The sequence below is a fragment of the Vigna unguiculata genome, chromosome 11, assembly GCF_004118075.2.
Source record: "Vigna unguiculata cultivar IT97K-499-35 chromosome 11, ASM411807v1, whole genome shotgun sequence".
Taxonomy (NCBI): Eukaryota; Viridiplantae; Streptophyta; class Magnoliopsida; order Fabales; family Fabaceae; genus Vigna; species Vigna unguiculata.
The window spans coordinates 6,792,698-6,936,876 of record NC_040289.1 but is presented as its reverse complement, the minus strand read 5'-3'; the positions used below and the strand labels follow the sequence as shown (position 1 = coordinate 6,936,876).

The 144,179-nt window shown below is 33.3% G+C and overlaps 5 protein-coding genes across 9 annotated transcripts; 2 read left to right on the top strand and 3 right to left on the bottom strand.

Annotated features, from left to right (window-relative positions):
* Window positions 1–13,620: 13,620 nt before the first annotated feature.
* On the bottom strand, window positions 13,621–17,521 carry LOC114168488. Its single transcript, XM_028053326.1, has 3 exons — window positions 15,347–17,521; window positions 15,038–15,229; window positions 13,621–14,557 (listed from the first exon to the last, which is right to left on the bottom strand). The coding sequence occupies exons 1-3, from the start codon at window positions 17,440–17,442 to the stop codon at window positions 13,996–13,998; spliced, it is 2,850 nt and encodes a 949-aa protein (XP_027909127.1). The 5' UTR covers window positions 17,443–17,521; the 3' UTR covers window positions 13,621–13,995.
* A 23,483-nt stretch (window positions 17,522–41,004) lies between these two features.
* Window positions 41,005–82,332, bottom strand: LOC114168485 (HEAT repeat-containing protein 6). 5 transcript variants are annotated; one of them, XM_028053323.1, is made up of 27 exons: window positions 81,957–82,332; window positions 81,653–81,748; window positions 81,385–81,566; window positions 80,158–80,425; window positions 80,007–80,074; window positions 79,815–79,884; window positions 79,370–79,735; window positions 75,715–75,794; window positions 75,558–75,609; window positions 71,401–71,554; window positions 71,173–71,260; window positions 65,957–66,059; window positions 65,786–65,876; window positions 64,863–64,960; window positions 63,030–63,212; window positions 56,374–56,625; window positions 55,553–55,648; window positions 55,352–55,446; window positions 55,191–55,254; window positions 55,018–55,105; window positions 54,833–54,906; window positions 52,331–52,567; window positions 52,160–52,233; window positions 49,342–49,448; window positions 46,826–46,944; window positions 43,421–43,498; window positions 41,005–41,461 (listed from the first exon to the last, which is right to left on the bottom strand). In XM_028053323.1, the coding sequence occupies exons 1-27, from the start codon at window positions 82,146–82,148 to the stop codon at window positions 41,264–41,266; spliced, it is 3,573 nt and encodes a 1,190-aa protein (XP_027909124.1). In that variant the 5' UTR covers window positions 82,149–82,332; the 3' UTR covers window positions 41,005–41,263. The 5 variants fall into 5 exon arrangements, 2 of the variants coding, with proteins under 2 accessions (XP_027909124.1, XP_027909125.1); XM_028053324.1 differs by having other exon boundaries at window positions 81,653–81,696; window positions 81,957–82,098; XR_003600684.1 differs by having other exon boundaries at window positions 41,443–41,461; window positions 52,160–52,252.
* A 21,100-nt stretch (window positions 82,333–103,432) lies between these two features.
* LOC114170139 lies at window positions 103,433–105,000 on the top strand. The gene is made up of 4 exons (XM_028055624.1): window positions 103,433–103,734; window positions 103,989–104,374; window positions 104,438–104,676; window positions 104,749–105,000. Exons 1-4 carry the CDS (start codon window positions 103,433–103,435, stop codon window positions 104,998–105,000), a joined length of 1,179 nt encoding a protein of 392 aa, XP_027911425.1.
* Window positions 105,001–113,381: 8,381 nt separating this feature from the next.
* LOC114168487 (probable LRR receptor-like serine/threonine-protein kinase At1g53430) lies at window positions 113,382–125,745 on the top strand. The gene is made up of 24 exons (XM_028053325.1): window positions 113,382–113,847; window positions 118,197–118,374; window positions 119,162–119,233; window positions 119,420–119,491; window positions 119,692–119,763; window positions 119,854–119,925; window positions 120,058–120,129; window positions 120,220–120,291; window positions 120,640–120,711; window positions 120,834–120,905; window positions 120,993–121,064; window positions 121,767–121,838; window positions 121,960–122,025; window positions 122,145–122,204; window positions 122,284–122,328; window positions 122,419–122,465; window positions 122,865–123,235; window positions 123,373–123,568; window positions 123,654–123,791; window positions 123,952–124,064; window positions 124,192–124,402; window positions 124,508–124,745; window positions 124,953–125,103; window positions 125,233–125,745. Exons 1-24 carry the CDS (start codon window positions 113,754–113,756, stop codon window positions 125,623–125,625), a joined length of 3,021 nt encoding a protein of 1,006 aa, XP_027909126.1. The 5' UTR covers window positions 113,382–113,753; the 3' UTR covers window positions 125,626–125,745.
* Window positions 125,746–127,670: 1,925 nt separating this feature from the next.
* On the bottom strand, window positions 127,671–132,377 carry LOC114170138 (protein ROOT INITIATION DEFECTIVE 3-like). The gene is made up of 3 exons (XM_028055622.1): window positions 131,245–132,377; window positions 128,753–128,906; window positions 127,671–127,721 (listed from the first exon to the last, which is right to left on the bottom strand). Exons 1-3 carry the CDS (start codon window positions 132,375–132,377, stop codon window positions 127,671–127,673), a joined length of 1,338 nt encoding a protein of 445 aa, XP_027911423.1.
* Between the last annotated feature and the right edge of the window lie 11,802 nt (window positions 132,378–144,179).

The window sequence follows — 144,179 nt, the reverse complement described above, 5'->3', positions numbered from 1 at the left end:
AGATTAAGGCAAAAAATAATTGATTAAATTATTCTTATCAAGTTTTTAAATTCTATTAAAAACAAAAATGATTGGTATGCTCTAAATATAACAAATACATCAATTTTATATCAAATTATATAAATGATGTTATGCATATATCATAAGTTACAAATCCTACACAATTATAAATCATTCTACTAGTTCCCAAAACTCTTTAATAAAATAATTTTTTCTTAAAAAGAAAAAAAAAAACTCTCAAGAGTTTTAACTTGAAGGCATTGGTGATATACTTGAATAAATTCCTATTCTTATTATTTTTGAAATATTCGTCTCATCAAATGATATTTTCTATTTTGTTTTAATTCTTGGTTTATTTTTTTATAACATGCACTTTAAGAATACATGAGATTAATAGCATCGGCTTCCATTACGATGCTATTAGAGTCGGTTACACGACTATAACTTCATATTATATAATTAAAAAATGTAAAAATATATTACTTAGTTGTGCGTGGACTAGTCGACACCATTTTAGTGTTGATTATATGACACTACTTTATATTATAAAAGTAAAAAAATAATATAAAAATATATTAATCGTTTTGTGAGGACTAGTCGGCACTATTTTATTTTATAAGTGTCTGTCAAAAGACACCGCTCTATATTATAAAAGTAAAAAATAATATAAAAATGTATTAAATTTTTTGTGAGGCTAGCCGATGTTAGTTTATTGTCATTAGTGTCGGTTGGCCGACACAAACCTATTTGGATAGGGAAACAAGGCTTGAATGAGTTGCTTAACTATTGGGACAATGATAAGTTCAAAGAAAATTCCTCTTGGAATAAAATAAGTATATCTTCATCACAATGTGAGCACTATACTTTATAGGCTACAAATCTCACATTGAGATTGCATTAGGGTTAGTAAGTTTTATTTAGAACATCTCTAAATTTCCTTACATTATTGAAATTTATGTATTCATAAATATAATCATACTAAATGCATAATATTTCTCACGAACAAAAACATGGTCGTTCTATGGATCCATAAACATGTGTATGTTATCCACTTTATCACTCAACCTATTTTTAATTTTTCTATAAATTCTAACACTTTTCAAATATTATAATTGAATATGAGACATGTCAGCAACTTGTGCAAGATAAGGAATTAGATAATTCTGCAGAATCTACAGCAACAACAAGGATTGAATGCTGGAAAAATGTTGTTGGAAGGAAGAGTAAAGGTAGAGTTTATGACACTAGGGACTTGGCTGTCAACATTCATCATGGTGTGTCATCCCTAACTCAACCTTCAACATTATCCCGCATAATTATTCCACCATATAGGAATAGTTGCATGAAATAGAGAGGCTTCATGAAGAAGTAAGACACTAGTGGAAAAAGAGGAATCTATGACGACTTATTATGACAGGTATAGTCCACCTATCATAATAAGTTGACCGGTGAAATTTTTGTAATAAAAGTAACCGTTATTATGACTGGTGAAAGAGAATCTGTCATAATAAATGAAAAAGAAAGACTTATTATGACATATGTATCAGACCTATCATAATAAATGAACGCAGTGGAAAAAATGAAATTATGTTAAAAACATATTCTGACAGATTTAAGGAGACCTATCATAATATTTCTAAATCTCTTATTTACCATGACTCATACTTCAACTCATGTCTTAGCATATCTAAATCCCTAATTTTACCTCTTTTCCAATCTCATAAGCACTCCACGCACAATCTCTCATCTTCCATTCCTCAATCAGTCCACGCAATCACTCATTTCTCTTTCTCGTCTTCCACAGGTGTTACCTCCCACACGTCGTCAACTCCACACATCGTCGCCTACCACACGCTGTCGACTCCACACATCGTTGTATCCCTTTTCGGTTGTCGTCGTCAACCTCTGCCTTCAAGATGTCGTCGTCAGCCTCTCCCAAACTCAATCTCACTTTTGGACCATTGAAGCCTTTGTCGCGAGAACACATTGGATCGAAGCCCTACCATTGTTGCACTGGTGACTATGTTACCATTTGGACAATCAGGTTTTCTCTCTTTCCTCCACTTAGTTGCTTGAGCTTTTTTTTAGATTAGTTGCTTGAGCTTATTTTGTTTGGATGAGTGATTTAGCCTTCTCGCTTGTCGACACCGCTCTCCCAAACTCAACCTCTCATTTGGACCATTGGAGAGTTTGTCGCAACCACTGTTTACACAGATGTTCGATGTTTAATATTGATTAATGGTTGCAGGTGTTAATTGAGGAAGTCATGGAAATCGTGGAATTGAAACCACTAAGGCATGCAATAGTCAGATTGCCAAGTGTTAATGGACATATTTGAATCGTTTGATAAGGTGAAAAGAAGAACTAGTGTACAAAATTTACTTTTACTTTGCTCTCTTCCATAACCATGTTTCTAACCTTTTTGTCACAACAAATTGCAGCTTTTGCTGATGAAGCAAGTAGGGCAAGAGATATCTACGAGGTCACTTGGATATCGTTCTTCCATTTTAAATAGTTACTTTGAGGTAAAAGTAGAAATGCTATGAAAATAAGGAATATTGAACTCATGTTTTGCTTTAAATCGTTATCTTCATGCCAAAATTTCACTCTTGTCATGTATAATCCAATAAAGTCGAAAGTAATCTGATAGAAAGCACTTAAGGTTTAAAAGTTGAATTTTTTTTATTATTAGAACTATTTTGAGTTAAGAAGTAGAGTGGTTACTAATATATGATCTTTGGCATTTGCCTTAGGAGAACCAAAGCACTTGTTAAAGAATTGAGTATGCCAACTCCTGGTTCAAAAGACTTTATTTTCCTTCACAGTACTAATTTGTTTTGTTGTTGTTTGATCAAGCATGAAATTTCCCTATCAATTATTGTAGTGAAAGGTAACAAGATCTTTTCAATTCAATGGAGGTCCATGTATGTTGTTGTTCTCCTTGGTGTTAAAAAATCTAATTTAGTATAACCAGTAGTTGTTGTTTAGCAGACAATCTTTCTAATCTATATTTTTGTTGTAGGTTGCATCAGGTACCACATCCCAAGAACTTACTTCAATAACTAGAGTTGAAATTTAGTACTGCAATTGTAGGATATAAAGGTGTGATTGTCTTATAATGACATTTGGGCCTAATAAATTCTACAATAATTATTCAATTTTAGTCATATCAGTGGTCATCAAACACATATAGCAAGTCAAATGCAAGTGATAACATAATCTTTAATATATTACTAATTAAAAACTATAAATTAAAAAGATATTAAAATTTTGTTATGTTGATGTGCAGGGTATGGTTAGTTTAATTTCAACTGATGGAATCTTCTAGTTGAATATTTTCATCTCTTATTGGTTGTGTTTCACATATTGTTCTGCACATTGACACCTAAAGCAAAAGTTTGATTATTTTCCCGATATGTATCCATTCCTTTTATTTAATTTATGAACACACATAGATTAACGTGTCTTAATTAGCAACAATGAATGTTGGACCACTAATTTTGCCTTGAAATCTTTGTTGTGCGTCTCGACTTGGAATTATAACTAGTTTTTAAATTTGGGAGGGGAGTTAACTTAAGAGAAAGTTAATTTGACAAATTTGGTGGAAGAAAATTCCTTCTGGAAGCTTGCTTTGAAATGATAAGTTGCATGATAAATATTTGTTTAAGATGTTATTTCCTATAGTTTTATCAATCAAATGCAACACTTTTTTATAGAATTTCTCATTGGACCCTTTTTTATTGCTTTGCATATTATTACGGCAATGGACTTTGTAGACTCCTGAAAGAACTTGGGAAAGAAGTCATTGTTGTTTTGGTTATTGTGATTTTCTAGTTCATATTGGCATAAGGGAGATCTTGGAGTTCCATCAAGTGATTGGTTCATAGTGAGATATGTATAATGTTTAAGCTTTTTTTATAATGTATGAATAAATTCTAAAGTTGTAGGATTCTTTATATATGTATACTTTGACAAAGTAAGTCTCTTTTGGATAATGTTTATTGGATAAAGTAAGTCAATGAAATTATTTTATTTGAAAATTGTATATTGTTTTATTCAGGTAATAATATTATGAATGGAGAAAAATTGAAAAAACTAAAAAAGTTAAAAAAAAATCACTTATTATGTTAGGTATAGGAGTACCTATCATAGTAAGTCCTTTTTACCTATCATAAAATGTGTTTTTTGCACTAGTGAGACAAGCCACTCTGAGAGCTATTACAACAAATCATAGAGCAATTGTTGTTTATGAGAGAGTTATTGCAACTGATGAGAAAGTTGTTGCAATAGTAGAGAGCTTGGTTGAAACAAATAAGAAATACGCTATCATGCAACAACAGAGGGCTTGGTTGATCAAGCGATAGTTAGCCTTAGTGTTGGAAAGACAGACTGCAGATGCTTCAACGGGTACCAGTCACATGCATCCATATTGTGATCAAGACTTGGATAATCATCTTAATCTTTCAACATGGACTTCATGAGGTAAATCATGTAACACCCTGGTTGGATATTACTTAATAAAAGAAAATTGAAATTGAAATTAAATTCCATCATAAATGTTGATCCCAAACACGCAGGAATATTTAAAAATTCTCAAAAACCAGATCCATAATTATACAACTAATTTATTACATGTTCGAAATCCAAGAAAACCACTAAAAGGAAATTATAAAGCTTATTCAAAACAAGTTCCCTAAATAAAGCCCAACAACTATCCTCGTTCTGTCTTTATCCCTCGTCATCATCACCTGGAATAACATCTGCTCCCATGTGACAAGTCACGTAATCATCGCCAAACACAAACAAAAAGTGTGAGCTCAAAAAGAATCAAGTAGGCATAAATTACATGAATACCTCACCCAAAAATATATAACTTCACTCAACATGAATCACACTCTTAAAGACCTTATAACATAAGGTAATCATGCATCCATAACCTCATAACCTATATAAGACCATCACATTTAATCACAACATGCACATACTCGACCATGGCCTTAGGGATATCATATGCTTCCACGAACCTGCCTGTTCGTGGTCCAACTCTACGAACTTTCCCGCTTGTAGTCCAACTTCTACGAACCTCCCCACTCATAGTCCAACTCTACGAATCTCCCCGCTTGTAGTCCAACCTCTACAAATCTCCCTGCTCTTAGTCCAACATGCATGAACACCAACTCTTATGAACCTTCCGCTCATAACAACCTCATGTGAGCATGAAACATATGAACCTTTCTGCTCGTATCCCCACACAAGAGTACATCCAATATGAACATCCTCGTTCGTATTAATCACGTGTTTCCAACTTCATTACGAACCTCCTTACTCATAATTCATCTAAGCATATCCCATACCAAAGTCATCACAAAACACAACGCAAAACACACCATAAAAGCACCTTGCCCCTACACTATCGCGTGGTGCAGCTTAAGCTGCAGTATTTTACATTTCTATGCAGACGGTTTGGCAATCCATCAATGTCATTAGGTGCCACACCTCCTAGGGACCTCCCTGGTTCACCTATCGCCTGGCGATCTAATCCGCACTGCCAGACGCTACACTAGTAGTGTGAAACTACTGGTTTTTGGCACCACAACACAAGTTTTAATGCACTAGACACCCAACTACACATCCAGATTCCATAACACAATAACACCTATATGCTTATTCTCATGACTCAATTACACATTCATATATCACATGCATTCACAACTTTCACTCATGGCAATGCATGCAATTACCAAGGAAATACTTCATATTCATAGTACGATTCACAACAACCACCTTAAGATTACTTCATTGCATGTTCCTATATACCAATACGACTCAATATAACACTTCACACATTCTATACATCAGTCATAGCTATATTTACAAGTATTCACCACTTTAAACCATATCGATCTTCATGTATACAAAGAATACAACATGTACATAACACACTCACAAAACAAAAAATACACACTGCCTACCACGAAAGCAAGATCCCATCTTACCTTAAATAGCACCTAGTACATTCCATCTATTCCAACACTTCTTGTCAATCAAGTTTAGCATCATACCACCATTATATTTCATGCTTTAGACCTTCATCAATACAATTCATCTAGTTTATATCACTTCCACAATTATAAGTCAAAATAAATCCCATAGAACCCAACCCCACAACTAGTACAACCAAAAACATGAAGTGCATCAACACATTGGCTATCGCCTGGCAGCAAGCATGTATTGTCAGGAAATGCCTCAGATTTTGGGTAAAACCCAGGTTTCGTTGCACCTGCAAGAAACCTTAAAACCCCAAATTTTTGACCCAATCATTCAATTAGCACAAGATTCATTCAATCATGTTTTCCAATATGCATATGCATTCCATAACATCCTAGAAATACCAAAATCACCACAATTTTACACATTCAAGCACATTAAATCACAATTCCACTTCATCCTCAAACCATTATGGAGCCCTCATGTTGGTACAATCATCAAATCACCTATATAACATCAACAATAGCAATGTATGAACAATTTATAACAATAATAACTCCACAAGCAAACACATTATATCCAACAATTTGACAACGACCCAGAAAACTGACAAAAACCTAGAAACGAACATTATTGTTCGCGTCGCCTAGTAAGGCACGATTGCTACTAGGCGATTTCTGGGAAAATCCAAAAAACAGGTTCATTTTGCATGTGACGTCTAGCGGGCCAAGAACGCTGCTAGACAGTTTATGGGCAGAAATGTGAGTTTTCCAACGCAAAACAAAAGGGAATCATGCAATCATGCTTTAACGTACCACGAAACACATCATTTTAATTAAAACCACAAAGTGCAGCTTCCCTTACTTGGAATTCCAGCTCTAACTACGTTCATAACGTTGCTCTTTGCTCATAAATCAATCTACCCTTTGCTTCTCCCACTTGGCACTCTTTCTAACCTCCTTTTTTGCTCTTTGGCTCAGTTTTCAATGCTTTCCCACTTTCCCTTAACAACTATACGAGAACCCCTCCCAATTCTCACTAACTCTCCTTCTAAAATTCCAATTTCAACCTTTAAAATAATTTATTAAAAATAAAATACGAAAATAAAATGTTAATGGCCATTAAGTGCCATTATTGGGAGGCTTCTACTCCATTTTTCCTTAGCAGGAGAACCCCTAGCGCAAAATAAGAATAATTTGGTGCTACCCAAGGTTCAAACTCACATCCACCTAATTACTAAGTGTATGTATAACCAACAAACCAATAGATGTTTTATGACATTTCATGCGCACATGCAATCATAATTAGCATATCATAAATCATGCATACATGCAAAATAAAATAAATAATTAAAACATCATACTAATGACATCCACATCAATTCCTTTGGATTTACTTCGGATTTACTTCCAATCTACAATTATGACTAATTAAATATTTATTATTTATTTAATTTTCCCGGGTCTTACAAATCACATTTTATATGCTTCTATCTTTTGGTATGCTATTAATAACATTTTCATTGCTAATGTTAAAGTTTACTATGGTCACAATTTTAATTATTTATTGTTGTTGGATTGTGGCTCTACTATAAGTGTTTTTTAATTTAATCAAATACTTGAAAGTATATTTATTGTTGTGTTCAATTTCAATATTTGACCTATGTTACACCTTTGTCCTTGTTCAATTTTTATATAGTCTCTTCTTCAATTTGTGTTGCTCAGTTATAAGGTGTACACTATTTTTAAACTATACATATTTATATCTTACATATTGGTTTTTCATTTTACAAGTATTGTTTATGTAGACTTCTTATAACGTTGTTTGACTGACTTCAACTTACTTTGTTTCAATTCCAATTTTAATTTGTAGGCTTATTTGTATAGTCAATATTGTAATCAAATTATGACTTGTAACATTTTATACTTTGATGCACTATCTACAACTACCTAGCTTTTATAAGCATGTCAGCCATGTTGTAATTTGATACCTTAACTATGTCAAGCAAGCATGAATGCAATTTATTTCTCTATTGATTGTAATTGAAATGACTTTTGGATGGATTAAATGAAAATCATTTGATTATATGAATTCAACATTTGATTTAAGCAGGTGAAATTCGAATAGGGCTTGTTATGAAAGTTGTTATTGGCGTCGGCTAGCCCATGCTCTCTCCAAATATTTTAAAATAATATTTTCTCTTAGTATCAGCTAGTCCACGCTTTCTCTTAATATTTTAAAATATTTTCTCTCTTAGCATCGATTAGTCCATGCTTTAAATATTTAAAATATTTTTTCCTCTTAGCTAACGTTATCTCTACAATCATTCTATTTGTGTATGCATTTGTGTTAGCCTAACTGGCACTATATGACACTCAAACTAGTGACCACAGTTGCCCGACTACTAAGGTTAGCTTCTAGGTTTTTTTCGTGTGTTTCCTTTCTAATGTTGGACCGATGCTACTCTTTTGTTAGCGTCGGCTTTGGCCTCCATGCATCCGCTTTTGGCCGACACTTTTCCCTTGGATTCTTGTTGTGATAGGCTTGAAAAAGATTGTATGTTTAATTCTTGAATGATTACATGTGAAGTATTTTGTTATATGATATTTAAGATAGTAGAATAATCTGACCAAGATTGTGATAGGCGAAATGGATATAGACTAAAAAAAGAATCAAACCACTATAAATTTGTTAGTGTTCTCCTTTATTAATTTATCTCTTATTTTTGTAATTAATTATTTTATTAAATTAGAAGTGATTGTATGTAAAGTATTGCAAGAAACTTTTCCAACATTATCTCAAACATTCCTAATATTTTTCATTGGAGAACTTTGCTCAATAACTTTAGATTTAGAAATATTAGTTGCCTTGTTAGGAAAGTCATGCAAAGAGTAGCAAATTTCTTGGAATGATCCATTCTTTTACGATATGTACATTAAGGACTTCTTCTACCACCAAGCCCTCCTTTTTCATGTGTAGAAGCCATAAATTCTTGAATATTTATATCTTGAAAGTTGAAACATGAACGAATCATGTTGTCAAGTTTTCCTTAAAAGAAACTTCTTGACAAATTAAAATTTGATCCCTGACGTGAACAAAATTTGGATTCAGAGCACAGAAGATTATAATCTTATCTAACTTCTTGTTTATCTTATAATGAATCAACCTCCAAGGACACCTTCAATTCTTCGATTATAGATTGAGCTTCATCAATACAAGACATCATGTCATTATAATTTTGCTTGAGAGAAGCCAATCAATTAGCAAAATCATAAAGATGAATGATTTCATTTGCAAAAATATTTAAGCCTTTTTATAAAGAGTTACACGTCTTGAGTGATCTAAAAGTGCTCTTAATATTTGGTTCCACGGATTCTTAGAGTAAAGCAAAAGGTTGAAAATCAGTTTTTTTTAAGACCATAGAAAATTTTAATTTAGTAGAATAATTAAATGAGCTAAATTTAAATTACAATTTTAAGAATGAGTAAAATGACCAACTATTTATATAGGTCATTTGGTTAGAGCACTTAGGTAACATGGATGGATTAGTGTTGAAGCTTCGAGGAATGATATATTTTTTTAAGACGATGTCGTTTCAGATCGGTAGGGTAAAAGTAAAGGAGAAAAAAAAATAGTGAGTTTTGAGAGGATTAAGCACAGTACCAGTTAGTAAAGCACTAAAGTGTGAAGTGTCATAATTGAATTAACAATTCAGGTAAGACGAAGTAACTAGATCTTATGTTTATTTGAGTATGTTGGAATGTATGGAGATTTCATATTTTAGATGTTTTTAGAGTTTAGGTGATTTTGATGGGTTTCGTGTAAGGGAAATTAATTGATGTTGCTTTAATTGAGCAAGTAGTGTACAGTAATTTTATTTGGAAAGTGATGACTGTAAGAAAATTAGTAAATTGTGAAGAGGGCTTTGTGAAAATGATGTTTAAAGGATGAATTTTATGATTGAATTTGTATGCAATAGTTTGAGGTAATTAAATATGAAAATGATGTCTATAGGATAGAATTTTTGTGTGCAGCAGCTTGAGGTAATTAAAATTTTAAGATTTTGATCAATGATGTATGTAAAGAAATTGGTGGTTGAACTAAGATATGCGAATAAAGTTTTTGTGAATAAATAAGTTTTCTAAACGTTGATGGTTTAGTAGGAGTTAGTCTAATCTGGGAATATTAGTAAAAAGGGATTGAGTTTAATTGATTATTAATCGATTATTTAACTGCAATAAAAAGAGGATAAAAAGGTTTTCGCAAATAATTGGTTATATCGTAACAAAATCAATTATCTTGTTCTCAACCTCTAAAGATTAATTTAACAGAATATATATAATCGATTAAAAATGTTGATTTTTCTTTTTTTCATTTATTTTAAGATTTTAGAAAGACTTTAGCTTATTTTAAACCAATTTTAAGTGTTATGATCCAAAATTTCAACAAGTAACTTGTGTGAAGAACAAAAATACAACAAAAAAAAGCTAAGATCTACTTTTGAATCTTTATCAACATCTTGAACCATCATTAAAATATTTTTTTTTCTTCAAAGATAGAGGTTTATTCTTTACTATCAATAACACCTATTCTAGAAATTATGCTAAGGAATTTTTTCTTCAAAAAAAAAAAGGAAAAGACGGTAAGAAAGCTATGCTTCCTTGATAACGATGAGAGATGTTTGGGATGGAACTCCATAGTTAAAAGAGAATCGTTATTCAAATATTGAGTGTAACATGCATTTCATTTAGATGTGAGCATATAATTAGAGCTCATTTGAAATGTTAATTCAAGTTTGTCAAGTTACTTGTGGTTTTTAATTTTCTTTATTTACTTTTGAAAAATAGTCAGAGTTCAGTATAATAAATATTAACATATTTTGTTTAGTATAACAAGAAAAAAGAAATAGTCTTAAGTACAAAAACTTTAATTTTGTTAATTTTATTTAAACTCTATTAATGATTGAGGTAATTAAACACATGTTTAGTATGTAGTAATGGTTAGGTGTGTTTATTAGAGGGAAAAATTAATGTTATCTTAAAGGAAACCTTTTATCCTTTACTTTTTTCTTTGTAGATTTAAAATTCTAAAGTACTTCTTCAAGTTAATTATAAAAGACCACATGCATGTCAATTATATTAACTTAGCATAATTAAAGTTATTGCAGATTGTAGCTTTTTTCTTACTTATTGTACTGAAAAGACAATAATATATGTCAATACTTGTTATATTAAACTAACTATTTACTTAAAAAAAAAAATTGTTCGCACGAAAAAAAAAATGAATGATTTGATTCATGTCATGTATAACCTAAAACTCAAAAATAAACAAAATAAAATCATTGTTCTCTCATTTGATTTGATGATATTAAGTCTAATGATGAATGGCTAATTGAAGATGAAGATAATGTTGAGATTGAACAAGTTCAGGTGGTGAAGGTGATAATGTAAATGTTGACATAATTGTACAATTGATATGATGCATTTGATCTTGGTAATATAGTTTTTTATGTCAATATTGATGATGCACACTTATAAGAAGAAAAGCTTGATGGTGATGCTGATGATGATGATCTTGGAGATGATATCATTACGGAATTGGAGACCAAGATTTTAAGATATTTTTTCACTTTAGTTATGTTTTGTGATGGTATGAACTTGGTGTACTTTGAACTTATATAATAATTGTGATAAGGTTAATTATTTTAGAATTCTGAAACTATTGCTTACTATTTTGATTAAACATGGCTTATCAAAAAGCTTATTTTCTATTTTCTTCTTATTTTCTTGTTCTATGAGTGTTGTGAAGAAACTTATCCAAACAAACCCTAATTGGAAGGAGCTTCAAGACAAATAGTGCTAAGGAAATAATACACAATAGCAGAAACTTGTCCCCATCAAGCAATCACCTTTTTAGTATAATTGTGGAATACAGCTTTAAGTGCCTGAAGAAAGTTAATCTGAATACATCAATAAACTAGCATACATGTTTATTCACCCTTAACTAACCACTTGCAAGACAAAATTAATCATATTTACGCTTGTAATTGCTCATGTGCTTTAATGCATATAGAGACAATAACTAATACACTCAAACTATTTGATATGTATCCCCATTTTTTCGTAACCGTGCTATATAAAGAAAAAAAAAATGAGGAACCTGATACGAGTGAGATACAACTAGAGTTGTAGCCTTTGAAATTCAGAAAGACTACACAATCTGATTTGTGATTCTCTCCTTTAACTCACTAATATAAATCATCTTCAAAGAGGGATTCAAACTTGGATTCTTAAATGTTCAGTAAAATTTGAAGCTGATTATTTTATCATACAAAAACATGGAACAGGTTGAATGATTACCATAGGACATGAATCTCCCAACACAATGTGAGAAAGTTAAGGGGGAGAGACAGTTGCAAAATAAACTTCTTCAATCTCTGAAAGGAAGATTAGGACAAGGGCTGCTCTCTAAAAGAAGAAAGAATATACAGAGAATATGCAAATACACGTCAAGATTTGTATGTTCTTGGGGGAAAACTTGAAGCCAAGTGTAGTGGGGAAAACATGTATTATAGATGAAGGTTCTTCTCAATTTTAAAATATGCAACTTCTATGAAGCTTATTTACAATAATAAATCTATCATTAACACTGCCAATAATCCAATCTAGTTTGACAGGACAAAGAGCATAGATATTAACCATCACATTACTAAGAAGTTGATCAGTGACTGTATAGCAACATATACCCGTTATGGTCTCAACTGGCAAGCATAGTATCATTAACCAAGGTCAAGATTGGCTTATAGAATTGAAACCAAAAATGACAGTTTCATCAAAAAGCAAATTCCAGAAACCTATACAGGGTCATGCCCATTTATTAGTAGCTAACGAATACACATTTCACCTATCTATGCCAAAATGATACCTGAAGGGAATCAGGGCAAATTATCAGGAAACTCAATTGCATTAAATATTCAAATAAGGTAGAAAGAACATCAGACTTCTTTCAGCCTCAATATAACCTGAAGGGAAGCCAGCAATTGCAAACATGAAGCTAAACCAATGAAGCAGTAACCTGAAAATGGAATATGAACAACCCAACAAATTTGTTGCTAAACATGCAATCTACACAAACCACTTAGTGATTTATCGCACATATTGTTGTTGGTTGATCAATATCCAAAAGCAAAACAAATCTTTACAGGCAAAGCATAGAAAACAGGCTTATATTTTTGTTGTCAAAGAATGTCAATAGAGGACACAATCAAAGGAACATAAATGCTATCCGGTTACAACTTTTCTGAAAATAAAAATATTTTCGCATGATAGGGTGGAAAGGTCACCACTAGCTTTCAAATTTTCATTCCAACACCATTTAGAAGAAAAAGTTGCAACATATGAATTCATCAGCAACAGTCTGAATCTAACAGACTAAAAGAACAGAAACATGTAATTTGTTTTTGTAACAGAAAAAAAATAAGGTTAAAGAATTTAGAATTCAGAAATCTCTCGTGTCAGGATAAATGATCAATGCACTTATTTATATACACGGCGGTGAGAAACACTAGTTTCACCAGACAAAGACAGACAAAGCGGGATCAACTCACTCCGATGTCAACTTGAGAATGAACAATGAGAAGAAAAGCTTAAGAGATTCATTTATCATTCACCTCATTCATGTATATATATGTAGAAATTCTTACATCAGATCAGAGGTTAATCTCTAAGCAAAGGCTATGCCTAGTGAAAGGTAGATACAATAAAAAAAAAAAAAAGCCTTTTTATCGGTGGGATTTACAGACGAATTGACCTATTCTAACAATAAGAAAATCGTAATGATGTGAATCTGTTGATTGTGTTAGTTACAGGAACACTGGGAAAGCAAATTTAACCTGAACTCCGGTCATTTACATTCCATCCTTTGTTGTTTAACGCTGAAGATACTTCTATTCTGTTCTGCAGATTAGCATATACTGTTTCTCTATGGAAAAAGCTTAGTTTACTCACATCAAAGATCGTCCTTGAACAATGCCTTGGAAACTGAGCCTTTCCTTCCATCAGCCCAATCATGGTCATCATCAGAACCCCTTGCCCTTGAATTTGAATGCTTATTTACTGTCATTGGGGTCTCACATACAGTGCCATATGCCCTTTCTCGTTCCTTCCTTTTTCGCACCCTTTGAAGATCTGTCTTGGGTTTCACGCTCTTCTGTGTTGGCGCCCTCACTCTTCGTAAAACAGGCATTGAACTTGTAAAAGATGAAAACCTTAGAGCTCTCTCTCTCTTCTCTTTAGCTTCGATTAGTTTTTTATCACGGTCATCTACAATCCTTTGCAATCTTCCACTGACATCGTTTTGCAAATGAACGGGCTCGTTTTCTGCTGAAAAAGGTTGGTTACTACTGACATCATTTTCAAATACCACATCTCTGTACACTTTTCTGCTAAAGGATTTGTTGCTGTCCTCACTGTTGAGTAAACTATTTGGTGCTTCATCTTCTTCGGCAAACAACAGCAGGTCCATTTTGTAGTATATTTTCTGAACCAAATCTTCAAGAGTGAGTGAATACCTGCATTTTGGGTATTTCACTTTCATAAACCAACAATCTTTCAATATTTCATTCAATGTGAATTTAATTTCTTTCCATGAAAAAAAATAAATGAAAAGAAACTCATAACATAAGTGTTTCTTATTTCAGGTTTGGAGGCTGAACAAATATGGTGGGGATGAGAGGAAAGGTATTTGCAACAACTCAGAAAAGGAAGTGTTATTTGCATGCAAACTTTAGGGAAATCATTTTCAAATCCATCTCTTTTTTTGTTAAATTTTCATCTCCATCTCTGGCCCTTAGCATATTGGCAAACAAGCATAAAAAAGTTACATATAAGCACATTTGCAGCAAATGAAAATAAATTGAGTTATTGTTCATATTCTAAAGAAGCCATTAACTCTACAAAACTCCATAATTTGTGCAAAAGCACTTTATTTTCAAAAGAAATATCAATCAACATCAATCTGAAACATCTCATTTTTATGTATAAACTTGTACCTGTTTTTTATTATCTTTGTCACATAGTTTTCAAGAGTCCAATCACCAAAGAATCCCACTTCCATGTGACACTGAATGTTCTCTAAAAGCAGGCATATTTGTTTTACAAACTTCTGTTTGCAGGAATCTTCAACTTCATTTCCTACCTCTGATTGTAAAATCTCCATTCGAAATAAAATCTGCAGTTCATATCTACTGTTCACTAAGGAAAAAACCAAAATCGTGGAACAAAAGTTGCTACAATTACAGCTGATTAGGACAATAAAAAATTGCATCACATAAATTAAGGGAAACTTAATTGAAGGATACTCTCTAACTACATGTTCTGCAATAGGTGTGGCAGATCCGGAATCAAGTGCCTGAGACTGAGAGAATGGATTTTGACTTTTATGCTCAGCAGCTATCTCCTTGGGCTCCCTTAATAGAAGTTTTACCAGCTCAGATGCAATCATTCCACCACAAGTATTATGATCTTTCAAAGGAGACTGACTCTGAGAAACAGTTTCTTTATCAACCTTCTGACATAGCCAGTATATACAAGAATTAACAAGTCGCTCTGCCAAGGCCCCCATGTCTACAACTTTTGATTCAATTCCCCATTTGATCCTGTCAGCAAGATTACTAAAAAATGTTTCAGATGTTTCTGACCTAAAGTCTAACGCAGCATCCTCCTGTATTCTCAAAGCTTCCGGCTCCGAGTTAATTTCAGCTGAAGCAAATGAGGACATTGGTGGTTCATCATTTTGAGTCAAGTCATTCAATTTACTGCCACCCAGTTCAGCTACTATTGGATTTGGCTTGAGCTTTTCTAACAAAGCTGGATCCGAACAACCAGATTTCTTCATCTGTTTCATCCAGCATTTAAAAAATTTCAACTTTTTACACTTGTTAACTTCTGTGGCACAATAAACATCAAGCAAATCAGTCTCTAATTGTTCGAACACTGACTTACAGAATGAACTCCACTTGAGTTCCCGCAGTGTATTCAAATTTATCCTCTTCTTGCTCTTATTACTTCGAGAACTCGGCTCCTCATTGAATTTGGAATCAGGTTTGCAAACATCATGATCCACCATCTTAACATATTGTCCAACATTTGCTTCACCAAAACCACTAGCTCCATGTGGATCCCCTAACACAGACAAGATACCAGCAAGCACAGTAAAAGGTTTCAGAATGCCTAAACATGACTCACCCTTGCCATTGGAAACAGCTACCAATGCCCAACAATCTTCTTTATACAGAAAACTCAATAGCAATTCCCAAACCGGCACCTGCTTTCTCCGCCACTCACAACCAAACTCAGTGGCAACAAGCTCAAGAACCCTATCAGCAAAAACTTCATCCAAACCCACCTTGTCTTTCTTCTTCATTCCCCTGAAATCCTCACGCACTATAACCGAATCAGACAGCCAGTCATCTGTCTCAACAAAAGCATCACACCTCCGCACAACCTTAACCTCCAATTTCACACCTCCACCCAAACACAGCTTCCAAAACCTCTCCCTCCTTTCAACCCCTCCACCTGGCAAATCCCAACAACCCTTCACATCAACAAACTCAAGATCACAGCAATTGTACTCAATGGGACTCCCATTCACATCCAAGATCGAAAGCTTCAACTGCCCACCAACACTAACTTCCCTATATGCACAACTCAACGAAACCCCAATCACGGGATAAACCAAGCCAAATGGAACAAGAGCCGAACCAAGGAGAAGTGAATCAAGAGAGCAAAAGCCCCACCCGAGCCTCCCAACCGCAGTCCTAAGCAAAGAAGACACTTTCCTAGCCTCATCGCTAGGGTTTGCCTCCACATCTTCTTCCCCAACACTAATCCAAGTACAGTGAATTCCTCTGACAGTGAATGAGCGAGCTACATTGGCGAAGAAGGAAGAGACTGTGTCACAAAATGAGGTAGAATCCGCAAGGAGGCTGGAATCCGTGTTCAGGAAAGATGCAAGAGAAGTAAATGAAGTGAAAGAAGGAGAAAATAGGAGAAACAAATTGGGAGGGACGGTTTGGGGGGAAGGGTGGTCCCAGGAGTGGTCATAGAGGAGTTGTGAGAGAGAGTGAGCAAGGTGGTCGGCGTTGGCGGCGGAGGGAGGGTGGTGGAGAGAGGATGGGAGGGAGGAGAGGGTGTCGGAGAGGTGTGGGAGGGCGGAGGAAGGTAGGTCGAAGGAGAGTGAGGGATTGGGGAAAAAAGGTTGGAGCTTGGAGAAAGAGAGAAGAGGAGAGAGGGAAGAGAAGAAGAGTTTGAAGGCAAAGAGGGAAGAGGAAAGAGGAGGAAAATAATTTAGGGTTTCGAGAAACGAAACCAAACGTTTTGTGTGGCGGGGATCGTGGAGGCTTGATACGTCGATGAGGAGGACGACGCGGTGGGTGTCGGAGTAAAGACGATTCATTGGATCTGCGTCAGTGAGATAGAAGACCAGTGATTTGATTCAGCTTCTCCAACATCACTTCCTAAGAGGTTTCACACAAGGTATAATAGATTTACTTTATATTTTGTTCACTCCTGTGCTTTGTAAGTTAAATGTGTTTTGTAACTTAAATAAATGGAGGGAAAATATATTTTTCTTTTATCAATATTTATTATTCACTTGTTGTGAATTAGGACATATCTTATTAACTTTTTTTTGATATATTAGTTTCATAATCTTAAGTTTAATTTTTTTTTAATATTTTTTGTCTGATGTGGTTTGTATTTAAAATATAATTTTGGTTTTTCACAAAAATATGTTTTTTAATTGGAGTAAGTAGATACATGTCTGTGGTAAGTATATTTATTTTTGGATGTGTTTTTTGTTTGTCTTTGTTACTTTTATTAGAATAAAACTATTTCTTTGATTTATAAACAATTTATAGGATTTTAGATTTATTTGTTTGATTAAATTTATTTGGCATATATCTCTAAAATCTAAATTTATATGTTTGAACATAGTTTGTTAACTGTCTAGAAAAGTGTAAAGACTGGGATGGCTGATGATGATGATGGGTATCAAGTTAAATGTTTGTAATTTTAATTTGTGACTTTCTTTTTTTTCGTGTTTATGTGATTGTCTTTTATGTTTTATGCTTTATTCATTGACTTTGTGTAATATAGGAAGCAATTTTGTTTTCATTATTTATCTAAATTTAAGTTGATATTATAATATATTCATTGTATTCAAAATAAGACATTAGTAATCAATTCTAAATAATTATAACAATACAATTTAATACTTACTAATTAAATAATTAAAGAAATCAAAGTTTATCCAAAAATACATATGTGATAAAAAAGCAAAAATAAGAAAGGAAAAAAAAAAGTCATGTAAGTTTTGCAGGATTCGAATTTGGAGGGAGAGGGAAATTTTTTTGGCGGGAATAAACGGAGTGGGTCAACTTGTCTTTTTCTTCTCTGTCACAGAGCATGTTGACTTTGAGCAGTTATTTACTTGAAGACAGATTTGTTGTTGTAACAATTTTCATTTTAATTATATTTAATTTTGTTTATTTATTTAACTTCAATTCTAGTTTTGTAATTTTTGTAAAGGGAGAGCATCCATCTATATTTCTGCATTTTTGTGGTGTTATTTAATTTTATTAAGTTAAAATGTAATTGCTCTGATCGATTTTATTATTTCATATTTTAATTTTAAATTTTACATATTATGTAATAATTTTTTATAAATTATTTACTTTTATTTTATGTTATTTTGTTTAGATTTAAAATATAGTTTAAAAGAACTTAAATTTAATATTAAAAAAAATAAAATTATCATAAACAAAGAAAAATAATGGAATTTGAGATAGTAATAAACTTCAAACTTAACAAATGAGATGTGAGGATTGAGAAAATATTAGGATTTTAGTTTAAAAAAAGTTAAGATATAAGAAAATAAATAAAATAACTTATCTTATCTTATATTAAAAATATTGGAAAGTAAGATGTTTACACGAAAAATAAAAAATACTAAAATTTTATATTTTTTTTTATAAAAGATAAAAGTAGTTGAAATATAAATTATAAAATTGTCTGTTCATTAAAATGACAACAGAGTGTTTATATTTGTTTGATCCTCTACCTGTAAATAGTTTCCTTACATATATACAACTTGTAGCTTAGAAAACATGAATGACAAAGATTTCTACACAAATTTCTCATTTTGACCTTCGTCATTATAATTATATAAGTGAAAACATGTACATAATAATTACAGAAATCAATAATTTTTATAATTTAGTTATAGTTAATATTTTTAATGTAAAAATATTTTTTTTATTAAGAACAATTATTTGAATTAAAAAAAGTAATTACTAAAAAAATAAAATTAAAAAATAATTTTCTTATCATAAATAATTATTAGAATTTAAATAAATAGTTACTAAAAATGAAAATTAGAAAACAAAGATCAGAGGAAGAATCTCTTTCTTAATAGTATAGAATTTTAAAAATAGTTATAAAAAAGATAAAATTGAAAAATATTTTTTTATCATAAATAATTATTTGAATCTGAAAAGGGTTATTAAAAGAATAAAATTGACAAACATGTAAACTAAAAGCGGTACTCCCTTTATTAATAGTATAAAAGGAAACATTATAATAAAAGATCCGGTCAAACATTATTTTTATGACAATGATATTATTTTTAGAGTTGTGGAAACGGCTCAATTCATCACGAGTTAGATGATTTAGTGAGTCAACTCAATCTGGCTCATTTTTGAGCGAGTCAAAAAAATTTAAATCCAACCCAACCCACCACGGGTTGGCGGATTAAACGAGTTGGCTCACATATTTACTTAATTAAAAAAATACAATTTTTTTTATTTATTTTTCAGTCAAAACTAAATTATAATTCTAATTAAAATCTAAATAAACTTTAATACAATCCAAATACAAACCAAAATAAAAAAAAAATACAAATTGTTTATGTGTTGGCCAAAAAGAAAAACAACCTGACATGATCCAAATGTAAACTCCAACTTAATAAAAAACACTTGTGTGACCCTTTTATCTACGGGCTGATGAGCCAACCCGGCTCATCAATCCGGATAAGCCGGGTTCTATATGAGCCGAGTCAAAAATCAATCCATATTAAAATTTGTAAAAAAATTTCAACCCAACCCGAACCCGTGATGAGCCGAGTTGGCTCGTGAGTTCCAACCCATTTTCACAGCTCTAATTATTTTAACATTAATGTATAATTTTATCATGTTTGTTATATAATTATTAATTGTGAGATTTGTTAGAATGAAATTAGGAGAAATATATGTGATAATTAAATATATATATATATATATATATATATATATATATATATATATATATATTCATGTATAATATATACATAATGATGCAATGAATAAGGTGATTGTATTTTTACTTAGTATCGAGACTCGTAATAAAAAAAATAATAAAATAAAAGATAGGTGATCAAAGAAACCAAAAGGTCTTAGATCAATAAGACCAATAAAGTCATCCCCATATGATTTGAATTAAAATTATAATAAAAAAGCATGTGCAATAATAAGGTAGAGGAGAAATGAATGAGACATCAATGATAAGTTCTAAATGTGAAACAAAATAAGAAAGGGAATAAAATTTATTTCAAAATTCGTTGGATATTCTTTGTGATAGGATCAATGCTAAATTTATATGAAACTAGTTGAAAAAAATCATCAGATCTCAACAGATCATAACAAAAGGGTGTGGTTTGTGCTATTTAGGGGTGTCAAAACGGTCAGTCTGGCCCGTTTTGGCCTAATCCACCCGTGGTTCGTCAAAAACAGATCAGGTCGAGCTGGCCAGTCAAACGAGTTAGATTTTGTAACTCGTCCCGTCTTAGGATGGGTTGTCGGGTCGACAAGCTGGACTACCACTTTTTTTTATTTTTTTTTAATTTTTTAATTTTTTAAATTTTCTATTAACTTTTTTTTGTTTATAATTTTTTTTTATTTATATAATATAAAAATTATTATTTTTAAATCATTTTTAATTTTAAACATAAAAAAAAAGTTGGCGAGCTAAGGCGGATAGGCCCGTTTTGGCCTGCCAAACTGGCAGGCTGGGCGGGTAGAGCTTTTGCGGGCTGGCTTGTTGGAAACTCTAACATGGGTGGCCCTTTTCTTGGCGGGCTGGCGGGCTGGCGGGCCTAACCCACTTTGACATCTCTAATGCTATTGCAGTCCAATTGGTTAGCGGTAATGTAGCCAACTATGTCAATGAACTTGGCAAATCTAAGTAAGCTATTTGGTCTAACCAACAAGCAATAATAGAGTTTGATTAAGATGTTGAATGAATGTAAGACACATCTAAAATTTTGTTTGTTTGATACATTATGATTTATAAGGTCAATATAGAACAACATTGTCAAGTATTGCATCATATTTTTTTTTAACTTTGATGGGTTATCATTCTAGATTTATTTGGATATACTTATTTAGTGAAAAGAGAGCATTGTCACAAGTAATAATGAATTTATTTTCTTCGATTGAATCACAATTTGATAAACAACTTAAAATGGTTAGAAGTGACAATGAAACAAAATTTACATGTCTAAAACATAATCATTCTAAATGTAGTAAGAACATTAAAGGTGTGTTTTTTTGGGGGGATGGATATAAGAAGAGTGTGAAGATGAATTTGTGTAAATTTAGGTGGATGAATTTTTGTGTTTTTTTGAGTGGATTTAGATGGTAAAGTGAGTGAATTTGGAGATAAGTTTTATGAAAATTAGTGAAAGATTTGATTGATGTGATAGATAAAATAAATTGTAAAAATAGATAGAATTAGAAAGTTACCAAAATATCCTTGATGGAAAAAGAGAATGATTCTGTAATTTGATGTTATAAAGATAATTATAATTAATATGAATTAAAAAAATATTAAAATTATATAAAATTTTAAAATAAAAAAAATTAAATTTTTATGAATGTAAAAAAATTATACAATTAAATTTAAAAAAAAAGTTAAACAACTAAATTCTAAAGAAAAGTTATATAAAGTTAAAAAAAAAGTTAAAAAAAATTTAAAAAATTTTAAAGAAAAAGTTAAGAAAAAAGTTTTAAAAAAGTACAAAAAAAACAAAAAAAACCACCACACTGATGTTGTAAGGCCCATGAAAATCCTGTTTATGAAATTCTGCCCTAATGTAAAGGGCTGCCCTTGTAAGTGGGCCTAGGGCTGGCCCAAATAATAAAACTGAACCCTAATCTACCTAACGCTTCCACTCTCTCATTCTCACAGATCCAACTGTCATTCTCCCTCCACCCACACAGAACGCTCTGTTAGGGTTAGGTTTTCTGCCATCTTCAAGCTAGCTCGAAGCTGTTCTCCACTCCACGTAAGTACTGTTGCTAGCAATACTCGTCTCTGTTGTTCCTTTTCGTTTCTTTCAGTTAGGGCTTCCAAGTAACCCATCTCGTACTTCTGTTTCAGTATCCTTTCAGCTCCTCTGTTCGTTCTTGGGCTGTTGTGTTCGCACGCTTGGCTGCCGAAGCTCTTATTTCCCTTCCAGGTAAGGGAAGCTAGAACCTTTTGTGTGGTGTGTTTTAGCTTGTATTGTCGTGGTTTGTGAATTCTTCGAGTTTGTGCATTTCTATGAATGTCTGGGTTGGCTGGAACCCCTGTTGGGTGTGTGTACGCGTTGTGCAGGTATGAACAGTGGTAGACACTGATAGACTCGCCCAGACGAGCTTGACTCGCCCAGACGAGATGTGCAGAGGCTCGCCCAGAGCTTTCTGCGCGAGTGGTCGCCCAGGCGACCAGAGTGTGTTTTTGAGCGAGCACACAACTCGCCCAGGCGAGAGGGGTCTCGCCTAAGCGAGATCCCGCGCTGCTTTCTTGTTCTTGTTTGAGCCCTCGCCTAGGCGGAGGGGGACTCGCCTGAGCGAGACTCCTCAGCCCGAGCAAGGTGCTGGGCGAGACAGCGCTGAGTTTGAATGTTTGTTTATTTCTGGATTATCTGTGTTGGTTGGGTATGAATGTTATGATGAGGGACATGTTTATAATGAAGTGCGATGTATACGTAGCATGATTCATGAATTATAAATGATGGGTTTGGTATGAGCATTGGCATGTGAACTAAATCAGATTGGTGTTGTTAAAGTGTCATGATAATGAGATGAATTAGATCCTATGTACATGGATGGATTATGATGAGTCGGAATGGGTTGGCTCTGGAAATGTGAAAGGTAACGGTTTTAAAGGTTGACATAACGAGGGTATCTTCGCATGGTGAATATTATTGATTGAATGATTGTATTCTTTTGTGTCAGTGCATAATTCCTTGGGGTCTCTAGGTGAGACTTTCAAGGTCGCGCTTCAGTGGTCGGGACGTAATTCCATGGCCCTTGTTAGTGGGTGTCCGTGGTGGTGCCCCATCTGTATAACTAGGTAAGGATTCAAGTTAAGGTTGCATCCTGACACTCTAAGGAGCCATTTAGTCTCACTTAGAGTGGACTGACTCTTGTGGTGAGAGTAGTAGGGGGTCTGAAATTCATTAAGGGCTAACCTTGTGGTGAGGGAAAATTGATCCATCGTAACACTTGTAACACATAGCTCGGAGATGAGCAGCTCAGGGTCGAGCAGAGGTATCCACCACAAGTGCAAGCATCCGCTGAATCTGACTAAGTTATACATATCCGAATGAGTCGAGTCGAGTCGTAGTGTATTGATTGAAAGTCTTAACATGCTTGGATGTGGTACTAATATTGGATGGCGAAAGTATGTTTAATTGTATGATAAAGATGTTGATTGGCTCTAACTTACCCTTTTCTTGTTGGTTGCCTTGTATGTCGTGTTTCTATCTTTGCGATGATCATCAATTTATCGATGGGAGCAGACGCGAGGGATCATCGTGGTCATCAGGGAGGAGGCGACTCTACAACTTAGTTTTCTTGGGATATCTTGAGGGCTACGGCCTATGTATTTGTCAGTCTTTATATGCTAGTGTTCCAGCAGACTTTTATGATACTCTTTTATCTCTTGTGGCATCGTGGTGTGCCTTATTTTGTAAAGTCTTACGTTTAAACCCCAGAACTGCGCTGTTATATTATAATTATGTGACGTTTCCTTTAATTACGCTCATTAATTAATTGGGGCGTTACAGGTGTCGTAACCGGTGTCATCCCTTTATAAACCAAGGCACCGGTCGGTGCCATCCACTTCTCAAAACACAATGCAGCACCGCAACACTGGTGCATATCACCACCCGACCACGTCCAACGTCCAACCATAACCACCACCTCGGGCAACCACTGCCACCCCTTCATCCTCTTCCTCGACCACCACACCCCAAACCACCTCATATTCTTCCCCTCCATGCACTCAACAATCACACACACACACACCCACCATAACTCACCTCTCAAAACACCACTGCGAGTCGGATCAGCATTCACAATCACACTACTACTTCCATTTTAAATTGATCTTCGAAAAATAAGCAATGCAGGACAAAATCTTGCTCAGTTGACCAGAGAATATTGATCAAGAATCTCGACAGAGGAAGGAATCTGGCAGATGCTTTTGGAAACGTGAGCAAGGGTAGTTTCGTCATCTGTCCAAACCACATGTAGTATCTTCACAGTTTTGAGGGGATGGATTAATCCATCTATCCCCCAAATACGCTCTCGCATATCCCTTCAAATAATCACAAACGAATGCGTTGGAATACCAAAATTGGCTCTCTCAAATTTGCTTGGAATACCAAAATCAACTCTCTCAAATTTGCTTCAATAGTAGAATTCCCTCATACGAACACTACGTAAGACTTCAAGGAAATCTTCCCATTTGACATTATTTTTAATAAAGACCCATTTTAAATGTTAGAAAATATAATGTTATGCTGATTAAGAAAGCTCCATGAAGATTCTCATTGGACATTAAGATAACCAATGTTATCTAGATATGAATGTGCAATTAAAGGAGCTCAAAAGAAGAGGAGAAGTTTAGTTAAACAAGAAAACAAATGAAGGCAATAGAAATAAAAATGTTCGAATAAAGCATGCATATGAAACTAAAAAGAAAGAAAGGGTGAACAAAGATAGAAGACAAAAAGAGGTGATGAGGAGCTCAAGGTAAGCACGCCACTTAAGGGGACACAAAGGATCACTAAGCTAAGATGAGTGAGGATGCCACCACTTGAGTGCAAATCTCAAGATAAAACTTAAGAGAAGAACACTCCTAAAGGAGAGCACTCACAATGGTTGAATATAATGTGTGTATTTTCTCAAAACATTTAACCCTTTAGGGTGAGGAGCCTCTTAGCAAAAATACAAAGCCAAAGGGTGTACACATAAAAAGACAAACTAAGCTTCTAAAAACTAGGTCTAAAGGAGATGTCTTGAAAAGAAAAGAACACCAGCTTAGTCTCCAAGCCTATCATATGCGCCCATAACCTTCTAGAACTAGTTTATTCAATTTGAACATATGTGTTCAACATGCTTTGATTGTAGGGTGATCTTTATGTTTAGATTGTCTTTTGTATATGTGTGGTCAACTTTATTTTCCCTAGATAGTCTGCTGGTTGTTTTTGAATAATATCTTACTTTTATTGTTTTTCTTGAATGTGTTTATCGTCTATGTAGTCCCATATTCTTACCACACATTGTTATAAATGATCTTGTAAAGAGTCTGAAAAATTCTTTGAATATACTTTTTTGTTTATGATCAAAACATTTATGATATCTAATTCTTAAAAGACTATACTAGACAATTGAGAGTAAATCTTCAAAGTCTAAGAATCGCGTTTATTTTACTATAACAAATAATATTAGTTTTGTTATGAATGACAAAATGAGCTTGACTCGACGAACTAAATTGAAATTTTTAACTTACTAACCCTTTTATGATAGAAATTAAAATAAAGAAATATTTTTAATTTTGTGTGTGTATTATATTATGTAAAGGATGAAAATATATTTAAACTATTATCATAAATTAAGTTTCAATTATTAATTATAATGTAATAATTTAATATGTAAATATAACAGCTGATTTAATTTGCTCAATAATATAAATTAATTAATTAAAATTTAAAAAATATTCATAATATACCTTTAATATATACATCTATATATAATTATAAGAATTTTAAAAAATTAAGAAAATAAAATTGATTTTCTTGTGGCGGACCGATCTAACTTAGGCAGATTAGATTAGTCCGTATTGTTACTCCTAAATTTTGTCATAAAAAACGTGTTATTGTTATCATTTAGACATTATTATTTTAATTTTCAAAGAAAATGAAAGTTCCTTAGGATTAAACCATGAAGATTTCAACGTTTAAAAGATGTCTAAGAACATTTGCCAAAGCTTATATATTTTATCAAATTATATTGCGTAAAGAAGCATACTCAAACATTCTATAGAAAAGAACAAGTTCTTATACTCAAACGAAATTTAAATCATTTAACTTGTTTTATCTAAAATGTTGAATATATCATAATATATGACTTACCACAACCATGGGAAATAAAATGCATGTGACATAACTTAAGCAAAATATATCACAACTTATGTTTGTTCATTTTTGAGCGACTTAGTTTTAGAAATTTAGTACATCTAACTTATTAACTTATTTCGGTAGGAGATTTATTTTTTCAGCTCCATAATTTCTTTTACACCTTCATTCCTTTTAGAAATCCACATACATTAAAATCCCCAATTGTCCATTTGGTTTAGGAAAAAAGTGAATTTTTGTAAGTCATTTTTTACATAGAACAATGCTTTTAAAATGATTCTTAGATTGTACAATCGAAAAACTTAAAAAGACTTCCTTACAAAACAATTGGGAAGTCAATTTTTGCATGAAAAAAATGTTCCCAGATTACATAATTTGGAAGTTATTGTAAATTATAGATTGTGCAATCTGGAAGATTTTCTCTTTGGATTGTGCAATTCAAAATCTTTTCTGACTTTTGGATCGTACAACTTCAAAGTCATTTTTGCATAACCTAGAAGTCATTTTATTTATAAAAAAAGTTGTTGAATTGTGAAATCTGGGAGCGCCTACAATTCATAAGTATTTTTTTTTTTTGTGTAAAAAACAAGCTTTTGAATTGTGAAGTTTGAAAGTCATTTATGAATTGCACAACCAATAAGTCATTGTTGATGCCAGAAGGATTTACACAACCAATAAGTCATTCTACGTACACTTTGTAATTTCGTTAGGTACAGAAACCGCAATTTTTGCATCGTTTCACTAAGGTAGGATATTTCTTCATGCATCCTCAGTTTTGTTCCTGCACCTTTTGTTCCTGAACCTCCATAGGGATACGTAAAAGACAAAAACATCCTTAATTTCTACTATCTTTTACATCACCATTGGTCCTTTCTTTCTTCTTTGGTCGTGTCTTATCTTTTAAGTCACCACCACTAGTCCTTTCTTTTCTTCTTTTGCCTTCATTCCTCCCATAGTATCTTTTCCTACTCTTACATTTTCTACCTCTAAGGCAGTATCACATTGCATTCCGATATAAGCCTTCTTGATCCTTATTTCGGATTGTACAATATACAGACAACTTTCGAATTCTAAAATCACTAAGTTCTTTTAAAGAAAAAAAAATCCAAATTGTGTAATTTAGAAATGAAAAAAAAAAACACTCTTTTAAATTCAAAAGTCAAATATACTTGTTCAGGTCTCGAAATCCAAGGAGACGAAAACCAAGAACAAACTACCTTTCTAGTTCTTACACAGGTAGATATGACTTTTCCATTTTCTGATGTTCAGTAGTTCTGTTTCCCCAAAAAAGGTCCTCCATCTCTTCCTCTCTTCTCCTTTATATAGGCCTCCTACCTACCTGATTTGTAGAAAAACGTGTTAGTGTGGCTAAATATCAGCAACTGATTCCTATTTTTCCGCTGGATATTAAATCCCTTTCTTTTAGGAACAAACTAACCACCTTGGCCCAAATCTTGCTCAGCCCAATTACTGCTCGGCCCAAATCCTGCTCGGCCAAAATCCTGCTTGACCCAATTCCTAATGATCAAGTTGAGGTCGGCTTGAGGGAGATCTCAACATATGAGGTCGGCTCGAGGGAGACCTCGACATAAGATAAGTAAAATGATTAAGTTGAGATCGACCTAAGGGAGACCTCACATAAGAATAGTAATATTTAAATTGATCTGGCTGAGGTCGGCCTTAGGGAGACCTCAACATAAGATAAGTAATATATAAATTGATCTGGCTGAGGTCGGCCTTAGGGAGACCTCAACATAACATAAGTAAGATCATCAACCTGAGGTCGCCCTGAGGGAGACCTCAGTATAAGACAAGTAATATATAAATTGATCTAGTTGAGGTCGACCTTAGGGAGACCTCAACATAACACAAGGAAGATGATCAACCTGAAGTCGGCCCAAGGGAGACCTCGACGTAAAAATGATAAAATTGAGGTCGACTTGAGGGAGATCTCAGCATAAGACAAGTAAGATCATCAACCTGAGGTTGGCCTGAGAGAGACCTCAATATAAGACAAGTAATATGTAAATTGATCTAGCTGAGGTCCGCCTTAGGGAGACCTCAACATAACACAAGTAAGATGATCAACATGAGGTCGGCCCGAGGGAGACCTCGACATAAAAATGATAAAATTGAGGTCGGCCTACTGAAGCACTCAACGTACTGAGGTATTCTCTCGCTCGCAACGAGGTCAGACCCGAGTTGAGTCCTCAGCGTACTGAGATATTCTCTCTATTTCTCTCTCTCTCTCTCTCTCTTTCTCTCTCTCTCTCGTAGCGAGGTCGGATCCGAGTTGAGCCCTCAGCGTACTAAGGTATTCTCTCGCTCGTAGCGAGGTCGAATCCGAGTTGAGTCCTCAGCGTATTGAGATATTCTCTCGCTTGTAGCGAGGTTGGATCCGAGTTGAGTCCTCAACGGACTTATGTATTCTCTCGCTCGTAGCGAGGTCAGACCTAGTTGAGCCCTCAGCGTACTAAGGTATTCTCTTGCTCGTAGCGAGGTCGGATCCAAGTTGAGTTCTCCACGTACTAAGGTATTCTCTCGCTCGTAGCGAGGTCGGATCCAACTTGAGTTCTCAGCATACTGAGGTATTCTCTTGCTTATAGTGAGGTCAGATTCGAGTTGAGTCCTCAGCGTACTGAGGTATTCTCTCTCTCGTAGCGAGGTCGGATCCGAGTTGAGTCCTTAGCGTACTAAGGTATTCTTTCGCTCGTAGCGAGGTCAGATCCGAGTTGAGTTCTCAACGTACTGAGGTATTCTCTCGCTCGTAGCGAGGTCGGATCCGAGTTGAGTCCTCAACATACTGAGGTATTCTCTCTCTCTCTCGTAGCGAGGTCAGATCCGAGTTGAATTCTCAGCGTATTGAGATATTCTCTCGCTTGTAGTGAGGTCAGATCTGAGTTGAGTCCTCAGCATACTGAGGTATTCTCTCGCTCGTAGCGAGGTCGGATCCGAGTTGAGTCCTCAACATACTGAGGTATTCTCTCTCTCGTAGCGAGGTCAGATCCGAGTTGAATTCTCAGCGTATTGAGATATTCTCTCACTTGTAATGAGGTCAGATCCGAGTTGAGTCCTCAACGTACTGAGATATTCTCTCGCTCGTAGCGAGGTCGAATCCGAGTTGAGCCCTCAATATCAAACAAGTAAATCACAATGGTAGTTTTTGTGTAGACAAGTTATTGCCTGCTTCGCTTCCAACCAAGATGGAATGTGTAGATTGTAGGAGTTGATCTACTTTAGGCATTTTTTATTTGGCAGAGGCCAACTTGTTTTCCCGTTGAGTTTGAGTCTTTTTTTTTGTTGCCTTGCAAAATTAGTAATTCACGAGCTCTTAATGATAAGGAAAAATAACATAATTGAAAAGTTTATAAAGAGGATATAGTGGAGATCGGTCGAGAGCCTACATCTCCATCCAACTTCGTGCTTGTTCGTGAGATTTTGGGCTGATTAATGTTGAGCCACTTCCTGATTTGAGGTTGGCCCAGAGCCTACCTCTCCGCCCAACATTGTGTTTGTGGAGGAGACCTAGGGATGACCATCGTCGGATCCCTTATATCTTCAAGGTCGGCCTAGAGCTAACCTCTCCGTTCAGCTTTGTTAAGATCGCCACCGTTGAAACCTCATCAGAGGTTATCACGAGCCCTCGTCATCGAGCATCAAAAGACCTATCATCTCTTTTCCTTCCCAACTCCGCCATCGACGCTTTCATCGTGGACTACTTTATCAATGTGATTTATTCACGTTATTGTGGTTGGGACCTCATTTTACCGGGCCCCACGGTGGGCGCCAATGTTCCGGTCTCGAAACCTAGGGAAACGAAAACCAAGAACAAACTACCTTTCTAGCTCTTACACCGGTAGATATGCGTTTTCCATTTTTTGGAGTTCAGTAGTTCTATTTCCCCAAAAAAGGTCCTCCATCTCTTCTCTCTTCTCCTTTATATAGGCCTCCTACCTACTTGATTTGTAGGAAAACGTGTTAGTGTGGCTAAATATCAGCAACTGATTCCTATTTTTTCGCTAGATATTAAATTCTTTTCTTTTAGGAACGAATTAACCACCTTAGCCCAAATCTTGCATGGCCCATTATTGCTCGGCCTAAATCCTGCTCGGCCAAAATCCTGCTTGGCCGAAGCCCTACTCAGCCAAAATCCTACTCGACCCAATTCATGCTCGTCCTGCTCGGCCAAAATCCTGCTCGGCAAAAATTCTGCTTGGCCCAAATCTTGCTCGACCCAATTCCTGCTCGGTCAAAATCCTGCTCGGGTTCCTTGCTCGTAACCTCGGCCCTTGACTGAAACTCATTGTTTTATGATAAATATTTAACGGATCGAAATCAAAATGAGCATGTTGAAGTCGACAATTCCTTGGACGGTACAGTACTTTTTTTAATTACACAATCTACAAATTTCTTTCATCCAAAAAATGAGTTAATGTTGTGCAACCTACAATATAACTTTTAAATTATACAACCCAAATCATTTTCACACTGTAAAATTTGAAAAAATAAACTTTAAACCAAAATAACAAAGTAGGAATTTTCATATTTACATGGTACAAGAAGAAATGCTCCATAAGGTAGCTAAGTAGTGGGAGATGATTGAACATGAAAAAAAGGGACGAAATGTTTCAAGTTGTTGTGTTTGTTGTATGTATGTTGGCTTGCATGTGCTATATCACAGAAAAGGATAACGATAGTTTCACCTGGTATTTTTTACCTCTTTTTAACTCGCTTACGTGTCACCGACTCATGGCATTTTATTTTTGTTTTTGAATAATTTGAAGTTGTGTGATGTGGTAAATTAATTGCGTGTTGGAGTGGAGAAATAGATGGGCGCGTGTGAAAGACAGAGAACGTCAACGAGAGAAGCGGTTCCATCACTAAAGCGACGGTTCATGTTTGATTTGGGTTTTTCTTCCTCTGGTAATCTCAACGAAAGCGTTTATGGCAGCGACAATTTCTTTCTTTCTGCTAAGGTACCTATTTGGTTTTCATCTTCTCGCTTCCATTTAATTTCCTTGGTTTCACTTCGAATTCGTTCGCTCGCCATTGAAAGTGGCAACACCTTTATCTATCTCTGCTGCCATTTGAGAGAAAAACCACAGAAACGGCCAACGCACAATGTTTATTAATTTCAATTTTTATTCCCATACGAATTTAGGTTGCAGTAGTGCTTACATGTTTTTGTTTTCTTCTGTTTTCTTTCTTTAAGAAACTGTTGCTACCACATTCGAGGAGGTAAATAGAAATAGCAAAGGCCAACCAAGTTTTATATTTTACGCGAATCCTAACCGAGACTAAGGATTTAGGGTTTGAGAAGAGTGACTTTGGCTGGGTATTTTATATAGGCCAGATAGAGTTTGATTAAAGGGGTAAAGGGGAAGAAGGAAGAGAGGCGAACCTAAAAAAAATTATTAAAAGTGTGGGTTATAAAAAACTGTGGATTAAAAATTTCTTGAAGGTTTTAGATATGATGTGTGCAAAAGGAGAATCAAAGACATTTAGGGATGAATTTATTTGGAATAAGTAGATATTGTACTCTAGTTATGAGCTTGCTCTTATTGCTCTTATAGATGTTTTTTGACATCCAACTTACTTGTTACATGTTGGGCTTTAGTACTCATGCCACGAAGAAGAAGAGGGTTAATTTTGACAATGAAGCTCTGACATTGTAACAACCTTTCCACCTACATGATATATGGTTTTCTTCTTATTCATGGATGTTTAGTTATATTGTCATGATTATTGATTAAACTCAAATACAACATATGGCTGGAACCGTGTAAGCTTCATACTATATGCAAGTTATGTATTTTTTGATATTTATTGATTAAGTAGCATGGTTTTTGTTTTTTTAATTAAACTAGGGTTGTTATATTTGCATAGGTAACCAATAAGGAGTTATTTTGCTTTATTTTTATTCAAACCTTGATTTCTAATCCAATGGACACAAAGCCAAATCATGAGGATTCTTCTCTTGAGGCAAAAGAGGCTTCTTCTCTTGAGGCAAAGAGTTCAGCTGAATAGTCATCAGCTTCAACCAGAGCCGGATCATCACAAAAAGAAGTCTGGATGCAACAAAAGAGTGCTCTCTGGCGCGTAAGATTGCATGTGTACAAAATCTTAAAAATAAGAAAATAGTTAGTTGTACTTAGAGATGCACTTAGTGTTGTTACTGAAGGTGTATGGTAATAAGGAAGTTCATATGTACAAAATCTTATAAACAGAAAGATAGATAGATGTACATAGAAAGACACTTTCTGTTACTGATAATGAGGAAGTCCATATGTACAAAATCTAATAAGGTAATGAGGACGTTTGAAATGTGGTAATGAGGAGCCTTAAACATTTTGCTTGACAGCTTTTGTCGCCTAAACTGTCCCAAACAAATTGAATTAATTACCCTTTACTAATGCAGTATAAGGATCAACTCAGGTCAGTCCAAAGACGGAGCTAATACAATGAGTGGATTGAATGGTAAATACATGTTTTTGGGGGATTTTTTTAAAGCATAAAAGATAGATAATGAAATTGAAATAAAAGCAATTAAAAAGTACTAAACTAAGAAAACTAAATTCATTTAAAATACTAGACTGTTACACATTTAATTCAAACAAAAAGAAATAACTCAAGACTAAAGATTAACTCCACAAACTAAACTAAACTACATGCAAGAATGTAAACTGAATTAAGAGTATGCCATGACAAGAATAAATGCAATGCAGAATGCATGATGTGATATGGAATCTGAATGGGAATGGTGAATGGTGCATTAGATCTAAAAAGAGAGTGAAAGTGAACCTAGATGAAATAAAGCATGCGTGAATGCGTAGCTACAATTCAGTCAAATGCAGCCACGCTCAAACCATTGAGAATGCAACCCCTACACATACAACACTAATGCTACTGCTGTTTGAAAAAAAAAACTGGAAGAATATGGCAGCAGAGAAATTAGAGCTTGCAGCAACATAAATGCATGACTGCAAAATCAGAATTGAGCAATAACAGTGGACCTTTAATGATGCTAAAAATGAATGCAAGATAAGCTTCACACAAGTACAAGTTGATATGCATGAATGAGTGGATCCTAGGCTGTTACAGATGCAAACTGATCACTGAAAGATGATAGCAGATTTGGGACAACAAAAACATGTTAGTTTGAACAAGTTGAGTAAGTTGAGCAATGATGAAACACAAGCCACTAACGAAGAAATATTCCTAATACATGATACCCTCAAAGCAATAAAACAGTGCCATGATCTTCATATTTCAGTCCGGTAAAACCAATCCCAAAATACTAGTCATATAGAAATGTGCAAAAATTAGCATTGTATTGAAAATCCCATAGAACCCCAAAGAAAAACTCGAGAGCTCCCCTGCTCTCTCTATTCCCCCTATTTTTTCAGATTCCAGCCCCCTCCACTCTCCCCAATTGCCTCTCCAAATTTTCAACAAAATCCTGCCAAAAGCTGCAAAAGCTGATCCTGCTTTTCTGAGTGTGTGTGCTGCCAGTCCTCACAGAATTTTCTTCTGTTTTGTCTGCTGATGTGGCAATGATGGCCAACCCTAGATCAGCTCCCTTTTTGGGCCATTCCATGTGCAGAGAAGAAGCCCATTAGGTGAAGAAAGGGTATGCTTCAAGGCTTTGCTAAATGCACCAAATTTTCAACGAAGGTGGTTTTTGCCTTTGTAATTGCTGCTATCTTCCAGAGTAAACTGCATCTCGCACAAAATTCCAAAAATTGCGTTCTACCACTTCAATTAAAGCTCTTTGAGTGTAGAATCCAACGCAACAAGAACCAACTCATTTGGACACCTGTAGAGAAAGTTATGATCAAAACAAGCAGCAAAGGTCAGTGTTGAAAAATCAGCGTTTTTCCGCCAGAGCTTGGCGGCATTAGGGTAGCGCCAGGCGGGAACGTGACAGTGGAAAATGATCCTTTAAGATGCGCTGGGCGGTAAAAATACTGCCAGACGATATTGCAGCTTCTGAAAACAACTTAAAATATCACATTTTTAAGTTAAGATTGAAAGATAAAGGAAACTAAAATGGCAAGTGAGTGTAATAAGCTTCAATATGAAGGTATAGAAATTGAGTTATCACATTTGCATTTATGTTATCAATGAACGTTTATTTGTTAATGAAAATTAATATCATACGAAAATCATTTACTATGGTGATATACTAATAATGAGGTAATGAGGACGTTTAAAATGTGGTAATGAGGAGCCTTAAACATGTGTATGTATGTTATCAATGAACGTTTATTTGTTAATGAAAATTAATATCATATGAAAATAATCATTTACTATTGAGGAATATACTTAATGGCCAGAGGGAAAGGAAGTGTGTACCAAATCTTACAAAGAAAAAGACATATAGAAGTACATAGAAAGACACTTAATGTAATCACTGTTGGTGTGGTAATAAGATAACCTTTAAAATGTGCATTTGTGGTATGATTCAATGTTTACTTCTTAAAGCAATTAATGAAAATTAATATCGTAGTAAAAATAATCATTTACGGTTGAGGAAACTACTTAATTGACTGAGGGGAAGGAGATGTGTACAAAATCTTACAAATAAAAATGCAAATACTTGTACAAAGAAAGTCAATTTTGAAATGTGCATTTCTGCTATGATTCAACTAAAGCAATTAATGATAATTAATATAATCATTTATTGTTTAGGAAACTACTTGATTGAGGGAATTAATATAATCATTTACCGTTGAAGAAACTATTTGATTGATTGAGGTAACGAGATATGTACAAAATCTTACAAATAAAAAAGACATATAGTTGTACATAAAAAGACACTTAATGTGATAACTGATGGTGTGATAATTAGATGGCCTTTCAAATGTGCATTTGTGGTATGATTTAACGTTTATTTCAATCGTTGTACACAAGAAGATACTATCGAAGAAACTAGTTAATTGAATGAGGACATCCTTGTGTGAAAAATCTTACAAAGAAAAATACACATACTTGTACATAGAAAGTTCCAAAACTAGTTAATTGTTAATTGAATGAGGACATCCTTGTATGCAAAATCTTACAAAGAAAAATACACATACTTGTACACAGAAAGTCACTTAATGTAGTCACTGATACTGTAATCACTTATGAGCTAGCACGCCATAAAACTTCTATAATTATAGTTTCAGCCATAAAACTTCTATAATTATAGTTTCAACCATAAAACTTCTATAGTTATAGTTTCAGCCATAAAACTTCTATCATTATAGTTTTAGCAAAAAGCATTGAACAAAGTTTACTAATATCAAGAAAGTGGCAATCAAATCTAGCCAACAAATTATATGGTTGGTTTAGCCAATAGCTAGTGAACAATATAGTGTATCATATATGAGCAACTTAATGAAAAAATAAAAACTTATCTAACATTTTTCTAATGTATCTAAGTTGGTATATCATCTATGAGAAACTTCAACCACATTGATCTTTAGAGTTGTGGACTGCACATGATATGATCTTCTTTAGGCATACATTGTGGCAAATTTTGACTTGGGAAACACGTGAAACCTTTAATACCCCTCCATGAATAGGACTTGCCCACGAGAGTGTTGTAGTGCAGTAATCACTGAATTTGGAAAAAATAAAAATAAAAAACAAAAAATCAGTAGTTGATAATTTGATATTATATATACATATAAGAATATCATCAACTTACAAAACTAGTTTTCTTGTTTTGCTACTTAGACAATATGTTTGTGAGTTGCTTTTAGCATTTTAGCATTACCTCGCACATGGCCACTTGAACTACTTGGGTATCCATAATAGTCCTTCCAGCATTGTTAACTTTTCTGGTTAGCACCTAAAATATAAAAAATAAGAATTCAACCAAAAAAAAAAGAACCATAAAATAGTACAAAACCTTGTTATAGAATTTGATAGATGAATTTAAAGATATTAATTTTAAGTTACGGTCTTAAGTTAATGAATGACCTTGAAATCAGGGTGCATAGGTGTATCGAAGTTAGCTTGGGAGAAATTGTCTTCTAGATGCTCCATTCACAAAAAATACAAATCAAACACATTATATTATAACACAATGCATCACTAGAAATTTCTCCATTAAAATATCACCATAGTATAAAAATCAAACCAAAGATTTCTTAGTAGTCAAACAATTGTGATAACAGGGCATCAATAATAGGCTCGTTGCTCTCTTCCTTCTTCCCCTCCCCCTCCCCCCCTTAATCAAACCCTATTTAGCCTATATAAAATATCCAACAACAGTCACTCCTCTAAAACCCTAAATCCTTACTCTCGGTTCTCGATAAGGATTCACAGAAAAATATAAAACTTGACTTGCCTTTGCTATTTGCTATTTAGCGCCTCGAATGTGGCAATAACAGTTTCTTAAAGAAAGAAAAAGAGAAGAAAATAAAAACCGTGTAGGCACTACTGCAACCTAAATCCTTATGGGAATAAAAACTGAAATTAATAAACATTGCGTTGGTCGTTTCTGTGATTTTTATCTCAAATGGCAATAGATAAAGCAACAGAGATAGATAAAGGTGTTGCCACTTTCAATGGCGAGCGAACGCATTTGAATCGGAACCAAGGAAATTAAAGGGAAGCGAGAAGATGAAAACCAAACAGGTAGAGATGGCAAATAAACCCGCCTCCGTGGGTATTGTCCGAATCCGTCCCCGTTTTGACGGGGAATTCTCGCATTGACTAGGTATGGGTATGGGTATGGGGAATCCCTGATTTTTTCAATTGGATATGGGGATGGGAATGAGGATGTACATATCCCCGCCATAATACCCGTCCCCGCCATATCTCTATCATTGTTTAAATTATTAAAATATTCACAATTAATTAAGTAATCATATATATATATATATACTTTTTATTTTTTTTCTTTTAATTATTTGTTTGTTATGAAACTCATTCGCATCTCCAATATATTTTTTATTTTATCATAACCTTTATGTAATTATGTTAAAATGATGTATATTAATTAAAAAAAATTGTATTTCTAACATTTGAATATTTCTATTATTTTTTAATATTTTTATTTATTGTATATTTTTCTTTCACATGAATGTTTAATACTCTCAATTTAAGTGTTTAATAGCATAAACCTTTTATTTACTAGGTAATATAAAAAAAATTACTTATTATTATTAATTTTTGTTTCATTTGAAGAACTCTTTTGTTTCGCTAAAACAATTTTTGTTATTTCTCAACCAGTGAGTATATATGTTGATATTTGAAAATTTTTCTTAGATCTTTAAGATATTTTTCATCTTATCATACCCTTAATTATACATTTGTTTTTCTTTGTGCGATTCCTTTTAATAGTCTCCAAATTGTTTATAAGACACACATTTGTTAATTTTTTAATATTTTTATTTTTTGTTTATTTTCAATACTATTTCAATATATTTTATCTAATTATTTTTTATTTTATAACTCATTATAATCATACTTTAATTTTTTCACTATAATTGTATAAATAATTTTTATATACTACAATATAAAAATTTAATGTAATTGCTATGAACAATTTTTATCACCATTTAACATATATTGGAATTTCAAAGATACAATATCTATATTAAAATTTTATTATGTTTTTTATTTGTTCTTTGCATCATTTTGATCAAGTGATGTATTATAACTTTTATTAGTGTATAAAAAAGAGAGTCACTATAATTTAAAAAATTAAAGTAAATAAATATTTAAAATATATTTTAATTTGAATTTTTTTTCCTTTTATATTTTTTTAAAAAAATATTTTTAAATTTTATCAACTAGGTTTCATTAATGTTTGCAAATTTAATAAATGTTTTGGTTCTCATGAAATTTTATTTAGTATTCTAATATAAAATATAAACCATTATAATTTATTTCAAAATATTTGAGAAACAACCATCCTCCTAATATTGAATATTTAATAATATTATGTTTCCTTTACCGTAATTTTTTATTATTTTATAAAAATTAATTAAAATTAATATTAAAATAGTAAAAAAGCAGGTACAGATATGAATACAAGATTATATCCCTTACTCAGTGGGAATGAGACACAAGTTTGATACCCATTAAATTTGGGTATAATGATAAATTGTTTTTACAGATGAGACAGTGAAACCCGTCCCACCTCGCTCTATTGCCATCCTTACAAATAGCTACCTTAGCAGAAAGAAAAGAAATTGTTACTGCTATAAACGCTTCCGTTGAAATTACCGGAAGAAGAAAAACCTAAATCAAACATGAACCACCACTTCATGATGGAACCACAATTATCAATTTTCTTAACGGATGCACTAATAAATGTCTTGGACATTTAGAAAATGATTATTTTATGCTCAAAATCATTATTTATATGCTTGGGTATTCGTAATTTTCTCATAAATTACATAGAAAGTTGAGAGAATTTCACAAAATAGGATAGACAATTACAAATAACAGAAATACGTATTAAAAAACATCATGTTAAAGCAATTTTGTGCCCAAAATACACATATAGGGTGAATGAATTGATAATAAAGAACGATACAAGAATATATGGCAACCAAACATAAATATGATAAACCAAACATAAATATGATAAATAAAAGATATTGTAATAAACATCAACAATATTTACCATTACCAAACAATGTCTATTTTCTCTAATAAACAATATACGCTATGTTTTCCTAATTAACATGATATATCTAACTGTCCACATATATTTTGTCTTTTATTTTTTAATGCTATTTTGGGTATGCCGCAAATGACTAATATAACTTAGGGTTCCAACATAGTTAGGATTGCCTGTTATATAGTGATATTTTTGCTCTATAAAAAAGATAGAAATTAATTAACAACCCTCTAACCAACCACCTCACGTACAACACTTGCTGAATAATTTGCAACATTTCCACTTAATTCAAATTAGCAATAAACTGCACTTGTATCACCTCTCTAACCATCCTAAATTGATTCGATCATAAGAGGCTCTCATAAAATCTAAGTCACCACCTAAGCCAAGCTTATTGTTGATTTGTTGTCCACTAGTCTGTTCATAATCTTCATCTCTGGCATCAAATTTTAAAGCTGCAAGGTTGACAAGGTCCCATTGAGGCTACAATTATTTCAGCCTCATGTGAAGACAATGCCCGCAGTAACTCCTTAAAACACCATAAAAATAGGTGCTCCACACATAAAAAACACGTACCCACCATACCTTTCGTCACTTTTATCACCACACCATTCTATGCAGTTGAGTCAAGAACAAATATTTTGTTAAGTGACAAAAAATATTGTAATTACTAATCATTACAAGTGTTGTATTGTCATATATTAGGGATCTATGTCATCGTTACTGTAGGGGTAGAGCTTTATATGTCTGTATATACACACAAACACATATGCTTTGAATTGTTTTGAATTTTTTTTGAATTTTTTGAATTTTTTTTTGAACTTTTCTTTATTTTTGACACGTGCAATTTTACCGTTGTATCCGTGTCAAAGTGACTCAATTTGGTTCCTATATTTGTTTTTAGTTTCAATTTAGTTCCAATTTTTGTAAAAATGAAACAATATTGTCCCTCCTTATATTGAGACTCAATTTAATCTTTGTAGACAACTTATAATGATATTCTTAATAAAATTAACACTTTTATTAAATATTTGTAGAAATATTTTTAATTTTTTTTTAGTTTTATTATTAAACAAAGTTAAACCCCAAACTTAATTTCAAAAATTAACAATTTTGTCATTATATATAAAGGCATCAAGTGTATCATATTATACAAACTTGGTAAAGATTAAAAATCAAATAACTTGTCACACATAAATTTAGGAACTAAATTTCAAGTTCAAAACAAAATCAAAGTAAAATGTTTTGTGTAAAATTTAAAGTTAATTTAAAATATTTAATAAAAATGTTAATTTTAGTAAGAATATCACCATAAAATTTATATAAAAATAAATTTAGTGTCAATTTGAGGAAGGACAATATTGCTTCACTTTTACAAAAATTGAGACTAATAAAAACTAAAAACAAATATAGAGACCAAATTGAGTCACTTTGACACGCGACATAACTGTGAAGTGATACATGTCAAAAAGAAAAAAAATTAAAATAAAAATTTTAAAATTAAAAAAATTAAAAAAAATTTTAAAAATATTAAAAAATTAAAAAAACCAAAAATTAACACATGACATTGACTTTAACACCGTCTAGTCAAAGTTAACGGTAAGAACCAAATTAAATCATTTTTAAGAAAATGAGAACCAAATTGAGACAACGAAAAACGTCAGGACCAAAATAAAATTTCATGACAAATAAAAACAACAAAATCAATCCTTACAAACAACTACCTTAGCAGAAAGAAAAAAATTGTTGGTGCTATAAATGCTTTCGTTGAGATTACCAGAAAAAGAAAAACCTAAATCAAACATGAACCACCACTTCAGTGATGGAACCGCAATTATCAATTTTCTTAACAGATGCACTAATAAATGTCTTGGACATTTAGAAAATGATTATTTTATGCTCAAAATCATGATTTATATGCTTGGGTATTCGTAATTTTCTCATAAATTACATAGAAAGTTGAGAGAATTTCACAAAATAGTAGACAATTACAAATAACAAAAATACGTATTAAAAAACATCATATTAAAGCAATCTCTCCTACAAAATTATAATACATCCCAAGAGTGCCTTGAATAAATATTCTCTAGAAGACTGGTTAGTTCGGCTCCCATAGCCCATCATTTCCACCATTGCCGTTTTACAACTCCTTCACATATTGTTCCTCAATTTCTCAAACTTCTCAGCTATTGCATCCTGTTGTTTATCTCTGTATAATTCAATCAACGACTGTAACGCACTACATACCATTAATCTTTTTCTGTCTGCAATGCTCTTATCTTGAGCATCAATCATGCCCTCGCCGGACGAGCATAATCCCTTGAACCAGTCTTCAAGAATCAAGGCTTTCTATTACACAAATGAAGCAGAAGGAAAATTGATTAGTCAAATTTCCATCAAAGATTATCAGAGAAGACATGATCATATAATCTGCAAGAAATTACAACATTAAAAAAAAAAAACAAAAAACTGAAATTGCTATGCCAGCGTATATACACAAGAAGGATAGGTGACAAAAAGGAAGGCATCACCTTTAGTCCAGAAAACAAACATATAGATGATTATTAGGATGTACTACCTCTTCAAAAGTTCTTCGGTCTAGTTTTATTTTTAAAGTACGAAACATTATTGCGTGAATGTTCAAATCAATACTATAATCAAATGATAACAAAGCAGAGAGACAACCTTCCAGTACAAGGTACGTAGTAAACGTGCAAAATAATAGGATCTGTACTACTATGTTATATACAAAATGTTGTATTACTGTGTACTAATTTATATGCAAGTGAGAGTGAGGAAAATTAACAATATAATCAAACATGAGGATTTAAGATTAACTTTTCCATCGATGATGCTATTCTATACCTCACGAGACTATTTGGCCCGTCTATTTTGAAGTTTCTCTCAAGAAACTAAACACAATCTTCGAAAATATGAAAAAAGAGTGTATTTTCATTAAATGGGAAAACACAATCCTAAGACTCAACAACAACCAAAGTGACTTCTGTGATAAAAAGTACAAAAAGCTACTAAACTTTAACTTAAATTTTCTAATTTTCACTTTTAAAATAGATTTGAAGACCCAAAACTGTTAGCTACCTTAAAAATCATGCTATTTGGTGACTAACAAGAAATTAGCGGCAACACCATCTGACAAAAATATTGCCCAATGAAGAGATGTTCCATATAATAATTCTCCAACAGATATAATTTTCATAGCTGAGAGAAGCATTGTAATTATATGTAAAAAAGGAGTATAAAGTATTAAGTCCTCAACCTCGAGAGTACAAATGAAGTAGTGAAACTTTTTATAAATTTGACTTGTAAGCTTCAAAATGGGTAACTAACATAAATAAAAAATTACAAACATAACATAAGGTACAGCTTGTCCAATGAAGAGAAATTCATAATAATTCTCCAACAGATATAATTGCCATGACAGAGACAAGCCTAGTAATTATATGATTTTTGTTGAAGTAGATGTAAAAAAACAGTATAAATATCGAGGTAGTCAAACTTGAGTCCAAATAAACCTGTGAAACAATTTATAAATTTGATTATTATACTAGAAAAAGTTTAACTAATATACAATAAATTTATTTTAACATAAGGTACACCTACCCCAAGTCATAAGAGACAGATGCATAGAGTAACGACTATGCAGAGTTATCATAGATAGACAATTTGTCAGAAAAGATCCAATAGCATTGCCAATAATCCAATTCACCATGATAGGTGAAAGCACATATACCTAGAGACTTCCTTAAGGAAGAACTAGATAGTTGACTCAGAACATCATGTGTTTTCTGGGTGTCAACTGGCAAATATACGAACTTCATACATAGAACTTTCAAGATCTCTCCAAAAAGATGGCCAACACTTTTCCAAAGGACTTACCTGTTTCTATTTTTCTTTGTACAGATACGTTTGCCTACAATTAGTTTCTGTTTTATTTCTTGCAATTGTGATTGTACGATCTTTCATAGCATATACTATGAAGAAATTAATGAGACACGATGTACATATTTGTAATCAGCCTGTACACAAGCAATTGTGAAGTTATTAATTTTTGTCTCATATTTCAAGTATAGGCTGCCCTATCTAATTTTCATCACAAATCTCCCAAACCATTAATAAGAAGAAGCTGTGCTAGCTGTATAATTTACTTTTTGGTTGTGAATAAATCAAGAGACAGAACTATATACTTCAAACTGTTATCATGTATTGCTCTTGGGTAATAGCCATTGAAAATGTAATTCCATCTGCATGTGCTTAGCTATATTTTTTCTTCCATGATAAAATACATACCATCACAAGAAAATCTTTCAGCTGTTGATCGTTTGAACTTGAGACAAAGCTTAGAATGTGTAACATTGTCAAGGTAAGCTGCATCCAAAACATGGGTAGTTCAGTTTAGTAGTGACAGAAGCAGCACAGCAAGAAAGCAATGTTACAACTCCCTAATTCAATAACTAAGTTAAAATAATAAGAATACCTCGTAAGTTCATTCAAATTTTAACTTTAAATATAGTATTCTAGTTTTGGAATCAAGATTTAGTCTGATACAGGAATATCTCATCTCTTGTGAAATTATAATAACTTGATTACAGAACTAGGGTGTTCAAAATGTTGAACTGTAATAAATTGTAAAATAATCTTAACTATACTAAAACAATTTCACTCGAACTAGACTGAACATAAATTATTTGGACAAATTAAATTGAACTATTTTGGTTCAGCGAGCTAAAACTAAAGCTTAGAAAGACTATTTTTGCGGTTAAACTACTTTTTAGATCAAAACTCAAAAAAACAAATTGTTTTAATTAGTGTTTTAAGAAGATTTATTAAATTTTAAAATTACATAAAAAAAATACAACACTTAAGTTATCAAGAAATTTAAAATTTAAAATTTATTTAATACCTATTATATATCTAAACTCTTAGGAAGTGTTGCAAGAAACTAAGCATAATTGTTGAAATATACTTTAATATAAAATAAGAAGTAAACTTCGTGAAGGAATTAGTAAGTGTTAGAAGTGGAGTTTAAGTTTAACTCAACCTCACAAAACCGGCTTATAAGGTGAGGTTTGCACCTCACTTATATATATATATATATATATATATATATATTGTGAATTAGCCTTATCTCTAGTCGATGTGGGAGTGAGGCGCAAACCTCACCTTACTAAGCCGGTTTTGTGGGGTTAAGTTAGGCTTAAAGTCCACTTCTAACATGGTATCAGAACCAAGTTTAAGCCTATTCTAGCGAATTTTCTTGGACATTTCGTTCCACCCGATATTGGACCGCTAACGGACCACCCATTAATGCTCTTTTTCATGAATTTAATGAAGTATTACCTCCTACCTTTACTCTCGCAGAAGAAATAGACCAACAATCATAGTTCTTCATGGTTTTGACTTTATACGGGCTTTTTCGATAAATATTCCAATGTCCGTGATCAGATTTTGGGTTCTCCTGTTATTCCCAATTTTACTTCTACTTGTTCTACCCTTTGGCATGTGCCATGTCAACCTTCCAATGCTACACCTATTTTTACCAATGATTCCTCTGTTTGGCATCTCAACATGATGATCGCAATCGCTCTCGCAAGCCAGGAAAAGGGTGTCCCAAGTGTGACCATTGTGGCAAGCTAGGCGACAAAAATTGATAGTTTTTATGTTTTACATGGTCGTCCACCTCGATTTACTGTTGTTTCTCAAATTGATCCTCCATCCCAATCCTTTGCTATGGATCCTCCTTAATCTGCTCCTGCTGACAAATTTGCTATCATCAATGAATTTCTTAAATGGTGTGAAGATCATAAGCCCTCTAGTTCCACTGCTTGTATTGCACACACAGGAACATCTTTTGTTAGTCTAACTCACTCTTTTGTTAGTCAATTAGGCAAGCATAGTTGTAGTTTCTTTTCTCGTAGTATTTCACATGGTGCTTAATCCCCTTTTGCCTTAGTTCACTCTGACATTTGGGCACCTAATTGTGTTACGTCTATGTTAGGTTTTCAATACTTTGTTACTTTTATTAATGATTATTCATGGTGTACTATTTTTAAAGAAAAAATGTTTTGGATTATTTCATATATTCCAATCTTTTTTTAATGAAATTAAAAATCAATTTGGTGTTCCTATTAAAATTTTGCGAAGTGATAATGGTCGTTGATATCTTTCTCATTCTTTTAAACAATTTATGGCTTCTCATGACATTATACATCAAACTTCTTGTGCGTATACACCTTAACAAATGGGGTGGTTGAGTGCCAAAATAGACATCCTATCTCACAATTACTCGTCCTGACGTTTCCTTTGCGATCTGTGTGGTAAGCCAATTTCTTAATTCCCCATGTGAAGATCATTGGAATGTAGTCATTCGTATATTAAAATACATTAAAGGATCTCCTGGAAGAAGGTTGTTGTATGGTTCCAATAATCATTCAAGAGTGGTTTGTTATTCAGATGCTGATTGGGCATGGTCTCCTTCTGATAGAAGGTCTACATCCGGATATTGTATCTCTACTGGTGGTAACTTGATCTCTTGGAAAAGCAAGAAACAAAGTGTTGTGGCAAGACCTAGTGCAGAAGAAAAATATAGAGCTATGACTTCAACCACTTGTGAGCTTGTTTGGCTTAAGCAATTGTGTAAAGTTACAATTTTGAAATGTCACTCAAATGACACTTATATGTAACAATCAAACTGCTCTTCATATCAGTTTTAATCCTGTATTTCATGAGAGGACTAAACACATTGAGATTGACTGTCATTTCATTCGAAAAAAGATTATGTTCGGAGACATCAAGACTGAGTTTGTTAACTCAAGTGATCAGTTAGCAGATATTTTCACTAAGTCTTTACAGGGACCGAGAATTGGTTATATTTGTAACAAGCTTGGTACACAAGGGAGATTAATCTCAAACCCTATTTTCTCTATATTCAACAAATTGCAATTTGGAGATGTCACTCAAATGACACTTATATGTGACAACTAAGTTGCTCTTCATATTAGTTCTAATCTTGTCTTTCATGAGAGGACTACACACATTGAGATTGATTGTCATTTAATTCGAGAAGACATTGTATTTAGAGACATCAAGACCAAGTTCGTCAACTCAAATGATGAATTAGCAGATATTCTCACTAAGTCTTTACGAAGACCAAGGATTGATTATCTTTGTAACAAGTTTGGTACATACGATTTGTATGCATTAGCTTGAGGGGGAATGTTAGATATATCATTGAATATCTTATATCTATGTTTATCTTCAATTTATTTGTTATTATTCTTTACATATATTTTGGGCTGAACCCATACTTCTTTTATTATAAATACAACACCCTATGTGTATTCTCTACACAAGGGAGATTAACCCAAACCTATTTTCACTATATTTAATAATTATAAAAGATTACCTCTTAATTTCTATAATTATAATAGATAAGATGGAAGTGGTTTAGAGAATGAAAGATTTCTAGAAAAAAAGAGCAACTGTAATTATCGATAAAGAAATATTACATGGTTTGTAAATTTACAAGAGGTAGTTCATTCTAGAATTTTTAGATGCCTCCTAAATGTTGTCAAAAGCAAGCTTAATGGGAATCACAATGCACCTTAGCTAAAACCACAACTACACAGTTTCATGCCTACTTACTAATACAAATGATTAATTCCACATGTGATTGACTGATGAATATAAAGTTACCTGCTTTTTTAATGAAACCCGGTACTTGAAATTTGATGGCCCAGAAATTTGGTCATCATCTATATTCTCCAGTAGATGCTCAACAGATTGCACAATCTTTGAGAATGATTGGCCATAATCTGCAAAAATCAGAAAACAAGTTATACTCAGATGAAGCTATTAACGGAAATGAAGAAAAGTTATTTGTACAAAACAATTTATACCAAAAATAAGTAAAAAGGAAAATACAATGTGGCAAAGCAAATCTGTTAACTTCAGAACTGATAAATGGTCAAATGAGCCAGTAGTTGACAGACAGGTTCAATTACTTCAAAAGCTATGGTTTTCGTATTTCATAAGTAGTACTCTACAGATTCAAGTAGAATTTCCTAGCAATATTACATATCAGATTCTCAATACAATACAACCCAACTTTGAAGTTGTAGGAGTAAATGATAGTCATATGATGGGAAACCAACAAGGAACATTTCATATGTTATTAGTAGGATATTAAGTCTACTACTAGAAGTTATTAGAAGATTATAGAGATCTATTTGTAATCATTTCTTTAGGGTTAGAGTTCTCTATATCCAGAGGCTGATGTACAGTTTCAAATCAATTAATTGAATAAAAATCTTCTTTCTTTCATAACAATCCTTTCTAATTTATACATAGAATGTATGTACATTGCATATATAGAGATGCCATAGTAAAATACATCTAACACCCCTCCTCAAACTAGTACATACATATAAATCATATGTACCAAGTTTTTTATAAACATAATCAATTCTAGGAGTTAGTAAAGTTTGGTGAGGGTGGCACCCCTAACTAGTACAAGTTTAGCATTGGGATCCATATGTGTGTCAAGGGGCCTGTAATTCATTAGTCGAGTCTCCTCCAAAATATGCAATACGTACTTCACTTGAGATTAAAGTGAGGAAGATTTTAGAGTGAATTCGAGAGAGTGATTTCTCTTCATAGATTTCCATATTTATAGTAGTTTGAGATACATTAGATACAATTGATAAGAGGAAGAAGAGAACTCTAGAAGATACTCCTAGGAACTAGGTCTAAAGCATGCTCCAAGGTACTAGGTCCAACACACAGTACAATGAATCACATTTAAGACTATTTATTCTAACAACTTCCTTTGAGATATTACTGTTGGAAATCCCACATCGACTAAAGATAAGACTAATTTATAATATATAAGTGGGTTGAAACCTCATCTTACAAGCTGATTTTGTAGGGTCGAGTTAGTCTCAAAGTCCACTTTTTAACGTGGTATTAGAACCATGAGTTAGAGCTATCATAGAAAAATTTGTTATTTGTTAGGTCTACTGTTCCACCCGCTTGGGGTTGAGGGGTGTGTGTTGGAAGTCTTACATTGAGTAGAGAAAAAGCTAATTTACAATATATAAGTGGGTGCAAACCTCACCTTACTAGACTGTTTTGTAGGGTTGAGTTAAACTTAAAGTCCACTTCTTAACAATTACAATTCCATTTTGGATTTGTGCTATCTCAATTTCCAATTTCCAAGAAGCATCTTAGTTTGCTTTATTTACAAAATGCTATGGTGATTGCTACCTGTAAGAACAATGACAACAACATACAATGCTAGGTAAAAACACTCAACCTTGAATGACAATAAAACAAAAAAATAATTAGACTCACAAAGATTAATCCCAATTTGTTGGACTATTGCACTTAATATACCAAACCATGCCTTGGGAGATTGTTTAATACCATATAAAGATCCGAAGATGATATATCAAACTAGAAGTCCCCTTGAGCAACAAAACCACGATGTTATTCCATATAATTTCCTCCAACAAATCACCATGTAAGAAGACATTTTTGACATCCAACTAATAGAGGTGCCAACATTCCAATGTAGCCATGGCTAAAACTAATTTAAGTATAACGGAAGAAGATTTGACGATAACCTTTAGCGACCAATCAAGCTTTGAGTCAACCATTAGGGCTGTAGAGCCAACATTGACTGTAAAGATCCATCAACAACCAAAAATAGATTTCTCGGTAGGCAAAAGAGCAAAATATCAAGTACAACTATTCTTATAAGCACATATTCACCAAGCATGGCTACTATCCAACTAGGGTGGGCTAAGGCATTGCTTGTCATCTTAGAAATTGACCTCGGTGAGCTAAGTCATCAATTGTCGCTTTAGGAATTCATTGGACAACAAGTGGGCTTTCTAGGCAAGGCATGTGTACACATGTCAATATTGGTGGTGGTCTTTTGTTGTCTTTGTGGTTTGATAGTTGTATTTTGTTACAAATTGTCTTTCTTTATTCAATGGTCTTCTGTCCATACGTACATTGTAAGAAGTTCACGAACTTTTATATTTCTCTGATAATGAATTACATTTTTTGTCAATGTCAATAACACCTACATTAGCTTTACAAGCCTTTTCAGGTGCTGATTGGGCATCTGAAGTTGATAATGTGAAGAACACTTCAGCAGCATGTATATTTTTGGTCTGAACCAAAATCATTATAAGAAAAACAGTTACCTAGCACTGACACTGGCACAGCTAATGCTGCTGCAGCTTGTATCCTTATTTTAAAATTTGATGAATCACGTAGTAGTTGCAGAAGAATACCAAACACAACTGGAGACCTGAAAAATAGCAGCATGAGGCATTGTTCAGTAGTTTATATTTCAGTGTTACAGAAGTAACAAGTTGAAGAAGACATCTTCATGAAGAGTGCCTGTGCAAAGCAGGAGTACCAAAAACAGGGCAACAAATATCATTTATCTAATGAAACTGAAACAAATTCAACTACAGTACCTCTTTCTTAATACGACACTAAAGGATAATACTAGAAATGTAATGCCTTGTACACTTCAGAAACAACCAATCTATCCTTTGTTCCATGTTATGAAAGGCAATGTTTCATCCTGATATTAAATAAAAGAATAACACAAAATATTCAAGTTTTTGGACATGAAAAAATATGAATCCAAAACTGAAGACAGTTCCATAAACTTTAAGTCGTGTGTGAAATACTTGTACAAATTAATTTTCCTATTGAGACAATTATACCCTTGATACTCTCCCTCAAAATGGAGGGTATATGTCATGTAGAAAGCTTGTTACAATTAAGTGCACGCAAGATCCCTTACGATATTTATGAAAGACATGGCAGTTGATCGATGGAGCTAACAAAATCACTGATGATTTGCCCGAACATTTTTTTTTCTCGCAAAATGACTCTATCTATATGTATTTAGATCTTCCAGTTGATCGATATCTATATTGATCGATGGATGCAATATGACGAGAGACTTCCTTGTCACTATTAAAGCTTCATGGCTTGAAAATCTATACTATAAAGAAGGATAAATGTTATGCAAATAAACTAGTAAACTTTGAGGTTAGAACACTAGTTGTGGTGAGATACTATTATATTTTAGGCTTAATTAAGTTTCAGGTCTATGATAAATTAGGGAACTTTCAATTGAGTTCTTATTAAATTTTTCTAGTCTATTAAGTACTCAAAAATTATATATTTTTTTTAATTTAGTCCCCGCCGTTTAAATTTTTTGTTAACAGGGTGATGTAGCTATTATCTTGCACCGTTAACTTTTTAGTTGTCGCCCCATAAGTTTTCCAGTTGTCCAGTTTTCCAGTTTTCACGTTTTCCAGTTTCCTAGTTTTCTAGTTTTATAATGTTCTAGTATTCTAATTTTCTAGCTTTTTAGTTTTCTAATTTTCCAGATTATAAAATAACACATGACGACAACTAAGCAAAAGGTGACGAGATAAGATAACATCAATATCACCCAGTCAAAAATTAAATAATAAGAACTTAATTGAAAAATATACTTTTTTGAGAATTTAATAGACCATAAAGATTTAATAGGGACTTAAAACTTAATTAAGCCAAGATTTCATTAGATATGAATTCTTCAAGGATAGGTTTAATCTTACTTTTCTTAGGTTTATGCCTCAAGTGGGTTTTGGTATAGTCCATGTTGAATATTGAAAAAAATTGTAAACGGTTAATCTCCTTTGTGCCCAAAATACACATAGGGTGAATGAATTTATAATAAAGAATGATACAAGAATATATGGCAACCAAACATAAATATGGTAAATAGAAGATATTGTAATAAACATCAACAATATTCACCATTACCAAACAATGTCTATTTTCTCTAATAAACAATATACGCTATGTTTCCCTAATTAACATGATATATCTATCTGTCCACATATATTTTGTCTTTTATTTTTTAATGCTATTTTGGGTATGCCGCAAATGACTGATATAGTGATATAGTGTATGTTATATAGTGTATGCTATTTTTTAATGCTATTTTGGGTTCCAACCTAGTTAGGATTGCATGTTATATAGTGATATTTTTGCTCTATAAAAAAGATAGAAATTAATTAACAACCCTCTAACCAACCACCTCACGTACAACACTTGCTGAATAATTTGCAACATTTCCACTTAATTCAAATTAGCAATAAACTGCACTTGTATCACCTCTCTAACCATCCTAAATTGATTCGATCATAAGAGGCTCTCATAAAATCTAAGTCACCACCTAAGCCAAGCTTATTGTTGATTTGTTGTCCACTAGTCTGTTCATAATCTTCATCTCTGGCATCAAATTTTAAAGCTGCAAGGTTGACAAGGTCCCATTGAGGCTACAATTATTTCAGCCTCATGTGAAGACAATGCCCGCAGTAACTCCTTAAAACACCATAAAAATAGGTGCTCCACACATAAAAAACACGTACCCACCATACCTTTCGTCACTTTTATCACCACACCATTCTATGCAGTTGAGTCAAGAACAAATATTTTGTTAAGTGACAAAAAATATTGTAATTACTAATCATTACAAGTGTTGTATTGTCATATATTAGGGATCTATGTCATCGTTACTGTAGGGGTAGAGCTTTATATGTCTGTATATACACACAAACACATATATATATAACTATTTAATAAGGATAATTTTAGATAAGATCCCTTTAATAGGGATCTCTTTATTTTATTTATTAATTAGGATCATTTAGGAATCCCTTATGTTATTTAATCGATTAGGATAATTGTTGAGGATCTATGTAACCATTTTAAAGGGCAGACCATGAGAATTAATTTCAGAATAACTGTTAGATTATGAGGGGCCAGTTATGGAGAACTAGTCTGCTTCTCACATTCACAGTACATCATCAAAATGAGTTTTTCATGCCTAGGTCTGATACAAATTGTTTCCTATAAGCTATCAATTGCACGCACTAACTAGGAGAAGAATAAAGATATGTAATGTATGAGATAAACATAAGAAGCACTTGCTTCATTTTAACGTACCAATCCATATCTTGCAGCCTTAATGTCTCGTTGAGGAATAGGTTGCCAAGAGCATGACAAACATTCCACTGGACCTAATGAAAGAGATTCCATCTTTAAGAGGGATAGAGTGCATTGATACCAAGAAGCCAAAATAATAAGGTAATAACAAAACAAATAAGATTAAAGTACCTTAACGTTCCCTGTAGTTATGCAAGAAATAAATGCATGAACTATTCTCTCTTGCCTATTCAAATCCTGTAGACAATCCGATGCACAGTGTTGTTGACACACCATTAGATTTGTAGTGTTGAGAAATGCTTCATTCAAGTGGTTATGATGGTTCATTGGTGTGTCTTGAAAATCTGATGTTGAACATTTTAAGATTCTCGAAATATACCCAAGAGCCCTAACAGCATTAGATTTAACCTGGTAATGGAAAAATGAAAAAATAAATAAGTGAATCCAGAGACAAATGTGCAAATTGGAGGCAAATAATCAATATACAATTTACCTAATAATCCTATAAAATGATTTGCTAGTTAGATATTGAAGATAATTTGATTTACAGTAATTAGGCAATCCTTAATTATGTTAACTACGAAACATGTTTAAAAGTTTGGGAACAAGCAAAATTGTTATACACCAATGACAATCATCGTCTTTATGTTGTTGGTCACAAACTTCTTGATGTTGTTGCTTCTAAACGTCATGGCCCAATGGCTGAATATCTGAGTAAAATTCATTCTCTAATTCATGATTGAGTTATTGCCTGTCTCTACTCTTTCTCAAGAACTAGAACAACGGTCAAAGTTCTTTATGTTATTGGCTTTACATGGACATTTTGATGACTATTACCGTGTTCGTGATCAGATTTTGTGATCGCCTATTGTGCCCACTTTTGCTTTTACTTGTTCCACCCTTTTGCGTGTACCAAATAAACCGATTGTTGATATACTTGCTTCCACTGATGATGATTCACTTGCTTTAGGTTACCAATGCGGTGAGCATAATCGCTCTCGCAAGCCGAGCAAATGGCGGTGTGAATATTGTCACAAGCATTATGCCTTACATGGTCATCCTTCTCAATTTGGTGCAATAGTCCAAAATGATCCTCCCTTGATAATGTTCTTTATGAAGACCTAGAATTGATTATATTTGTAACAAATTTGGTACATACAATTTATATGCATTAGCTACAACTTGAGGGGGATTGTTAGATATTGTTAGTTACAATATCATATATTAGTTACAATATTATGTGTATCTGGACTTAGCCCATATTTTCTTAATCGTTCTTCATTATAAATATATCATCCTGTGTATTTTCAACACAATGGGAACTAACCCTATACCTAGTTTTCATTACTTGAACACTTACGAAAGGATATGAACTCACTAACCCAGTCAATTTGAAAGCTTTTTAAAGGAAGTTGAAAATGAAGTTTAGTCCTAGTTGATAAACAGTACAGACATCAGGTATTTTCTTTTTCACCTGGTATATGTAGGTAAATCAGGAAAAAGGTATCAACACTAGTTCCATAATATAAAAATTCGTTTGTTAATAACATAGGAGAAGGACCCCCCCTAGTTAATATAAACAAGTTCAAGACGATAATTTTAAACAACTCAAGTTATGGATAAAGGAATTTTCTGGACTTTGCAAATACAAAATGCTTTCCAAACAAAAACAACTTTATTAGAAAAAGGAATAATAAACTGTTGAAAAATGAGTTTCATAGCAATGGCATTAGGATGCCGTGGTCTAGCATGATAAATAGATTGAATACTATTGTTATTGATAGTATTGAGTACAGAAATAACAAAAAAAATTTAGAAAGAGAAGGTTGAAGTTTCAAGGTGGAAAAAGCAGAGACAATTTGGCCCAACATCTCATTGAACAAGCAATTGATCAATACCTGGTATTTGACAGTGAATTCAATAACTGATGAAGAGCTAAAGAAAGGAACTTGACAAAGTGAACTATAACCATGCCCACTGCATTTGATCTTCTTCCCAAGAAAATATATGATGGATTAATTTAGCCATTTTTGAGATCTCTTCCACTGAGAAAACGAAGAGGAATAGATGGGTTTACAACAAAATGTTGAAATTGATGCCACTTGATCCATGATCCAATTTGTTGATGCCAAACCAAGAAGTTGGAATCATCAAGGAAAGGAAACAAATGATAGATTCACTATCTGATGCAGACACGTGAGTTTGCAAGGCCATAGCCCAAGTTGTTATGGGAGGTGGAGTAGGAGGATTATTTTTTCAAGCCATGGATCACTAAGCTCTTGATAACCATATTAGAGTTCTAGAGAGACAAGAAAAGAGAAACAGAAAAGGAAACTTGTTGAGATTAAAGGCTACATACAGCATAACAAGGGTTTCCTTCATATATAGAGAAAAAAGAAAAATAGACGTAAAAGAAAAGTTGATAAAACAGCTATAACAAAAACCATAACCAACTTAATACAGCACTAACAATGGTAAATAGGCAATTTTTGGATTTATATAATTGTACCAATTAGGCAATTATTTTCTCCATAATCATTAATATAATAATACAGTATGTTGAGTGCATTGAAACACAAATGAAGTGATGACTTAGTTACTCTCCTCAAAAATGATATTTTTCAACAAAGAATATTCAAATTTAAGGAAATACAGAACACAAATAAAAGCTACCTTATCTCCATCCTTAGTAAGATGCAAAGCACATTCAGTCAACAATACAATCAACTGGGGATTGGAGATTGAACCTACACAAAAAAAAAGAGTAGAGAAATAAAGAGATTATAAAGAGAACATTGAGATTTTGTGTTGACACGAAAAGGTCGACCATTTGATCATGGACATCAAATCAAGCTCACCCATCTGCTGTCCAAACGGGGGGATTCTATCAGAGTGACAAATAGCATCACATATGTTTGCCAATGCCCATGAAGCTGTTATCCTAACCTATTTTATGGAAAACAGCAAATTACTAATTAATTAAAAAAAGTATGTAGGAAAGTATAGAGCCAGAAACTGAAGCAGAACTTACTGAGATTAGTGCATCTCGAGTGTTGATCTCAACAGCATGGATAAACTTCTCAAGTACCTCTGCACTACAGAGATTATTGATCTTTTTAGACTTTCTCTAGTGAAACAGACATATATTTGAAAAAGAAATCATAATATTCACAGGACAAGTTTTAGTATAACCTCTGACACACTTGTGGAAAACATGAAATGATACCAACAGCACGACAAGCAGAAGATCTCACTGATGGTACACTATCGCGTACAGCAGCATGTACCTACAAAATTTTAGCTAGTTAGTAAATTCATTTCCGCATAATGGTAATCTATTCAGTACAATACTGCAATTAGATAGCTTAGAACATGATTTCCATAAATACTTACTAAAGAAGACAATATAAAGTCCTGTTTCTCCTCAGTGAAACACATGAACACCGAAGAAGTCATACCCGCAAAACAGGTAATTGACGCAGCTCTCACCTTTCAAGGAAAAGCAGAAAGAGGTACACTGTTAGGAAACCAGAAAAAAGATTCACAAATATTTGAAAACACAAGTACAAAATTGTATATATGTATATTGAAACAAACTTCTACGATTTCCACAGCCAATGGCTCGTCATCAAAAATATTCTGTCCACCCTAAGGCTCTATACAACTTTCCATACTCCCATTGTCCTATTACTTCCCTTCTTTTTATGACGTTCCAACTTCTAATAACAGACTTTTTTCTCACTATTAAATAGTAGACTTTGGAGCCTGACCTTTAGGGCTGTTGGTTACATATATGCGCAGATAAGAATTCTGGAAGGGGTATCTTCAGTAAAGTAGCAGATGTGTAGCAGGGAAGACAATTAATTTTGTGCATGGTAAATAGAAAGTTAAAGGTCAGTCTATCTCTAACAGGTCCCGAACTAAGGTCTATTTTTGCTGATAAACAATACCAGTGGTCTGCTTCTCTCTAATTTTATTCTGCTTTTCTTTGTTTCTGTTAAGCAACAGCTGACTTTGTATAGGTATAGCCAATTTGTGCATGAAACTGCTAATACGTTCTCATAATATTCAATTTGGAGAGTAAGAAAGGTAATTTAAAAAATAAAAAGATTCAAGATATCTGAACAAGATCACTGATTCAAGTTTGCACACATGACTCGATTATTTAGTATAAGAAATACAAAACTATGACATAAGATATAAAACATTCTCACCATTGCTGAAGAGTGACACAAGATAAGAGGCATATGCTTCTCAATTGCCTCACACCATTGCTGAATTCCTGAATCACTAGCTTCAAAGTTTACTATAACATCATCTTTTCCCTCCACATCATACGACGGAGCAGATGATACTTTCTTCGTCCTAATGCAATCAGATGCAAAAGGAATATCCATTAATTTATCATCTGAAAGATCTTCTGTTCCTTGAAATCCAGAGACTGCCCGAAGAGCCTCATCTAGAACCTTAAATATTAAAATAAATTCAAAAAATTACTCAAAATAGATGCCAGAAATCATGTCCCAAAATGATATCACTAGCCAATTCAAGTAAAAAATAATAACAATAAAAAGGGCAAAAGTTTAGATAAGGCTACAGTTCCTTAGGTGCTTTTGCTGCTCTCCAATCAGAATTGGATTTTCACCTAACTGTATAATAAAGGTCTGTATTAAAGGTGACCATAGCTTATCAAGGCAAAACATCAATCCAAATTGAAGGGTCCCAAAACACACAGGGCATTGCATCAAGTTTTATCAAGATAAAACTAAGACGAAATGTATATAGAAGTAATAGTACAAGACACAACATCATACCACAAGAAAAATGTGTTAGAATATAATCGGTTATAACAGATTTCTAAGAAACCAACCGTTACATAATCTCGGAAATTAGGATGATTGTTTCCTACTTATTAGGTGTCTTTATTGTAATTAATTCTATTCAATAGTATAAATACATATTGTGTGGTCTGCATTAGACACACAATACATTTAGAACATATACAATTTTATAAAAATGTAACAGTCTTAGCAAAATATCCTAAACTCAAAAGAAAGTATATAAAAGCATATTGGAAGCAAGTTGACGTGTACAACGATAAGTGAGAAACATATCAAATTGAGAAAATTTGGATTTGGGTAAACAAGACAAACCTATTTTAATTTGAAATTGGAACAAACATTGGAAAGAGAAGTTGATTAGTGTTCGAAAGAGTTGCATCTAAGTGTTGACAATTACTAATGGTTAGATATTTTAGTATGTTTAAGACTTTATTTTGTCAAGATATTTTAGTATGTTTAAGACTTTATTTTGTCAAGATATTTTAGGAAGTTTTAGATTTTATTCCTATTTGTTTTGATTGTGTATTGGTTGTATCTTGGTTTTATTACTAACAACATATCAATCCTACAATCTAAGGGATATGATTCCTAGAATAAGGGATATGAATGCTCGTATGTATGTGTGTGTGTGTGTGTATGAGAGAAATATATATATTAGATATATGCAATGAGACAATATAAGAGACAAATTATTTTCTTCTAAACTTGAGAAAAAAAAAGGTAAATAGAAGGAAATATGATAATTTTATATGCAAATGAAAAGAATATAAAAGTGCCACTACGAGACACATATGACACATATAAATGTAATGGTATCAATAAAGCTTTTTAAACTTAAAACAAAAGAGCCAAAAACAAAAATCTATATAAAATCACATCAAAAGCAAGTTTATGCTCAACACCAAATATGAACACATCAAATTTGAGAGAATTGTTTTGGGTGAAAAAGACAAAACTGTTTTAATTTCAAATTGAAAGAAATGTCCATTGATGTCCAGAGGATAGATACCATTAACACGGATAGATATTTCTACTATGTTAATTACAATGCTTGATGATATCAATGCTCTATAGAATAGTGGAACTTGGGAGCTCGTTCCATTACCATCTAGGAAATCCATTATTGGTTGTAGGTGGGTCTTTGCTATCATAGTTGGTCCTGATGGTACTATTGATCGTCTCAAAACTCATCTTATGGCCAAAGGTTACACACAAATTTTTTGTTTGGATTATGGTGATACTTTTTCTCTAGTTGCAAAGATAACTTCTACTCGCTTATTTATAGCCAGGGTTGTTCTTCAACAATGAACTTGTTGCCAATTGAATGTCAAAATGCTTTTATTAATGAAGATTTAGTGGAAGAAATTTATATGGAGCAACTTCTAGGTTTTGTTGCTTAGGGGAAGTCTTCTCGATTGATATGTTGTCTCCATATATGAATGTTATATGTTTATTGTTTCTTTGATTGTTTTAATTGTTCTATCATATAGCTTCCCTAATTGCTCATTACTACCATGTAACTTTTCTTTTCTATAAGTTCGACCTGGCACAATTGCGTTATGTATGATTCTTCTTACAACTAATATAAAGATAAAACATTTACACAATCACACGACTAATTATTTTGATCATTCAAACTTTACTATGCCATCACAAGCTAGTTGATGATCCCACCATGGCCAATCCTAGTTCTATCTCCCTCTTAGATTTTTCCAACATCTATTGTTGAAAAACTGGACGACTCTAATTATCTTCACCGAAAGCAAGTAATTCCTCGTCAAGCCTCATAAACTCCATCAGTTTGTTGTTATTCCCGTCATTCCTCCTAATTTTCATATTGAAGATGATCGTGCATCTAGAATAGTTAATCCTGCTAATGAAGAATGGGAAGTCCAGGACTAAATTTTGCTTGCCTGGTTGCAATCTACCCTTCTGAGGGTATTTTATCTTTTGTTATTGGTGCCATTCACTCCTATCATGTTTGGGAGTATTCTTGAATATTTTTATACCAAAATGAAACCTCGTGCCAGTCAACTCTATACTAATCTTCACAATCAGTCTCTTGACAACAAGGCCATCCATGACTACCTAACACACATCAAATCTATTGTTGATGAACTAGTTGGCATTGGTTATCCAATTCAACCTGCTAAATATGTTGATGCTATTCTTGAAGGTCTTCCACCTGATTATGTTGCTATCATTTCAATGATTGAAAGTAAACTTGAAACTCCTCCCACTATCAAAATGGAGGCTTTTCTCCTTGCTTATGAAACTCGAACTCAAAGACCAAAGATCTTGACAAACTCAAATATTTCTTGGGGATTGAGGTAGTAGAATCCCAAAATGGTATTGTTATATGTCAAAGGAAGTGTGCTTTGAATATTTTGGAGGAAACTAGGTTAATGAATTGAAAATCTGTTGACACACCCATGGATCCCAATACCAAACTCCTACCTAAACAGGGCAAGTCTTTCTCATATCCTCAGAAGTACAGAAGATTAATTGGAAAATTGAGTCATCTTAGTTTTAGTTGTCCTGACATTTCCTTAGCAATTAGTATGGTTAGTACAATAAAGGATCTTCTAGAAAAGATTTGCCATATGGTCCACATAACCATACTAAAGTTGTTTGTTATTCAAATGCTGACATGGCAGGATCTCCTTGTAATAAAAGATCTACTTAAGGATATTCTGTTTTCATTGAAGGTAACTTGATCCCTTGGAAGAGCAAAAAAATAAATGTTGTGACAAGATCTAGTGCAAAAGCAGAATATAGAGTTGTGGCCTCAGCCACTTGCAAACTTGTTTAACTTAAATAATTACGAAAAAAGTTGCAATTTGGAATGTCACTCAAATGATACTTATATGTGACAATCAGGTTGCTTTCCGTATTAGTTCTAATCCTATCTTCCATGAAATGACCAAACACATTAATGGTCGTGAATATCTTTCCAATTTTTTTAAACAATTTATGGCTTCGCGTGGCATTCTGCATCAAACTTCTTATGCATATACACCTCAAGAAAATGGGGTGGCTGAACGGAAAAATAGATATCTTATTGAAATTGCTCACACTCTTTTAATTCATGGTGAGGTTCCTCATTCTTTTTGGGACAATGTTGTTCTTACTACCTGTTATCTTATTAATCGCATGCCTTCTTCGATTTTAAATAATAAAATACCTCATTCCATTTTATTTCCTCGTGAACCTCTTCATCCCTTACCTCTCAAGGTTTTCGGGTCTGCATGTTTTGTGCACAATTTTAATCCTGGGCTTGATAAATTGTCTCCTCAATCAGACAAATGTGTTTTTTTAGGGTTTACGCGATCCCAAAAAGAATACAAGTGTTTTTCTCCTTCTCTTAACCGCTATTTTTTTTGTGCACATGTCACCTTCAATGAGTCTTCCTTTTACTATAAAAGTTCTTCTCATTCCACTAAGTCTCCATCTTCCACCGAGTCTATAAAAGGATATAAGTCTTCCTTTACCATCGATTTTCCTAGTTCTGTCAATATTCCTATGATTTGTGATGTTCCACGAGTGCCTTGTATGCAGTCAGTTTTTGTTCCACCACCTCTTCAAGTTTATAGTCGCCGCCATCATCCTCAACAACCAACGAGTGACTCACCTCAAGTGCCAACTACTGTGTCTCCTCCGGATCCAACACCTGAGTCTCCCCCTTCCACCGAGTGACCTTCCAATCGCCCTCAGAAAAGGTACCCATTCTACACGTAATCCATCTCATTATATTTCTTTAAGTTACCATAGATTGTCTTCACCTTTTTATGTTTGTCTTTCGTCTATTTCTTCTGTAACCATTCCAAAATGTGTTCGTGATGCCTTAGCCCATCCTAGTTGGCGTCATGCCATGCTCGATGAATAGAGTACTTTTCATAATGGTGGAACTTGGGAGCTTGTCCACTTACCGTTTGGGAAATCTGTTGTTCGTTGCAGGTGGATTTTTGCTATTAAAGTTGGACCTAATGGTACTATTGATCGTCTCAAAGCACGTCTTGTGGCCAAAGGTTACACCTAAATCTTCGGGTTGGATTATGGTGATACTTTTTCTCCAATGGTGAAGATGGCTTTTGTTCATTTATTTATTGTCATGGCGGCTCTTCAAAAGTGGCCTCTTTATCAACTGGACATTAGAAACACATTCCTCAATGTTGTTTTGCAATAAAAGATTTATATGGAGCAACCTCCTGGGTTTTTGCTCAGAGGGCATCTTCTGCATTGATATGTCTTCACAAATCTTTATATGGCCTAAAACAGTCTCCAAGGGCCTAGTTTGGAAAATTTAGCAATGTTGTTCAACAATTTGGTATGACTCGGTGTGAGACAGATCATTCAATTTTTTATCGTCACTCAAGTGCTGGATGTGTCTACTTCATAGTGTATGTTGATAACATCATTTATACTAGCAGTGATAACCATGGCATCTCTCAGATGAAACAACATCTTTGTGATCAATTTCAAACCAAAGATCTTGGAAAACTCAAATATTTCTTGGATATTGAGGTGGTACAATCAGACAAAGATGGTATTGTTATTTCTCAAACTGTTGAACTCGTTAGTCTACAACCGAGTTGGCGAGTCCAAAGGGTATTTTCTTTAAATCCAAAACAACCCAGTTTCTACTCATGTTTGGGTTCGTCTTCATGTTCGTTGTGGTCACAAGTTGCTAGTTGTCACCGCATTGTCGTTGGTGGTCTCTTTTGCAGTCGTGTTCGTGGGTGGTCGTCATTGTTCTACTCATTGTGGTCATTACTATTCCGATCACTACTCCCATTTCCTTTCTCTAATGGAATTTTAAATTTTAGGATCAGCGGTAGAAGTTGAGACACTCTTTAAAACTATTTCATTTTCTACCTACTGCAATAGGTTTTCTAATGAGTTTTAGGTTTTCTTATTTCATTCATGCCTAGAGTTTAGGTTTTCTTATTTCATTAATTCCATTTGGATTAGTCCAATAACCTTTAGTTTTTTATAAAACTCAAATATATCGTATAATTAGCTAAAATCATTATAAAAGTAATATCAGAAACATGTAAAAAATAATTAAAATATACAATATGATAAAATAATAATAATAATAATAGTAATATTTTAGTAAAAACATATAAACATCATATCATATTAAATTATTATATTATTTATAAATATTTTAATTTTTTTATAAACATCATTGTGTCACGAGTTTACAATTCGAGCTTACAATTCAAGTTTACTAATCTTCCACGAGTTTACGCAAACTTTGAAGTGTGACAACCTTGATACCCAATTAGCCCAGCATGTAAAATTCCACAAGACATAGCCAAATTAGATGACATTGTTTAAAAAGGTCAGCTGCATCTTACTAAGTCGGTCTACATCTATTGACAATATTTAGGAGAGTGAAGGAGTAGATTGGAATTTTTTATTTCCCCATGTGCAACCCCAAAAGGGTTATTCGTAGGTCAACTAGGTGAAGTTTTTCGGTCAACACTTTATCCCTTGTTTTGTGTTGTTCCCTAAGCACTTTTAATGTTGTCTAATCCATTATTTTTAGGTAAATCAAACAGACCAACAGAAAAAATATAACAGACCATAGAAAGAACATAAGGTTTGTTTGTTCAAATTTCTCCATAAGCCCTTCTACAAGAATAAAATAAGAAAAAGGTGAAATATGTTTCTCAATAAACAAAAAACAGTTTATGCATAAGTAAAAAGTCTAAACTTGGATAAGTTACATAAGAGTGCTTCTACAAGTTAGTTTATGCATAAGCTACTTGTACCGCATAAAAAACTTCATTAAATTTTTTTAATTTCTTTTCAAAGAAGTGTTTATGGAGAAACTTATTCAAACAAAGCCTACATCCTTTATGGTAGAAAGGAAAGCAAACATACCAATTAACTTCAATGCATTCAACACATGCATTTTCAAACTCGAATTGACTACTGATTCAAACACCAATTAATCTAAAAGAAATGAGATTAAGACTAGTTCAGAAAGAAAAAAAGAAATAAAAAAGCAAAGTTGCTACCTTAATTGCAGCGATGGTAACTTTTTCATATATAAATGTAGTAGGGCTACCAACATGTTCACTTGATTGCCTGGAAGGAGTTTCAACACACACAGTGCTAATGAGGTGATACACAATAGCAGAAACTTGTTCCCAGCAAGCAGTCACTATGTTAGGATAATTGTGGAATGCAGCTTTCAGTCCCTGTAGAAAGTTAATCTGAATACATCAATAAACTAGCATAGATACATGCACCAAATTATTATGTAAACATCAATAGAAATTAAAATGTCTATTTAACTTTCCATGATAAAATATCGAAGGCAAGATACGAATGATCTTCCAGTACCATTTATCTTTCAGAATCAAGCATATTCGAGTTAACACCAATACTTCCCTTAATCTTCATTTTGCACTAAAGATTTTATTACATAAGCCATATATAGGGAACTCTATCCGTAATGTAACGATTGCAAAAATTTCTCTAGAATCTTCCAATAGCACACTTGTAATAATTACAATATTGCATTGTAGCTTATCCAAATATTGTTCTCCTCAATCAAAAGTATTTGAACGTAAGCTTAGCTCAATGGTTATCCATCAAAAACAAGAAAGAGCAAAAGAATACAATGACGTAAACAATGCATAGTGCATCATAAACACAAAAATCCACTTCAGAATTTAAATGTTCATGGGTGGAAACTCGGGACCTAGATCAATAAGAAACAAAGTAGCTGTGAAGCCAAGTCTCATTGAAATTTGAGGCTCTAGCTCAAGGGATTTTGAAAGCTATAGTAGAGATGAAGGTTCCTCACAATTTTAAAATATGCATCTCCTATCAATCTTCTTTATGATAATAAATCTATCATTAATATTGTTCAAATTACAATCTAGTTCGGCAAGACAAAGCACAAAGATTGACTATCGCATTACAAAGAAGTTTATCAATGACCATATAGCAATAACATACATCCACTATAGTCTTAACTGACAAATATATCAATCAAGTGATACGTAAACATTTCTATGAACAATACTGTACAACAAAAAGAACTTGTTGGTTCTGAAATTCTTTGACATCAATACTAGGCTGGGGAGAGGAACAACTACTACACAAGTTCTTTGGCAATTTCCAAATATAGGTTGGATAAAGTGAACACAGATTGGGGCAGCTTGTGGGTGTCCAGGTAATGCCACTTGTGTTGGGCTGTTTAGATGTAATAGGGGTGAATATATCCGAAGTTTCTAATCTTCTTGGGAGTGCAGAAGTCTTTATAGGCTAAGATAATGGTGGCTTTTGGCCATTGAACGTTACATTGTTAGGTGGCTGGATATAGGAGGCTTTTTAGAAACTAATTCCTCTATGTTATGCAAGGCGTACTTGGATATTAAAGATGTTCTTTGGTAGCTTAGAGGAAGATGGAAAAAGTGCTTGGAGATATGTAATGAAATGGAGTTTAAGTATACTCAAAATTTAAAGGAGGGTAACCATTGTGCTGATAAATTAGCCTCTCTGGGTTTAGATAATAAGATTCACTATAAATGATTATCTCATCAAAAATTGTTCTTGATTTGTTTCATAATAGGTTTCAACTTCCTATGATAGGAAGTTTGCATTGTATTTTTCTACATGGGTTTGGTTCAGCCCCCTATGTTTTCTTATTCTTTTTTTCCTTCTTTCTAATAAATTTTTCATATGATGACATATGATTGGCATGTTTTGGGATGTCAGCAGAGTTGAAATGCCAATGAAAGGATCATCAAAAATTATATTCCAAAAGTCATATACACCATCATCCCCATTTGTAGGTGCAACTGAATAAACAAGTAACCAATCTACACCAAAAAGATTACCTGAAGGGCTTCAAGGCAAATGGTTGGGCAACTTGATTGCATCGAATATTCAAATAAGGTAGAAAGAACACCAGACTTCTTTTGAGTCTCAATATGACCTGAAGGAAAGCCAACAAATGCAAACATAAGGCCAAACCAACAAACAGTAGCCTGACAACCAAATATGCACAATTCAACCAGTAATGTCTAGTGCCAAAATATCAATCCACATAAATCAATCATGCCAATCAGTTAGTGACTGATTGTCCCAAACAGATTCGACTCCCTAAGATTCTACCAACTCTAGACTCTAAACCATACACTTGGCACAAAATAAAATATTATTTTTGTTAGACAATGATAACATCCTTTTTCGGGCCTTCTGATGACTAAGTAGGATTAATCATCTTTAGTCTAACTTAATTTGGCACACAATGAGAATTTACTTGTGAAAGTAAATGCAGGTCCGGCACTGTTAGTCAGGAATGCAATTCAAGTTTTAACTTAATCGAAATGGACAAGCAATCCCAAGGGAATTAGATTAAGATATATGATGATTGCTTTTGTTCTCACTAGTGAAGCAACTCAGACAAGAACTTATCAGACATAAGAAAAAAAGTTACAGGGGCAACTTACTAAGTATCTCCGACCAGGGCCTAATTAAAAGCTTATTCAACTAAAAGATAGCTTTAGGTCAGCAAGAAAATAATTAAGTAAATACAAATAATAATAACAATAAGTTTAATCTTACCATTGCATTATTTTTTTTCTTAGAGATTTTGTAATTAAATATTTGTTAGTACTATTGAGTGAATGTAGATAAAATAAAATCTGCGTTTAGAACCATGAACTTTGAAAAAATAGATGTTAAAGTTTTAGACTTTCATTAATTTTAAGTAATAACTTATACGTGTGCTTTTATTATCAATAGTAGCAGAAGTCACCTGAAGAAACCTCGTCACAGAGCATACTCCTTAATTGAGCAGAAGATGGCGAGGTAGCCAATGCTAACGTCAAGCAACCAATAGCAGCTGCCTGCCATCAAAATTCAATGTTATACTGTCATTGTTAGAGAAGGACAAACAAAACTTTAGACAATTAATCGGACAACTAACCAGCAGACCACTTCGTTCACTTTTCAACCAAAATCCTTCTTCAATCCTTGTCCTAATAGATGTAACAGCAATAGGCAACAAATTTGGCGGCATTCTTGAATATCTGTCAAAACAATGATTTCAGTAGACATACCTACTTTACATTCAGAAACAGAGAAGGAAATATAACACCTAATATGCATTAAAGAATCAAGAAGCATAAATGGTGTTAGTGCAATTTATGCAATTAAATATTTAGCCTACAGTTAAATTGATAAATATCATTATCTTTAATTAATTGTTTTATTCTATCTAGAAGAAACACAAATACTCTCACCTGTGTATCTCCATTCCTATTATACAAAAATAATACAATTTTAAAAGCACTTGAGAAAATAGGTGATTTTCTAAGAATGGCTTTGAAAGGATTTTGTGGAGAAATAGAAAGATTTGTTAGTGAGAGAACTATGTCCACTTATGAACAATTTAACATTTCCTTTGGTTACTTCTGAGCAAAGTAATTATACTAGATTACAATATTATTTTTATGTAAAGAACTTGTGTGGCTCCCAATTAGAAATTTAATCAAATATAATGAAAAAAATGTTTATTTCAACGAGAAAATAGTCTAACTAAAAAATAACACCAAAAGCAGCTATTAAAAAATGTATCCTCGTTATAAATAATTCCTTCCCACATTTTCTTAACTTTACACTACAACTTAGGACAAGAAGGACTGTGTTTTATACAAACTATATATTAATCTTAAATATCGTGTGGAAACCAACTCTAAACATGCACAAAAGGAAGCTGGGCCATCACTACCTTCAATTTTATATTATTTCAAACTGAACAATTATTATACTACACATATGAATACTCAAAACAGAACTAAACCTTAAAGAAATTTATGATAGCTAAATAAGCCACAGCTTATAGAAAACGGCCATCAATCTATGAGCAATTACGAATGTAATAATCTAGTAAAAAATGAAAGATTATGTTAAAATCAGAAATGAAAACATTAAATAAAAAAACTAGAAGAATATGAACTAGAGAGTATAAAGGAAGAAAAAAGAACAGAACTCAAGGAATAAGATTGATGCCCAACTTTGTAGCCTCCTCAAATTCACCCTTACAGCTTGTTTGATAGGAGACAGAAAGGAAATAAAGGCAATGAATTCGATTTGATGTGTTTTCTAGGAAAGAACTGGGAAGGGAGAATGAAGTAGTTAATGGGTCTCACAACTACTTTTCCACAATATTTCTCCCTTATTTCTACTAATCTCTCTATCTCTCATCTCATCTCTATTGAAACTGAAGAGAAATGCAATCCTTCCTAAGTGAAAATACAAAGTTCAGCGAACCTATCATCATTTGGTATCAGAGAGGGTCAATCTCGCTTTGTCACTGCCAGATGAGTTCACAAATGCCTGCCACAGGCCACCATCGTTCTCTCCATTGAGCACCTAGTTTTGTTAGTCTCATCAAGTGATGCAAAACCTATAGTCATCATCATCATCAGCAATCGAATGATAGACCTGAATATGTTTTCCGATACCAGATATGAAGCACCTCTCAAAGCAACAAATAAAACCATTGGTCACCTAGGTACCTTCCTCTAGACAAGCTGCTAGCACATCTTTGTGCGACTAACCTAGGTGCGTGCATGCACCAAAATGATGTCATGTTGCCTCTATTGCTCTTACCGGCCTCTCTTCTCCCCATTCCACCCTCCTTTCCGGCCTTTCCCACTGATTGGAGTTTGGATCCAAACACATTGAAAGATCCTCTTTTACTCATGTCGTCTCTGTATTTGATTTGTAATGTCATCTGTCCCTGACCACTCAATTTCTAGGAACTCTTCTCCTAGAGTTCCTCATTTTATTACTTTAATCAATGGGTCCAAAGTTGCTTCCCATGGAGTTGGTCAAGTCTCCTTTGCTTCCTCCATCACTCGAAATATTTTTCTTCTTGTCCTCACTTGTCCTTTAAACCTTATTTCTCTAACTCAATTAACTATGTGATTAAATTGTTCATTAATCTTTCATTCCAATTCTTCTGTTATATGTAGGAGCAAGGTACACGTCAATTGATTGGCAAGAGAAAAGAAGCTAAAGGACTCTATTGTCTTCAAACCAAATCTTTTATGTCCTGTTTTGCATCCTCTCCTCCAAAATTTTGCACCGCCACTTAAGGCATCTACACTTATCAGACACACATCAACTAGGGTTATAGTGTGAAACATGTCAACTAAGCAAACAAGTTCGATCCTCCTTTGCATGGAGACTTGTTGCAAGATGTAACTTTCCCTTTTGTATAATTCATTTTGAAAATTGGGGCCAAGCCAAGTCACCTTTTTTAGTTTTGAAATTGTTACATTTATTGCTTAATATTCTCATTGTACTAGGGTTTACTAAACGAAAAGATTGATCTGAAAAATTGTCTTTATTGGCCTTTTCTCAATGAAACACAAAAATCAGTTTAGCCAAGTTATCAGCAATTTTAGGAGTGATAATGCCAAAGGAACTTTTCATTTAGCTTCTCTACTCTTTTAAGCGCACATGGCATTTTACAATAATCCATATGTTCTCATACACCTTTGCAAAATGGTAAAGCAAAGAAAAAAGATAGACACTTTGTTGAGACAACTTGTACCTTATTCCTTGAAGCAAATGTGTCAATTCACCACTGAGGTGCCGTTCTTATAGCTTGCTTCCACATAAACAGGAGTTCCTCTTCCTCCCTCTGACAATAACATTTGCTTTCTATCCTATTTTCCAATGAACATGTTTCATGTGTCTCCCCATGCTTTTTAGTGTATATGTTTTGTTCATGACATCTTCCCTATATTAGACAAGTTATCTACAAGAGCTCTCAAATGTATTTTCCTAACATTCTCGTCTCCAAAAATAATATCACTATTATTGTCCTTCGTTTTTTGCTTTGTAAATTTAAAATCCTTAATGTTCCGTCAAGGATAACTGCATATTAATATTAATGTTTCCTTTAATAAACTCACGTGACAATTACTAAAGACCAAACATATATTTAACTACTTTACAGAGTTCAAACTAAATTCATGGAAATAGAATATTTGTACTAAGGCTGTAACTTTTTTCTCTTATTGTACTAAAAACGAAACATGTCAATACTTGTTTTACTGAACCGACTATTTACTCATAAAAATGTGTCACTATAATTATTAAAAGTTACCCATTTATAATTTAAAAAGTAATTAACGATAAAATATTTATTAATATAAACGATAACATAAACTCATACGATCGATTATGTTAATAAATATTTTATTATTGTTTACATATAAATGGTTCGACAAAGAGAAGATTTATGATTATTTTATATACTTCCATAGCAAATCTTCTTGTTTCATGAGAAAGTTTATCATCCACTTTTTGCTTCATTTTCGCACTTTCTTTGCTTGTCTCTGCAAATAGTAAATCATCAAATCCAAACTCACCGTAAAGCAAGACCAATTGTCAAAGGGTACAACTAGATATATGGTCTCAACTACTATGGTGACATTTCCCCGTGTAACCGAGATTACCACTATTAGACATTTCTTTGTCATGGCCACTATTTGCCATTGGCCTCTCTACCAGTTGGATATCAAGAATGTATTTCTTCACGAAGATCTAGAGAAGAAAATCTACATGAAATTACCTCCTATGTTTCTTGTGGGTTAGTGTATAAATTGTGCTGGTCCTCGTTTGGAAAATTCAAGTACAAACTTTTGGGCTAAAACATAGTTAAGTTGATCATTTGATTTATATACTTAATTGTATATGTTGATGATATAATCATCAAAGGTAATGACACCACTAAAATATGCAATCACTTTCAAACCAATGATCTTAAATACTTTCGAATTATTGACAAACTCAATCAAATGAAGGTATTTTAAATCTTCAAAAGATATGCCTTAGAAATCCTAGAAGAAAGAAGTAAAATTGACTGTAGATGTGCGGAAAATCCAATGGACAGAAACCGAAAATTAATAGTAGAAGAAATTGATTTTGTTCGAGTCGTGGAGATGACCATCAATTCAGTTTATATGTTAAAGCTAAAGCAGTACATACAAACTACTTGCTCAAGCTAAAGCAGGTGTTACAATTGTACAAGTTAACTTATGCATGCTTTCCTATCTATCTATATGGTAGGATTAATCATTGCTTTTCTAGATATTTGATAGAGGAACTCCTATATATGGATGTATGAGCTAAGAGATGAAATACACTCTTAAGCATTTTTTCCATACTTCTATCTCAAGTCCCCCTTTACAATTATCTAACAAGATCTTTTATGGCTCTGATCATGAAATTATAAGAGAACCAATAACCAAAACCAAAAAGAATATTGTTTGGATGTGGACTTTAAGCCTAACTCAACCCCACAAAATTGGCTTGTAAGGTGAGGTTTGCACATCACTTATATACTACAAAATTGTCTTATCTCTAGTCGATGTGGGACTTCCAACACACACCCCTCACGCTGAGGTATATACATCTCATGCATGGGACTAGAAATTAATTGGTGGTCCGTTAGCGGCCCGATAGCGGGTGGAAAAAAAATGTCCAAAAAATCTTGCTAGGATAGGCTTTCTTTTTTCCTTTGTTAAACGATAGCTCTGATATCATGTAATGCATAACACTTGTCAATCTTGTGACCTAACTTCTCACAATGACACTTGTGTGACAATCAGGCTGCTCTTCATATTAGATCTAATCTTGTCTTTCATGAGAGGACCAAACACATTGAAATTAACTGTCATTTCATTCGGGAAAAGATTATGTAGGGAGACATCAAAACTGAGTTTGTTAACTCAAGTGATCACTTAGCAAATATTTTTACTAAGTCTTTACAGAGGTCTAGAATTGATTATATTTGTAACAAGCTTGGCACATACACTTTGTATGCTCCAGCTTGAGAGGAGTGTTAGATATTGTTTGATATTGTTAAGATATTGTTAGATATTATTAATCACAATATCAAACAATATCCTCTATTTTCTATTTATTTTTAGTTACTCTTATTAGTTGTACCTCTATTATAAATACCCTATGTGTGGTTTATACACAAGGGAGATTAATCTTAAATCCTATTTTCTATATATTCAACAAATATTATACATATTTATAAGAGTAAAAGAAACAAAGGAAAAATGTACCATTTCAATTATAACTAAATTGAAAAATAGAATAAGCAAAGAAACATACGGTGTAGATGATATCAAAAGCTTGATAATCCTGAATAACAAAGCCAACAATTTAGTATGAGCTTCATGCTCTATTAGGTAAAGAAGACCTACATCATTGCAAAAGAGACAAAAACTGCAAAATTAAGCAAAATATGAAAATAAATAATGAAGAGACAAGAAAAAAATCAAAAGCACATAATATATGCCTTTAGGCCACAATCTATTCAGATACTAATGTTATAGATACCTCTATGAAGTTCAAGTAAAATCTTGCCGAGGGAGCTTGAGAGTGCCATAAAAGATCCAAATTTGTTAGACTCCTTATATTCAGCTACTTGTAGGAAAATCGAAGACAGGCCATCCATCATGGTTACTAGCGTGGTTGCAGATGCCATACGTGCCTGAGTAACACAAACAACCTTTTCTTAGCCAAGAAATCAAGAACACAATAAAACCACAACCCTTGTTCATGGGAGGTGAAGGGGATAGTTGAGTATTATGTAAAGGGTAAAACTAATTAGTTGCATGCATACGAAGGACATGCATATGGAAATTGAAAAAAGAACAAAACTGCATACTACATAAAACATGTCAAAAGAAAGTTTGTTAGAATAAAATTGAATGAATGCCAAAATACTGGAATAGCTACCATATGATGAATGGAGAAGGGAATTCTAGTATCATACTAGAATTCAAGCAAAAGATAGAGGTAAAATTCTCATCCAATATCAATGCTAGGATAGTTCAATCCAAATCCAACTTTCTTGGCACTCTTGTTGAAGTAGCCATACCATTCTAATTATTAGATATATGTTAGAGATATGATTAGATTACATTAATCAGGGATATATGATATGATTTGATAGGAAAAAATCTTAAGAAATATTTCCCTTTACTAGATATTGATTAGAGATGTCAAAATGGGCTTTAGGCCGTGAGCCACCCGGCTCACCAAGGGTTCGAACCAAATTGGGTTAGAAAAAATTTAGCTTTTTTAAATGTAGGTCAAATTGGATCGGCTCACTTAACCTGCAAATTAAACGAGTTCAAGCCAGGTTGAAGGTGGGTTGATCCGCAACCCCCCAACAACAACCTTTTATTAGCTTTATACCATTTTATATAAATTTCTTATTACAATTATTTACTACTTATAATTATGTAGGTCAACAATATGATAATGTTGTTCAATAATGTTTGCATAGTTTGAATGTTTAATTTGTTTGCTTATCAAATTATGCAGCTTGACACTAATTTTCATCTACAATCTCTATAATAATATTACGTAAAATAGGTGAATACTTTAATTATATTGCTATAAAATAATTAGCCGAGACAATCCACTCAAATGGTATTGTAATAAATATATAAAATAAATTGAAAGACTATCGTGAGCTTTTGTCTATCATTATATCTTTCGTTAATGAAATCCAAAATTAATTTGGCAAAGTAATCAAAATTTTATGAAGTGATAATGCCAAAGAATATTTTACCTCTCATTTCTATACACCATTAGGCTTACAGCATTTTACATCAGTCTACCTGCCTTCACACACCTTATCAAAACGACATAGTAGATGTATGAAATTGATCGCACTTTATTGGTTAGTGCAAATATAGGGTGATGTTATCCTAACTACTTGTTTTCTTATTAACAAACTACCAACTTCCTCACTTTACAATAAAGTTTCTTAATCCATTCTATTTCCAAAGAAACCCCTTGTATAATTATCCTCATGGTTTTGGTTGTGTATACTTTTAATGATATGTCTTCGAGTTTAGACCGATTCCCACATGTTACTCTCATAAAACCAAGAGATACTTTATGTTTGCTAGTATAACTTTTGTTTAAACAACTCCATTTTCCCTCCTATAAAAGGATACTTTTTTTCTCTAAGATATTCTGCCTATGTTAATAATTAAGTCTTTTGTTCCTCCTGCTCCTATCACCCTAAATTTCGTATGGAATCCACCCTATCCAAATGACTAGTCCACCTTTTACTATCGATCAATGCACGAACCAAATGGCTAGTCCTACTCAATCATCACCCAATACCACAGCACCCAATAATGATGACTCATGTTAGCCATTTTATCGAAAACATACTCCTTTAACTCATAATCCACATCCTATATACAATTCTCTCTCTCAATTTGTCTCCTTCCAATTGTTATCGATATCGGATAACACAATATCGGCGACCCAAAAAACCTTTATAAAGTTATAAAGGAAACTATAACATGTTATGGTGGAAATATTACGGTAAAAAACAATATAATACTACCACATAATTTTAATGCAAAAGAAATGATATAATGACTAAAGGTTAATAATACTTTACTGAAGGAGTAAGGTAAAAGAATAAGAGAGGTGGAAGTAAGAGGTAAAAGAATAAGAGGAGGGTTGTAGGTTTAAGTTAAATAATGTTATAATGGGTCTAGCCCAATTTTTAAGCTTATGCATTGAACATTCAAAAAACACAAAACATTGGGCAAAGGCAAAATAGAAGAGAGATTGAGTGTATGAGTTTAGGTTAATAATATTTTACTGCACCATTAAGGTAACAGAATAAGAGAGGTGACAATAAGAGGTAAAAGAATAAGAGAGGGGTTGTAGGTTTAGATTAAATAATGTTATAATGGGCCTGCCCAATTTTAAAGCTTATGCATTAAACACTCAGAAAACAAAACATTGAAAGATGCAATTAGGGTTTTTGCACTGCAATCTGTTCTCCCAGCCGCTTCTGCATTATCTCTTCCACTTGTAGTTGCTTATCTCTATCCATTCCACTATTTTCGCCATCACCATTTCACCACCGCCAATTGCCATGCAAAAAGTGGCTGCCATGGACCGCCACGGACCGCCACGGAAAACCTGCTTCGCCACCACCTTATTGTGGCGGCAGGTTGGGAAATCGCGACCGTTTTCTGCCATGGCACCGCCATAGCCAACATTTGATAACAGTGCTCTCCTTCCTATTTTTCTTTTATTTCCTCTGCATCCTCAATTACTATTCCTAAAAATGTGACAAAAGCACTTGACGATCCTAGATGGAGACAAGCCATGACTTCAAAAATGCAAGTTCTTGAAACCAATAGTATATGGAAGTTATTTTTTCTTCTATCAGGATAGTTGATTATCATTAGGTCTATAGCATAAAAGTTGGACCACTAGTGAAGTTGATTGTCTCAAAGCTTCAATAGATGGTCAAAGGATACACTCATGAATAGACTCAATTATGGTGATACTTCCTCTCCAGTAACATAAATGACTATGGTATGTCTTTTTCTTGCCATGGCAGTCATTCGTCATTAGTCACGTTATCAATTGGATATTAGAAATGTTTTTCTGTAAGTTGATCTAAAGAAAAAAGTCTACATAGAGCAACCCCTGGGTTTGTCGCTTTGGTGGAATCTAGTTTTGTTTGTAAATTATGTTGTTCTCTTTGTGGTCTCCCTTGAAAATTTTGATATAATAATTACACAAACCAGAATCTCTCCACTATAGGAGAACTTATGCAATCATCATCAAACCAAGGATCTTGAAAGTGCCATATTGTTTGGGCATTATAGTAACTTAACAAAAAGTTATTGTAATTTCTCAAAAGGAAATATGCTTTAGATATTCTAAAAGAGACAAGTACGATTGACTATAAACTAGTAGATAGTCGTATGAATCCAAATCAAAAAGTAATTGCAAATCAAGGTGAATTTTTCTCTGATCTAGAAAGATATAGAAAATTGGTTAGAAAACTTATTAATCTTACTATTCCTAGACTGCATTTGCCTTTCGCAGTTGGTGTGAGTCAATTCGTGCAGACTCCTTATATTGATCATTGGAATGTTGTCATTTATATAAACTTTGGTGAACCTAAGTGAAAATAAAGGGGGCAAAAGTGTAATAGTGCAGACTCCTCGTATTGATCATTGGAATGTTGTCATTTATATAAACTTTGGTGAACCTAAGTGAAATTAGAGGGGACAAGAGTGTAACTAGCAGCTAAGCTGGCAAAATGTTGAAGAGTGTCGTGAGAAAATAGGCAACAGAGAGGTGTATTTGTTAAGAGTGGACAATTGATTAAGTTGTGAGAGACTAGGCCTCATAGAAGCATAGAACTGCTTCATCTTTTTTCTTCAACACTTCAGACTTTCATCTCAATAGTAGTGTTTTCATTTTGCTTCTTGTCTTTGATTTTCAATCCTCATAAGTTGGTAATGAGCAAGGCACCCAATTTTATGTCCTAATTCCAAGTTCTAAATAAAATAACTACAACTAACAAGCCAGAATAACATCATATATCACATGTTTGCATCTAAAATATTATATCAAAATATGTGACCCTTAAAATTCAAATAGAAATTTAGAACAAGACATTTATACACAAGAATCAAGGCCATTGTCATTACCTTCAAACAAGGATCAAACAGCAAGCTTGTCATTAAAGTTGCATCATGCATCCTATGAAAATACAAATTAAAAAAAACAGTTACAAAACAATATCAAATGGAGAGAAAGATTAAAGTTTGATTGCATTCACAAAAAGGAGGAATCGTTTGGCCATACCTTGCTTGTAGTGTATCACTAGTTGGCAAAAGCAAGGACCATTGCATGGACAAAGATTTAGAATCAGCTTGACAAAGATCCTTCCCATCCCAACATATAAAAGAATAATAAGAAAAAGAACAATCAATCACCACAAAGTTAGCAAAGCTTATATGTCATAGATGATGGTAACCAAGCAAGTTAAACAGTAAAGACAAAAAATCATATATTTATATCTTCCTTTTGAGTTATTGGAGCAAGAAATGGTAGCAAAAACTCGAAGTTTGGAATAGGTTTTTTCTTCCTTCTGAAAATGTTTGAAAAATTAAGGAACTAGAAATTGGTTCTCTTGCATTTGAAAATGTAAAAGGAAATAATTACAGTGTGCTCTCGAGAATGATTCTAATTTTCTATATTAAATAATGGAAGTATTAAAGTGTCACTTTGTTATTTGGCATCTCAATTATGTTGGTACCCCAAATAACAACAATCATTTGCAGCACCCAAGTACCATAATAACAAATAAAACAATCATGCAAGTGAGAGGACTAGGCCAAAACCAACTAAGAAAACCTATAATGTTTAAGAGAAAATCTATGATTCTAGTTGCTTTAATGCTTTCAATTTTTAAAATGATTGGTTTCTAACAAAACATTTGAGGAAGTCACCAAAGGAGATCTCAAATCAAATACTTGAACTATGTAAGAACAAAAGAATTATTTTATTGATAACTATCACACAAGTTGCATTTTCATCCTCTCTATTTGTAATAATCAAAACCTTATAAATAAGGAAATTAAAATATACCAAAATGAATAGAAAGATTCCAAAGATATTTTTTCCTAATTACTATGGATATATTGAGAATATTTCTATCCTAAAATCTACTATTTAAAACAAAAAAAAAATATTCCTAAAACCTTGGTTTTTATCCATGCCAAATAGAATTTTGTGATCAACATAGCCAACCTCACCTAGTGGGAAAAGGCTTGTTGACCCTCATGAGTCCAGAAAGCAATTTTGCTACATCTTCGTCTCTCATTTGAACTTGTTGATACCCAGATTTCAAGTCCAGCATCGAAGAAATATGAGCTCCTCCCAGCTCATCTAACAATTCGTCTATGATGGGTATAGGGAACTTGTCTGGTATGGTGAGCTTGTTTAAAGCCCGATAGTCCACACAAAACCTCCATCCTCCATCTTTTCTTTTTTTACTTAAATGATTGTGCTACTGTAAGAACTGTTATTGGGTCTAATGATCCCTCCAACCGTCATTTCTTGCACAAACTTTTCAATGTTTGTCTTTCGATAGTAAGGATACTGATAAAGCCTTATATTCGGAATGTTGGAGCTTCCTTTAAGATGAATGGCATGGTCACAGTCCCTTTTTGGAGGCAAGACAGTAGGCTTGGTGAATATATCTTCATAGGCTGCACTTACATCAGCCATGGTGGGGTTGATAGGGTCCTTTTCCTTAACATCAGACATCATAGTGGCTTGACAGGACAACATATATCCTTCTCTTTGTTAGTTAAGAGCCTTCACCATCGTCTTCCATGATGCTTGTGATTTGCATAGGGAAGGATCACCTTGCATACTCTTCTTCGCACCTTTGTCTCCCCAAGTCAGAATCAAATGTTTAAAGTTAGCTTTGACATTCCCCAAGCTAGCCAACCAACCCATCCTAACACCAAATTTGTCCCTCCTAACTCCATGATGACAAAAAAGTTGAACAATAGGAATTCCTTTTACTTCAACTTCCATGTGCTTGCATATTCCTTGATTCCTCACTTCGTCGCCTGTTCCTACCTCCACCTCATAGTCCTTCGTCTCATTCACTTTTAAGTTAAGTTGCTTAACTAATTCCTTTGAAATGAAATTAGCTGAAGCACCATATCTAGCAAAATTATCACCTCTTTGCCCTTAACCATGCCCACCACCTTGAAAGATCTATTAGAAGTTAAGCCTTCTTTGCTTTGTAGAGAAATTTGCAGTACCTTGTTGATGAGAGGCTCGCCCTTATCCTCCTCTTCTTCACTCCCTTCTGATTCTTCGCCTTGATCCTTAAATCAATTTGCAAACAAGATCCCGACCCCATATTTCTCCACATTTAAAACAAAGCCTTTACCTTGGATAGTAGGAACTACTTCTTTCTCTCAATTCCGCTTGGATAGTTTCCCCCCACTTAAGGACTTCTCCCCAAGGTTTATTTCCTGCATCTTGCTGCTCATTCCCTCCTTATTTCCTCCTCGCTCCCACTTAGTGAAACCTCGAGTATGCCTTCTCGTTGTCTTCTCCATCCATTTTTTTTTTCTGAATTCATCAGTCCCTCTTTGTGCAAAGCATTATCCATCTCTTCCAACAACGAAGCCCTACCCATCATCTCCTTGAGAGACCCCGTCGTGAATAATTTCAACTCAGCTTGAATCTCTTCCTTCAATCCATTGAGGAAAATGCCCTTCAGCATTATTCTATCCTCCTTGCTCAACAATGCGGACTCACGTTCAAACTTCTCCCTATATTTCATCACTGAACTGGTCTGCTGAAGACTCAATAAGGGCCAAAAGGATTTTGGACCAGCCCTGGTTGAAAGCGTCTAATCAACGCACTTTTAAACTCCTCCCATATGGTTTTTTGACTTTGTTGTCCACCATTGGTACCAATTTAATGCCTTATCTTCCAAGGCTATTACCATCGTATCCAGTTTTCATCATCATCCACAGATTGAGTTTGAAATATCGTTCAGCCCTAACGATCCAGTCATCTCCTCTAAATATTGGAATCTTAAGCTTCCGCCCTCCGAAATAACGGGAAGACTCACAACTACTAGTTCAGGTCGTGTAGCTAGCGTCATCTTCAGTCTCCACCTCGCCATCAACAGCATTGTACGGCTCCCTCCTCTTGTGTGAACGGCGCATGCGAGGTCATCCCTTTCAGGACCTACTACGAAAAATGATCAGATTCTTCAACTCAGCCACCTATTGCTAGAGCCCCTCCATACGTTGTTCCATTGTACTACGAGTTAGTACCATACACTCCCAAAACCAAGTGCTCTGATACCACTTGGTAAGAATGCCCGTATAATAACATAGAAATAATGTAATGGAAAATTATGACTTTCTATAATCAGTATTTTTGTAATGAAACAATGAAAAACATCTCCAAACTAAGAGAAATGAGTCCCTTTGCTCCGAAAAGTTCCCAGATCCTTTCCAACCTCCCCCTTCCAAAACAGTTCCCTTCCCTTCTTTAATCTCTCTCCTCTAACGAAAAGATTCCCACCCATTTTCCTCCAACCACGTCAACCATTCGGTTATTACCCAATCAAGGGCGTGTGCTTGTGGGCCCCCAAGTGATGGGTTTCCACTTCTTCCTCTCATAAACCTAGTGGATTTTCCTACTCTGCCCTTCCCATCCTTTTCCTTCATTTGTAACATACGTAAACATATATATATCTCTACACTTAACTGATCAAAGGTTTTCAAAATTATCCAACAAAACCATAGCAACAACAATGAGATAATGAAGAAGTTGAAGACAAAAAGGTAAAGTTGGGTTCTAATTTCTTCATAGAATACATCATAACCAACTTGTTACTCACTTATTCTAGACTTTTCACAATCTAAATTTCACGCAAGACTGGAATTTAAGTAACAAGACAGTTTTTCAAATTTACCTGTATGCAAGTTATGGCAGCTACTCTAACCCTAGAGTTCTGCACTCTGCCACTATCATTAGCTGATCCATCTCCATCACTAAACTCTGAATCTGAAGACATAACATTAATAGTGGAAGACTCGCTATCTGACATGTATTGGGAATGCCTAACACTACCGTGCTTCACATTCAAGCTGTCCCTTTTGCGCAAGTGTGGAGGCCTATATGTACCATGATCTGATTTTTTTAGGAGTTCCCTGCTTGCCTTGGGACTCATACTACTAAGCTCCTTCTCCTTGTAGCCAACAAGCAAACAAGTACCTGGTGTTCTACCTGAAAGGCCATAAACTAAGAACATCCGCAGAACAGCAACAAAAACTGACACCTAGATAAAACAAGTCACAATGATTAGGGATATAACATTTCTTTATTCCTTGTATTAAAATAAAAAAGTCTTAACTTACATGATCGGAAACTGCACATTTTGGATCAATGAGGATAAGATGTAGACAGCACAGAAAAGATTCATAAAACCTACAGAAAAGATGCATGTGACTTGCAGCAAAAATATAAAAATAATGACATATGGCCAAAGTATGAACAACGCATGAGTTTCATCATTGAATTCTAATAAGTTCCTCCAACATACAAGTTACCTGGACATAACACTATCTTCCACAACAGGGGATTTCAATGCCAAGACATCCATTGTTTTCCTGAACACCTGTTTCAAAAGAGACTAGTTCAAAAAAAAAAATTCTACAACTAATATAGTTTTACAAAAAGAAACACAGAATTAACATACACCTCAAGAATTGATCTCCAAATGTCAACAGGGAAGAATGATCCAGCCCTTGAGATTGCTTCACTGAGCATCTCAAAAGCCACTGTCTGTAATTCACTGGAACTTCTTTCTGTGGAAAATCTCATATTAATCCCAGTAGTTTTTTCTTTACAAGTTGAATGAGGCATCCAAAATGACACACCATGAGAGCAATCGATAACGTCAAGTAAAAATTTAACCAATATAATATCTTCAGATTGCAACCATCTTCGATGAGATATAATAATAAATCTGTAGAGCGAGCAGATTTTGAAGTGTCAATTAAAAGTATCATTTACTAAAGCAAAAAAGTTGAGAGTACTAGCAGCAAAAGCAGCAAAATAAAAAACATTTTAATAGTATAAATTCAAATGTTGGAGCAACACCATTTAGCCCTCTCAAGCAATAGAGGTCAACATATGTTATTGAATAAACAGTATTTTCTCATTCATATTTAAAAACATAAAATGACAAAACGCATTAAAATACATACACCAGAAACTTGGAAAATTGCAAACTACAGAAGCATATTCTTAGGATTTAAAATATATTATGAAATGCCACATTATCACTTTGAAAAAATCTTCAAGAAAATAAAATCCTACAATAAGTTCTAGAGACAAGCACAAAGCGTCTCCAAACCCTTAAGGTGTAGAGCTAATCCCCATTAAAAAGGATGGTACCCTGACCACCAGGTGGTCGTAGTAGGGGATTTGAACCCTATACTAAAAATCAAAGTATGGGCACTCAAGAGCTTAGGTTGTCAGCATACCCAGGCCATAACTAGCAACTAATAAATAATAATATACTATTAGGATAAATAAAAGAAATAAAGCACAATGACCACAATCCAAAACTTATCTAAACTAGAATGGAGAAAACAAAAATTACTCCTATAATTTTAAATAAAGGAGTACATAATTCAACATTACTGAAGAGAAAAAGAAAAGTCACATGTCTTATCTTTATCATATATAATAGAAAAGCAACAAGGTATCAGATAAAAAATAATAAAATACATAATCTCGAGATTTTCAAATAGGTAAGGCAAAAAGTAGAGAAGAGTCTGTATTGATCACAAAAACATGTTGTCTACCTTGCTTTTCAAGTAAAAGCATTACTACAGCCTAACAGTCCCAAAAGTGGACGTATGTAAAGTGCCTAGGCAAGATTACATCATGGATCAATTCTTTTTCAGAGAATGAGCAAACCTGACAGCCTGTAAGCACTCAATGGCAGGAATTATTGTAGTAGTACTGCAAATTCCACTTATATCGCCATTAGTAGCAACGTTTGTAAGCAAAAGATTCAGCACCTTCCCGAAACAATTAAAGACACTGGTATAAGAGTTGAAATTTAAATCGAACGAGACACATCGGCATATATCATGAATCTGCAATAAGAACACAGGCAACAAATTCACTTATAAGAATATGTCACCAGTGTACAAGTTTATACAAGGCCTAAGAAAACACTTACCAGGCGTGATGTCTGTGCATAAATACGAGTACAATCTTCTTCATCTGAAGAAATTGCAGCAACCAATTCCATCATAAATAAAAGGTCGGACAAAACCTTGAAGAACAGAAATTAAACAATAAATCAGGTGTACATTTATAACAAATGAGAAGAGAGTGCATAATTTAAAGCATGTTTGCAAGCCGAAAAAGCACTTCCATAATATGGAAAAACGAGAAAGCTAGAACTACTTTCCGTCATCCGTTTCCAAACATACTCTAAAACCTCGCAAGCATTTATGTAAAGGAGAAAACGAAGAAGATACCTCGTGAGAGGGAAGTTCAACCGCGGCGGACACCAGAGCGTTTGAGTGTGAGAAAATGAGATTGTCGAGCAATTGCACATTGGAATTGCGAGGAGGAATCGTTAGGGTTTCATCCCTCAGTGTCAAAAACGCAGTTCTCCATGACCTAACCAGCGACGTCGGTGCCGCTGCGCCAAATCCCGTTCCCGCCATGGAAGAAATGACGATCACGGAATAGCGTCTTCAAGTTTTTACTCACTCATCACTTCTGACTTAGGTGGAAATTGATTCAACGAATACCTGCGACTATTGTGAATAATAGACACGAATGGCAGTGCAAAGGGGAAAACTCAGTAATAGCAAAGTCTTGCCTGATTCCGATACTTGGCCTCTGGTTTGATCAAGATTTGTAATAGATATTTTTTATTTGTTAAATATTTATACAGAGGGAACGAATTCCTCTTTCTTTTACTATTTTAAAGTTATAATACAAAATTAAATAGGGCACTAATATTTTATAAAAAAATTTAAAAAAAAAAAAAATATATATATATATATATATATATATATATTGAAAAGAAATAACAGCTAAAAACTTTACACAGATTAAGAAGATTAAGAAAGTTTGGCCGATAAAAAAAAAAGAAAGTAATTGTTCCTATTTTAAATATAACTAAATTATTAATGTTTAGAAAGTCTAATTTTATACACGTAATTTTTTTATTGCACCATAACCTCGATATAATATATAATAATCACATATTTAATTATTTTATTTTTATATAATAAACAAAATGACAAAATAAACTTAATATATAACCGTTAGTTTGGTTTTTCGGTCGTGAATATTTCTTTCTACACCCCATAATGTTTAAAGAAAAACGATTATTTAAATACTTCATTACTTATTGACCTCGCAGTAAACATGTTTTTTATTTTTTTTTATTAAAAATTGATTTTAGAAAAACATTGTGGCAAGTTAGAAAGTGAAAACTAAAAACAAAGAGGGAAGGAGAAGCAATTAGATGACAAAGAAAGGATTAGGAAGAATAGGTGAAGGTGTAGTTGTCAAAGGGGTTTTCTCTCTCACCATAGCTTAAAGAAAGGATTACGGAAAAGAGGTAAAGGTGTTCTCGACGTAGGTGTTGTCTGTCGCACATAACTGGAAGAAAGGGTTAGGGAGAAGACGTGAAGGTGTTGTTGACGACGGGGTTCTCTGTCGCGCATAGCTCGAAGAAATGGTTAGCAAAAAAAGGTGAAGCACCTCCATGTTCTTCAACCTCTGCTTGAAATGAAATACGCGACAGGGTGTGGTAGAAGACGAAATTTGAGAAGGCTTATTTTCCAAGTTTTTTCTTTGATGTTGAACCGTAATGGAAACCCACTTGGTTGAAGAAGTTCTTTTTTCATTATAGTTGCGTTAGGGTTTTCACTCCTTTTGCTGTGTTGGATCAATTCCGTTGGCAGGTTTGATATGTTAGTTTCAGATTAAAATGATTATTACTGAAATTTCCCCTGAATTTACCCTATTTGGAGTTTGTGTTGTTGTTAAAAGTGTATATGTTTCTTGGTAGTTGGTTGGGCTTGTATGGATACATTATGCCATTGAGTCCTAAGTATATTTGGTTTATATGTTGGTGTGTAAGAAGGTTTATTTTGTGGTCCAGGAAAGGTTAATTACAAATCCACGTGCTGAATATGTAAAGGAATAAATTGTTATTTTTGGTGTGTTAGGATACCCATAATTTTGGGGGCTTCAAAGTCATCTAATTGGTGGCTTAGGGTATGTTCAATATAGTGATAGTTTTTCAGTTGTTGTGATGAATTCTTAAGAGTTAACTTCATTTGTCATACCATGTGTCCATTCATGAATTTTTTATAGAGGGTTATGTCATGATTGCGGGCAAAGAAGGAGATTTACCTAACATTTTGGGAACAGAATTTTGACCTTGTTGTACATATTAAGGTAACATAAGTACTTCAACATGGAAATGATTGACATATCTATGAACCTTAGTTGAATTAAGTGTTGACATAAGTTCATATTTCTGTATGATTGTAATGCAATTAATATATTTGACTATCTTTGTGAAACTAAATAACATTTAATTCATTTTGATTGGATGACAAGTATAATGTTCATGTAATATAGTGTGCAGTTAATTAATTGATAATGTGATTGCGAAAGATGATTTGGTTGGTATTATCTTCTAAGCTAAGTTACATTAAATGATTTGTGATTTGTGTTTTGTGGTTGAGTGAAGTTGTTGAAAGTGAGAACGTGAAATGCAGATGGGGAATTGCAAAATGAATTCAGGTGTAAAATGAATTGTACTAGGTCAAAATATATAGTCAAAGAAGCCTTGATATGGAAAGACCAAAGTGCACACAAAATGCATGAAGTTATATTTCATCCTTTGACCAAAGACATTTAATGTAGTTGTAGGAAGTTTGAGTTTAGAGGTATTATTTGTCGACATTGATTGTTAGTCCTTCCATAGGAGGATGTGAAATATGTTTCACAAAAGTACATTCTAAATCGGTGGAGCAAACGCATATGCAGAAAACATACTTTGATATGAGTATCATACAATATTAAGAAAGACAAACCAAATGTTAGAAGCTATGAATTACTGTGTAAGAAGTTTTTTGACATTGCTGAGGTTGCATGTGAAAGTGGAACACAATTCATTTGTAAGCAATTGAACTCAATATCAAGAAATTCATCCATATCAAACTCCAATATAGGGGCTAACTGTTTAGAGCCTCATAATCAAGAAATTCATCCATATCAAACTCCAATATAGGGACTAATTGCTTAGAGCCTCACAACATTTCTTCCCCAAGTAATAATGTGGTTCAACATACGAACATACTAAGCCCAATTCATGTCAAAAGAAAGGGTCAACCATGAGCATCAAGGATACAATCAACCGTAAAAAAGGTTTGCAAAACAAAAAAGATATAAGGCTGTAATGAATAAAGCATGTCGGGATGGCACTGCACTTCGGGACGGAGAGCTTGGTACTTCAACTTCACGACCTAATTGTGCAGGCAACCATGATAGAGAGATCATAAACAACCTGGTTAGTTATGTTTTTATAAGTAGGTGTTTTTTTGTTTGAAATGGCAAGTAATTATTTTCCATTATACCATGGACAGGTTTGTGATGTGCAATGCATGAGCTTCTTATCCTTGTTAACATCAATAGAAAACACAACGTATTTCTAAAACTGAAGATATATTTAGGTAAAGTAAGCAACTTGCATTTTTTTATTGGACTTAGTATTTACCACTTCAACCTATGCTTACGGTAAGCTTTATTCTCTACAAGAAGTAGTTTGCAAAAAACAACTTTTGGATCATTTGCTATGATCAACATGGCATAACCAAACACCTTTTGTTATTAGATGTTGTGTTTGTGAATGACATGTTGAGTTACAAGCATAATGGAAGTATTTGAACTTCTGATGTAGGTGAACTTGACTGAATATCTTTTTGTGCAAAAACTAAGTGATGGGTCACCAGTTATTTGGTAAGAATGCATCAAATTCCACAAACAATGGTAAATCTTGTTAAGATATTATAATGTTCATATTTGATGATGTAAGTTTTTTAATGAACTGAATTTGAATGCCGAAGCAAACATAATATTTTATTTAGTAAGATTTATGTGGGATGACTACTTCCTTTATTTGTTTCACTTTGTGAAAAAAATTAACAAAGGCCAAACACTTTTCTTAGGAAGACTCCACCTAAAAGAGAAGGGAGATTTGGATGATACTCAGTGTGCACATAATGCAAATTCCTTTTGTATGGATTATTATTACTAATATTCACTTCACATAAATGGAATAAGTATGCTAACGTCATATTAAGTAACTGTAACGCAGTTTGACCATTATTATTTTAAAACTTTATGTGCTTAAAATAATGTGTACTTTAAGAGGAATTTATTTAAACGTCCTCAGCAATCAAATTGTATAAGTGGTGAGTTATGGTATTGTTGGTTTGAATTAATTTTTTTTGTCTAAAATAACTATGACATGGGTAACCACTTATTAATTAAGAACTCAATAAATAATGTGAACATGGTAATTTGCATGATAGAGAGAAAGTGAAACCAAAATATTAACATCAATAAAGGTCATTTCGTTGAACTCATTCGACCAAAAAAATGAATCACTTTATTAGGTTTGTCATTTTACTCATTCAACAAATAAAAAATGAATGTCGTAGGGTAAGAAAGTGCCCAGTAACTTGTTCACTCAACAATCTCTTTTCAAACTCATTAGAATACACCATGCATGTCCACTATTATCAACTTGGGTCATGAAGTAGATGTTTTCATTTTAATTTATAGGGGACGAAAATTATATTAAAGAAACTCAATCTATGAACATATAGATGAAGTTTACGTAACTAAACTCAGAAAATTACAAGAATTTGTTATCTAAACCTATGTACACTAACTAATATAATTACACAAATCCATGCATTTCACATATAAGATAAGTACTAATTTAGACATAAACAATGTACAATGTACATAAAGTACACATATGGATCAACTCCCATTAACTCACATATACTACTAAGTCCTAAGGTATGGATGAAATCTTTGAAGAACATTGTCCCTAGTAGGCTATGCATATTTTTTGGGTCAAGAAGCCATTGACATATGAACTATTGTTAAATTGTTGGAGTTCTTCCTAAAGCAAAAAAGATTAATTATTTAAATAAAGTTTTGTATAAAATAACCCGATGGAAATTGTATGTAAACACTTAAAAGGTTTGAGTGCTAACACAAGAGTATGGCGACATGTTTTTCCCATCAAATCTTTTAAGTCCATCCCACATTTGAAGATACTTTAACACTAGAATGCCACAATCATGCCTGAAATTAGGAAAGAGTCAATGTAATAAAACATAGACATTTATTTAACACGCCATTGGCTAAAATGAACTTTCTGTACTTACATATTTTGTTGACGAGGAAGATCGTCAATTACGAGTTAAAATGGTGGTTTTAGTTGCTTGTTGTCATTCATCAAAATCCAAAAATGGTAATCCTCATTCTGCATTTGCAAACATAGATAAGAAACAACTCAATTGTGCAATTTAACTAAGCATACATACTTCAAATTATGTAATAAAAGAGAAGAAACTTACAACATGATTATCTATTTGTTTTTTGCGACGACACTTGTGGGAAGAGAATCCAATACAATGAACTCCTTCCTTTGAAAGTTGATAGCATAACACCACCAATGTCCATCATGAACCACTGGGACAAACAACTAAACGGAAGAATCATTAATCAACATAGATTTGAAGTTGTTAAAGAAATTACTACATCCAACAAGAAAGGATATTCATAAATTTGTTGTTAATATTTCTTGAAGAGAAAGCAAACCACATGGAAGGTAATGTTGGTAGTCGTCCAAACACCACACACGTCTATTGATCTTTCTTTTGTTACAGTCAATGATGATCGCATTCTGCCACAAAATGTATATCAAATTTTTGAAACTAATATGAACACAAATATTAAACATATGCACTTACCATATACAAAGGACTGAATATAACTATTTACTCTCACAATCAGCCTTTTCTCTTTGTACACAAAGTTAACGGCTGCAAACAAAACAAACTACAAACACATAGAATGGTTATTATATTCCAATGCCTTTGAAATAAAGATAAAAGTTTGAATATTTCATGTGCCACAACTTACCATGTTATTGATCCAACCACGAGGACAAAATCCATGGCACTCATCATTGCTCAATAATTGGCTTCTGATTTTAGGGTAAAGAATTCTAAAAAGTAAAATTAAACAAGTAAGAATATTTCTTACTCAGTTTAGGCATAATTGTACAAAAAAAAAAATCAATTCCATACCTACTACACACACCAGTTGTGACATCCCTATAATATTTACCCATATTTATAACCATTGTATTATTTTGCCCTTCAATGGAAGGGATAATGGCCATGCAGGGACTAATTTGGTCGTCGTAATTGGAAGAATATCTATTTTGAAGGGTGTTCTCCTCACTTGGACTACAGTTGTCAACCTCTATGCACTCCTTGTCTTAATCTTTGTCAGACTTCTAAGGTTGGTAACAATCCTTCTACTGTGAAGGAGAAGAATCACCTTCCTGAGACTCTTGTTGCTGACAAGGAGTACCCAGACCTAAATCCAGAACATGTCCTTGACCACCACAAGGTTGAGGTTCAACAATATAAAGTAAATCACCAAGAAAGTTCTTTTGTTCAGCCTGTTCAAACAACTTCTATTGAGAAGGAGAACCTTGACCTTCATTAAAATCATTTCCTTCACCACCAGAAGGGTGAGGTTCATCAATTCCAAAGAATTCATTATACATATTTTTTATTTCAACCTTCATATCCATTATAAACCTTTCATGCTTTTGAAATTTCTCTTCAAGAGCCACTTCACCTTTAGAAGGATGTCCACATCCAATGTCATTGGCAGTGGCTTCATCCTCAATACGCAGTGCACTTTCAACAACTGGGTTCTTCTTGTCATCCTCACTTAGGGACCAATAAAAAACAACCTACAGAAAAATACCAAATATATTTAAGGCAGATATAAGCACACAATCAGAGTTAAAAATAATTAATTTCACACTGATGCACAATTATAACCTATAGTATACAAGAAAACAATTTAGATGAACTATTAAGAACCAAAATTTAATTTATATCTACACAAGTTCTGAAAATTTACCTGATTATCCTTCTTGCTCTTATTGCATGGTTCTGGAGAAGATTGTCCTTGCCTTTTACGAGCCATCTACACACCTCACAACAAAAGAAAAATGTGACCATGGAAAAATATTACACTACAATATTAAGTCTCACAATTGTAAATAATATTCAACTCAATTTAGCACTACATAACACATATCCAAAAAGGATCACAGATCACTATAACTTGCACAAAAACACCTATGGTTATCACCACATTAACAAGTTCTTACTGGTATAACACGATAGTTCCAAAAATTCAATGATCCCACATGCTTGCAAAAAATACACCACACGCCATCATTTATGTGCACATAATTCATGACATAAAAGCATAGAGTAGTAATGCTTTTATTCAGCAAAACCCAATTCCACAAGGTTTGGAAAAGACACACACCACATCGAAAATACTAAGGTACAATATTAACTCTAGTAAGGATCACTCAATGTGTCCAGAACATGCATTTCAATCCACCCAAATTCATAGGCAAACAAGAATCACATGTAGCGACACAACATGTTTTTCCATATCATACTCAGCCATAATATCAAGTCCATTAAGGATCACACACAGTCAACAACATCAATTTCAATATAACAAATTTGAAAAGGAATCCACCATCATCCAAACTATTCAGCCACAACATGCATTACCACATCATACTCAGCCACAACATGCTTTATAATTGCTTGCTTCATCCAATCAATGACTAAATAACACACATTACTCATTCAATTTCATGAACATGAAAAGCAACTTCAACTCCATCAAACTCGAAAAAAATTGAAAATGCAGTAAAGAACACAACCAACCAATTTGAAACCCAATAAAAACCTAACCAATAATATCACACAAACAAAATCACATAAACCAAAAATAATGAAACCCTAGAATGAACAATCAACATCTAAAAAAAAATCAAAGCTTTGGGTTTTTTAAATACTACAAAATACTGAAGGCAACAAACCATAAAAAATGGTCCATACCTCTCCAATCGTGCACAATCATCGTGCTTCTTCGAGCTCGATACTTAAAAAAAACTACCCCAAAGCTAAAGGATGACAACCACCTCGCGAAAATACCACTTCCGCCAAAGGACGACTAACTCAAACTTGTCATGAAGTCTGTTCGGAATGACCAAGATAAAAACCAGAGACAATGACGCCTGTTTCCAAAACACAAAAAATGGTACTTTTACCACACACTCGCAGAAATAAAAACAAAAACATTTCGGGAGGGGAGAGTACCTTACCGTAATGAAATAGTTGTTGCCTTTGTTTACATACTTTCACATTTCACACACAAGGGAGAACGGAGAAAATGCGAACATAACCAAAGCTTGAGCAATCTATTCAGAATGGGAGAAAATTAAGGGTGGCATAAGCCTGCATAAAATTAGTGAGCCCGTAGTGGCCCGACCCGCATAAGCCCGCAGCCCGCGCGGGCTAGCCCACAACCTGCATAAAATAAAATAAAATACTTGCACTTGTGTATATTAATTATTTTTTTATGGACTTTTGCATTAACGTTTCAAATTCTTGTATAACTGGAAAGACAAGTATTATGTATTTTTTTAATGTGCTAAAATTTAAAGAATACATTGTGTATGTCATAGTATGAATATGATGAAAATGTTGAATTATTAATTTATCATTCAATTCCCCAAAGTCTTTACTTAATTTTGTGAACTTCTTAAAATTTTCTAATTTTTAAACATTGAAAGTTTTATCATAAAAATTAAAAAAATTAAAAAAAAAAGTGTGCCAGCCTGCGGGCCCGCAGGCCAAGAAAAAAATTGTGCGAGGCGGGGCGGGCCAACCCGTGTTGTGCGGGCCTAAATGGGTCGGGGCAGCCCGCATTGCCACCTCTAGAGAAAATCGAACATCTACAACAGAGAGATACACTAAAATTATTCCAAAAACATAGAACCGCCTTTCTCCCGTTGCCTTTCCACTTTTTCCCTCCACAAATTGTGCCATAATGTTTTTTAAAAATAATTATTTTCTCTTTCTAACTTGCCACAATGTCTTTTTTAAAATTAATTTTTAATAAAAAATAATAATAACCACATTTGTTGCTAGGTCAGGGAGTAATGAAGGAGTCAAAAGATGGGAGTCAAATAATTGTTTTCCTTTTTAAAATCTCAAAAATCCAATGTTATATAATATGAAAGTGTGTGGAAGGTTTAGGATTTTGGACAGGTGTTGTTCGTTACCGTAAGTTGGTCTTGCAGAGGTGACAATGGTGTTTCTTTGTGGTGACTAAATTTGGGTAGTGGTTGGTAGGTGATTTGGATGTGTGGTGGTTGTCATTGTATGTGGGAAATGGTGTTCATTATTTTCTTTGGATTGTTCATTCTTTAAATCTTAAGGATTACACAATCCACAAGTAACTAATGTTAATTTTACATATCAAATTACACAATGTAGAAGGTGAATTGGGATTATGGACCTATTAAATGCTTGTTTCTTATGTATGGTTAAAAGGATCTACTTAAAGTTTATGTCATCTCAACAATCTCTTGAAACATGCGCCAAAGCTATTTTGCTTTACCAATACCTTTTTACTTTCTTTGTAAATTTTGGAAATGATCGTACAAATTTATGATTTACATAGTTTTTAACTAAAGGTTCTTTGCTCAACACTTGATAAGTCCAACAAGATATTAAGAGTGCATTTAATGCATGCATAAAGCTTATTTAACGCATCTTCTACATCAAAGATATTCAAATCAAGGAAGACATTATAGTGAGTTTGAAGCTAACTCAACATCTAAAAAAGAATTTGTGACGACTCTTTTTCTTTTGTGCCTATACAAAGTCATATTTCAAAAAGAAAAATAAGAATGTTTGAATAATAAAAGTGATAATTTCTTGTCAAAATATTTATGAGTCCTACATAGCTTATTAGAAGGACAAACTCTTTGTCCTAGGCTAGGAGGACTTGTTGTTAAACACTACTTGTGTTAAGCCAAAAGTAGCTTCTTGTTGAAAAAAATACTTATGTTAGGCAACAAACAACTTATTATTTGAAGAATGCTCATGTTAAGCTAATAGTGAATTGTGTTTCAAATAATACTTGTATTAAGCCATAAGTGATTTGTTGTTGAAACAATACACATATAAGTAAGCCAATAATGGGTGCAAGTGGGAATAATGCTCATTTGTACTTTGTAGTAGTAGTTTATCTTGTAATCTTGACTAGTTGGTTAAGAACTAGACGTAGTTTGTGCAATAAAAAATAGAAGTAATACTTTCATCCAAAAATAAAAACTAAGATCCTTGGTCATCATCTTCTTCATCATTAGGGGAGTCTTGGCAACCACGCCATCATCCCCAACATGATTCCCTCGGTTTATTAACTTACCTCGATAGATATCCTTCCTGACATCAAATTTGCCTTTATGAATCATGATGTTGTGAATGAAGAATGTTTGGCTAATAGAGATAAAATAAATAAAAAAATAATGGTGTAGCTGTGTAAAAAGATGTTCAAATGAAAATTACATTTTGTTCAATTAGGCTATATCGAACTTAAAGAGAGAGGGAGACCAAAGTTACAAACAATTATGCACGGTTACTAACTAGTGTAACCTCCGAAAATTACAAAATAAAAGAGAAAATAAAAAACAAAAAGCAAATAACATTAATAACCTCCTTTAAACTAAATGGAAAATTATAAAATACAAACAACAAACAAACAAAAGATGTATAACAATAACAAACGTTAACATAAAACATATAACATTAATAACCCCCCTTAAATTCAAGGTGAAGAATGAAGATGAACAAAATCTAGCACATTGTGTTTAGAACGAAGACACGCAAAAACGAGCAAAGGAGAGTATTTTGGTGAGAGAATCAACCCATTGATCAAGGCTGAGAATGTAGTGGACTATAAGTTGTCTGGACAACACTTGTTCACGAACAAAAAAGACATCAATCTCAATGTTCTTAGTCTTGGAATGAAAAACGGGATTATGGGCAATAACTATATCACTTTGGTTGTCATAGAGAATAACAGGAGTAAAAAATGGAATGTGAAGTTCTTTGAGAAGTGTCTAAATCCATAAAATTTATGTAGAGCTTTAAGGACCACCAGAAAATGAGGTTAGGGCCTAGAAAAATGGAAGCACTAGAGGTAGATTTTTTGTCATCAACATCAAAAGCCCAATTTACATCACACAGAGTAGTGTAAAACCCGAGAAATTTAAATAATTAAATAAATAATTGTTTAATAAATGCAGGTAGTAGGAGCCTTTAAGGCATTCAATGTGGATTGTTATGACGTGGAAAAGTATTAGCTCAAGTGGTTGAGAGTATTGGATTGTGTAAAAGAACTTGGGTTCAAGTCTTATGTATGTCAATTAGATGTAATTTACTTAATATGTGTATTATTTTAATGATATGATTGAATGTGATTAGTGATAATGTAATCCTAAAATCATAGGAATTATCATGAAACATGAATTGGTTGAATTAGTTGTGCATTGACTTTGTAATTGAGGGGTTGTGGGTTCAAGCCTTGTTGAGAACTAGATTAACATTCTTTTTGCCAAAATTTCTTTTGGCATGGAGATGAAAAAGCAGAGTAACCAGGCTTTTGGAAGAGTGGAAGCTGAGAATAAGGGGAGCTGTTTACGTATGGTTTATTAAGTATGATATACTATGTCATTTTGGGTTCGCAGATGAACCGCGTGGCGGCGACGAACTACCGCTGGGCGGCAATATGTGCATTGCACCAGTTTGTGATGTTTCGTGCAGGAGTCCTTGCGACTTCTAGAATTTGATTGGGTGTGTATTATGTTTTGGTGATTATGATGTAGTCTAAATGGAATTGGGTGCTTGATAACACTTAAATATCATGTGGCATGAGTGACCCTGAAATTATGAGAAAAGTTAAAATGAGGGAAATTAGGAAATTAATTCCACAGTCTAATTGTTAAATTGATCTTGTCATCCTGTTTCTGTATTTTATTTCTGGGATTGTGAATGAGTTCGACCAAGGTTGAGGTGATACGAGGTGACGGAGAAACAAGAGGTATCCGCATCAGGAAGCATATGGAAAATTTCCCCAGTTTATGATACACCACTTGGCGGCGCATGATCTGCCACCATGCGATAGCTGGGATTTTCCAGTTTGATAGTGGACAGCGCATAAAATTGTGTTTTAAGTGGTTGGTCCATTGGGGTAAGGTTTGAGGAATGAAAAGGAGGCTCTTAAATTTTTGGTGATTTAGAATAAGTAAATGGAAGGACATGGGAGTATCATTTGTTGGATATGTAGTTGGGTTTTGGTGTGGAAATGGTAAAATTAAAAGAGAGAAAGGGTATTTTGAATGGGGAGTGCAGATTCTGGAAACATAGTCTCCTTAAATAGGTGTTGCTGATATTTGGTAAACATGTTATATTGGGTTGGGTATCACTCATGTTGGTATAAATGTGTTTTAAGAATATTGAAGGGAAGGTTGGTATTGCTGCTTTGTATTAGAAAACTGTGGTTTGATAATGTGATATTGGATAGAGTAAAAATTTTAATAAAATGACTAAGTCATAGTGTAGTTATAGAGTAAGCGGTAAATTGCATCAATTAGAATGTTTGGATGGTGAAAACGAGTTGTAGGTCATCAAACCATGGGAATGTGGTTAGGAAATTCGGACCAAGTTCTGATATAGTAAGGTGCTAATTGACTTCATATGTAATTTGGGTCTAAGAACAAACCACTTTTGGGTGCCAAAAACCAGTAGAAATGCGCTACTGATATAGCGCCTGGCGGCATGGGTCGGTGCGCCAGGCGATAGAACCAATGTGAGAGGTCCCTATATCGCGTGGCATCTAGCGGCAGGGGGTGTTCCGCCAGGCGATCTGCACAAGTTTCGCCTGGTGGTGCTTAGGTTGTGCCAAGCGATAGTGCTGTAGGTTTTGACTTATGTGAGTTGTTTGGACGCAATGATGTGGACTTGGATCAGGAGATGTTGTGCCATGAGCGGGTAGGTTCATGGATGGTGGTGAACACGTGATGATATGAGTGAGGAGGTTTATATCCTGTTTCTCTCGTGTGGGGATACAAGCAAGTTAGGTTCGTATGTTCTATGCTCACACTTGAGAGATGTTGCGTGTGGGGAGGTACGTAGTTGGTAGATCACGTGTGTTGGACTATAGGCAAGCATGTCCGTAGAGCAAGATTACGAGCGGGGAGGTTCGTAGAGCAAGACTATGAGCGGGGAGGTTCGTAGAGGCAGGACCACGAGCGGGTAGGTTCGTGTGAGCATCATAAATCCTGAGTCTAAGGCTAACTATTTGTGTGATTTAAGGTTGAAAAGCCTTGGGGGTTAAGGTCTTGGCCAAGAACTAACTATAAGATGGGTGTATTGCTTTTATTCTGTTATATTATAAGTTATTTTTATGTAATAAGCTCACCCTTTCTGTTTGTGATTGGCGATGATCGTGTGATTCGTTACATGGGAGCATATGATGCTACAAGTGAGGCAGTTGATGCGTAGATGCGGAGAGAGGGCTAGCTTAGGGACTATGAGCTAGAGGATTTTTACTATGTTTTCATTTGTGTTATCGAAATTTGGAACTTGTAATAACTTTATGTTGTAGTTTCATTAAACTTTTGGCACATTGGTTATTATTTTAAATTTTCCCACGTTTGGGAATAATAAAATCATGACGATTGAATTTCAATTATTTATTTATTTATTTAATTAAGTAATTTCTAGTAGGGATGTTACAAGTAGTGTGGCTGAAAGGAGATGACGAAGTAGAAACACACAAATGAAGTCCATAGGAGATGGTTTCCCTTAAGATAACGAAGAATATGTTTGTCAGCAATCTAGCGACACTCCAAAGGATGAGAAAGAAACTGACAAACCTTGTTAATAGCATAATTGATATTTGGACGTGCGATAATAGCATATTGAACAGAGCCAACAACTAAGCAATATAATGTAGAATCGAAAAATGCAGGTGAGGTAATTTTGGAAAGTTTACAATAGGAGACCATAGGTCTTGAAACAGGGTGAGCATCAATCATTATTGTTTTGTGCAACAAGTCTTAGGTATATTTGCCTTGAGTGAGAACAATAGAAGAATGAAACAGATAATTGATCTCTATGCCCACTAGTAGTTATAAAATTATTTGTTCAAAAATATACATGAGATAATCGATTGCCATTTTGGGTAATCGATTACCACTGCAAAACTTTCTTTTCGAAAACCACTAGAATAATTGATTATCTTAAGTGATAATCGATTATCCTTGGCAGTTTTAGCTAAACTCTTCATTTCTAACTCAGCTTTCGAAAATCTCTTTAAATAGAACTCAGATTTCAACTTAAAAACGACCTTTTTAAGATTCAGAGTTATTGTGTTGTGATTGCAAAGTGGTGCTCTGTGAGATTCTTAAAAATAGCTTCGAAAAGCCTAGTGTGAGTGAACGATAACTTTTTTTAAGTAAGTTCTTAGAAGATTGAGTGTTGTGTTGTTGCTAGGAAAGCTGGTCATCCTTTGTGTGACTCAGAGGGAGTTTTTGTTCATCTCTTGTGGTTGTTCAAGAGAGGTGTTTTCTAATCCTTTACTCTTTTATAATGTATTTGTAATCTGGTTATTATAATGATTGAGTTAATCTCTTTGTTTAAGAGATTAACAATTGGACGTAGGGTCTTTTTTGATCCGAACTAGTATAAATATCAGTGTTTATGTTCTTCGCTTAACTCTTTATCTATCTGCACTTGCATTTAAAGTAACTATGACTTTAAGTTAATCAGTAAAACTTTGAGAAAATTTTTTAAACATGTTAAGTTTTATAAAAATCCAATTCACCCCTCTTGATTTTTGACCACTGACTAGTCATTCCGCTGCACGATAAGTAATCATGCATGATGTTGGAGTTAAGGGATTGATTGTGAAGATAAGTGTGAAGTTGACGAGAATGAGCTTTAGTTTGAGTATAAAAATACTCGTGAATATGGTCCCAAACTTAATAAGAGTGAATGACACCAATAACACGAGATAAGACACTCTTGGTGTAACATCTCGATAGGATATTACTTAAAAAAATAAATAAAATAACAATTTATATAAATAATACCTCATTTATTAATTATCCATTTCCAAAAACACGAGAAATTTCAAGACATTAAAGTTAAATAATCTCTATAAATAGTCTTATTACTCATAATTCACTTTTACAATTAAGAAAAATCCAAAGTAATGAAAATCATAATCAAATTACATGAAAATTAAATAAAAGTCTTTATAAACAAATCCCTTGTACTATGTTCCCACTCTCTGCTACTAAGCATCTTCTAGCCCACCTGAAACATCATTTGCTCCCGGATAACAAGTTACCCGATCATCGCCACACACAAACAGATAGGGTGAGCTATGCACATAGATATAAATAAATATGAATTACACCCACCCGATAAATCACAATTATTTAATCATTTATAATAAAAACCCATTTCCCCACTCATAACATTATGAGTTCATGCATGTACACTAAATCATGGGACTTATTGTGCTTCCACGACCCTCCTCGCTCGTGGTCCCACTTACGAGTTTATCCCGCTCGTAGTCCTACTTCACGAACACTTACGCCCGTCATTCGAACTCCTCACTCGGACCCGGACACGCATACCCGTCTTTCCTACTATGAACTCCCTCGCTCATAGCATTCTCAAGTTGAGCATAGATGAACTCCCTCGCTCACTTATCCCAACGAGAGTACATGTAACTTCTCTAAGGAATATTACTTAATTAAATAAATAAATAAAGAAAGGAAAATAAAATGTCACGATATCATTGTTCCCAAACCCGTGAAACTTTAAAATATTTAAACATCGTGCCAAAAATCCAAAAGAAATTAAATCAAAATCATTACAAGTTCCAATGTTCCAATGAAAGTCATGAAAATAGAATAAAATCCCTAGCTCTAATCCTAGCTAGCCCTCACTTCGTCGCCTGAGCATCCTCAGCATCACCTGTATCAACATCTGCTCCCGTGTAACGAATCACACGATCATCGCCATACACAAAACAGAAAGGGTGAGCTGAGAAAATAAAAATAACATATATATAATATGCAAGATAAATCATACACCCATCTTATTCAACTGACTCAGTTCTTGGCCAAGACCTTAACCCCAAGGCTTTTCAGCTTTCAAATCACAGAAATGTTTAGCCTTGGACTCGGGTATATGATGCTCACACGAATCTGCTCGCTCATGGTCCTACCTCTACGAACCTCCCCGCTCGTAGTCCTGCTCTACGGACCTACCCGCCCGTAGTCCAACACATGTGATCCATCAACCACGTACCTCCTCGCACGCAACATCTCTCAAGCATGAGCACAGAACATACGAACCTACCTCGCTCGTATCCCCACGGGAGAGTAACTAGATATGAACCTCCCTGCTCATATCATCACATGTTCACCACCATCCATGAACCTACCCGCTCATGGCATAGCATCTCCTGATCCAAGTATAGCATCATTATTTAACACGCAACACATAAACAAGTCAAAGTCTGTAGGATTTTCGCCCGGCGCAGCCCTAAGCGCCACCAGGCGAAACAAGTCTAGACCACCTAGTGGTACCTTCCCACCACCAAGCGCCAACGCGCTCCCAGACCCCTTATTTCACAGACGCTGCCTGGCAAAGCACACCCTGCCGCAAGGCGCCACGCGGTGCAGGGACCTCTGGCGCTAGTCCTATCGCCTGGCGCACACACCCGTGCCGACAGGCGCTACACCAGTGACCTACATACTGTCTGATTTTCTCACACATGTCTGAGTACATGGACTTATACCACTAAACAACACCAATATACTCATGTTCTCTTATTTTTCACCCTCGAATTAGTGTATTATTGTCACACTACACATGGTCCATTACCTATGATCCACTTCCTAAGTTACTCTAGTCATAACTTGTCCTTTAGCAAACATAATGTCACATTCTCCAAAGATTTGTTTTAACTTAACACCACTATTGCTCCATCCAGCATCTCCACTACATATAATTGGTATTTCTATACAATGTTACATAATCCAATATCGTCCATCAATGCATTTAAGTCACGAGTGATACCTAAAGCTAATAGGTCATGATCAACAATTATCCAATCACACATATGCAAAGACTATGCTTCCAGAACCTGAACTTTTAAAAAAATTTACTCTTCTCCTTTTCTTTCCTTCACATTCCTACCAACACGACATACCCTAGTCATACTTTCAACCCATCACCATTCACATACTTAATTACCACAATATATTACCCTTCCAATGTTACCTATTTAATTCTGAAACCACTCACTCGCCAAGGTTCCTCCTCATTTTTCACTACCTGAAATCGCAAACAGTACCTCGCCTCACCATCGCCTGGCGGCAAGCAAAGCGCCGCCAGGCGATGTGTCAGTACCCCACATAAACCAGACTTCTTCATACCTGTGACAGATTCAGCCCATTTTTCAGTATTCATCCCTACCACTTACAGTCACCAAGACGCGACAATACATATATAATGGACTAACTTTCTGCTCTTAATTCATTTCATAAAGGTATCTCTATCTTTACTCTCTTGAGTAAACCCAATTCAATTCATGCACGAGTATATCTCAAGCTTTGCCATACCCCCAATTTTAATCGATTTCAGACCAACAAAGTGTCCAATAGAAGCTACACACATCAATTTCAGAAACCATATTAATTTCTGTACGAACAACATTGAAATCACCAAAAAGAACGCGAATAGTGTCGCACCGCCTGGCAGAAATTCATCGTCGCCAGGCAGTTCAAGCCAAAATCAAGAACATAGCCAATGTCTGATGTGCCGCCGGGCAGTAGGGGATAAGCCGCCAGGCGGTTTCTGGGAAAAATACAAAAACTTCAATAAAATAATGCAGAACAAAGTGGAAATCATGCACTTATGATCATGCAATGCACATCATTGTACTTACGAATAAAAGCACGCAGAAACAACTCCTTTTACCTGGATTCCTTGCTAAACCTGAATTGGTATGCGTTTCCCATTGTAGTACTCGCTTTCTCCTTTAGTGACCTTCTCTCTCTCACTTACTACCCTAATTATGTGCAATTAACACTAAAACGAAAATTGCTATTCCCTTTAATCTGCCGCAGCTAGGGTTTTCATGGCTCTTCATTCCCATGCCAAAATAAAAATTAGCAGAAATAAATTTCTAGTTCCTTTCCCCAACAAGATTTGAACCCACAACCCATCAATTAAATCAATTATCAAGTTAAGTGCACAACCAATTCAACCAATTCATATTTGTGATAATTCCTATAATTTTAGGATTATATTATCACATCTCACATTCAAATATATATATATATATATATATATATATATATACAAAACGCATAAATTAATTAACATACAATTGGCATATATAGGACTTGAACCTAAGTCCTCTCATACAATTAAAGTACTCTCAACCACTTGAGCTAGTACTCCTCGACGTCATAGCATTCCGCATTAAATGCCTTAAAGACTTCTATTACCCGCATTTATTAAATAATTATTTAATTAACTATTCAATTTTCTCGGGTTTTACAGTACCTCTGGTGAACTATGTAAGACCTGTGGAATTTAATTAATTAAATAATTAATTAATTAATAAATGCGGGTGGGAAAATCATTATGACATTAAATTATGAAGAGTATGACGTGGAAAAGTACTAGCTCAAATGGTTGAGAGTACTTTGGTTGTGTGAGAGGACTTGGGTTTGAGTCCTATGTATGTCAGTTTTGTGTTATTATTCGTTATTATTTTAAATATATGATAATCATGATATGAAATAATATGATAATTCGATGATGATTGTTAGCATGAAAAATGAATTGGCATGATGGTTTGATATTGATTTGGCAATTGCATGGTTATGGGTTCAAGTCTGGGAGGACTAACATTAAAGTTTATTTTTGTTAGTTTTGGCTTTGGGCTTGAATATGAAGGGGTAGAGCAAACCCTAAGTGAGTGGGCCTCCAAAGGAGGCTGGAAAGGCAGTCGTAGGATTAATTGGACATTACATCCTATTCAATGCTATTTTCGTTTTGGGATTAATCAACTAGCTTTAGGCACCCTTTAAAAAGCAAAATTAGGTTAATAGCTAAGATTTGGCAAGCTGGAAAATATACCCAGAGAGAGAGCACGAAAATCTGAGAGTTTCCAGAAACGCCAGGTGGCGCATATCGTTTTTGCCATTTCTGGGTTCCTGAAGAGGAATCGCCTGGTGGTAAACTCCCAATCGCCAGGCGACGCGTGTTGGAAAGCCCAGTTTTCTGGGTTCTGGTTGAGTTGCCCGGTGGTGGTGAATACTCGCCAGGCGACGCGAGTCACATTAGTGCGATTTTTGTGTTTTCTGGGTTTTGGGAAACTAGTTGAATGATGTTTTGGTAATAACTAGAATAAGAAATCGTCTAAGAGATGGTAGAATTGAATGGAACAGTGGAAAGATACCCTTGTAGAGTTGGAAATCTGGATTCGCTTGTCCAAATAATAAATTAATAGATATTGATCCTAAAAAGGGGAGAACGAAGGTACTTGAATGAGAATTGTGTGGTAAGGGCTGGAAAGAGATTAAGACCAGAGGTGTATGAATAGCCTTGAGTTCGTAGATTCTGAGAGGTGGGGAGTTGCCAGAATTTCATGAACCGCCTGGCGGCACAGGGTCTGCCGCCAGGCGCTGCCACAAAACCGGGGATGTGTGTGTGACTGTGGAAAGTTGTGAGGTTTTTGAGATTTTTTCGGAAAAATCTGGGTTCCCACTACATGTTTGAGGATTATAGGTGAAAGTAGTTTTGTCATGGGGTGGCGGTATTAGTAAAGATAGGGATTGATAAATAAAATAAGTTGAGGATTCTAGGATGGAGTAGGAATCTGATAATTTTAAGGGTGGTATGACTAAATTAAAACATAAGGTTGTGATGTTGAGATGGGTTACACTTGAGTCTAAATAATAGCATAAAGGATTGGATAAATTAACTTCACCAATTGGAAATTTAAGGAATGCAGAGTAAATGAATAATAAGGTTGTGAAACCTGGTGGTAGTGCTGCCATGGGTGGGGTAATTGGGAATCCTGGTAGGACAGGATGAGTGCGAATGTTGGGACTACCTTTATGGTTATAACTAGGGGGTGAAATACAATTGCGATATTACTATGATTGGAGACATTATAGGTAGCAAAATTACCAATTAGCGAGACTTTGAAATAGGGGAAATGGAGTTTAGCCATTGCAACTGGTTCTTAAACCACAACAGAATGGTTATTTTGAAAATACTGTCATGGCGCCTGGCGGTAATGTGCAAACCACCATGCAATAGTGTTAAACAGTAGGGATTGCGAGTTGGTCACGCTTGACGGAGGGGAAAAGTCCCGCCTGGCGACAGCGACAAGAACAATATCTCCTGGAGCAGCGTTCGCATGGCGGTGGTTGCAGACTTTGTGAGTTTGAGGCGCTTGGCGCTTGGCGGTACGTATCCCCTGCCAGGCGGTCTGCAAGCGGATGGCGCCTAGCAGTACGTGTCCCCCGCTAGGCGATTTGGTTGCTGTAAGTCCTAGTTACTGGACTTTGTAGGGTGATCTACTAGGCTTTTGGTGATGCCTCAAAGGTAAGATTGCTCGGTTCCTTGAGTTGAGCTTGGAACGTATCCCTTGAGTTGAGCTCGGGATAGGAGTTAAGCACGTACATTCCTCGAGTTCAGCTCAAAATGGCATCGCTCGAGTTGAGCTCGGGATGGCGGATGAACACGAGGAACCCTTGAGTTGAGCTCGGGTTGGCGAGTGTTACCGGTGTGAGTGTGCTGGTTGTGGCCAGTACGGATGGGTCCAGATAAATTGTCCTTCTCAGTGAATCGTTGACGAGTTTGGTAGTTTTGGGACATTACAGACTATGTTCGTAATTGGGAACTCCACCTAGCATTGCGATGTGTGATCCATGGCATTGGTTCCCGCACGTGCTTTGTCGGTTGTGACCGATAGATTTGGCAGCAAATTATCTTGGGAAAATCACTAGAAGTGGTAGAACACGAATGGTCTGGTTGTGGCCAGACGTTAGAGAATTGAGAAAGAGATGGTATATTGGTTCTTTGCAGAAATCATAGCTATATGATTGGTTATTTAGTGATTGTTATGATGTATGTTGATTTCATAAGCTCACCCTATCTGCTTGTGTTTGGCGATGATCGTGTACACGGTACACGTGAGCAGAGGATGTTGATGCAGGTGGAGCTGGTGACGCTTAGCTACGGAGAGGGGATATCCGGGGTGTTTAATATTTGTATTTTCTACTTTTGGAAATGAAATGTAAACTCATTTGAGACGTTTATTTTGGATTATGACATTTTGGTAATTTTGAACTTTGGTTTCCATTACATACATTTATGAAAGTTTAAATTTTCCCGCATTTTGGGAAAATGAGGTATTATTAAATGCTCTGTTATTTATTTACTTCTTTATTTTATTTATAAATCCGTAATATCCTGACGGGATGTTACTTTTGGTATCAGAGCTTTGTTTTCAAAATGATTTTTGGGGTCTAAGGGGAGTGAGCTCGTCGTGTTACGAATTGTGTGATTGATTGATTGTGTTGATTTAATATTGATTTAATAGTTAGATGTGAAATTCTGAATTAAGCTGTGTAATTTAACCAGTTGTAAAAATGTGGTGTGCTTAGGCCATGGCTAACAGGAGGAAGAGGAACACTGTTGGAGCTGACGAGATCGCTCAGGCGATTCATCGCATGGTGGATGCGATGCAGCCTATTGTAGCTCAGCCTAGAGTCGCGGTGGCACCCGTTCGCCTAGTGACGATGGAGGATTTCATGAGGCATAAGCCCTCGAAGTTCTCTGGTAAATCCACCCCTGACGAGGCAGACACATGGCTTAGAGAGTGCGAGACAATCTGTAGGGTGATAGACTGCACGAATGCGCAAAAGTTGTCATTTGTCACTTTCCTCCTAGTGGTAGATGTAGAGTATTGGTGGGTGGGCATGCAGTAGTTGATGCAGACTCTTGGAGAAGTATTTTCCGGACTCGGCGAAACATGAGAGGGAAGCTGAATTCCTCACCTTCCAGTAGGGGAACCTGACTGTGCAGGCATACACAGACATGTTGACATGTTTGAGTATTTGGCTCGATTCTATTCACCTGCAGTCACTGAGGAGTGGAGGTGCAGGAAGTATGAGGGCGGACTGAAACATGAGTTGCGCCATTTATAGTACCACTCCACATCAGGGAGTTCCCAATCTTGGTGGAGCAGGCCAAGGTGGTGGAGCAGCTAGAGACGGGACCCAGCAGTGGGACTCGACCACAGAGGACCACGCCCGATCCTCGTCAGCAGAAGAAGCCATATACCAGACCACCACCTTCTTCCAGAAAACTACAGTGTTTCAACTATGGTGGTGAGCACTTGAGGAGGGATTGTCCAAAACCCTCTGGCAGCGTTGGTGGCAGTAGTAGCACTAGTAAGTGCTATGTGTGTGATCAGATAGGACACTATGCCAGACATTGTCCTAACAAGAAACCAGTTGGAGGTGCACCAGCCAATAAACCCGTGGGAGATAGGCCCAAAGCACCAGGGCGTGTATTTGCACTGACGACTACAGAGGCGACTCAGTCAGGTAACCTGGTATAGGATACTTGTTTGTTATTTGGTAATCGTGTGGTCGTGTTATATGATTCAGGATCTACCCATTCATTCGTATTTAATGAATGCGTGAGGAAGCTCAGACTTGTGATGCACGAGCTGGGGTGCGAGTTAATAGTCCCAACACTAGAGTCAGGCGAGGTATCCACTAGTTCTATTTGTGTGGGATGCCCTATGGAGGTAGCGGGTCACAGATTCAAGGTGAATCTTATTTGTTTACCCATGGAGGGTCTAGATGTTATTCTGGGAATGGACTGGTTGTCGAGCAACCATGTGGTGATTAATTGCGGACGACGTAGAGTGGTATTTCCTGAAACAGCAGGGTTGGAGTTTATCTCTTCTAAATAGGCTGTGAAGGAGATTGAAGATGGAGCTACATGTTTCATGATAGTGGCTAATGCAAAGAAGTTGAGTACTGCAGAGAGAATCAGCAGGATTACTATGGTGGAGGAGTATGCAGATGTTTTCCCGAATGAAATTCCGGAACTGCCACCGAGCCGGGATGTGGATTTCACTATTGATCTCATCCCTGGGGCCGGTCTAGTGTCCATGGCGCCCTATCGGATGGCACCAGCCGAGTTATCTGAGCTGAAGAAGTAGATTGAAGATCTGCTTGAGAAAAAAAATTATACGCCCGAGTGCATCGCCTTGGGGGGCGCCGGTGTTACTAGTGAAGAAGAAAGATGGCAGTTCCAGATTGTGTGTCAATTACCGGTAGTTAAATAAGATAAATATAAAGAATAAGTATCCACTGCCGAGGATTGACGACCTATTAGATCAACTGAGGGGAGCTGCAGTATTCTCGAAAATCGACTTGAGGTCTGGGTACCATCAGATCCTAGTTAGGCCGGAGGATATGCAGAAGACAGCTTTTCGGTCGCGCTATGGCCACTACGAGTATGTGGTGATGCCGTTTGGGGTGACTAATGCGCCGACCATATTCATGGACTATATGAATCATATTTTCTGGCCATATTTGAATCAGTTTGTTGTAGTTTTTGTTGATGATATACTGATCTATTTTGAGAGCAGAGAAGAACACGCAGAACATCTCAGAGTGGTTTTGGGGATTCTCAGAGAGCATCAGCTGTATGGGAAGCTGTCGAAATGTGAGTTCTGGCTGGAGGAGGTACAATTCCTGGGCCATGTGATTTCATCCTAAGGGATAACAGTGGATCCGGCCAAGATCAAGACAGTGGTGAAGTGGGAGAGGCCACAAACAATGACTGAGGTGCGGAGTTTTCTGGGTTTAGCCGGATATTACAGGCGCTTTGTGGAGGGCTTCTCCAAGATGGTGAGCTCATTGACACAGCTACAGGAAGGATCAGCCTTTCTCGTGGACCGATGGGTGTGAGACTTGCTTTGAGGATATGAAGAGGAGATTGACTACTGCACCAGTGTTGGCGATCCTTCACACGACTAAAATGTTTGAGGTATATTGTGAGGTTTGAGTGGGACTTTTGAGACTGAATTGTGAGAAGGCTAAGGAGACAATTGGCGTAGGGAGAAATCCTAATCATCAAAACTTTAAGCAAAGGAAAACCAGGTTAGGGGAGTTTTCACGTTAGTTTTTATGCATGAACATGGTTTGTATAGTCTTTGATATGAATTGTCTATATTACTTTCGTGTTGTTCATGTTTTTCTGGGTTTCTGGAAGTTTTCCAGAAACCGCCAGGCGGCGCATATTGTTTTTGCCATTTATGGGTTCCTGAAGAGGTATCGCCTGGTGGTAAACTCCCAACCGCCAGGTGACGCATGTTGGAAAGCCCAATTTTCTAGGTTCTGGTTGAGTTGCCCGGTGCTGATGAATACCCGCCAGGTGACGCGAGTCACATTGGTGCGATTTTTGTGTTTTCTAGGTTCTGGGGAAATTCTGATCGGAGGAAAAAAAATAAAGGAACTGGTTGAATGATGTTTTGGTAATAACTAGAATAAGAAATCGTCTAAGAGATGGTAGAATTGAATGGAACAGTGGAAAGATACCCTTGTAGAGTTGGAAATCTAGATTCGCTTGTCCAAAGGATAAATTAATAGATATTGATCCTAAAAAGGGGAGAACGAAGGTACTTGAATGAGAATTGTGTGGTAAGGGCTGGAAAGAGATTAGGACCAGGGGTGTATGAATAGCCTTGAGTTCGTAGATTCTGAGAGGTGGGGAGTTGCCAGAATTTCATGAACCGTCTGGCGGCACAGGGTTTGCCGCCAGGCGCTGCCACAGAACCGGGGATGTGTGTGTGACTGCAGAAAGTTGTGAGGTTTTTGAGATTTTTTCGGAAAAATCTGGGTTCCCACTACATCTTTGAGGATTATAGGTGAAAGTAGTTTTGTCATGGGGTGGCAGTATTAGTAAAGATAGGGATTGATAAATAAATAAGTTGAGGATTCTAGGATGGAGTAGGAATCTAATAATTTTAAGGGTGGTATGACTAAATTAAAACAGAAGGTTATGATGTTGAGATGGGTTACACTTGAGTCTAAATAATAGCATAAAGGATTGGATAAATTAACTTCACCGATTGGAAATTTAAGGAATGCAGAGTAAATGAATAATAAGGTTATGAAACTTGGTGGTAGTGCTGCCACAAGTGGGGTAATTGGGAATCCTGGTAGGACAGGATGAGTGCGACTGTTGGGACTACCTTTACGGTTATAACTAGGGAGTGAAATACAATTGCGATATTACTATGATTGGAGACATTATAGGTAGCAAAATTACCAATTAGCGAGACTCTGAAATAGGGGAAATGGAGTTTAGCCATTGTAACTGGTTCCTAAACCAAAACAGAATGGTTATTTTGAAAATATTGTCATGGCGCCTGGCGGTAATGTGCAGACCGCCAGGCAATAGTGTTAAACAGTAGGGATTACGAGTTGGTGGTGCTTGGTGGAGGGGAAAAGTCTCCCCAGGCGATAGCGACAAGAACAGTATCTTTTGGAGCAGCGTCCACCTGGCAGTGTGGTCAGTCCCGCCAGGCGGTGGTTGCAAACTTTGTGAGTTTGAGGCGCTTGGCGCTTGGCGGTACGTATCCCCCGCTAGGCGATTTGGCTCCTGTAAGTCCTAGTTACTGGACTTTGTAGGGTGATCTACTAGGCTTTTGGTGATGCCTCAAAGGTAAGATTGTTGGGTCCCATGAGTTGACCTGGGAACGTATCCCTTTAGTTGAGCTCGGGATAGGGGTTAAGCACGTACATTCCTCGAGTTGAGCTCGGAATGGCATCCCTCGAGTTGAGCTCGGGATGGCGGATGAACACGAGGAACCCTTGAGTTGAGCTCGGGTTGGCGAGTGTTGCCGGTGTGAGTGTGCTGGTTGTGTCTAGTACGGATGGGTCCAGATAGATTGTCCTCCTCAGTGAATCGCTGACGAGTTTGGTAGTCTTGGGACATTATGGACTATGTTCGTAATTAGAAACTCCACCTAGCATTGCGATGTATGATCTGTGGCATTGGTTCCCGCACGTGCTTTGTCGGTTGTGGCCGATAGGTTTGGCAGCAAATTATCTTGGGGAAATCACTAGAAGTGGTAGAACACGAATGGTCTGGTTGTGGCCAGACGTTAGAGAATTGAGAAAGAGATGGTATATCTGTTCTTTGCAAAAATCATAGCTATATGATTGGTTATTTAATGATTGTTATGATGTGTGTTGATTTCATAAGCTCACCCTATCTGCTTGTGTTTGGCGATGATCGTGTACGCGGTACACGTGAGTAGAGGATATTGATGCAGGTGGAGCTGGTGACACTTAGCTACGGAGAGGGGATATCCGGGGTGTTTTATATTATTTGTATTTTCTACTTTTGGAAGTGAAACTTAAACTCATTTGAGACGTTTATTTTGGATTATGACATTTTGGTAATTTTGAACTTTGGTTTCCATTATATACATTGATGAAAGTTTAAATTTTCCCGCGTTTTGGGAAAATGAGGTATTATTAAATGATCTGTTATTTATTTACTTCTTTATTTTATTTATAATTCGTAATATTCTTACGGGATGTTACAAACTAAACTGTTCACATTCCGCATGCGGTCCACCCATCACGAACTCCTCGTTCGCGACTCAAACCAAGCACATCCCAAAATCCTATGGACTTAGTCCTTCAAGCCCAAACACCACAAACACAAGCACATAACTCCTATAATTTAGGTAATAGCAAGTAAACCTGCTCAAACAGCACACACAAGCATAGAATTCTCAACATTCTCGCTTAAGCCAAGGGTCTTCGCCCAAGCTAGTCTATCGGCCTCGCTTAAGCTAAACCACCTCGACTGAGCGAGTGTGAAATAGTGGCTTCACCACATCATCTCGCTTAGGCGAGCTCTTCTCGCCTGAGCGAGACCCTCATTCGCTCAAACACACAACCCCTTGCCTAGACGAAGGTTCACTAAAACGAGTGACGATTTTTGTAACGACCTCGCCTAGGCGAGCCATCCTCGTTTAAGCGAGAGATCGTGTCGCTCAACACTAAAGTGGCCGCCTGAGCGAGCCATTCGAACCAAAACCATGAACGAGCTTTTGCAACTCTCGCTTAGGCGAGAGGGACTCTCTTGGGCGAGAATTGCAGAGTTTCGTCTCTGTCCACACACACAACTCGCCAAAAGCAGACCAAAATGCAACTCACACCATACCAAACGTAAAAAAATAGCAAGCAACCTCAGAACATGTTTTATATCCATTTACCTACCAAAACTCAAGATTTATTCGTCCACAACCCTTCAATACCAAAACCCTCATCCCTAAAACATATACAACATAAAAGGGGTTTTGCACCCAACAATAACCAAACCAATTCTCACTCTCATCACACATACACGAAATTCACAGCACTTAAAATTCAATTGAGAATAACAAAACACATAATCATATCACAAAGCATAATTTATATACACATAAGGACAACTTCCCCTAACTTGGAATTCTTGATTAAAATTTGGGAAGAAAAGAGTGCTTTGCCTTAAGCCTTCTCCCAATTTAACCTCTTGTGCACCCAAGACTCACCACTCCTTAATGATGGGTTAAAGAGCTGAAATGAAAATGGGCTTAATGATAGGTTTAATTTCTATTCCATGATAATTACTTAGTGGTTTTTGAGCCTCTTGGCTGCACCTTCTGCTAGGGTTTCCTATACCCTTTCACATTCAAGCCAAAGTTGATTCTAACTAAAAATAAATAAAGTTTAATTCATGTTTATCAAGGTTTAAACCCATGACCATTCCAATGTCAAATCCATACACAACTATTCAACCAACTCATGTTTTGGTGATAATTATCACAATCCTAAGATTATATTATCACTTAACAAGCTCAAATATATTATCAAAATAATAATAACTTAAATAACACACAAATGGCATACTTAGGACTTGAACCCAAGTCCTCTCATACAATCAAGTACTCTCAACCATTTAAGCTAGCACTTTTCCACATTACCCCAAATAACATTTAATGTCATTAAAGTTCACACCTCCCACATTTATTAATTAATTAATTATTTAATTAATTAATTTCCACGGATCTTACACTTGGTAAGAGTGTACTAAAACCATGCAAGTAAGATCTGATCTTGAACCTTCCATTCTTCATAAGCAGGATTGATTGTTCCTACTACAAGAAAAATCTTAAATAAGGAACAAATTTAGTAACAAAAATAATTTGTGAGTATAGTGACCAATTTAGATACTAATTTATAAACTAAAAATTATTGGTAACTAAACTCGTTTCAAAAAATTATAATTGGTTTCTAAATTAGTAACTAAAATAGTTTTTATTATGAATTGATCTCTAAATTAGTCACTAATATTAGTTACCTAGGTTTTGACTACCAAATGATTTGGTCACTGAATTAGTCACTAATTAATTATTTATAGACCAATCTAGAAACCATTTGCTTTGGTAACCAAAACCTAAATAGCTAATGTTGGTGACTAGTTTAGAGACCAATTCATAATAAAAATTATTTTAGTTACCAATTTAAAGACCAATTATAATTTTTTTGAAACTAGTTTAGTTATCGATAACTTTTAGTTTATAAATTAATATCTAAATTGGTCACTACAACTACTAATTATTTTTGGTCACTAAATTTGGTCATTATTTAAGTTTTTTTTTTTGTAATGTGCAGAATCATGATTTTGTTTAGAAAGAAACCGTGGAGGAATAATGGGACTAACAACAAATCAATGATGTTTGTGAGCATTGATGACAGGTTCAATCTATTGCTTTTAGTGGGGATAATTGGAATCATCTAATTTTTCAGAAACAACAGTTGAAAAAATGTGGGAGGGTGTTGGGAGGGAACTAGAATTGAGATTGGCCATGGTGGATCAACAACTAGCTCTTGACATCATAATAAAGATCAAATAAATTAGAAAACAGTTGTGTGACTGTGTTAAAAGATGCTTAACGATTGTATTAAAAGATGCTTAACATTAAGTGTTTGAAAATGAGAATTACATTCTATTTATTTATGCTAGTTAGAACTTAAAGAGAGAGACAAAAGTTACATACTGTTATGACAATTGGCTTTTTTGTATTTCTGGGTACTTTTGACCATCAATTTGTAAAATAGGGTTCGTTGAAATTTTTTTTTTTTGCGAAACAGGGTCAAGTCGTCATGGGGGAGGACGATATTAAAGGTGAAGTCATTCTTCCCTAAGCCAGTTTCATTTTTTTTTTTGAAAAAGCGATGTCGTTAGGGTGAAGGCCGATTTTATAATATCTGAGATTGAAGTCGTTAGACCCAAAGCCGATTTCACTTTTAGTTTTTTTTTTTTAATGTTACGCAATGAAGTGACTGAAGAAAGGGAAACCATTCCTACGAGCACTTTATGATAGAGGATGAGCGCTCTGTGAGCTCATCAAGGTGCATCATGAACAACTTTATCAAGGACTTTTTTGTGTTTTGAGTTGATTCAATCAAATTTATGATAGAAGGGATATTGCTTGGCCCATGGAGACACGCCAAGACTCTGAACTTCTCAACCATTTCATTCCCAGACCCCTAAGAACTATCACCCAGCTTCTGCCGTGTTTTCATTGAGTTTCCTCGTGCTGGTTTATAAATTGTCATCACTATTGGTGTTGTTATGAAGGTTGTGAATAGAGCCATAAGCACTAAAATTGCAAACATTTCATCGTTTAAATTCTGAAAAAAAAAACTATTAGGTTAAAAAAAAAACTAAAAGTTAAACCATCCTCCAGCTTAACGATTTCAATCTAAGATATAAAGAAACTGGCCTCCACCTTGATGACATCATTTTTTCAAAAAAAAAATGAAATTGGGTGAGGGGAGGACGACTTCACCTTTAATGTCGTCGTCCCCATGACGACTTGACTCTGTTTCGCAAAAAGAATTCGAGGGATATTTTTTACAAATTCGAGTTACAATGGACTCCAATTACAAAAAAAGCCTATGACAGATACTAACTAGTGTAACCTCCAAAAATTACAAAATAAAGAAAAAGTAGAACACAAAAATACAATTGAATAGAAAATAATAAAATACAAACATTAAACAATAAGAAAAAAACATATGATATTAATACTGCCAGACAACCTGGTTGAAACCCTCCTCATGAAGGACAAGAACATATTGTTGAAACTTTTAAGAGCTCAACCTTAGCGCTCTCCTTACTAGTAATCTCTTTTCATGAGCCGAAGTCATGTTCGTAAGACTTTGCTATGTTTCTTTCACCTCAACCCTTATACTCTTCTCTTTCTTATTTGAGATCAAACGTCTAGCCTTCCAACCTATTAACAGCCAAATTTATTCTCTAATTCTACTTTGTTTTTATTATTATTATTATGGAGGAAAGAATAAAGGAAAATTAAAAGAGGAGGATCTCATTCGAAATAATAGAAATGAGAGAAAAAAACATTAACAAGTAAGCCAAAACTCCTCATTTAGGCTTCACCTTTAATGATAACAAAGTAGGTTTTTTAACTAATATCAAATGATAACGAAAAACGTGTTAAATCACAAGGTTGTCGTGTTCTCCAATAATTTTTATGGTATCACCTTAACCTACTCTCAGGAATATATAATTCTATCATTGTCATCATCATAATTGATAGTATTGTTATCTAATATATTTTCAATAAAAATAATAAAAATGTTTGTTATTTTACCTTAGCGCGTGAAAAATAATAATAAAATTGATAGGATAAGATGGTAGTCTCATCAATCCATTAATAAAAAAAATTAACGGATAGAGACTCAATTTAAAAAATTTGAATACTCAAATTAAACTTTTTAATAAAAACTAAATTTAAACTTAATTAAATATATATTTTATACAATTCTCTCCTTATTTTTAACATTTTAATAATTATTTATCTCGTGTTGTTATTTTTATTTTAGTAAATAATATACACATTTCTTTTTAAGTGTTTTTTTTTGGATTTAAATCGTTTTTTCTAATTTGAGTGTTTTTTTTTTAATTTAATAATTTTCTAAAACTAAATTAAAAATTTATAATAACAAAATTATATACGAAATAAATAAAAATTATTTATATTTACTTTTAATTTTATTATTTTTTATGATCATAAAAAAAATTGCCATCACGATTATTTGAAAACTTTTATAAATATAAAATAGTTTTAACAAAAAATTTTATATTTATATAAAAAGATAAAAGTGAATAGTAACAAAAATAATATCAAATGATAATAACAAATAAATATAGTATCTATATACCGGTGTCTATGAAGAAAAATACACATGCGTAACTCGTCTGCCGGTAAGAAAAATGTAAATATACTAAATGTATTTCTACCAATAATAAATTAATAAATAAATATATCCTTTTCATTCTATTTTTTATTCTCTGCAATCGGTTATCTGTGTTTTAGTTTTACTTTTCATTGAATAAACCTATATTCTTCTCTACTTTTCCAATTTCTCTTTATTTCCTTTTTTCCAAAGTAGAGCACAAAAGCTTCCTGAGAATATCTAAGTATGCAACGAACAGTGTCGTGAAAAGTAAAAAATTGGAAAATATTTGTGTAGCCGCCTCTCTGCCCGACATGAAGGAACCATAGCATCAAAATTTATGTCTCAACCAAATGCCGTGTGTTGACTGTGGATTAAGTCATCTCACCCAAATTCAAAACCAATAATGTTACTTACTTCTCTACCTTTTTAGTTACTTTCTCTTTTTTCTTTTCCTTCGATGTTCTATCTGGTGATTTTGTTAAAAAAATATCTCAGTTTTCAAGGCCTCTCTTTAAACCAACATACAAACAGACACAATCAACCACAGACATAACTCCTGTTGTTTTCTCAGAGTGTTTTAGAACACTGGACGGTTCTGTCTCAAACCCAACCAGATTTGAAGATTTCAGACAGCAACATGCGGTTATTCCATGTTCTTGTCTTAGGGTTTGTGGCTTTGAATTGCGTTCAAGTTTTTGAATCCAATGCTCAACTCATACCACAAGATGAAGGTACGCTTCCACGCTTTTGTTCTCAACTTTGTTTTCTTAATTGGTCGGTTTGGTTGCTTTGGTTGCTTGAAGTGTAGTTATTTCAACCACTACAAGAACTCTTCTGAAACCTTTCATAATAAGGTTTTGATTAACCACCCTTCTAACCCTTCTCACTTTTGCATTCGATGAAAATACAAAGAAATTATGAAAAACACTTCATCTTCCGAATGAGGATTCTGATGATAAGAATTGAGTTTTCTGCATCATTGTCTTCTTTATGATTGAACACAAGGTGTTTGTGCTGCGGTTTCTTTCAGTAACTTCCTTCTTTAGAGAACTTTTAAAACACTGTTTTTCCAATCTGGGTACTTTTGATGATTGTCCATGGATTTTTCTCAGAGGTTTTATATCTTATATTATCAAATTCAATTCAATTTTGTTTACTGGGACTTTTGATGATCATTATTTCAATTTTTTTTTCATGTAATCATATCAAGTTTAGGTTTTTCTTGATCACTCAATCGTTTTTAGGAATGTTTTGGTGATACACCCTTTGCTTGGCACATCCCATGTGAGATGACACCCTTTTGAAAATGAAATAACAAGGGTGGAGGACCACTACTTTTGTTTATGATCATGAATTTGTTGTTTTTTTTAATATTTTGGATAAGACCAATGCTTATGATATAGTCAATAAACTCAAATCTTCAACACAATAAATTATGTTCAGAAGGTATTTTCTAATTATATATATGGAAGCTTGAAAACAATGTTTTTAGCCAAATAGTGTGACATTTTTGAAAACAACATTTTGCATTGACTTGTGCTTTCATAAATTTGAAAATATAACTGGGTTTGGCCATTGGGTCAGTACCAAATTGTGATTTTAAAAACTCTGACACTGTTTGTAGAAAGTGTTAATTAGAATTTATTGAATATAACAACTATGAAGTGGAGATAGTTCAACATTATTAATGGTGAAAACAGAGGAAAAATAATTGCTCTGCTTTCACATGCTGCATGTTGTTGCCCATACCTTCTTGTACTGATACTTTTGTTTCTGCTGCATTTCATCTTACACATCATTAGAAATTGGTTAAATAAAAGAATTGTTATTGTTTTAACATATTTTTAATTTTTATGAAAAATTAAAACACTTATCACACTTTGTACAATTTCTGAAATAAATTTTACCTTCAGGAACACTAAATAGAAAAAAAAGAACATCTAAAACAGAGGAAGTGTCTGTATATAAAAGGAATGTAGTTCATTAAAAAAATGAATTTTAGTTTTTACAAAAGTTCATTTTAAAAAAAAAACAAATTTTAAGTCAATACTTTGTTCTTTTTAATCTAACATTATTACTTGTTCAAGTAATTATAATTAATATATTTCTACTCATATAATTTATTATATATTAAAGGGTTTAGTAAATGTCTCGAGTTAGTGTCAACTTTTTATGTTAACAAATAATTAGAAATCATACTTGAAACTTAAGTATTGTAAAAGTTAATAAACTTAATATGTATAATAATTTGAATAAGAGAATATAATTATTTTACTTACTGTACAAAACTTATATTCTCTCTATATTAAATTTGTTATTATATAACTCATTAAAGGGCTTATTACAAAGAGTGTTTAAAAAAAATAAAAATCACGGAGGTCATATTACAAGTTAAAAAATAAGATTTTTAACAGTTGACATTTTAAAAGTCTGACACATAGTTTGTCTCTTTCCACATTTTCATATGTTTTCAGAAGCAATCATTTTTATTTTTATTATTTATACTTTAGTAAACTCCATTGTCTTGTTGATCAGTATAAAAATTCTAATATGAAACAAGTTTTGAAATAAATTGATAAGTGAAGTTCGAGTTTTAAAAAGCATATCAAACAGATATGATAAATAACTGGTCATATATAGGTCTAAATATTTTTTCAAAAATAACCAAAATTATCCAAATTCTATTTAATGTAATTTATTATTTATAAAAAAAATTAAGTATGAATAAAAAAACCAGAAACCTATATTCTTCAAGATTTAAGTAGAAGATGATGTTAAATGGGAATTTTTTTCCTTAGAAAAATTGTTATGAACAAGGATAGAAATAGTCAAAACTATATAAAATAATATTTTATAATTTAACTTTAGAATTTTAGATTTTTGCATGTAAGCTTGTGTAACAGTAGTTTTTGAATTAAGATTGATTTATTTCTTAACTACTTTTTTGACTATGCTGTTTCTGAAATACAATGGATATGGTAATATAGATTCCATGCTTTGTATGCATCATTTGGCATACATTTCATGATAAAGAAAACCAAAACCATGCATAGTTATGATTCTGATTTTGACATGGGAAAGAGCCATGCATATAGTCTTTGAATGAACATTGAATTTTTCTTATATTCTATTGTACACCATATTTGACTTGACTTTATTCAAAATCTAAGAAATAAAAAAAAAATGAAGTTTGTTAAATTGCTCTATTTGGTGATTTAAATTTTTTGATTGAATTTAAAGTGTTTCATTTAATGTCATGGATATTTATAGCCCTCAATATTTTTGACCAAATTTATATTTGAATCAGACATCTAACCAATTTTTAACCCATACGCAATTATTAAAAATTATAAAACATTTAAAAGTTTTGATAAATTAAAAGTTATGTGAAACTTTTTGACTTCAAGAGTTCAAGTTTTCCACGTTAGAGCGTTGAAATATTTCAGTATCTAGAATTTATAAAAAATGACTAGATTCAAGCTAAGAATTTAGAAATATGTTAAAGATTTCCTTAAAAACTATGTTCTGATTAACGTTGGATTTGTCATGAATAAGATACTTCATATTATTGTTCATGGTTGAATCAATTAGTAAACAATTTCCGTAGTTGACCATTGAGCTTTGAAAATAGCTTTGAAAATGGCTTTGAAGTGATGGACCAACTAAAAAAAATTGTACAAGTAAATTAGTTACAAAAAAAAAGTATAATCGAAATTAAATATCGATTTACCTTTTGCCCGACCTGATTAAATTCATATTTATATATTAATCTGGGATGAATAATTTTTAAAAAATATATTATTCTTAATCTTTTTATTTGTTTATTCTTTTATTTTTTTTAAACAGGACAAAATGCCTTATTGGTTTTGAAATAAGATTAATGAAGCCTAAAAATTTTCAGTCGGTTTAAAATAGTACCTGTTAAACCCATTATATATTTATTAATTAATCCAAGTGAGCTTTTACTTTCTATACTTCCATGATACTAAAGTAAAAAAAAAAATCTCTTTTTGCATTTCTTCATCCAAAAACTATTGGAAAAGTTTTTAAATTCGGTTTTTAAAAAGTAGATAAATAAATTAACAAAATCTATCACCAACATGCGTGAGATCAAAATAAATCTACCTATTTCTAATTCTGTACTTTAATACTGTTAAAATGAATGTAGTCAAATCTTTCACATGAGAGAAAAGCTTTAATCAATTAATAAGGTAAATTCGATTATAACATCCGGTTTTCTGGTAATTCTAATTAGAATTTTCACTAGATTTCTAAGATCGAGGATTACAAAATTCACCAATGTAAAACATATATTCTGGATGTACAAAAATTTGAAATACACTTCAAGATTTACAAAAAAATAAAATAATGCTACACACATTACTTTATCCTATCACCAATGAGAACAAGGAAATAATTCACCTGATTTGTAAAAATATTACAATTTTACCTATAGTCAAGATAAAACCCTTCAATCTTTTATCATCTTGAATAAAAATGTTTTCTGAAAAGATAAAATGTTCAAAACTCTCTCACACATGTTCTATTGATCATAGGATATCATTGTTATGAAATGGAGGAAGATGCAAGATTTAAAGAAAAATTAATAACATATCAATATTAAATATTAATCGATTAATATGTCTTAATCACATTTTTTTTTAAACTTACTAAATTAATCAATTATGTATGTAACTTGATCGATTAAAAGTTTTAGGAAGTACATTTATCTTTTAAATTTGATTAAGAGCGTGCCTAGATTAAGAGTAATCAATTATTATGTTATTAAAATTGATGAAGAAGGTTTTTCTTGGCTTTACGATGCTAAAACACACATTTAGACTATTATTGATCTATCTAAACAAACACATCTCATAACACTTGGACATCATAAAAATAACTAATTGAATCTTCTTCTTGACATAGTAACCGATACTGGTGTGTGTAATGATTATGCAATTTGTGAGGGTGAAAAAAATTGCTGTTATTGTTTTGAAGGGTTTAATTCTTGGAATATGTAGATAAACTAATTGTTAGAAAAAATGGTTGTGGCTAATGCATTGCTTTGTGTGTGTCGCAGTGAGAGTACTGCAAGCAATATCGGATAAACTAGAAAACTTGAACTGGACAGTTACAGAGCGTTCCTGCACAGAGAATGAAGGGTTTAATGGCAAGATGAATATAGGAGATGACATAGTGAGGAATGTCACATGCAATTGCAACTTCGAAAATAGCACTGTTTGCCATGTTGATAACATGTACGTATTTTTCTAGCTACCTCCCCAGTGATATAGTGTACTTAATATTTAATGTTTGTTAGGTTTAATTAATAATTTAGTTTTTAAATTTAGATTTTTAATTCAGTTTGAATTTTATATTTTTTTTACTCAATAAGTCTTTATTTTAAAAAAAATCAATTGAATATTTATTTTTGTAAAATATATTAAGTCTTCTTTTATACTGAAGTTAATGGTCTTTGAAAGTTAATGGTCTTTTATACTGAAGTTAAATTTTAGGTCTATCACATATCAAAATCTAAATTTTTTATTTGGAAGTTGTCACTTGTCAAGATCAAAGAGATTTTAAGATAGATGATCACCATGACACTTCCAATCGGTCTTAATCTGGATTATATCGAAAAGACTATATTGAATATTTTTTACAAAAATAAAAACACAATTGAGTCATCGAAAACAAATATAAAGATTTAAACAAATGAAAATCTAAATTGTTAATTAAGCCTATTTATTCATCTAATTATTAACAGTTTATTTGAAAAACCATTGAATTCAATTCGGACAACGTCAAAGATAAAATGCAAGAGATGTTTGAATGATAAAGGTTGAGAAAGGCTCACTTCTTATACATTCTAATTAAGTTGTGCGTTTATAGAAATATACGATAAGTTCAAACAAATTCTGGCAAAAGTTTGCCTAATATGCACATTTTTTATGGTTTTATGTGCATAAATTCATTGAATGCTACTTCTTTGATTAATTGTGTGTTTCTTTATGGGATACTAATACCATTGTTTGGCCATGCTAGCTTTCTCAAGGGTCAAAATCTATCGGGAGTTTTTCCCAGTGAATTTGGAAATCTCACCCATCTGAAAGTGCTGTAAGTTTGTAAATACTATTTTGTTTATGTTTTGTGTGGTCACGAATGTTGTCACTCTCTGACAATGTTGATTATATCCTGGTAGTACAACATGTTGATTAACATGAAAATGAATTTTAGATGAATTTTTGTATTTCTTTATGTGAATGCCAATAATTATTGTTAGAATTTCTATGCCTTGTGCAGTGATCTTTCCCGCAACTATCTCAACGGCTCGCTTCCAAAAAGTTTTCCTCCCAACTCTTCACTGATCAATTTGTTAGTCTTCCACGCCCTTGATTTTGTGTTAATTGTTATTCATGACTCTCTCCTAAAAGTCTAAGCAGTTTATATCTAACAATTTCTTAACTCAAACGTTTTTTGATGTCTAAGGCTCACTTAATTTTGCATATTTGGCTTTCAATATTTTCTCTGTTTTCTTACTGAATGACCAATGTCCAATTGTTAATGTTGCTCAGGTCCCTTCTAGGAAACCGACTAAGTGGTCAAATTCCCACAGAAATTGGTGATATTGATGGTCTGGAGGAACTGTAAGTGCTGCAAAATTTGGATTTTTGACATTGAAAAGTGGTATTGGAAGTTGAATACTTGAATGATGATAATGGTATTCGTTTTTATAGGGTCTTAGAATGTAACCAACTTGAAGGACCACTTCCTCCTAGTCTTGGAAATTTGAGCAATTTGAAGAGACTGTAAGACTCTTTCATTCGAGCCATTTTCGTTTTATGTATATAATCAATTTTCGTCATTCACTTTTCTGTGTACCAACTGTTTGTTTTTATGTTGCTCAAGGGTTTTTTAATTAGTTTATACAAATTCTGCAGGCTTCTTTCTTCAAATAATTTTACAGGGACAATACCAGAAACATTTAGCGAACTTAAAAATCTGACTGATTTGTGAGTGGCAAAATGATACAGTAGTTCCTTTTCGTTTCTTTTTTTCATATCTCTGTTAAATCTTAAAATTATTCTTTGCATTTTCTGCAGTAGGATAGATGGAAGCAGTTTATCCGGACCAATACCCAGTTTCATTGGGAACTGGACCAAACTTGACAGACTGTGAGTACACATTCAGAACAATTCGTTACTATTTTCTTGTACAGTTGTAGGAAGACAAATTTGATATTCTATATCATGCTTAGCGTAAGATTTAAATGGTGCTCCATTAGTACAATTCAGTTAAAAGAAGGTAAGTAGTCAGAATCTCATGATATTCTCATCAAACTTGATATAAAGGTTTTAAAGAACAAAAAGTAAACTTTACTAAGAAATGGATGCATCATGAGATAGATACCCTTTGGTTCCTTGTTAATTTTCATTCCAGCGTGTATTTAATCTCTGTTAAACTTTTGCAATCAGTAACTTTTGTAATGAAAATCGTCTAATTAAACTTTATGTTTTTGTTAGGGATTTGCAGGGAACAAATATGGAAGGCCCAATTCCTTCCACTATATCTCAGTTGAAACTTTTGACTGAATTGTGAGTACTAGCTTCTTTCTGAATATTTCTGAATTGGGGCATTTTATCTCAGGATATTATTGTGCAATGATTCTGGATCATAATATCATTTTCCTTTTCATTGATGAACATTTCTGTATCAGGAGAATAACTGATTTGAAAGGACCAACTATGGATTTTCCTAATCTGGAGGAGTTGAAAAACTTGGAACGACTGTGAGTTCAAACATTTTCAACTACTTATGTTAAGAACTATAAGATTCATTTGGCCTTTTAACGAAGGTGTGCATTTCTGTGACTCAGGGCATTAAGAAATTGCTTAATCACGGGTCGTATTCCAGAGTACTTCAGTGAAATGGCAAGTTTAACTACTTTGTAAGTTCCATCAATGGTCAGCTCAAGTTTATTTTTGGCACCATCTTGAATAGTTAACTTGTGTTTGATATTATATTATTTTAAACAATAACAATACTCATAAATTTCTAAATTTCGGTGTCTTCTAAAATTTTCTATACAAACCATATCTTTTGTGCATTTCAAATTGCCTTCTAAAAATTCTCCATCCAAACACTATTTATATTTTCTCCTCGTTTCATTTCCACAACATCAAATCTTTGAAGAGACAACTGCGTTTTGTGCTGTTAAACTCTTGTTTATTTCTGGTGCCAATTTGTTTCAAAGGGTTACTGTCATTAGAAATTGTTCATGTATTACTTACATACAAGGATTGTTAAACGATTTCCCATTATTTTTTGTGAACTAATTCTCTCGGCTGTCTTTGTCACTAATTTTTATATCCCGTTTTTGGGTGGTTGTGGTAATGCTTTTCAAGTTTGTTTTTAACACTATTGAACTAATTCATTACTTTGAGGGAAAAATGATTGTCTATCCTCCGGGTGATTTGGAACAATGTTTTTGCATAACCATGGTGTGATTGGTACTAATCCTTTTGGTAGGAGTAATTTCTGGAGCATAATATCCATAATATTGTTATCCTGTGTGTATGTGTTTTCACATGGGAACGATTCTTAGGATTTGATATCAGGTATGTATGTGACTATCTTATTTTTCTTGCAGGGACCTAAGCTTCAACATGTTAACTGGTCCAGTCCCAGAATCAATACAAAATATGAAAAGCCTAGATTACTTGTAAGTGAAGATTTGATTTCCTTACCAGAAGATTACACAGAAAAATGTTATATATCTTATACTCAGACAGTACTTTAATACCTAGAAAATTGGTTGCTTTTTCTTTATTGATTTAATGCAGGTTTCTGACAAATAATTCTATGAGTGGAGAAATTCAGGACTGGATATTGAGCTTCAAAGAAAACATGTTAGCATATTTCTTTATCTTGGTTTCTCGAATTGCATAATGTAAAAGCTTTACTGAATTACACCCTATACTATATCAGAGATACAATGATAAAAAAATTACCATATGTCCACTTTCAGAGATTTATCTTACAACAATTTTACCAAGTCTTCTGCATCTAGCTGTCAGCAGGTGGATGTGTAAGGTTCTCTCTGTCTAGCAATATATAATTATTTCTTTCAGCTATGTCAATGCTAACCTTTTACTATTACTGAACAGGAACTTGGCTTCAAGCCATTCTTCTTCAGCGGAAACTACGGCTTCGTAAGTTTTTTTGTTTTTCTTTTTGTATTTTCTACTTGATTTATCACCATTCTATCATACCTGTTAAAACTAACTGTATTCATGTTGTAGAACTTTTTGTTTGAAGAGGAATCTTCCTTGTGCAGGAGAACCCCAGTGTGAGTGTTACTGAGAGTAAAACAAAAATGTTTGGCTTAGTACTGTTATTTTTCGAATTTGGTCCCATTTTTTTTTTTTTTTTGTGTGATTGCAATATTAATTCATCTTTTAATTTATTATCCAATATTTAATAGAAATATAACTTAGAGTACAATAGAGTGCAGCATTAACATTTTTGTTAATTTTCAATGTCAAAATGTTGGATGAGCCAAAATTGCACAGTTAAAATAGTGTAAGATCAAATTGAAATGGGGACCAAATTCAAGAAATGACGTTAATAAGGGAGCTAAAAGTGCAAATTAAGCTAAAATGTTTCCAACACCACCATAATTCTGTGAAAAAAGCAGTTTGATGTTTCTGTTTGGAGTAACTTCTGAGATTTCCCCGTGTCTTTGCAGATAAGTCATTGTTCATAAACTGTGGAGGAAGTGAGGGGGAGTTTGAAGGCAATAACTATGTAGGTGACCTCCGCCTAGATGGCATTTCAACCTTTGATCTTAGAAATGATGGACAATGGGCCTATAGCAGCACAGGAGTATTTATGGGAAAAGTTGATGCAGATTATGTAGCACGAAATACATTTTCTTTGAATATTAGTGGTCCAGACTATTACCAAAACGCTCGCCTTTCTCCTCTGTCGCTTAACTACTATGGCCTTTGTTTGCCAAACGGAAACTATAAAGTGAAGCTCCATTTTGCTGAGATAATGTATACTGATGATCAAACTTTTAGAAGTTTAGGAAGGCGCATATTTGATGTTTCAGTTCAAGTGAGTGCTGAAGCAAAATATTTAGTTGCTTTGTTTTGGTTGTTTCTTACATCTTTTGTCATATATCCTATCTGGTATTTGAATAAAGTAGAAGTTCTGAAATGAAAGTAAACATTTTCGATGATGCATCTTCACAGGGTGTTAGATATTTGAAAGACTTTAACATTGTGGAAGAGGCTGGTGGAGTTGGAAAGGGCATCACTAGGGAGTATGATGTTGATGTTGATGATGGTACCTTGGAAATCCACTTATACTGGGCAGGGAAAGGAACTACTTCAATTCCTGATAGAGGTGTATATGGACCTCTGATATCTGCTATTGAGATGATACCAAGTGAGTTTTTTCTTTTCTTATTAGTAATTTTTCTTTCAAGTATCATGCCATGTTCTGTCCTGTAAGCATTTGTACTTTGTTGTAGACTTTGAGAATCCTTCAAAAGGGCTGTCTGGTGGAGTCATTGTTGGAATTGTTGCTGCATCATGTGGGCTTGTCATATTGATACTGGTTGTCCTTTGGAAGATGGGTCTTCTTTGTAGGAAAGATACAACGGATAAAGGTATGACTGCCAAAATATAAGTTCCCAGTTGCTGCTCTTGTAAATTGCCTTTTGTTAATAAAATAAGATGTACAGAAAATGTGGATTTAGGTTCATTATTGTTGCATTCGATTTTTCTCTTTCTGTGCTTCTCTTTTCATTTATCAATTCCTTCTTGCAGAACTTCTAGATATGAAAACGGGCTATTACAGCTTAAGACAAATTAAAGCAGCTACTAATAACTTTGACCCTGCAAATAAGATAGGTGAAGGAGGATTTGGGCCTGTATACAAGGTAACTATCATAATCATCTGATATAATCAGTATATATGATTTCAAAACATTGGGGGCATGGATGGGACTTATCCCACAACACTATTGTACATGGAAAAATGATACTGATGGCATGGTTGAATCACAGGGTGTGCTTCCAGATGGTGATGTGATTGCTGTTAAGCAGCTCTCCTCCAAATCAAAGCAGGGTAACAGAGAATTTGTCAATGAAATTGGCATGATATCTGCTTTGCAACATCCTAATCTGGTGAAGCTGTATGGCTGTTGCATTGAAGGAAACCAGTTGCTTTTGATATACGAATACATGGAGAACAACAGTCTTGCTCGTGCACTTTTCGGTAAATTCCTTACACGTATACCGTGAGTTTTGTATGCGTTTCTACTTCAGAATTTAATGTATTAATGAACAAAATCTTCTTTCCTTCCCCCCAAATTTCCGGTAGGTGGAGAAGAAGAGAAGCTGAACTTAGACTGGCCTACAAGAATGAAGATCTGTGTGGGGATAGCAAGGGGATTGGCTTATCTTCACGAGGAATCAAGGTTGAAAATAGTGCACAGGGACATTAAGGCAACCAATGTCTTACTTGATAGGGATCTGAATGCCAAGATCTCTGACTTTGGTTTAGCTAAGCTTGATGAAGAAGAAAATACTCATATCAGTACACGCATAGCTGGAACAATGTTAGTAGTACTGCGCCACATTCATGATTAAGATCATACGTAATTAGATTATGTTTTATTAGTAGCATTTCATTCTTACTTTTATTAACATAAGCAACTGGCTTGCACTTCTGTCCACAATTTTTTCTCCTGCATGAAGTTAGTATCAAACTTATATTTAATTGTTTTCTGAAATTACTGAGTATTGGTTACTGCTTGTCTTGACAGTGGTTACATGGCTCCAGAATATGCTATGAGGGGTTACTTAACTGATAAAGCAGATGTATATAGCTTTGGAGTTGTAGCTTTAGAGATTGTTAGTGGAAAAAGCAACACAAAATACAGACCAAAGGAAGAGTTTGTATACCTTCTAGATTGGGTAAGTTGAAAAACCAGAAGTAATGTGAGACCATTTGGATTCAATATTATTTGTTAAATTGAGATAAATTACTCTTTGTTCTTTTTCCTTTTTTCCTTTACAATTAACCTTATGCTATTTGCTACATAGGCTTATGTTCTCCAAGAGCAGGGAAACCTTCTGGAATTGGTGGATCCAAGTCTTGGTTTAAACTACTCTCAAGAGGAAGCCATGAGAATGCTGAGCTTGGCACTCTTGTGCACCAATCCTTCTCCCACTCTTAGACCAACCATGTCTTCTGTTGTGAAAATGCTTGAAGGAAAAATTCCAATCCAAGCTCCTATAATCAAGCGCAGTGAGAGCAACCAAGATTTAAGATTTAAAGCTTTTGAGTTGCTATCACAAGACAGCCAAACTCATGTTTCATCTGCATACTCTCAAGAAAGTATGAAGCAAGGAAACAAATCAGAAGATGGACCATGGCTTGACTCCTCCCTATATCTTCAAAGTGATGGCCATTCTTCAAGCAATAAACTAATCTAAGAACACACCATGGGAAAATTTGTTAAAAGCTTATAGAGGACTACTGCAATTAATTTTTAGTTCATTTTTGAAGTATATAAACTGAAAGTACAGAGTTATATATATATAGCATGTACAATCTGTTTCCTCTACCATTATTTATATATATATATATATATATATGTATATATGTATATATATATATAATTATTTTCTGTAAGTATAAGACATATAAGGGCTAACTTTCTTACAATAGTTCCATTCAACTTCTAGTTTTTGATATCTTATATATTATAATTTTTAATTTTTTAAACTGTTTCAATAAACTTTTATTTTTCAATAACTCGATATAAATAAAGAAGACCAATTAAAAAAAATTCTTTTTTTTTATAATTTTTTAATTATAAATAACATTTGATAGTAATTTGTTTTCTTTTTTTATGTTTTAAAACAGAGGACTGAGGACTACGATATTTTACTCTTGTTTTGCTAACTACTAGACTTGTGTTTGGAGATTAATAATAAACGTATATTAAAGTAAATAAATACGTGTATCACCTTTACTAATTGTCACACATGTTCATCAATATTAGTATGCAATTAGTATTGAATGAACCACTAAATATTTTAAATCTACAAAGCAACAAACAAAAATTCCTTTAAGATTAACGATAATTTTTCCAAATAAATATGTGACAATTGTTAAAGATCAAACACTTGTTTAATTATCTTAACCATTAATAAAATTTAAACATTAAACAAAGTTAAGGAAATCAAAGTTTTTGTGCTAAAGCAAGAATTTTTCTTTTATTGTACTCAAAACAAAATATGCTAATACTTTTTGTATTGAACCAATTATTTACCCAAAAATATTTATATTAAACAGCAAAATGTTTCTAGTTAAATTAATAGTTTCTTAAAACAACAGAAAAAAAAAATATTTTACAAATTAAGTACTTTTTTCAAAATGAAGGATATGATTTCATCGATTTCACATGTTATAAAATAATTAATTAGTCTATAAAATTCATGGTCATTTATGCCCACTAATCATAATTTTATCAAAAAATATATTAATTATCTTCTAAAAATTGTCAAATTATAATTCATTTTATTACTCACTGGATAATAATATGTAATAGACTCCATTTTCCAGCACCCCATACTTTCTTCCTCCACTCCTAGGCCTATAAAGAAGTGTAATGATATTTTGACAAGAAAAACTTAGAGAAATTTTTGACAAACTGACATGACTCCTGCTCACTTGTAGCCAAGATCACAACCATCAGGTTAATTCTTTCCTTAGCTTCCATACTTAATTGGCACTTAAAACAATTAAATGTTTACAATGCCTTTTTACACGACGACTTAGATGAAGAAGTTTACATGTATTTGTCTCCAGGTTTTAATAAACATGATGAAAACCTCTTGTTTGTCAACTTCACAAGTCTTTATATGATCTTAAACAAGTTAGTAGGTGTACTCTAAACTTTCAGAATTTTTATGTTCTCATGGATACAATTTGTTGATCATTCTTTATACCTTAAATTTAATGAATCCTGCATTACTGTCTTGCTCATTTATGTTGATGATGTTATCTTAGCAGGAGATGATAAAGATGAGATAAACGTCGTTAGTGATTTGCTCAATAGCACTTTTAGAATTAAAATTCTAGGAAACTTAACATGTTTTCTTGGTTTTGAGATTGCAAGGAACAAGGGCATTCATTTATGTCAGCGGAAATATACCCTAGACAATCTAAAAGAGGCTGGAATGCTTAGATCTGCTCCCATGTCAACACCTATGAATTTTTCCAAACATAAAATCACAAACACAGGAGAACCTCTTGCTGATCCTACTCCTTTTCGTAGGTTTCTTGGACATCTCATATACCTCACACACACTAGATCATATATCACATTTGTTGTTCATCACTTAAGTCAATTCATTGTAGCTCCTACCACCTTACACCATCAAGCATCCATGAGGATTCTGTGTTACTTGAAGCATCATCCAAGATAAGGGATGTTCTTTGATTCCACTAGCAACCTTCAATTGGAAGCCTTCTACAACTCTGATTGGGATGGATGCCCTACGACGAGGAGATCAGTAATTGGCTACATAATATACATTGGAAATTCTCTTATTTGCTAGAAATCCAAAAAGCAACAAATTGTATCTAGAAGTTCTTCCGAAGCAGAGTATCGCGCTATCGCTTCAACCACATGTGAAATTCAATGGCTCAATCACCTCATGCAAGACTTAAAGATTGATCAACCTCTATTCTTTACTACGACAATTTGTCAGCAATACAAATTGCTTCCAATCAAGTTTTTCATGAGAGGACATATCATATAGAGATAAATTGTCATTTGATAAGACAAAATAGGGATTTTTGTATTTCTGAGTGCTTTTGACCACTTAATTGTAAAATTGAGTTGTTTGATTATTTTTTTTTTGCGAAACAGGGTTAAGTCGTCATGGGGGAGGACGACATTAAAGGTGAAGTCGTCCTCCCCAAACCGGTTTCATTTAAAAAAAAAAAAAAGGCAATGTCGTCAAGTGAGAGTACAGTTTCTGCAAATTTGAGATTGGAGTCGTCATGATAAAGGCCGGTTTCACTTTTAATTTTTTTTCTTACCAATTGTATGTTTTTCGTGCTACAGTTTAATTCTAAATCGGTGCATTCTATTTTAAATTTAGGAACCCTAATTTGGGATAAATCCCCAATTTTGAAATTGCAAATCCCTAATAATTGCAATCAAACTTTCTACTTTTTGTTCTTGGTTCTGGTGCTTGCGGGTTATCCGATCATAAGGTAATGCTTCTTCTTCCCTGGGTTTGAGATGATGGAGTACACAACCAAGGCACGGTTTCGTCTTCACAATCAAGCTGTTAGTGCGAGGGGTGAACGACAGTGGTATGTGTTTTCACTGCTGTAGCAGCGACGATGGCTTCAGCCGTTATCGCACCTAACGACATCACTTCTTTAAAAAAAAATAAAACCGGTTTGGAAAAGGACAATTTCACCTTTAATGTCGTCCTCTCCTAGGACGACTTAATCATATTATACTAAGAAAAATTCAAACGACCCAATTTTACCAATTTTACAAATAAGCTGGGAAAAGGACCCCGAATAAAAAAAAACCGAAAAAATATCAAGCAATGCATCATTAAGCTCCTCCATATCGGCACTCAACACCAACATGCAGATATTCTGTCTAAAGCTCTCTCTCTTGCTCTCTTTCACAACCTTATGATCAAGCTTTAGCTTCTCAACATTTACGGCAAGCTTGAATGGGCTGTCAAAATAATCAATTAAATTCTCCATGGTAACAATCGCTCTACGCTTAACGGTCAAAACCAAGTCAAACGAATTATTGCAGAATAGTTTTTCTTGTTCCCTCTGCCTGTATATATTGATCATCTTGTTTTCTCTTTTGTAATCGAATTCTTACATACTCACAATATAATACTCGGTTTCTTTTCTTTTCTCTTTTGACTGTTCATGGTCCTCACGATTACTCGATTAATCAACCCTTGTGTAATGTCAAATAACATCTTTTCTCACAAAAATCAAGAAACACAAAGATCATAGATTAAGATCAATCTTTATTACTTGTACCAATATGGTCGACGAGATCAATTTATCAAGTTTTCCTCAAACTTCAATATCATCAAATGTTTCCCAGAGAAATTTCTTTTCTTTCATAAGACTAATCTTTATCACTTGCATATAATTTATGTATTTTGTTTTATCAGCTTAACTCTTTACAATTGTTTAATGATCATAATATCTCATTATAAACGTTAGTACTTTAAATCTATTACATATATTATCTTGAAAACGTTAAGCATTATGATTCTTTTAACACGACCAAACTATACGTATTAGATGATTTCAGTCTGACAAATAATTATTATATATATTTTCAATAATTTAAATATTACATAAATAATTATATGTAAATTTTTATACACTACTAAAACATCCACTTATTTTCTAATCATTTTTAAAATAAAAGTAATTACACGTATACATGACTAATCACATATAGTGAAAATATTCAACTATAGATACATACCCTTAATTAGTATTAGTGTTTAACAGTATACTATTATTTTAAGTAACAATTAAGTATATGAGATAAATCATTTTGTAAGTTTGTAAATATAAATTAATTAGAATGTGTCAAAAAAATTTATTTATAGGGATGTTTCATAAACTATTTATTTGTTCTAATAATTCATTATTTAATTATTTATTTATATAAGCAAAAATATTTTTTCCAATGTATTCTGTTTTTTAATTTTGTTTTATTATTTATTTCATACGTAATTAACTAAAGAGTATAAAGATAATAGAAATTAATATATATATATATATATATATATATATATATAATTTGAAGTCAAATTTTATACATTTTCTTTCATTTTGAAAATTATGAAAGTTAAATACAGTATATCTATTAAATATAATATAATTAGTAAAATTTTCAACAAAGTTACATTATTTAATAAATTTATTTACTATTAAGAAAATATCAATTATATTTATTACTTAATTATAGTATTTAATAAGTATTTCAGTTAGTACTGTATATATAATTGTATTATTAATTATGTTATGTTTACAAAAGTAATATCAAATACTTTGTTCATGAATTTTTTTAACCTGATCGAAATATTTATTACGGAATAGACTAATTAACACCGACCAACATGATATATTCTATATTCAAAATGATATTATCATATTTTGAACGATTTAATTAAGAGACACAAGTCCGGTATGCTTGTGCCAACTATAATCTTGATATTTTCTATTCATTATTTCTGTAATTAATTAATCATAAAGTAATTAATATATCGCTCTTATTATATTTGCTAAATAATATTTAAAAAACTACTTATTGGAGTTAATTTTATTAGATAAAATAGTTATGTTATTCTAATTAGTATTTATAGTAAAGTTAAAAAATAGAATTTATTAAATATTTTTTAATTATTAAATGACATATTTAATAGAAAGATTTTAGTTTATATATATATATATATATATATATATATATATATATAGTTAATAGCTAACTCAATAAAGTGGAAAATACTTGTAAATTTTAACTTTTAACTTCAAGTTTTTCAATTTTGATTAACTTTCTTATAATGAGGAACTAGTAATGATACCAAAGTTAAAACTCTATTTTACTAGTAGTTGAAAATAAAATTAAATGATTTTCTCACAAACTATTAGTATATATCGTCATAAAATTCTCTTCCAAATATCTAAAATTTATTTCTTCGCTCGAAAAATTCATGCAGATAAAATAAGAACATTAAGATTCATTGTGATGCCTAAACACCAAATAATTCTACAAAATTATATAATATTACATAAACTTACCTCATCTATGTTTCCAAAGTTTTACTTCTGTGATTCTTAAAAAGTTAATGTTTCTTCAATACATTCACGACCAAAAATACTACTTCTCTTCCTTCGTATCATCTTTCTCGTGTTCTTTTTCATCATCATCATCATCACCCTCATCATCATCTTTGTCTTCATCATCATCCTTCTCTTCTTCTTCAATGGCTTTGGTAGCTTCCTTAAGGATAAGCTTCAAAAGTCTCTCATACATTTCAATCACAGATTCCAACATTTCAATGGCCTTTTTCCTGTCTTGTAACACAACATCCTTGACCTCCCCAAGGGCTGTCATTTGATTCAGAGTCTTAAGAATCTCTTCATCACACAACCCAGAAGCAGTGAAGGACCCACTACCCTCCCCATCGACACCATGTCCCTTTCCAACTCCAAACCCTCCACCATTTCCCTTGATCACAATCATGTCGCTAAGGGTTATCAATTCATCCCCAAAAACCATCACAACTTCTCCTTTCTCAACATCCCACATCCACACACTCCCATCTTCTGCAGCAGACACCACATTCCTCTCTTCGTTCACCAAAGCCAGCGACACAATCGACCCACTTTGGCTTTGCCCCCATTTTCCCACCTCACAAGCCTCCACCGACCCATTATAAACAAACCCATCACCACCACCGGCGTAAAACGTTGACCCCGATGAATCTAGGGCAACCCCAGAAACGGAACACGGCAATGCCACACTCTGCATAAGGACCCCATGGTTTCCCAGATTCCAAAACTTGCACGTTCGGTCTAATGAGCAAGAAACCAAAGTACCCGTCACGGACTTCAAAGCAGTGACGGAATCAGAATGTGCCTTCCACTTGTGCAAGATCAAGTCTTCCACATTCTCCTCAAAGGAACCCGAAACAACGATCTTGAAGCTAGGGAGAACAACAACTGTTCCATCTTCGCTACCTGAAACAAGGAGTGACCCATCGTCGCTCAGATGGAGACTGGAAACTGGACTTGAGTGAACAACGATTGATCTGATGACATCACCGGAAGAACCTGAGATAGATAGAACGCTGCCTGAGATTCCACCGCCGAAGAGAAATGCTCCGTCGGGTGTCGCAGTGAGAGGGGCAATGGGTTCTGGCACGGGGAAGTTACGAAACACAGAAGAACCGTGCCAGTTGTAGATGTTGATGGAGCCTGCACCCGTGTCTGATGACACGTGTGAGGCTGCCAACAATCTCCGGCCCACCGTGGTAAGGCCGCGGCACGGTGACCGGCTGCTGGAGAACCGTGTCACGGCGGTGCGGCTAACCGTCTCGTAGACCATGATTGGCCCGTCAGGGGAGCTAGTGAGGATGAGTTCATTGGAGGAAGAAGAAGACATGTTTTTTGTTTTTTTTAAGGAAGAAAATGAAGAAAGAAGAAGGTGTGTGAATACAATTTCATGAGGTTTAGTTTTATAATTTTTTTTTTTATATTTGTCTATAAAGTAAAATGTTCAACCTATATCATTATTGTCAATGTGTCATTCTAAATTTAAAAAAAAAATCATTCTATAAAAAAAACATATGTTTGTATGGTTTTTTAGGTTTTCAGTGTTGTTTAAATGATAAATAACTTTTATGTACAAGTTGATAGATTTTTTAACAAGTTTGTACAGGTTGATAAATGTTTGTAACTTTCCATTATCATTTTGTTTTTATCATCTTAACTCTTTACAGTTTAGCAATATGATAATTTTCTATTGTCAAAATAACGTTTCAAAATTTCATTATATTTATTTTCATAAAAATGGTAAACGGCTTTTAATATAATAATAATTTACTCCATCTTTGAGGTAACAAACAATTATTACATATATATTTCAATAACTTTATTACACAATTAGTCGTGTATTTATTATTGTATTTATTAACATTCATTTATTTTTTAATTACTTATAAAATAAAAAATTAATTATGTTTTTGTCTCTCAAGTTTTGATGAATTTTGGAATTAGTCCCTACTTTATACCAATTTAGTTCTTTATTTTTAGAAATACGTAAATTTAGTCATTCTTACCAAATTTTGTTAAGTTTATTTGACATTTAAAACGTATTTTATTATTATATTTGGTTAACAAGCGAAAATGTGTCAGACACGGTAAACAATTCAAATACTATTATGAAATGCGCTTGAAACGTTAGATAAACTTAATAAAATTGGGTTAAAATAACTAAATTCACACATTTTTAAAGATAAAGAATTAAATTAGTCAATAGTTTTGAAGAGAGACTAATTCCAAATTCAAATTTCACTAAAACTTAAAAAAAAAAAACATATTTAACCCTAAATTAAAATTAATTACATATTTACACGTCACTAATTACATACATGGGATGAAGTGAGTGAAAATATCTAACTACTGCTATTCCAACTAGATTTATATACAGATTCTTGATATTAGTTTAAAATAACATAGTATATTATTTGGAGACTAACTTAGATAAATCATTATGTATAGTGAATATAAATCCATTTATCTATATATATATATATATATATATATATATATATATATATATATATATATATATATATATATATATATATATATATATAAACAGGAGATAAATTTTATAACCATTATTCTTTTGTTTGCAAATTATGAAAACAATTAAATATATTATTTTTATTAAATATAACATAATTAATTGAGATTTCAATTTAGAGTTATCTTTTATATAATAAAATATTTAATGCTAAGAAAAGTCTGTTGTATTTATTATTAATTATAGTATTTAATAAATATATCAGTTAATACTAAATATAACTATAATATTAATTATGTTATATGTAATAAATGTAATATATTTATCAAATACTATATTTTTTTGACCTGTTCTAATTATTTATATGAAGAAAAAAAAACTTAATATGGAGGAACATAATATATTCCATTTCCAAAATGTGATATTAAGAATTTTGACAATTTAATTATGAGACACGACTCTCACTATTATTTTCTTCATTATTTATATAATTAATTGAGGATAAAGTATTTAATAAATATATTAATTTTTTAAATTTGTTAAATAGTATTTTAACGACTATATATATCAGAATAAAATGACATATTTATTTATGAGATAAAATAGTTTTATTAAATACAGGACGTATGATTCTTAACACTTAAATCCCCACTTGGGAAGCACATGAATAAAAATATATGAAACTCATCCTTCTTCTTCTTCTAAACATTATTCTTCTTATTTCAAGTCTTCTTCTTTAAAGCATAGAAAGGAAGTGGACCATGGCAAGTCCATGTACACAAATTTTATCCAAATCTTATAAGTAATAATCAGTTTTCAAAATTATTTTACACAAATAAAGTTCAAGGTTTTTATTAATTAATAATTACAAATAATTGCAAAAAATTTACCCAAGTGATCAATAACATGTGTTTTACAAATGAAATAAATTTTTATACAACTTTTATTTGAATTATATATATATATATATATATATATATATATATATATATATATATATATATATATATATATATTTACAAATTATCAATGAAGTATATATCATTTGTTAAATTGATTATTTTGAAATTAATTAAAAATAGAGAAAAGCAATGAAAATTTAAAATGTTTTACTTGATCTACTAATTTTATGATCTTTTGTAGTGATAATAGTGACCACTTCTACTAGGCAAGGGGGTTCCATAAAATTTGTTTCGCATGAAATGACACCTTCCATTTTATTTTTTATCAACAATAACAAAAATTAATTAATAAGGACAATAAAGTTGTCCAACCTTTGAACAAAAAATTACCCAAAAGAAGTTGAAAAAGAGATTTTTTTTTTTTACTACATGCTAGCTCACTAAAACCCTGGATTATTAATGTCTTTAGTGACATATGTTGAAATACAAAAAACAACCTCAAAAATAATGACACTTTGGATTTACAAAATTTCCTCTCTAAGAGTATTAATGAAATGTTTCATGAATGATTACTCATAAATTCCAATGACACTTGATGAAAATAGTAATGCAGCCAAATATAGTGTTAGGATTGAACAAATTAAATAAGAAAGAAAATGGAGTCATTAGTAGCTAACAAGATTGATCATTTACAAATTTTTGAGAAAATCATTTGTAAAATGATAGAAATAGTAAGTTCTGACTGTGATGATAAAAAAACTTGTTGTATAATAGTAAATATTTACTATGTTGATTTCACTAATAAGGGACATAATAACTCTTCTTATGATTACAATTATGTCACTACTTGATTTGTTATTATGGATAGATTATAACTATTGTAGTAAGTCATCATTTAAAGGTTTCTTTGCAATAGTAGATAGGCAAGAGACACAATTAGAGATGACAAATAAACCCGTGCCTGTGGGTATCACCCGAACCCGTCCCCGTTTTGACGGGAAATCTCCGCTTTGACTGGGTATGGGTATGGATATGGGTAATACCCGAAATTTTCAACTGGGGATGGGGATATATATATACCCGCCCAAATACCCGTCCCCGCTTAAATTACTAAACTATTTATAATTTATTAAATAATCTAAAAAATATATATAAATAAATAATATATTTATACATAAAATATAATATAATATAATATAATATAATATAATATAGTATATATACATATAAATAAAATATACTTTTATATATATATATATATATATATATATATATATATATATATATATATTTACACATATACATGTAATATAATATAATATAATATAATATAATATACATATAATATATATACATAATAATATAATATAATATATATAATATATACGTATAAAACAAATTAATCATTTAACTAGTGAGATCTTTTATAAACAAATTTATAACATGACAAATTTATAAAAATTTAAAAGAAATATATATATATATATATATATATATATATATATATATAAGCATAAAATATCTACGCATATACATATAATATATATACATAATAATATAATATATATTATTATATTTATATTATTATATAATATAATATAATATATACTTAAAATAAATATATATCTATAAAAAAAATATATATATATATAAATAAACATAAGATATCCACACATATAATATATATACATAGTAATAATAATATAATATATAATATAATATAATATATATATAAATAATTATATATATATATATATATAAACATAAGATATCCACACATATAATATATATATACATAGTAATATAATATATAATATAATATAATATAATATAATATATATATATATATATATATATATATATATATATATATATATATTTCTCATTCTCTTTGTTTTTTGTTATACACTTTGTTTACTCTCTCAATTGTCTGGTTTGTTTTTCAAGATTTAATTTTGAAGGTAATTTTTCTTCTTCTTATTACATAATTTTTACTCTCTGTACATGGTTATGTTCAAATAGGTGTTCCTCAATTTCATTCTATGAAATAATTTTTAGGTTACACATTTGATTATCTTTATTTATTTATTTATTTTCATGAAAATGTTTGACTCTTATTTTGTAGCTCTTCTTTTTGTTACTTTGGTTATACACTTTTTTACTCTCTTTTAATTGTTTGGCTTGTTCTTTAAGGTTTAAGCAGATCTTCAAGGTACTTTTCCTTTTATCATAATCTTAATTATACATTTTTTTTTCCGTTATGTTATGTTCAAATGGATATTCTCAAATTTGGGTCACACATTTAATTATCTTTACTCCTTTATGATAATTTTATTTATTATTTATTTTTTGTTTCATGATAATGTTTAATTCTCAATTTTAAGTGCTCAATTGCATAAATCCTTAATTTAATTCAAGATCAAAAGATGAAGAATCTATGTTTAAATTTGAATTATTATTAATTTAATTTTGTTATTTGTGCTATTTCGTTTAAGTGGTATAATATAAATTTTTAATAGTATAAAAAATATTTGAAATATTTTTAAACTTGATTATTGGTTTTCCTTTTATATTTTGTTAAAAAAGAAATTAACCTTTTTACTTTGTTTGATTTTTTTTTTGTTACGTATGTTAGTTTCTAGAGAAAATGAGCACAGGAGATCAAAATTTGCAGGTACCAAGTCCACCATAGTGTTCACAACAACCAACTCCCTTTCAAAGTTCCAATAATGACAGTCAATCTCCATTGAATCCATCTACGCAAACACCTTCAGAAGTTCATGATGAAATACATTCAACAACACAAGTAGAGCCTGAGAAAGGGAAATTGAAAAGTGTTGTGTGGGAACACTTTGAAAAGATAAAAGTTGATGGAAAATACAAAGCTAAATGTAACTATTGCAAGAAACTGCTTGGTGGATAAACAAAGAATGGAACAAAGCACTTGCACCATCATACAAACATATGTATTCAAAAGAAGGCTTTAGCAAAAGGAAAAGGGGGACAAAAAACACTTTTTTCTAAGATTTCAAGTGGCAAAAAGGAATTGGCTTGTGGAGCTTATAATGAAGAAAATGCCAAGAGGGAACTTGCAACAATGATTATATTGCATGAATATCCATTGTCAATAGTGGACCATATTGGTTTTATTAGATTTGTGACAACAATTCAACCATTATTTCAACTTCCTTCACGAAATACGATAAAGAAAGAGATACTCGGCATCTATGAACATGAAAAACAAGTTGTTATGAAGTTGATAGATACAAATAAAGGAAGAATAGCAATTACATCGGATATGTGGACTGCAAGCAATCAAAAGAAAAGGTATATGTCTATCACAGCTCACTATATTGATGACAATTGGACATTGCAAAATATAATTTTGAGGTACACCTTTTTTAATTTATAAATTTTCCAGTAATTTTTTTTATGCACCTCTAGAAAGATTATATGTCTTACAAAATATTGCTTAATTTATAGGTTCATTTATGTTCCCGCACCTCACACAGCTGATCGACTTTGCAATGTATTAGTTGATTGTTTGTTCGATTGGAATATTGATACAAAATTGTCTACTATCACTTTAGACAACTGCAGCACAAATGATAGCATGATTGAAAAAATTAAGGATAAGTTGAAGTTGGACACACTCATTAAGAAAGGGTCTTTGCTTCATATGCGTTGTTCAGCACATATCCTTAATTTGATTGTGAAAGAAGGGTTAGCCGTCCTAAAAGAAGGGGTGGAAAAAATTCGAGAAAGTGTAGCATATTGGACAGCAACTCCTAAAAGAATGGAAAAATTTGAGGAAACAGCTAGACAATTGCGAATTTCTTTCACTAAAAAGTTAAGTTTGGATTGCCCAACTAGATGGAATTCTACTTACAAGATGCTTGATATTGCCATATGTTATAAGGATGTGTTTTTTAGGTTAAAGCAACGTGAAGCTCAATACACTTCTTTGCCAACTGATATGCAGTGGGAATTTGCAAAGGATGTTTGTCGAAGGCTAAAATTATTTAATGACATCACAAAAATCATTTCTGGCTCCAAATACCCAACTGCCAACATCTTTTTCCCAAAGATTTGTGAGATCAAGATTGCAATAAATGATTGGGTTAAATCTCCTGAGATAACCATTCAAAATATGGCAATACAAATGTTAAAGAAATTTGAAAGTTACTGGAGTGTTATTCATGATATATTGGCAATTGCTTCAGTTTTAGATCCAAGGTACAAGATGGACATGTTAGAATATTATTTTTATAAATTGTATGGTAATGATTTTGATCTGAAACTTAGTAGGATTCGTCAAATGTGCTATGATTTGGTTTTGGAATATCAATCAAAAAAGAATGAAACTTCTTCTTATAGAGCTACATCATTGGAGTTGGGAAAGGATGTTGATAATGATGCGAATGAATTTTTAGAGTTTATGGCAAAAAAGAAAAAATCTAGAACTACAGTTATGAAAACAGAGTTGGATTATTACTTGGAAGAAGATAATTTGCCGGTTACACAAGAATTTGATATCCTATCATGGTGGAAAACAAATGGGTTAAAGTTTCCAACCCTTCAAGCAATTGCAAGGGATGTTTTAGCTATTCCAATAACAATTGTAGCTTCTGAATCTGCTTTTAGTACTGGTGGTCAGATATTAACTTCTCACCGTAGTCGACTTCATCATATTACTATAGAGGCTTTGATGTGTACAAGAAGTTGGATATGGAACTCAAACCATCTAGGTAAGTTACTCAAATTTATTAATATTTTTTGTTAGTATTTTTTGTGAATTCTCATCTAATATTCTACATTTGGTGTTTGTAGGTGTTAAAAAATTAAAAGGAAAAGATGTTCTCATGAGTGAAAATGAATCTGATGAAGAAGGTACATTATATTCTAGTAATTAAAATTTTCAATTTCAATTATTATATCATATCTAATTTTTCATTTTTTTTCTATGTGTAGGTGGATCGAATGCAAATGAAACCACTGATCATTTGTAAAATTAATAAATATTTTGGTTATTATAAAATTTTAGTAATGTGTAATTTTTTAGCTTTTATATAATTATTTGAATTTTATTTAGTTGTTATTTGATACTTTAATTTGAGATTTATACTATTATAATATTTTTCTTAATATTTGACATCATGAAAATCAAAAAGAGTATGTTATTTTAATATTGAATATTTTGATAGTATCATGATTCCGTTGGTGTGATTTTTAAATTTTTTTTATAAAAAATATTTAATTGATATATGGAACAATAAAAAAATGGGTATGGGTATGGGTATAAGAAAATACCCGTTACCCGGTGGGGATGAGGATGGGTCAAAAGTTGTATACCCGTTGGGTTTGGGGATGAGGATGGGGATGAATTTTTATTATGGGGATGGGGATGGGATCATGATACCCGTACCCGCCCCGCCCTGTTGCCATCCCTAGACACAATCAAAGAAAATAAATATTTGCAAAATCTCATAGGCCTATAAATACATGCATATATGTACCAAAGAAATATAATCAAATAAAGTTTTACAAAAATAACAAAAATGATTTGATTATGAGAAAATATTTTTTATTATCATTATTTATGATAACAAAAATAAAGTTTTACAAAAAAAAAAAACCTTTTTCTGGGAGTTATATAATTAGTATGATAGATAGTGTGGTTAAAACACTTTCTATCCAATAATACAATTAATTATGTTGCATACAATGTTTCCACATCACCTTATGAAAAAAAGAAGAAGCTATTCTTACTATTTTTTCTTCCTTTACAAATATTTTATCTCAACCATTTGTACCTCCTTTTTAGGTCTCTTCCTTCTCATTCTTTCCTGCATAACATACCATATCATTTAATTACCTCTCAATTAATTCTGAACATGTTTTCTTTCTTTTCTTTGAAGGTACATTTGACACACTTTCGTTACAACTAAGCTAATAATTTTAAACTACCTTCAATTTATCTTCAAAGAAACTTCTACTCCTTTTATTATGACAAAACACTAATTTTAATTTCCTATCTATTTTAATTTTAAATTTAATTTCATGTTGCTATTTAAAATAATTATTATAAATTCAGTGTAATAAAAATATAACTTCTAATTTAAAATAAATTTATAATAATAACACTACAAGAAAACTCTTAAATAATGACCAATTTTAGTGACAAAATACATGTTCAGAGAAGAATTTTTTGGTAGCCAAAATCTTGGTAGCTACTATTAGTGACCAATTTAGAAATGAATTCATAATAAAAATTATTTTAATTACTAATTTAGAAACTAATTATAATTTTTTGAAACTATTTTAGTTATCAATAATTTTTAGTTTATAAATTGCTCACTATAGTAACTAAAATTGATCATTATTAAAGGATTTTCTTGTAGTGTAAGTATTTTATATTTATAATATTGTGGTAGCACCGAAAAAAAGTTATATGATAGAATGTAAATTTAAAAAAAAATGAAAAGATTCATAATGATGATGACACTAGTACAATAAGCACTTTTGGCCCTGCTATTTTCGCAATTCTGCCCTGGTTCCAGAATAGAGGCATATTAGGGCGAGGTAAAAACGGTACTGCTTTTGACCTCGGGTCCCAACCGAGGAAGAAACTTCCCATTCTGCCCCATTCCGCCTCAGTTCTACACACAACTGAAGCCATATGTGCTCTTTTTTCATCCCTACAACCAACTTCGCAACTTCCCCACGCATCTACCACAACCTCGTTGGAGAAGAAGAATGATCTAATGCAACATTGTGAGAGCTAGAGACTCCACAATGCAACAACACCTGATGATGAAAAATGCAACCACAAAAACTCAAAATACTATAAAAAATAGTAGAAAAAAGAGCAAAGTGATACAAAGGAACCAAAATGCAAAAAAAAAAATGCACAAAAAAATTTCACCAGCAACGAGAGGCAACGATACAACTGTGACTACCGGTGGTAAATGGTGGCACGATGGAGGAGGTGACCCACGACGGAGGACAGCTGCAACAGAGGGTGGCACGATGGACAACAACGGTGGTTCTCTAAAATCACAGCAGAGGTTTTCACTTTGGGGAAAAAGAGGAACAATGCTATAATCGCGATTTGGGAACCTAAATAAGACATATGGCCTTAGTTCAATTAATAATTGAGGCCTAAAGTGGAAATTGCCTCGATCTTGTTCCACCCGAGGCCAAAAGCTTTGCTGGTAGTGACATTTTTGAAATATTGGGAAACTTTGATACGTTATAGGCTTCAGTTGACTTTGGACCGAAGCAGAAAAGTCCCGATAGGCTTCAATTGCCTTTTGACTCGAGGAAAAAAAGTTCAAAAGATTGCAAAAATGCCACTAGGTCCTTATAGGCTTCAGTTTCCCAATAACTGAGGCCTATAAGGCGATGTAAAATCACAAAACTACACTAGTGTGATGGGGTAAATGGTTTGATAGAAGAAAGAGAATAGATCATGATGGTGATACTAAAGGGAACAAAATTGAGGAAAGTGAAGCTTAAGATACAATGTTTTAATGGAATTAATGATTCATAAATAAACTTAAAATTGGGAGATGAGAATGGAAAGAGCTTGCATAGAGGAAAATATTGAGATTGTATAATTTAAAAATTATGATTTGGTGGAACAAATAAGATAGAAAGAGATTCAACGGAACTTCAATGACAACTAGGTCGGAGATGAAAATCATTACGAGAAGGTTAATTTCAAAAGAGACATATAAAAGAAGAGAGAATAAAATGAACTTATGAGAGAGATGAAAAGTAGGGCAGAGGACAAAATAAAAGGGGAAATTTAACACTAAATAAAAGGGGAAATTTAACACTGGTGTTAAACCTACTAAATCTATTATCGAAATAGATATAGGAGATATGAATATCTCAAGTTTTGGAATATGAACTCTCAATAACTAAGGAGGGAGACATTGAAAAAATTAAAGGAGAGAGAAGTAGAATGAGAAAAAGAAAGATAATTGAGGAAAAAAAAGAGATAGAAACAAAAACAAAAGAAAAAAAATATTATTGTTTCTACTCTAATCCTTATTTAATTGGCAATTTTCCTTTGAAAGAAATAAAAAGGAATTAAGAGAAAATAAAACACAAATAGGGAAAGACAAAGAAAATGATCGAGACATGAAAAATACTCACAAAAAATGTCAAACAAATTCACTCAAGCTTCAAGATGCAACAAAATTCAATAACAAGATAAACTTCTAAAATAAGGTTTTTTTTTCTTGTTTTTGTTTTTGTTTTTGTTTTTGTTATGTTATATCTTAAATAAACAAACTTAGGGAAGTAAGGTTATGAGTCTAGATTGACTGTCTTAAAAATTGAACTATTGAAAATAAAACAGAAAATCAAAAAATTAAAGAAAATAGTTAATATGCGTAAATAAATTGTTTAATATATACACAATGTCAAAGATAACATTAAGTTGTCATGTAAAAAAATCAAATGAATGTACTAATAAAAAATTATATAATAAAACTACAAAATCAATCTAAACTAAATTGAAAAAAAAATATAGTTTGGTTTGGTTGAAAGTATTTTATGTTCAAACCAAATCAAACTCTATTACAAAACACACCCAACTATAGGTAGTTTTTGGAAGGATCTAGATGAGTTTTGGAGAAATGTGTGTGGAAGCTAGTTCCTATAGGGAAATAGTTCTGAGTAATTTTTCACGTTCTTTTTGTAATTTCAAATACTATTGTAAATATGGCTTTTGACGAAAGTAAAAATAGGCATTGTACCACAACTCCAGACTCGTCATTGTAATGCCCATTGTTAAAAGTTTGAGGCAAACCATGATCGTTAACTTACTCATCGTCAATTTCGTATAAAAATCATGACAGCTTTAAAACTCGTCGTGATAAGCTCTTTGAAGATTTAAAAAAAGAAGTTTACAAAACCATGACGATTAATGCACAAACTATCATTATAATTTGTATAATATTTAAAAAACAAAAAAGTGAAGTTTGAGAAACGACGACGAGTTTAACCATAACAGTCGTTGAATAAGTTATATAATGAAGGTTAGGGTATGAATCATCGTTGAAAAGAAGTTTTTTTATTTTAAGTATAGTTAGAAATTGTCACTCAAAAAATGGTTCAAAAACATTTAGAGATCTAAGACAATTCAAAATATTAAAAGATCTCAAAATTATTACAGATAACTAATATATATATATATATATATATATATATATATATATATATAAAAGTATTATAAACTAACTCTAACTCTAACTACTTTATATTCTTACATCTAAATAAGCTCATGATTTTGAATCCATTGGACTTGAGTCTTTGAAATTTTGCAAAAGTTAGTTGAAGTTAAAATTAATACATATGAAAGTTAGCATATTACCTCATCCCAATCACTTTGATAACTGCCATGCATAATGATTGTTATTACATGATGTAATAGCTACACTCATAGTTCCCAATTTGTTTATTGCACTACACCACAGTAAAACTATTTAGATAAATTAAATAATAATACAAAAAGTACATCAATGATACAATATAATTACCTGGAGGAAATTTTGTGTGACCTTTTTAGTATTGACAATTGATCTACCACTCAATACACTATGTCCAATAAAAGCACTAAATCTAAAACATTCAACGTTAGAAAACATGACATTTTTATATTCAATGTCAATATAATAGAAGGTACTTTTTAAAATAGACTTACATATCTACTATATTTTTCAAATAAAAAGGGAGGATTTCT

Excerpts from the sequence above, each read along its gene's own strand:
- LOC114168487 (XM_028053325.1), top strand. The coding sequence starts at position 113,754 with ATGCGGTTATTCCATGTTCTTGTCTTAGGGTTTGTGGCTTTGAATTGC. Across the intron at positions 123,236-123,372 it reads TATTTGATGTTTCAGTTCAA|GGTGTTAGATATTTGAAAGA; the intron begins GTGAGTGCTGAA and ends GCATCTTCACAG. Across the intron at positions 124,403-124,507 it reads TCTTGCTCGTGCACTTTTCG|GTGGAGAAGAAGAGAAGCTG; the intron begins GTAAATTCCTTA and ends AATTTCCGGTAG.
- LOC114168488 (XM_028053326.1), bottom strand. The coding sequence starts at position 17,442 with ATGAATCGTCTTTACTCCGACACCCACCGCGTCGTCCTCCTCATCGAC. Across the intron at positions 15,230-15,346 it reads GCAGAACATGTAGTTAGAGA|ATATGAACTGCAGATTTTAT; the intron begins GTATCCTTCAAT and ends AGTGAACAGTAG. Across the intron at positions 14,558-15,037 it reads ACAAAGATAATAAAAAACAG|GTATTCACTCACTCTTGAAG; the intron begins GTACAAGTTTAT and ends CCCAAAATGCAG.
- LOC114170139 (XM_028055624.1), top strand. The coding sequence starts at position 103,433 with ATGGCTAACAGGAGGAAGAGGAACACTGTTGGAGCTGACGAGATCGCT. Across the intron at positions 103,735-103,988 it reads GTGGTAGATGTAGAGTATTG|GGAGTTCCCAATCTTGGTGG; the intron begins GTGGGTGGGCAT and ends ACTCCACATCAG. Across the intron at positions 104,375-104,437 it reads TACAGAGGCGACTCAGTCAG|GATCTACCCATTCATTCGTA; the intron begins GTAACCTGGTAT and ends TATATGATTCAG.
- LOC114170138 (XM_028055622.1), bottom strand. The coding sequence starts at position 132,377 with ATGTCTTCTTCTTCCTCCAATGAACTCATCCTCACTAGCTCCCCTGAC. Across the intron at positions 128,907-131,244 it reads TTGGAATCTGTGATTGAAAT|CCCATTCAAGCTTGCCGTAA; the intron begins GTATGAGAGACT and ends TTATTTTGACAG. Across the intron at positions 127,722-128,752 it reads CATTGCTTGATATTTTTTCG|CCAATTACTGATCTCCTCGT; the intron begins GTTTTTTTTTAT and ends TATATTATGTAG.
- LOC114168485 (XM_028053323.1), bottom strand. The coding sequence starts at position 82,148 with ATGGCGGGAACGGGATTTGGCGCAGCGGCACCGACGTCGCTGGTTAGG. Across the intron at positions 80,075-80,157 it reads TTTGGAGATCAATTCTTGAG|GTGTTCAGGAAAACAATGGA; the intron begins GTGTATGTTAAT and ends CTTTTGAAACAG. Across the intron at positions 63,213-64,862 it reads TTTGCCTTGAAGCCCTTCAG|GGACTGAAAGCTGCATTCCA; the intron begins GTAATCTTTTTG and ends AACTTTCTACAG.